This window comes from Neomonachus schauinslandi, chromosome 2 (genome assembly GCF_002201575.2).
Source record: "Neomonachus schauinslandi chromosome 2, ASM220157v2, whole genome shotgun sequence".
NCBI classification, from domain to species: domain Eukaryota; kingdom Metazoa; phylum Chordata; class Mammalia; order Carnivora; family Phocidae; genus Neomonachus; species Neomonachus schauinslandi.
The window spans coordinates 17,361,542-17,505,720 of record NC_058404.1 but is presented as its reverse complement, the minus strand read 5'-3'; the positions used below and the strand labels follow the sequence as shown (position 1 = coordinate 17,505,720).

The following is a 144,179-nucleotide window of genomic DNA, read 5'->3' as shown; positions in this document are numbered from 1 at the left end:
ATCATTCTGCACCCCCGGCATCTAGACGGTGACTAGCGTATAGTAGTAGGTCCTCAGATATTTACAGACGTAATGATTGCAGAATAAATGTGCTCACATATCCTCTTGTTGATATATTTCCTCCTTATGTTTCAGGACCTGCATCACTTCCTTGCTGTGTGACCTAGGGCAAGTCACTGCTCTTCTCTGGGTCCCAGTATCCTCAGCCATAAAGCAGAGCTGTGAGTAGCTTACCCTCCAGCATCACTGGGAAAACTAATGAGATCACAGAATATGGACTCAAAAATATTAACCACCCCACCCACTTCCTTTCCTTTTACAGATGAGGAAACAGAGGCTCAGAGAGGGCAAGGGACTTGCCCAAAGTCACACAGCCAGGAAGTGGTAGGGCTGGGATTTGAATCCAGGTCTGGCTGACCCAAGCCCCCAGTCTCTTCCTACTGAAATCAGACCTGCCTCGGTTTCATCTTGGCCTTTTCATCACTGGGGCTGTAATGCGGGAGCTGCACATCAAAAATCCTCTCCATGAGGAAGACAGCATAGGCGTGGAAGTCCAGCTTGGTGCGAGGCTCCCACACCACCGCGTCATAGGAGTGCGGGTCCAGGAGCACAGTGACATACCTGCCGCCCACCAGCACAGTAAAGATATCACCATGCTTCTTCTTCATCCTAGTGAGGAAGCTGGCAGCATCTTTTCCAAACTCCAAGGCATGGCCCAACCAGGGGATACTGCCCAGGTCCAGGGGAGGCTCGCCAGGTCGCCGCGTGCGCCGACGGCTCAGCAGCAGCAGCAGCAGCAGCGCGCCCAGCAGCCCGAGCAGCAGGGCCCAGGCGGATGAGAGTTCTTATTGAGCCATATCTTCACCACCTCAGATACGATCAGACATCTTAATTTTTGCCAATATGGTTTGTGTATAAGGGTATTACACTGAGGACTTAACTTTCATTTCTCTAATAATGAGTGAAAGTTTCTCTTCTTAGGTACTGTACCAGTTTCGGAGGGCTGCCTTTACAAATTACCATTACTGGGTGGCTTGAAATGACAAAAATGTATTCTCCCATGGTTCTGGAGGCCAGAAGTCCAAAATCAAGGTGTCGGTAGAGTTGTGCTCCTTCTGATGGCTCTCAGGAAGGATCCTTCTTGGCATCTTCCAGTTTCTGGTGGCGCCAGGCATTCCTTGGCTTGTGGTTGCATGGACCCAATCTCTGCCTTTGCCTTCCTGTGGTCTTTTAGCTCCGTGTGTCTCTTACCTGAATGTCTTATAAATCCACTTGCCATTGGATTTAGGGTCACCGGAACAATCAAGGATGATTTGAAACGATCAAGATTCTTCATTTAATTGCGTCTGCAAAGACCCTTTTTCCAAAAAGTTCACATTCACAGGTTTTAGGGATTAGAACATGGACAGGTATTTTGCAAGCCACGATTTAACCCACTACATGTATAATCACTATTCATGTCTTCTTCCGAATTACCGGTTTGTGATTTTCCCCATTATTCTATTGAATCTTTCCTACTTTTCTATTGAGTCTTTTTGTTTTCGATTTGTAGGACTTCTTTATATTAAAGATATTAATTTTTTAATTATACTTATTAAATGAGCATTATCCCAACCCATGGATTGTATTTACACTTTTTAAAATGATGTCTTTTGGGGGCGCCTCAGTGGTTCAGTTGGTTGAGCATCTAACTTCATCTCAGATCATGATCTCTGGGTCCTGGGATGAGCCCTGCGTGGGGCTCCCTGCTCAGCAGGGAGTCTGTTTGTCCCTCCCTCTCTGCCCCTCCCCCTGCTCATGCCCTCTCTCTCTTTCTCAAATAAATAAATAAAATTCTTAAAAATAAGTAAATACTAAAATAAAATGATGTCTTTTGGGGCGCGTGACTGGCTCAGTCAGTTAAGCGTCAGACTCAGTTTTGGCTCAGGTCGTGATCTCAGGATCACGAGATCAAGCCTTGAGTTGGACTCTGCTCTGCATGGAGTCTGCCTGAGATTCTCTCTCCCTATGCCTGTGCCCATCCTGCTCGCGCTCTCTCTCTTTAAATACATAAATAAATAAATTTAAATAAATAAATAAAATGATGTCTTTTGATAGACAGAGGTTCTTAATTTTTATGAATTAATTTCTCAATCTTTTCTTTCATGGTTAGAACATAGTGTGTCTTATCTAGTAAATCCTTCCATAGCCCTAAGTAAATTTTTTTCTTACATTTTCTTCTAAACATTTTAACAATTGGCCTTAGAGCCTTACATCTTTAATTCATCAAGGGAAAAATTTTGTGCATAGTAGGAGCTAAGAATCTAATTTTACTTTTCTCCGCGGAGGCGGATAACCACTCCCCTTCATCCTGTCTCAGTGGCAGGAACAGGGGCGGATAGCTTACGATCACGTGACTGCGAGCTTGAGGCTATCAGGCATGATCTGACATGACAAAGGGATTTTATGTTAAGGATACAGTCGCCATTTGAGTGACATCAGCTTTATTACAGAGCACAATTCAACATATTTCAGTTAGAAAGAATAAGAAAATCCACTCCTGCTCTACTAACAGCATTACATGTATGTCGTCCTACAAGCCTCAATTAATACGACCTTGTATACACTTAAGTCTATCTCTAGTTAGGTTTAACTATCATTGCAAGTAACTTACAATAGCTGTTTTGGAATTTGGAGTCTCATATTTACCAAATGACATCACTAAATAAAGTGGTGCCAAGAAACACTGAGGTCATTAACTCTTTCTCACCCATCAGGGGAATGAGTCAGCAGTGCCCTGTGCAGTTAAGGTAACCGTGGGCACATTTGGTTCATTTCATGCCTGTTCAATCAACCATGCAAATTAGCCAGTTGTGTGAGACAGTCCACTGAATCGATAATTTCATGTTTAATAAATTGCCTGCATACACATAAGGGGGAATCTATCTGAGGTCTCAAAAAACCCGGTTTTACAAAATGCATTGTGGTTTTTTTTTTTTTCATATAAGGAAGGAAATATTACTTAAACTCAACCCATAATTTCTGGACTTCATAAAAACACAAGACTTTCTTTAGAAATTCATAACTAGTAAAGACCGATTTTTATATACTGTGTCCTTTTTGACTCTGTTTTGGAATAGGCATTTGTTGGGTTAGAAACCTCTAGACCTGGGGCGCCTGGGTGGCTCAGTTGGTTAAGCGACTGCCTTCGGCTCAGGTCATGATCCTGGAGTCCTGGGATCGAGTCCCGCATCAGGCTCCCTGCTCAGCGGGGAGTCTGCTTCTCCCTCTGACCCTCCTCCCTCTCCTGCTCTCTGTCTCTCATTCTCTCTCTCTCAAATAAATAAATAAAATATTAAAAAAAAAAAAAAAGAAACCTCTAGACCTGTTCTGTCCAAAATGGTAGCCATTAGCCACCTATGACTATTTAAATATAAATTATTCAAAATTAAATAAAATAAAAAATTCAGTCCCTCATCTTGTACTAGCTATATGTCAAGTACTCAGCACCATACAGAATGGCAGAGATTGAACATTTCCACCTGCACACAAAGTTCTTTTGGATAGTGGTGTTCTAGACATTTTCTTCCACTGTATTTGTATGGTTCTAACATTCATGCAGTACTTTAAGGTTTTCTCATCCATGCTTCTACTGAGCCCTCACTGTGTTATTGCTAGGAAGCCATTTTTCCAAATTTCTTTATCTGTTGTTGAACAACAAAATCCCCCCAACACAGCAGTTTAAATTAACCAACACTTATTATCTCACATAGTTTCTGAGGGGTAGGAGTCTGGGAGCAGCTTCATTGGGTGGTCTGGCTCAGGGTCAGTCATGAGTCTGCAGTCAAGCTATCTCCTCGGCTGCATGCATCTAAAGCCTTAACTGGGGCTGGCGGATCCACCTCAGTCTTGGAGTTCCAAGTTGGTTAGAATCGTGGTTGTTGGAAGAAGCCTTCAGTTCTCCACTGTGGGGTTTTAGGCTTGCCCCAGAGCAAATAATGAAAAAGAGAGAGAAAGAGAGCTCATTGTCTTTTATAACCTCATCTCAGAAGTGACATACCATCACGTAGGCTTATTCTACTGTCACAGACCCTGGTTGGTAAGATGTGGGAGGAGATTACACAAAGGTGTGAATGTCAGAAGTGGGGATCACTGGGGCCCATCTTGTAGTTCAGCAAATCACAATCGCTATTTATGAAGCTCAGCAACTGGCCAGTAAATGTTAGAGGCAAAATCCTCACTTAAATCCTCTTTCTTCTCCAGCCATTTAGGCACTGTCTCAACCTCTTCAAACAGTTTGGCTTTTTTATAAACCAGTGACACAGACTAATAATGTTAACCTGCAAACATTACAGCTGAGATTCAAAAGGTCTTAGAGGCTTGATTAATAACAGTTGTCCTCTCCTTTGCTTTATCCAGGAAAAATGATTACAGGAGAGTAGAAACAACAGAAGGAGCCTGCTACTGACAGACTCCCTCCTGGGCCAGACTCTAGACAGGCTTCTTGAAGCCCTCTAGGCCTCGACCTTGGAATCTGTCCTTGTCAGGCCAGCATCATTCAGTTGTAGCAAGAAATCTGTTAAGTTGGCTTAGTCAGAATCCCCGACCCTGGATATCTGATCAAATGCCGTCATCCCCACCGTCTCCCAGGTAATATTGGATCACCTTGGCTGCCTTCAGCAAGAATCCTGTCCCATCCATTTGGCCAGAATCCTCTCTCACTCCCCTTACCTTACAAAGATTGCTTTGTTCTTTGTCTACTCACACGGGAGAACAGAAGAGGCTTTTTACACATTGTTGCTTAGGAAAGGGAGACTATCTTCTTTCCTAAACATATAAAACAATAAAGCTGACGATCACCATATCTTCAACCATAACACATGTTAATTTAAAAAAAAATTTTTTTTTTAAATGATTCCATTTTAATAAAGGGCAAAGTGTGGACGAAGTGGGCCATGGTGAATATAAACCGATTTTACTTTTTGGCTTGGCTTGGGATATTGGCAATTGGAGGAACAAATAGATACAAATTCCAAATGTCACGGATTTATTGCCAGTGGGCAATCCAGCTGACTGCTTTATCGTCTGGTAATTATTTGAAATTCTAGTTTGGTTAACATTCACTGTAGATTCTAAGAAATTACTTCTGGGAGTTAATGACAAAAAATATTGGGAAATATGCTAAAAAGATTTTGGCACTTGAGAGAACAGTAGGAATGAAGGAAAATATTTCAGTTGAATAAATAAAATATCATGTTTTTATATTCATCTTCCTTATGGTAGAAAAATGGACAGTGTGAAAGACTGAATCATTTTGTATCTAAAAACTTCTTTCTCACCATTAAAGAAAAATCTCCAAGTGTCCTTTCATCTTGTCATTAGAGTTAGGCTCAATTCCTATTGACCAATGAGTTGAGGAGGTATATTCACTTATTTTTTCTTTCAAACAATTCCAACTATATTTTAAAAAGGATTATCTAGCTGTGGGAGATGATGTCAAGTACAAGCACCCCAAATCCTGACACAATCCAGATTAAATAAGATGGAAATTTACGATCTCCCATTAAAGAAGTCTTGAGTTAATATGGCCTTCAGAGATGGTTGATTCTATGTCATTGAGAACCTTTATTTGCCTTCCCTGGTTTAGGTCTCATCCTCAGCAAGTAAAATAACTATAATAGTCCCAGGCGTGACTTCCTAATCTGACAATGTCCAAAGAAAGACATAATGTCTCTTGTGGATCTCTCTGAGGAGAGAGAACATTTTTTTTTTTCTTCCCCAGAAGCCTCCGGCAAACTTTCTCTAATATCTCATTGGCTGCAATTGGTCCACGTACCCACGACCAAGGCTACAGAACTACCCCTTGGGCTTAGATAGATCATCTTTTAGAGAACGGATTTGCGGGACTATTACAATTCTCATTAAAGGATCCCATTCCCAATAGTAATGGGATCCTTTAGTCTCATATTAGCTTTTATGACCAAAAAAATTCCATGGGGAAAAGGGATGGGATCATAATGGTCAAGAAATATTAGTAGAGGGAATTTCCCACATTGTCATATGGGAAAGTAAAAAAGAAAGAAAGGACACAGTCATAGTTGCAGATCAGGAAAAGGAAAAGTGAAGTATAAATTGAAATGCTGATCAGGAAATCCTGTGAAATAGTCCTTGTCAGAATTCATTGAGAACCATTGGTGTGTATTTTTCTGCTGTTCAGACTAAACAAGTTAAAAGCCAGACAATGATTTTGAATCAAAATGTGTTTAAGAGTATGTATATCTAGGGGCGCCTGGGTGGCTCAGTTGGTTAAGCGACTGCCTTCGGCTCAGGTCAAGATCCTGGAGTCCCTGGATTGAGTCCCGCATGGGGCTCCCTGCTCGGCAGGGAGTCTGCTTCTCCCTCTGACCCTCCCCCCTCTCATGCTCTCTCTCTCTCTCATTCTCTCTGTCTCAAATAAATAAATAAAATCTTTAAAAAAAAAAAAGAGTATGTATATCTAGGAGCACCTAGGTGGCTCAGTTGATTAAGCGACTGCCTTCAGCTCAGGTCATGATCCTGGAGTCCCAGGATTGAGTCCCACATGGGGCTCCCTGCTCAGCAGGGAGTCTGCTTCTCCCTCTGACCCTCCCCCCTCTCATGTGCTCTCTCTCCCTCTCTCTCATAAATAAATAAAATCTGGGCCCCTGGGTGGCTCAGTTGGTTAAGCGACTGCCTTCGGCTCAGGTCATGATCCTGGAGTCCCAGGATCGAGTCCCGCATCGGGCTCCCTGCTCGGCAGGGAGTCTGCTTCTCCCTCTGACCCTCCTCCCTCTCATGCTCTCTGTCTCTCATTCTCTCTGTCTCAAATAAATAAATAAAATCTTTAAAAAAATAAAAATAAAAATAAATAAATAAATAAAATCTAAAAAAAAAGAGTATGTATATCTACCTAGAAAAATAGGAAAGCCAAACAAATAATGGATGTATCACATATAGATACTCCTAAACACAATCAGTGATGGTCTCATTCTGTGATTAAAGGACCCACTTTTAAACAATTTCTTCTCCATACTTAGTGTAGCTGCTGCAAAGGAGCATCGTTCTCCAGCCATCATTTGATAGATTTTTGTTCTCCTCTTAGGTTGCTTCTTGAACCACAACAACCACCTTGGTTCATAAAGGGCTCAAAGGAGGTGCAGGGCATAGGGATTAGTGTATTAAATTGATAAAGAGTGTTACCTAATCTACCTAAACTTTAGTTTCTCATCTGGAACAAGGTGGTATGGTATTAATTACTAATACCTTATAGGATTTTGTAAGAATTACATGAGATGATACATATAAAGAAGTTGGAGCAGAGTCTGGGGCACAATTGGCTTCAAATCAAGGTTACTTTTTACTATTGGATACAAAGCCTCATAGCTGGGATGGAGTGGTAGGGTGAGAAATAGTGGGTAAATTTGAGGAGAATAATGATATTGTAGTCATTATCAACATTGTATATTGGTATCTCTCACAACTGTCAAGGCAGATTTTTTTTTTTTTGGCTTTCTTGGAGATGCACCTTTATAAAGGAAAGTGAGACTCCCAAATTCAGTTATAACCAAATACATTAGATTTTATGTGGCAAAGATTAGACTCAAATCAGATCTACTGACCTTGAGTGCAATGTTCTTTCTCTTACGTTTTTGGACAAAGTGTTTTAACAGTTTCTGAAAGATTCATTGCTTACTGTTCAAAAAGGTAGACTTGGGATCCTTCAGTCACTGAGCTGAGAAAACATTGTTAAGAATTACATTTATCCAGCCAGATCCCTTCCCAAAGCACTTGGGGATGTTGATTTTATCTTTGTAGGGACCGAATGTCCACAACCAGCCTATTCTACTATGTATTTATTCCTAAAATGCAGGTATACATTTTTTTTTAATGGTCATCCAGTAAGTGATTTGTAATGCCTCCAAATATTTGCCCAACTGGCCACAGCATCTGGAATTTCACCATTAGAATAAAATTTTACAATTGAGGTTTAGCTTTAAGAAAGCCCTTATTACAGGGCACTTGGAAGGGGCTAGGAATAGTAACATATTCATACCCATAGTTAACCACTACTTATTCTCATCAGATTGAGTAGTTGTCTGTTCTAATGGCCCCCTTGGAGAGTACAAGCTGATCCCAGAGGAGAGCTGTATTTGAATGCAAAGAGTGAAATAATTCCAAAGCTGGGGAAGCGGAGAGGGCAGAAGAGGGTATTAACTCCCGGAAGTGTAGGCAGAAAGGAAGCACAGGTGGATGTGAGAACAGGGACAAGGAACAGAGAAGTCAATCAGACTACTCAGAATTATTTAATCCTAGGACTAGGCCTAAAAGTGTCTTAGAAGTCTTTTCTGCTTTAAGTGTAGTGATTTTCCCTGGTTCTAGTATTTGGCAACGAAAGCAAACAATTAAAAGTCCATGTTAGGTCATGTTAATATTTCTTAATCACCAAACACACCTAACTCATTAAAATTCGAGTCCTTTGTAATTTCTCATAGCATTTTGTTGGTACTTGATAAATATTTGCAGAATGAGTGAATCCTGTGATTCTGGTTGTTTTTTTTTGTTTGTTTGTTTTTGTTTTTGTTTTCATTTGTGTTTTGCTTTGGAAGTAACTTAATATTGGGTGCATGAAAAACTGTAATACTTGATGTAGTGTTCCAAAAACAATAGCAAAGTCTATAATAATGCTGTACAATAGAATTCTCTCATAACGAAAATATTATTTCATCGGCCCTGGACAATAGGTAGCCACTACCCACAAGCTGATATTATATACTTGAAATGTAGCCAGTGAGACCAAAATAACTGAATTTTAAATTAATTTAAACAACCACTTGTGGCTAGTATCTACCTATGGTGTAGGAGCATGCAGGTCTGGAGGTTGTTAAACGTTTTCTGCCCCTCTCACTTTGTTTTTAAAAATAGCTATTTTGATTGATACCATCAATTCTAAATAAGTTCCTTTTTTTGTGTTTTTTTTTCTTTTTTTTTAATGGAAATACTTTGATTTAACTATGATAACTCTAAAGATCAAATTGACTTGCAGAGCAGCATCTGGGAAAAATTTATGTGCCTCATTAATAAGAACTTGTAATATGTGATCAGTTTCTAATTTCAACTATTGACGTAAAAGGAGTGAGCCTGTGTACTTGAAATAGTGAAGCATGAGAAGTGTGTCCTCTGCACTGACAGGGTGGCCTCCCAAACCAGTCTTTCTTTTGATTGCCTCCTCCCTCCTCAGGAATCTGGCACCTTCCGGCTGCCCTCTGGTCTGCAGAGGCCCCTAAGGTCCTTTCCCAAAATTCTCTGTCTCCTAGCTTCTCACTGCCCTCTCTCCTCCCTTTTAAATCAAAACGTATCTTGAATTACTTGTGATAACCTCCCTTTTACTCTTCCGATTTTTAGAGATGAGAAAGCTGACACACTGCGAAGGATGCGGAGAGTAAGAAAACGGCTATTGATTGACTACTGTGTGCTGGGCTTGCTAGACACTTCCGATGATGCTCAGTGAAAGTGTTGCCCGCAAGAATGGATGTCTCTCCCTGATAAACACATGGCATTCAATACATTTGTTTTTTAATGAATAAATACACGAATGCATTCTTACCGTGTGAACAAATACGATTTCTTATCACAGATGAGGAAACTGAAATTTAGGGAAGTTATACGACTTCCTCATACACAATACTCCAACATTTCATCTTCCTTGTGTCCTCACTGTTTAACCCCTTGCCTTGTTTCCTGTGTCCTCAGGGTTTTGCTCTTTACCCTGCCAAGAGAACGACCAGCTAAACAGACCAAAAGATTTACATCAATGGCTGCAAATGTACTGATAGAACCCACTCCTAGCGCCCTCGCCCTTTCCAGGGTTCTCTGAATTTTAATGCCAACCTTCTGTGGACAGTGTCAACTCACGGAAATGGCTCCCTGGGAATTTCACGCTGATCTCTCCTGATTTTATTTTGGTACTTTAGCGGCATTAAACACACACACACACACACACACACACACACACACACTCCACAGTAGATATTTTTCCTGGAGTCTGGACGCTTACATAAAAACGATGCGTTCATTTATAAATTTTATTTCAGGGTTGTTTGCATTTATCTTAGTCTACATTACGAGTAGACGACTGATTTTTGTATTGGCCCCTATCACTAGGGACGATTTTTAAGACACATTAAAAATTGGCTCCTCCTCCATCTCTTCCCCACACTCCTCGGAACCTTACACGCTTCGGAGTACCGTGTAAAAACAGGCGCTTTTGGAAAGGATTTGAAAATTAAAATATGGCTCTGTGATTTTCAACACAAAGACCACAAACAGCGCTAGAGCACAAGAACTATTTAAAATATATCACATCCAGAAGTTGGAGGGCTACAAAGTACAAGTCGTCCAGGCCAGTCTGCAGAGACTGTTCTTGCTTCCGCTCTGCAAAAACCCGGCAGGCGACACGTCGCTACGAATTTCAGCTGCAGAAGAGGAAGAGCATCACCTGCAGTTCGACGCGTGGGAAACGCTGCGGGAAGGGGCTTGCGAGAAAGAGCACCAGAGAGGTGCGCGCCGCGGCGCTCCCGGGCAGCTCCGGTGCCGAGTGCGAGGAACGCCCGCGCTCGGCGGAGCCGGGGAGACGCCGCACGGTGGAGAGGGATACACGCCTCCGGGTAGACAGCGCTGCGGCACTGGAGGCCGCCCCAGCCCCGAGCTCGCTCGCTGCTACTGTCGGGGAGGCGGACCCCGCAGGAGAATCCCGTCCGCGCCGCGGGGCTGGGGGCGAGGCGGGGCGCTGACGTCACCTCCCCTCCCCCACCTTCACCAAGAGGGAGGGAGTGGGGAAAGAGGCAGTGATCCGCCGCAGTTCCCGGTCGCAACTCCAAAACTCAGGGGCTTGCTGCCTGGACATATCCTGACAAACTTGGCTTCTCCTCGGCCCTATTCCGTAGCCCTCGCGCACTCTCATTTCGCCTCCTCTTAGTGCTCAACTTTCCACCCAGGACGGGAGCCTCCGGAGATGTGGCCACCTGGGTCCGGGCAGCGCGGGCGGATCGCACTCTCGTTGGGGACATGCTGAAGATCGGAGGGAGGCAAAGTTGGTACTTCAGATACGGCTTTTAACAAATATCCAAATTGCTTGGGGATTACGGAGCTGCCGAGGACTTTAAAGCCAGCAAGCCAGCACCCAAGGACTCGAGTGGCTGGACTGGTGAGTTCTTTGTTTAGTGTAAGCCTTTTGTATTTAAGTTTAAACGTAAATGAAATTACATGGGGTGTTTGACCCTGAGCTAGTGCGGGGAAGCGTGTGCATCCTACAGGCTCTCTGCCTGGCGAGCCGCACACCCCTCTGGTTGTGCATGGCTCGGGAATGGAAAGATCAGTCTGCACAGGTTTTGGAATTCATAAAATACATACATAGCACTGTTCAAAAGAACTTGAAAAGCTATGCTGTTTGTGCGTTATTTTGAATGTAACTTATTATAGAAATGGTGCCCAGGGAGGGCGCAACTCGGGGCCGCGCGATCTGCAGTGGCGCAGCGCCCTCTAGTCCGGACACCCGGCAAGGCGCGCGATCCCTGCTGGGTTCCGCGCGCGGACAGAGAACTTGGACCTCCCGGGCGCTCCTGGGACGTGGGCGTGAGCTCGCAGCCTTCACTTACCACCCACTCCGGCCCATTCGCTATCTAATTTTCAAATACTAGCTTGGGTGGACTGGTTGGAGAGGCGGTGCTGGAGGAAAGCGTTTTTGTTTTCAGGAACCGTCCCCTATTCCCCTAATTTCCAAAAGCCTTTGGGGACAGGGTTAGGGAGGGCCAACAATCGAAAGGACAAACGTGGAGCTTGAACTACATTTCTCTTTCTTGTGAAGGTAATTCGATGGTAGCAAAGAGGCATCGGTATTTCGTTTCGTTAGGGCTAAAGGAGTAGAAAAACGTAGCAGCGCCAGAGTCTGAAATCTCCATCTCTGGCTCTCGGCTGTTCCTGTGGCGAAAAAGTGCAACTTCTTCCAGGCAATTAGGTTTCGCAGTGAGCCTGGAAAATCGGGATTCCCAAACATGTTTTAGTTCGAGTGAGGGTTTTTATTTATTAATGAATGGTAATTTTCTTCAGGAATTTTTTTGTGTGTGTGCCATTTAAGACATCTTGTGATTTTATGTTACGGGATGATGTCTTTTTACTTTTTACTGTTCTTCTTTCCCCTCCAACTCTCCCTCCCTCCCCCAGCAAACTGTTGGCGTCTGCGATTTGCTGAGTTAGAATTCGGCAAGCGGCGCAAACCGGTAGAGCTTGGAGATCAGGGCACCTATTTTCGAGGTGTTCCAAGTATAAAATTGACCTGTAACTCCAGGAGCACTTTGCGCATTTATGGCCATGGCCAAGTGTTTGGATGATGGTGTTTGCTGGGTGTGTGAATTTATCTGTATTCCAAATCATGCGCAGGGAATACACCACATACTCTTGGTGCTACGAATCAGCACATTCATTCTGCAGGCATTATTTTTCCTTCGCAGCCATAACCTGCTAGACACCTTTATTTTTTCAAACACCTTCTTTAGGATGGTTTAAGAAGACACTGCATTAACTTTGAACCAAGGAATCTCTCTCTTTAACCCTAGACTCCCTCGCCCGCATCTGCCTCGCAGTTCCCCCTGCAGCCCCCTCCACCGGTTCCGGGGAAATCAGATCTCTTTGTCCTCACAGTGTTAAATGTTCGAGTCCCACAAACTTTCCGAGGTCATGTCCGCCCTCTTGTCTGGGTTGTTTTCCAATGCCCAGGAGCACTCCGGGCTTAGGCCGAGGCTCAGCTGTGCGGATGCCGCGTCTGGAGATTTGCCGGCGCTGAGGATGGGCTCAGAGCCCCGGGACCCCGGACTGCGCGCTCGGGCGTGGGGGGGGGTGGCTTCCCGGAGTGGGGCGTCCAGACGCCCGGGGCTTCCCCTTCTCCCTAGGGAACTTGTAGTTTCACGTTAGACTCGGTTCACAGATTGTGGGGTGGACTTGCCGGCTGGGAAAGCGCACGAGGCGGCACAGCAGCCTTTTGTCCCGCAGACGTGGGAGTCTGGGGTGGCCGCCGGAAGAGGCCGGCATTGGGGTTCGTAACCAGGGTCGGGGAGGTTATGGGGTTTAACTACCTCTGCACAATGAAGAGGCGGAGGAAGCGCTTTCATTTTCCCTGGATCTTCATGTAGACTGAAGAAGGAAGTAGATTCGATCTAACTGCATTCCTTTTGAGACCTTTTGGAAGATTTTTTTCCACCGAGCAATTGCTGACCCAGAACAGAGGCTTTCAAATGCAGATTTAGGAATTCCCTGAAGGTTCTAGAGAATCTAAAGGGAGCCGGGGGAAGTTTTAGTAGCCTTAGCTGGCTTTTTTTTTTTTCTTTTTTCTTTTTTCAAGCTAAACTGTGTCCCCTTTCCTAGCAGGAAACATTCCATACTAATTCCCTGCACAAATCTGTGTACTAGCCGTAACTAACAGCCGCACTAGAGCAAGCCCCACACTGTTCCTCGGAGTGTCGCAAGATCACCCTGGACACTCGCTTGTCTCCTCGGGAGGAGTTGGCGGCTGTAGCGGCAGGGGATCACTGACCCGTGGCGGGGACTCGTTGCCCCGGACCCGCGAGCTCAGAGTCTGGCCGCCAGGGAAAGTCAGATCGAGTTTCCGCGCGGGAGAAACGAGCGCCGGCGCTCGCGGGCGTGGCTGCGGGCGGAGGGATATATTCCGCGCCGGGCGCGTGAGGCGCCGCTGCCGAGCCGGGCGGCTTCGGAGCGGGGCGCGCGGACGGCGAGCAGCGGCCTCGGAGCGGGGTGCGCGGAGAGCGAGGGAGGGCCGTAGACACCATGCGGACCCGCCGGCCCAGTGAGGCCCCCTGAGGACCCGGCCCCCACTCGGGGGCGCGCTGAGGCGACGAGGCGCGCGTCCTCGAGAGCGCCGCGGCCGCTTGGGGCCAACTTTGCTGTAAGTTTGCTAGAAACGAAGTTGGGGCTGGAGGGCGGGTGAACGAGGGGCGCAGCGAGGCGCCGGGGCTGCCAGTGCGCGGCCGGGGCCGGTGCCGTCTATGCCCGGGAGGCATGCAGTTCGCTGTTTCGGGGTGGCGGACTTTGGGCTGCACTGGTGCGTTTCCCTCGCAGTCCAGCCAGGACCGCGCTCCCGCGGGGGCTCTGGGAAATGGGATGCAAGCAAGCTCCGCTGGAAGGTGGTATAGTGCGGCGGCGCCTGCCCACTTGAAAAGTTCGGGACGGGCTCGGGATTCGGACGGCTCGGGGAGGACGCGGGGGCGGAGGCGTGGGAGGGGGTAATTTGCAACGTGAACCGAATGGTAATTTGCGAGCCGGGTGTCGCTGCGAGCCGGGTGCAGGCTGCGGCGGCGGCCCGGGCTGCAAGGGTCTGGTCCTGGAGCCATTGCTGGAAATCAAAGCGGCGGCCGTGGCGCGGGGCTACGGGGCGGCCGGAGGGCGAGGACTTCCGCTGCGCCCGGGAGCTTGGAAACTTCACCGCCGCGCCCCGCTCGCTGTCCCCGGTAACTCTCGTGCCTGCTAATGACTTAACTGATCTCGCCCCTAGGTTAATTCTTCCAATTTATGAGAGAGTCCCAGCGTAGGTGAGATGAAAGAGGCCAGTAGCCAAAGAGATGGGATCTTTGAAATGGAGTCCCAGAGTTCTCTTAGATGTTTTGTGCCCCGAGGGAGCGCTGCTCTGAGGGTTAAGTACTAACTGGTTGAATGTAGATAGAATAGGTGCGGTTGATAAATTGCGGGGCTAAACTTTTATTAGTTTTTTTTTTTCTAGAAGAGAAACTTGTAAGGTTTTTTTTTTTTTTTTTTTTAAGAAAGGGAATTTCATTCTTCACTGCTTTTTCTTACAGTGCTTTCTTCCAGGAAGCTAACTTTCTGTTGTCTCCGTGAGATTTTTTGTTCCCACTGATGTGAATTGCAGAACATTGAAAACAAGGACGCAATTGTATGCATTAGGAAAGTAAACTCTATTTTTTATGCACTTAAGTTTTTTTTTTTTTGCATGTGTTTTAACTACGGTTTCATTAAGTGTCTTTTGTTAAACAACTCTGATGCTTGGTAGATTTTATTTTCATTTTTTACCGGCTATGTATAGTGAGTATTAAAATCGGAAAAAAATTAGAAGGCATATGATCTTCATTTTTGATCTTTAATAAAGGCAGCTTTTTTTTTCTTTAAATAAAGGCAGCTTCTTAAGGCTTTGTGTACGGACTCGGGTTTCAATACTTGGAGGTATCTGCACGTGTTAAAAGTAGGCTATGGTAGTATTTTTTCATATTCTTAGAGTTGTGGTTGTTACCCAACATGTCTAGTTGTTAGTTATTCATGAAAATGTGTTTCTGCAGTTGTATAGGTTAGTATATATAAAATATATGATATTTGGCTTTGAGTTTTAAAAGAAGAGCTCTGGTTCCACAATTAGAATTATTATTTTTTTTAAAGATTTTATTTATTTATTTGAGAGCAAGAGTGAGAGAGAGCATGAGAGGGGAGAGGGTCAGAGGGAGAAGCAGACTCCCCACTGAGCGGGGAGCCCGATGTGGGACTCAGTCCTGGGACTCCAGGATCACGACCTGAGCTGAAGGCAGTTGCTTAACCAACTGAGCCACCCAGGCACCCCACAATTAGAATTATTATTCCTCTTTATTGTATTAAACTTCAAGATGGATTTAAAAATACTTGAAGCATTACATAATTTTTTAAAAAAACAATTGATATAACTCTAAGTTAAGCCAAACATGGCATTTAATAAGCTCAGCGTAAGGTTGGATTTCAATAAAGTGTGCATTTGTGTACCCATTTCTTGAAAAAGGAATATCTTAAATGAGCCAGATTCTTTTGTAACTCTGAAAGGAAGCAAGATTGTTAGAGGACTTAATAAAAGCATTCAGGCCACCTGTATATTTCTTGTATCTTTTAATTAGTTACTAAAGTCCCTGCAGTGGGTTATCATCACGTTAATAGATCATTTAGTCCATGTGTGGACAAGTGCCAAAAGGGGAATCTGAAAATTATGCATAAACTGTTTTCGGTCCCTAGCTCCCCTGCCTCTCTAGTGTGTATGTCTGTAGACTTAGCTCTTGAGCCACCTCTGAAGCAGTTATTTCTTTGAATGTTAGAGGTGAAAGGGATCTTACCAGTTATTTTAACCTCCCTATCAAGTTGGCCACCACCTGTTTTCCACCCAAGTTTGGCTGATTTTACATAGACTCAGTAAACTGAAACAAATTAGTGCATTGTTGCATTAAATGTTGTCTCAGTGGCCTAATTTGTGGCCTAAAGGACCTGACTTAATAGCAGGAAGCCATAAGGCAAGGTGTCTGTTTAATCTTTATGAGTGGGAAATTGCAGTAGGTAAGCTTTCTTTTGACCAAATTATATAGATGATGAAGCCAAACTGTATTTTTTTTTTTTTTGGTCTCACTTAATTGGTCAATTTGCAAGTGTTAGGTTATCCTTAGGCACTGGAAAGGAGTTTTTGAAATGAGTGATCTAGGTCATTCATTTAAGATCCATACGTTGACGGGCGCCTGGGTGGCTCAGTTGGTTGAGCGACTGCCTTCGCCTCAGGTCATGATACTGGAGTCCCGGAATCGAGTCCCGCATCGGGCTCCCTGCTCGGCAGGGAGTCTGCTTCTCCCTCTCCCACTCCCCGTTTGTGTTCCCTCTCTCGCTGTGTCTTTCTCTGTCAAATAAATAAATCTTTAAAAAAAAAAAAAAAAATCCATACGTTGCCATTTTGTCTTCTGATTTCAAAATGTAGTCCATCAGATGAAGAATCGGTGTATTTCACATTTTAAACTTTTTAAAAAACTTAACCTTTCTTTAAGCCCCAGATTTAAATATATTGCCAAAATTCTTGCTTAATCCCAAAGGCTTATTATATGTGTGGATATATATTTATAATTAAGTGTCTTTTTTACAAGGTGTTTAGGAAAATCAGGCAATATTTAATCGTTATCCTTCATAGACTATTCGAACAGAGAGCTTCCATAAGCTCTGCATCGCAGAAACTGATCTGGCATCTCCTGTAGCCAATTTGGAAGCATTTTGAGGTGGGTGGTGACCTCTTTCTCAGCTGCTAGAAATCAGAGCTATCTCTAGGGTAGCCATCTGCACTGTTGTAACTGGCCTGGTGGTTGCACCTGGATTTTCTGTTAATTTCAGAAGGATGGATATATATTTTCCCATGTTATCCCTCCTTCCCTTCCCTCCCCTCCTGGAGTCCTGCCTCCCATTCTCCATGCATTCATGAACTCAGCAACTATGGATCTCCTCTGTGTCGAATATTGGGCCAGACACAGGATACAGGGTGAAGAGATCACATTTCCTGCCCTCATGGAGCTTACAGTCCAGTGGGGGAGAAGGACAAATAAGCAATCGGTTATATCCAGCATGATAAGAGCAGAGTAGTTCATCCTAGCACCTTGGTGAGCTGGGCAGGGGCGGGGAGGTGGATATTAGGCTGAGCTCTGAGGGAAGAGTGAATCAGAAGGGAATAATTCAAGGACAGGAAATGACGTGTGTAAAACAAATTGTAGAAACCTTAGTTGTGACATGATTTGTGGCATGCTGAAGCATACCATGTTATCGTTAGGAAAAGGGTTGGTTGGTTTATTATAAATGCCTCTTCGATCCCGTTTTTACATGACTTAAGAATTTTTTTTTTTTTTTTGGTCCAAGTAGAATGTAGAAAATCCGTGACCTGGGCTTACATTGGTTTATAGAGAGGGAGGGTAGTTTTTGGGGGGCAGGTGTTAAGGAGGGAAGGAAAGAAAGAAATGTAGAAGACAGGTGACAATAACTAAATGTGAGGAGTGAAGGGCAGAAAAAACAATGTTTAGTTTATCTTTTATAAGAAGGCAGGGGATGGAGATCTTGCAAGTTTAGAACCCTCATCACTAGGTGGTGTCATCTGCTCGGGACAGCTTGGTTGTTCCAGCCTGTGGAAGTATGCCTTTTTCGTTTGAAATAGAAAGTAAATTAATTAGAGATTCAGTTAGTAAAGTAGGTAGAGGTAAAATTATCAGAGGTCTTTGATACAGGGCTAAGAAGAATGTATTTAATAAGCAGGCTAGGGGGAAACACTGAATATTTGCAAACCAGGAACTAATGTCGCAAAGAAGTTTTTGTGAGATTAATGTGATTGCCCAGCGTTGACGGGCTAGGTTAGTAAGGGGGCCAGAAAGCGGGAATACTGGAAAGCTCGGATACGCTGTGCCTGAGCAAATACAAATCAGAACTAGGTGGCAGCAGCTGAAACAGAAAGGGAACAGTTTTGAGAAATTGAGCGGAAACAAATGTCCAGTCTCGATAACTTTAGGTATGGAGGTTTGGTAGTTAGAAATAAAAGATCAGCTTGTGTGTGAGAGAGGGAAGTGGTGGGGGCAGCGTGGGGAGGAGAGAAGTGTCTCCCTGGAGGGAGGAAGCTGTAAAGATTTTAGTACAGTCTCCAGCTTTCCAAATAAAGAAATGGAATCCAAGGATTAGGTAACTTCCTTGAATCCACACAGTTGGTTAGGGCTCAAAGCCTGGGCGAGATCACAGTTTTTATGTCTGCCAGGCCCTTTTTTCTTACTTGATTTCTTAGGTCGCAAGCCTGAGTGATTTGTGACTTGGGAAGTGGTGAAACTTGACTGGCCTAGAAATGTGCAATGGAATAATAGAGTGGAATGGCTGGTATTTTGCAATTGGGAGTGGGTGAAAGGCTGGGTCCCGGAGATCTGATGGTAATCTCAGGAGGGGTGTTCCTGCTCTTGAGGGAGGTTAAGGCTGGAATGTGGGATTCCAAAGTGATCCTTTACAGCCAGGGTGTAGTGGGTGAGGTCTTTAAGGATGATACCTTGTGCATGTGTAAAAAGAGTCGGAAGACAGAAGTCTGTAATGACAAATTTGAAGGCGAAAGAGTGTTGAAGAGAATGAGGAAAACTTAGTGTCATTCATCATTTGACGTGTCGTGGGTTGCCATGTTTTAGGCAGTCTGTGACACGTAAAGGACACAGTGGTATTGGGGAGGGTGTGGGTAGTGTGACATTGAGTCGGAGTGCTGAGAAAAGGGCATCTGATTTGACATTGGCTTTGGCTTGTGACACCGGGAGAAGCTGTTTGTGAGGCCCTGGAGAGCCCTTGAGGGGAGAAATGGCCTCTTGACAGGAGGCAGAAGTCAAGGTAGCCCTGAGCAGGTACGTTTTTAAAAACTTTGCCTGAACAAGAAAGAGAAACCTAAGATGTGAGTTTGAAGGAAGTGAAGGTTTGAATGAAGTTTATTTTCAAGTAGGGACGAACTGTGTTTGTGTGTGTGTAGACTCTGAAAGGAGCTTGTTGAGAAGGGGTCATTTGAGTGATGCTTGAGAGGGAGTGATAATTTAGGGAAGAGCATCAGAAGAGGCAGAATTTTATGGCCTCACAGGGTGTCTTTATTTGTAGCTAGGGTGGGTCCCATCTCTTCTGAGAGGTGGGAAGAAGGGAGAATAGGGGAAGAGAGCATTTTTTTTTTTTAAAGATTTTATTTCTTTATTTGACAGAGAGAGACACAGAAAGGGGACACAAGCAGGGGGAGTGGGAGAGGGAGAAGCAGGCTTCCCGCGGAGCAGGGAGCCCGATGCAGGGCTCGATCCCAGGACCCTGGGATCATGACCTGAGCCGAAGGCAGACGCTTAATGACTGAGCCACCCAGGCGCCCCGGGAAGAGAGCATTTTAAGGAGAGGAAGAGGAGGGACTCTCTCCCTGGTGACTTTGCATTTTCTTACTGTACAGGGAACCGTTCACATTCCTGATCCATTATTTAGTGAAATACCTGTACGTTCACTTGAAAATAACTATAATCCTAATTTGGCCAGGAGTAAAACTTTACTAATTTGGGAGTGGAGGAAGTGGCCAGTATTAATTACTGGCTACCCTGCCAAGGTGACATTTAAGTGATTTCTGTTTGCAGAGAAAAATACATTAGGTGAGATGATCTTAAATCATGGGGTGACCTGTGTTTTTGGAGCTTCTCGGTGAGCACCGTTTGCCCTGGAGCGTGGGTGAGGAGAAAGTGGTTGGAGGGTGAGTAACGGGTAGTGGTCATGTCTTGTCTGGAAAAAGAGGAGAGAGAAGTGAATAGCGAGGCATCCCTAGCCCATCCGGAAATGTATATGCCGCAGGTGTTCTCCTGGTTTGTCTTTTATGTCACAGTAGCTCAGAACAGCCAGAGACCATCCTCTTAGGAGACCCACAGACATGTTTTATAGATTCATACAGAAGGCGAATTACATAGCAGATTTTATATGGAGGCTACTTAAAAATTAAAAGGTCTCCTTAGCTTAAGGTTTTAAGTACTGGAAAAGAGTTCTCAGGTGCTGAGGGGAGAGACGTGGAGTTCTCACTTGTCAGTATTAGTAGTTTGGAGACCACTCGGAGTTAGATTGGAATCGGTTGATCATTTGAAGGCAATATTTAAATCAAGTCATTGCTAGAGTAATCAGACGTACTGCAGCTGCAATCAGAACTAACAACATGCAGAATTACCAGAAGCAGCTAAGTGATATATATACGAAGCCTGATAAGGCTGCTTTTCCATTCTGGATTCAAAGCTGGGCCCTCCACCCCTATTTTTACTGACAGACCTCTTAACATGGCTTTAAAAAAGATCTGGTATGCACCCAGAAAAGACCCACCCATTAATTTTTCAGTGTAACAATGAAAACTTTTATTTATTTTTTAAAGATTTTATTTATTTATTTGACAGAGAGAGACACAGCGAGAGAGGGAACACAAGCAGGGGGAGTGGGAGAGGGAGAAGCAGGCTTCCCGCTGAGCAGGGAGCCCGATGCAGGGCTCGATCCCAGGACCTTGGGATCATGATCTGAGCTGAAGGCAGACGCTTAACGACTGAGCCACCCAGGCGCCCCACAGTGAAAACTTTTAAAAGTCCTGTGCTTGGCTATTATAATTTATTAGGAAAGTGATTTTTTTTTTTTTTTTCCTCTTGTCAATGTTATGAAGCTGCGAATTGGTCATAGCTGAATAACAGACTTCCTTAGTTAGGACACAATCTTTTTTTCTGACTCTTATTAAATGATTTTAGAGGCCATTAAATATTTAATGTACTATATTTTTAATAAACAAGAGTCAGGTACATTTTGTGTTGTTTTCTTTAACAACTTTGGGACATTTTTCTTTGAAAATGTGGGTATCTTCCATGCAGTTTAGACCTCTTCAAAAATACTTTAAAAATCTGACACTATTCAAACTGAACATCAAGCTCTGAATTTCAGTAATAGTTCAACTCAGTGATGCTCTTACTGCTACTGATACAAAATGGGAGTATGTGGGAGAGCATGCTGAGGGAGAACACAGTTCTTCGTGTGAATATTTTTGTGTATTTTTGTCATCACGCGCGGAATTGATACTGTTTCCCTATGCCGTGGAGGACTCACGGGCTGTTAAGAATTGGGACCTCTAAAAAATAAATGTACAATATTTAATAGAATTTATGCTTGTGTAATGCTGCACCCCACCTAATCCTGTCTCGGGAGCAGTTGAAACGTTTCTGAATCTTCAGCTTTAGATCTAAGTATTTGAATTGATGCAGTTATGTTCTCAGTGCCGGGGCTGGGGCTGTGTTCTGTTTTGTGAAGAATGCGCGGTCACGGTCATTGACTTGGAATACTTGACATGAAGGTCTCCCTAATGAAGAAATATGAGCATCTTAATACCTGATTACTACTAGAAAAGTTATTTTTCTCTCTTATTTATGGATTTTCAGAAATCTGTGCTAAAGATATTTCAGCTTTGGACTTGAGGCCCTTTTCTGTGAGGGCTGAACTAAGTAAACACTCCTGGTTTGCACTTTGGAAAATGCATAGAAGAAATCCTAACTTACTGTGAGTTCAAGGAGTATGATCACCTTCTAAATATCAAAGTGTAGCCTTCAGCTAAAATCATTTTAATTTTCATAAGCCTGAAGTCTAGGTAATGTACTTTTCAGATGAAATGGTGTTAGTATCTTTTTGGGGTTTTTCCTTCCCCCTTCAACCTTACGGTTTATTTAGCATAGAGGAACAACCACCGTTTCTTGGATCGTGGCATTTTATAGCAGAACCTGAGTTCAGTTCTGGGGTGTGTTACTAAAGGTTAACAATATCTCCTGCTTAAAAGTGGATTTTTTCCCCCCGCTGATCAAAAGGATTGCCTTTAACAATTGATTCTGTCACAGCGGCATTCTGTCAGCCAGGTTGTCGAGAGTCAGTTCCGGGGTCGGTAAGGTTTCTGTGATGAGTGTGGTCCAGCAGGTGTCCTCCAGCTTTGAGGCGTCCCTGAGAAGAACTGGCGGGTGGGTTGAGGAGGGTGGTCCAGGCGTGGGAACGGGGCTGTGAGAGAGGAGTGGCGCGGGCGGAGCCCGTGGTCCTGCCGAGTGGCCGAGCTGTGGTGGGGAGAGAACAGATGCAATAAGGGGGGATGTGTTGGGTCTCCCCTTGGGCGGGGTTCACCGGCTGAGAGGGCATCCAGGGCCAGCCAGCAGTGTGTGCGGCAGCACAGGACCAGCCAGTATTTATGGGTCATTTCCACGTTCCACGTTAGGCTTCGGCGACTCAAAGATTGTTGGACCTATCCTGCCTTTACCACGCCACCATTTTCTGCTTCTACATCAGTGACCGTGTCCTGTCTCTGGTGCTGGTTCTTCTCCTCCTCTGTCCTCCAAATCTTGGGGAGCATCAGGGCTTGGTTTTCTTCTATTCCCTATCTGTGCTCTCTCCCTGGGTCTTCTGATTCAGTTTTGTGGCTTTAAATAGCATCTTCTGTATTTCCGGGCAACTCTCAAATTTGTGTCTCCACGCTGGACCTCTCCCACCCATCTCCCTGCCCACTTGAAATCATTACTTGGGTAACAGTGGGCATTTCCACCTCAGCTTTCCCGAACTGATCTCCTGATCTTAATCTCTAGATTCTGTTCCTCTCGGAGTGCCTGACCGCTCCTTTCTCCATGCTCAGCACCCAGTCCTTGGAATCTTGATACCGATCTCCTTTCTCCCCTCTCTCTCTCTCTCTCCCCTCTTGCTCCTTCCCCTCCCCCCGCTGCCCCTCCAATTTATCCAGAATTTGCCTGCCGCTCCTCACCTCCAGCACTAGCATTTCTGGGCTAAGCCACCAAGGCCTGTCCTCTATTAGTGCAATAGCCTTCTAAGTGGTTAGTAACAGTGTGTGAGTACTAGTTCACTAGCTGTGACGAGTGTGCCATAATAATGTGAGATGTTAGCAACAGGGGAAACTATAACTTTTCTGTAAATCTAAAATGCTTCTAAAATTAAAAATTTATAGAAAAGAAATCTCCCTTACTGCTACCCCCCCCCCCCCCCCCCCGATGCCCTAGCCACAGTGGTCTCTGCTGTTTCTCTGACTCCTGCTGCTTCTCTACTGGAGGTGATTTTGAGCCCCAGGGAACATTGGCAATATCTGGAAACTTTTTTTGGGTGGGGGGAGTGTGGAGTGAGATAGAGGAGATGCAACAGGCTTTTAGTTGGGTAGAGACCAGGATAATACTGAACATCCTAAAATGCATCCTAGGCCTTTTGAATTTAGGGTTTTCTCTTTCCCTTCAGATTCCTGACCATAGTCCCTTGCCCTTCTTTATTTTTCTCCTTACTGCCTCATCATCAGCGTGTGATACACTTTCTTCTCTTCTCACCAGGAAACATGTCTTCCATGAGGATTTGTTGCTAGTTTGGCTCACTTTTGTATCTCCAGCATCTACAACTATTCCTAGCACATAGCAGGGGTTCATTAAATACTCATTGAATGAATCAAATAATTGGGCGAGGGGAGTGAATGATTGATACAGATACCGTGCACCTATGCTAAAAAATTCAGATAGGAAAGTGAAAATGAAGCGTGAACATTCCCCCAGCTGCCTGTTCTCCAGAAGTTATCACTGTTGACAGTTTATTTTTTTTATCCATCCAGAATTTTTCTGTTCATTTCTTAGCACATTCGTGTCCTGTGCACATAATTCATCTCCCGTCCCTTTTTAAAAACATAAATGGGATCAGTTTCATTTTGCCAGTTAACCTATCTGGACGATCTTCACATAGCAACATGTAGAGTGCTGTCTTATTCTTTTTAATGGCTACATAATATTTTATATGTAGAATTAAGCAAAAATAGTTTAATTGGTTGCAATAGAATCCGGGGATAATACTTTGTTGTAAAGTAGATAGCAGTAATAAATCCTGTAAAACAATAGACCGTGCTTGTTTAACAGCTTTTTAAGTGTTTTTAAAAGTATTTTCTCTGTGTGTGTGTATATACACACACACATACATATATATACACATATGTATTATTCCTAGTTTGTAAATGCCTCAGGATCAGGAAATAGTCTTTAGTTCCATGTACCTTACATGGTAGCAGATTCTCAATACCTGTAGGTTGAAGTTTTCCCTTGTTTTGATAAAATTATTGGGTCATTACATAATTAAAACTTCCCTGAATATTAGAACTGTGGACCAAATGAAGAGATTGGGGAGAAAACCATTTTCTTACTTTATTTAAATGATGTTTGTTCTCCTGGAAGCCAAAAATCTGTGTAAATGTCCTGACTTTATCCGCTGAGGATATGGCATGATGGCCAAAGAACCAGGTAGGGTGCGCAACTGCAGCGTAATTCAGTGTCGGTCAGGCTTCTTATTGCTTTGCGCATAGCAGTGCTTCTCTCCTTTTTCCCCTCATAAAATGACTACTGGGCCAGTGTTGGCAGTGACGCAGTTAGGATACTGTAAATTAATGCCGCTGTGCTAATTTCAGCTGACCTTTAAACCAACCCTCCAGTCTCCTGCCGCTTTCACCTTTGGGTGGGACTCCCATCCCGTGAATCTTCATCTGAGAGTTACTTTGCCAAGGTGCGGTGCTGTCCTCTACTGAGTACTGGTATGTTTTGTGAGGCTCCGTTGACTTGCAGGGTGAATTTGTTGGCATGGAGAGGAACAGTTGGTCTGAAAGAAATTGTTCTGCTCACCTGGTAGGCCAGCCCAGTGGCCTGCCTTTCTTCCCACGTGAAAGGCAACCCTGTCTCAAATGCCCCCTTGCCTTCTCTCTCACCCTCCGACCTTCCCACAGCGCCCGCCATCTTGCTGCATTGATGGGCACTCTCCATGTGTTTAGCTTAGATGCTTTAGCTGTGTGTGTATGTGTGTGTCTTGTATTTAGTTGTGAACACTGGTTGTTGACAGCAGTGGTGAGAAAACATTGATGTGGTTGGTGAAATCTGCTTTGCTGACTTAAGAAAAGTTCTGTTTGATATTAAGCTGCTGGTTTCCCATTGGTAAATGGACTCTTTTTTTTTTTTTTTTTTTTTTTTTTAAGATTTTATTTATTTATTTGACAGACAGCGAGAGAGGGAACACAAGCAGGGGGAGTGGGAGAGGGAGAAGCAGGCTTCCCGCTGAGCAGGGAGCCCGATGCGGGGCTCGATCCCAGGACGCTGGGATCATGACCTGAGCTGAAGGCAGACGCTTAATGACTGAGCCACCCAGGCGTCCCTAAATGGACTCCTTTTTGACTCATGTTGGTTTAGGGGTGATCTCAGTATCAAAATGATCTATTTATTTTATAATTATTTTAATACTCTTAGGTAGTTATATAGTGCTAAATGAGACAATAAACCCTTACATTTTGTAGGGAGTGAACTTAATTACTCTTCTAAAGAAATAATTTCAGGCTACATTTTGAAAGGAGATGACAGAATGTCATTGTAGGAGGTCATATGAAACCACCTTTCAGAGTTTTTGTTGTTCTAAATTAATCAAAGCTTTTGTGCTTAGGATACTGTAGTGGCATTAAATTTGTGAGCTTTAAGGCATTTAATTTATTGTATATGAGTAAACCCAAAAAATGTTTGTTGTCTCGCTTTGTTAACAATTGGTTATATTTGCTTTGAAGATATAAGTATAATACGAATACAACTTAGCTGTTACACTTGGCAGTCTTTGATCTGATGTTCCTTATAGTTCTTTAACTCGAGTCATCAAAGTATGAGAAAAAGATTTTTCCTAAACTTAGTAATTCCAAACGTGTTAGAGGTATTGATACTTGGAAAACAGGAAAAAAAAAAAAAAAACCTAGTAACGATTGCATTTATTCACATTTCATACAGATGTACAATATTTTATTAAAATGTAAGGTCCCAGACAAACTAACAGAACAAATTTACACTGTTTTGTTTGTTTTTATTTCTTTGAGGTCATGATTCTTATTTCTTTGTTCTGTTTTAGGTTCCTGAGGGTTAAGCGATGGGGAGACCCCTGGTCTTGCTTCTGCTTCTGCTCCTCCTCCTGCAGCATTTTGGAGATGGTGACGGAAGCCAAACACTTGCCCGGACGCCTCTCCAGTTTACACGTTTCCAGTACAACGTCACGGTGCACGAGAACTCCGCAGCGAAAACCTATGTCGGGCATCCTGTGAAGATGGGTATTTACCTTACAAATCCATTGTGGGAGTTAAGGTACAAAATTGTCTCCGGAGACAATGAAAACCTTTTCAAAGCTGAAGAGTACATTCTTGGGGACTTTTGCTTTTTAAGAATAAGGACCAAAGGGGGAAATACAGCTATTCTGAATAGAGAAGTGAAAGACCATTACACACTGATCGTCAAAGCCATTGAAAAAAATTCTAATGCCGAAGCCCGAGCAAAGGTCAGGGTGCAAGTGCTGGATACAAATGACTTGAGACCTCTCTTCTCTCCCACTTCGTACAGTGTTTCCTTACCTGAAAACACAGCCATAAGGACCAGCGTTGCAAGGGTCAGTGCCACGGATGCAGACATAGGAACCAATGGAGAGTTTTACTACAGCTTCAAAGACCGAACAGACATGTTTGCGATTCACCCAACCAGCGGTGCAGTCGTTTTAACTGGTAGACTCGATTACGCAGAGACCAAGCTCTATGAGATGGAAATTCTTGCCGTGGACCGTGGGATGAAACTCTACGGAAGCAGTGGTATCAGCAGCCTGGCCAAGCTGACCGTCCACGTGGAGCAGGCCAACAGATGTGCTCCCGTAATCACGGCGGTGACGCTGTCCCCGTCAGAGCTGGACAAGGACCCGACATACGCAATCATAACCGTGGATGACTGCGATCAGGGTCCCAATGGGGAAATAGCTTCCTTAAGCATTGTGGCCGGTGACCTCCTTCAACAGTTTAGAACGGTGAGGTCCTCCCCGGGGAGCAAAGAATATAAAGTCAAAGCAGTGGGTGCCGTCGACTGGGACAGTCATCCTTTTGGCTACAGTCTGACACTCCAGGCTAAAGATAAAGGGACTCCTCCCCAGTTCTCTTCTGTAAAAGTCATTCGTGTGACTTCTCCGCAGTTCAAAGCCGGCCCGGTCAAGTTTGAAAAGGATGTTTATAGAGCAGAGATCAGTGAATTTGCTCCTTCCAATACACCCGTGGTCATGGTGAAGGCCACGCCTAGTTATTCTCATTTGAGGTATGTTTTTAAAAGTACACCCGGAAAAGCTAAATTCAGTTTAAATCACAACACGGGTCTCATTTCTATTTTAGAACCAGTTAAAAGACAGCAGGCATCCCATTTTGAACTTGAGGTAACAACAAGTGACCGAATAGCCTCCACCAGAGTCTTGGTTAAAGTCTTAAGTGCAAATAGCAATCCCCCTGAATTTACCCAGACCGCTTACAAAGCATCTTTTGATGAGAATGTGCCCATTGGGACGACGGTCATGAGTGCGACTGCCATAGACCCTGATGAGGGTGAGAACGGGTATGTGACCTACAGTATTGCAAACTTAAATCACGTGCCGTTCGTCATTAACCATTTCACTGGTGCTGTGAGTACTTCAGAAGACTTGGACTATGAGCTGATGCCTCGAGTTTACACTCTGAGGATTCGAGCGTCAGACTGGGGCTTGCCCTACCGCCGGGAAGTAGAAGTCCTTGCCACGGTGACTCTCAATAACTTGAATGACAACACACCACTGTTTGAGAAAATCAACTGCGAGGGGACGATTCCCAGGGATCTGGGTGTGGGGGAGCAAATAACCACCGTTTCCGCCATTGATGCCGACGAACTTCAGTTGGTCCGATACCAGATCGAAGCCGGAAATGAACTAGATCTGTTTAGCTTAAACCCCAACTCTGGGGTGTTGTCCCTAAAGCAGTCGCTCATGGATGGCTTAGGGACCAGGGTGTCCTTTCACAGCCTGAGAATCACAGCTACAGATGGAGAAAATTTCGCCACACCGTTATACATCAACCTAACCGTGGCGGCCACCCGCAAGCCAGTACACTTAGAGTGTGAAGAGACTGGTGTTGCCAAAATGCTGGCGGAGAAACTCCTGCAGGCAAATAAGTTACACAGTCAGGGAGACGTCGAGGATGTTTTCTTTGATTCCCACTCTGTCAATGCACACGCGCCTCAGTTCAGAAGTACCCTTCCAACTGGCATGGAGGTAAAGGAAAACCATCCAGTGGGGTCCAGCATAATTTTCATGAATGCTACTGACCTTGACACTGGCTTCAATGGAAAACTGGTCTATGCTATTTCTGGAGGAAATGAGGATAGTTGCTTCATTATTGACATGGAAACTGGAATGCTAAAAATTTTATCGCCCCTTGACCGTGAAACAACAGACAAGTACACCCTGAACATTACAGTCTCTGACCTTGGTATACCACAGAAGGCCGCTTGGCGTCTCCTAGACATCAGAGTTCTGGATGCCAATGATAATCCTCCGGAGTTTTTACAGGAGAGCTATTTTGTTGAAGTGAGCGAAGACAAAGAGATAAATAGTGAAATCATCCAGGTTGAAGCCACAGATAAAGATTTAGGGCCAAATGGACACGTGACCTACTCTATTCTTACAGACACAGATAAATTTTCCATTGACAGCGTGACTGGAGTTGTTAAAATTGTGTACCCTTTGGATCGAGAAGTACAGCACGTGCATTACTTAAAGATTGAGGCCAGGGATCAAGCCCGAGAAGAGCCCCAGTTGCTTTCCACTGTGCTTTTGAAAGTATCATTAGAGGATGTTAATGACAACCCACCTAAATTCATCCCACCTAATTACCGTGTGAAAGTTCGAGAGGACCTTCCAGAAGGAACCATAATCATGTGGTTGGAGGCCTATGATCCTGATTTAGGTCAGTCTAGCCAAGTGAGATACAGTCTTTTGGACCACGGAGAAGGACACTTTGATGTGGATAAACTCAGCGGAGCAGTCAGAATTGTACAGCATTTGGACTTTGAGAAGAAGCAAGTGTATAATCTCACTGTGAGGGCCAAAGACAAAGGGAAGCCAGTTTCTCTGTCTTCCACTTGCTATGTTGAAGTGGAGGTCATTGACGTGAATGAGAACTTACACCCACCGGTGTTTTCCAGCTTCGTGGAAAAGGGTGTAGTGAAAGAAGATGTGCCTATTGGTTCCTCCGTAATGACAGTATCTGCTCATGATGAGGACACAGGAAGAGACGGGGAGGTCCGCTACTCCATTAGAGATGGGTCCGGTGTTGGTGTTTTCAAAATAGATGAAGAAACAGGTAAATATGTTCTTTTTAGTCTGGTTTTCCTAAAGGAAATATCTGCCCTGTGCTACCTGCTTTACCCTTCCCTTTTGGCCTCTCAGGGCTCAACACAGAGGTGAGTGTGCATGCTTTTTGTCCTTTTGCAGGTGTCTCTGTGCATAGTAAGGAATGAGTTTGGAACCAAAGGAACCTGACTGACTTGGCATAAAATGAGTTAAAAAAACAAAACAGAAACAACCAGGAGAAAATTGACATCATCACCACTGATACTGATCTTTTAAGTTTGTGCTCTGTATTATCAGAAGCATCATGGTGGTTTTGCTGCAACTTTGAGAAGCTGTTGCAGACTGTTTGCAGACTTACAGTAGCCCTTCCCAATACCTAGCGTGCCTTCCAGAGATTATCGTACCCCTGTGAAGCGATGCAGTGTACAGAGAGAACGCTCTGCTGACTTCCATGATGTGGGCTGCTTTCCTTAGGAGGTCCTTCAGGTTTTGTTGGGAGAGGCAGAAGCAGGGCAGTGCCATGTTGAATTGAAGGGACGTGGCTTTTCCAGGGTGATCTTGACAAGTTAGTCATCTCACTGAAACGGACTTCATCTGTAAGATGGGGACACTCAAAATGGCTGCAAGATGAATGGGAGATAAAGTGAAATGACATGGGGAGGCTGCCCAGCATGTGTTAGTCTGTTCATGTCTTGGAAATGGTAGGAATGCTTTGTTACGATACTCTTCCACCTGGAATAAGAGCCTGAAACCAGAACATCCAAGACAGCCGGTGTAGGCTAGAGTGTGTATTGTTTCGCACTTTGTGCAGATCTTGAACGTAGCTGCTTTTCACGGATATTACAGTTGTATGTCCGTCTCCCTGGTGGAGTACAAGCCTTTGTATGAGTTTGCTGAGGGCTGCCATAGCAGAGTGCACAGACTGGGTGGCTTAAACCACAGACATTGATGTTTTCACAGTTCCGGAGGCTAGAAGTCGAAATTGGAGGTGTTGGCATGGTTTTCTCTGAGTCTCTTCTCCTTGGCTTGTCTTCTCCCTGTCTTCACACCATCTTCCCTGTGTATGTCCGGGTCCTGATCTCTTCTTATAGGGACACCAGTCCTGTTGGACCACCCTGATGACCTCATTTTATTTATCTCTTTTAAGGCCTTATCTCCAAGTCACCTTCTGAGGTACTGGGGATTGGGACTTGAACGCATGAATTTTGGGGGACACAGTTCAGCCCCAAACCACCTTCCAGGACAGGCTTTTAGCTCCTACGTTTTCTGTCTTCAGCCCTAGCAAGAAGTACCAGGCAGGTAGAAGCTGCTCATTAAATGTTAAAAGAACAAATGAGTAAATTAATGATTATTTTGGCTTTGAATGTCCTGCCCTCTGAGAATGGTAGTGGAAATAGAAGGAAACTGGGTAGTAATCACAGTGCTAGATGAACTGCCCTACATGGAGTTCAGTTTATTAATCTCCTTGATGTTTCCTCTGTGAACATATCCATTCTAAAAAAGATGCTTTTCTTTTTTTTTTTTTTTTTTTTAAGATTTTTATTTATTTATTTGAGACAGAGAGCATGAGAGGGAGGAGAGTCAGAGGGAGAAGCAGACTCCCTGCCGAGCAGGGAGCCCGATGTGGGACTCGATCCTGGGACTCCAGGATCATGACCTGAGCCGAAGGCAGTCACTCAACCAACTGAGCCACCCAGGCGCCCCAAAGATGCTTTTCTTAATACATTGAAACTTTTAAGTTTATACTCAGTAATACCACAAATAAATTCTTTAGTTACCACCCACTGCACCAACCATGCGTACACTAATATGTATAAAGTACAAGAAGCGTATAATTATCCTGGAAATGAGTTATTTTAGAGGCTATAATATTGTTAATGTACTTCTGTTTATTCAAGGGATTCTTTTTCTAATGAGTTCTATACCACTCGCATGTGTTAGATGTATCTGTGGATTATATACCAGTCATCTAAAATACCAGATTCTTTTTTTCTTCCTTCCTTCCTTCCAGAGATTTTTTTCTTGTTTTTTGTTTTTATTTTTTAATTTGAGTGTAATGTATAAAATACATTTTAATTTTTTCACATTATACTGCCATTTAAAATCTTTAATCACATTTCATGAGATTGTCAGCCATATGACATGCCACGATTAGCTTTCTATAAACAACTTTGCTTTCTGTGTAGAAATCAGTCTCAGTGGCATAAAAAAATAAAACCTTATACTAGGCAAAGAATTTTATTAACCTTGTTTCAAACTTTATTCCCAGGCTTATTCAGTTTAATTAGCTGCAAAGAATGAATTGTGTCTAAGCAAAAACTGAAAAGAGCTGCAGTGTCCAAGGGGCTTGGTCTTAAAAGTATTAGAGCTCTAGATTTTATCGGACCCCCGAACGACATTTTAAAAAGGAGTGCTAATATAAAATAGCAGTTGCCAGTAACTTCTTCAGGTTCTGTCTTCTTCAGAAGTTGACTCCGTTCCCTTCGCTTTGTTCTTAATTCTGCACACGATCTGGAACGTCCCCATCAACCTGGTCCCCAGCAGCAAGTGGTGCTTTTCTGTCCACAGGTTGTGTGGGCAGAGCGTAAGCCCATCGTCTTGAACCGGTCAGACCGTCTGCACCCAGTTGCTTTAATTTAAGATGCTGGGTAGCGTTTCTGTCAGCGGCTCTGTGTCAGCATGGTCTGTAACGGGCATGCCTTCCCAGCAGCTTTGGGCAACTGGATCCCTGTTCCTCAGTTTGTGAACATAGTCACTTGAGAGCGGGGGGGAGGGTCAGAGGGAGAAGCAGACTCCCCGCCGAGCAGGGAGCCCGATGCGGGACGCGATCCCGGGACTCCAGGATCATGACCTGAGCCGAAGGCAGTCGCTTAACCGACTGAGCCACCCAGGCGCCCCATAGTCACTTCTTTAATACTGGAAGTAGTGTTTCCCCCTAACTTTTTCAAGCAGAACGGAAGTTTTTTATCATCTGCTGTAGCTGTTCTGTGAACCACCTTTTCTTTCCCACCGATGCACACTGGTGTTTCCAGTTTGGTGGAATTCTCCGGGTTCTGGTTCACGAGCCTTTCTTTCATCTTGTTGAAGTGGAAATGGGACTGTGGGGGGCAGGGGGACGACACGGGGACGGGGCACTAGGGTTAGTGCTCAGGGTGGGTCTCAGGTGGCCCAGCTGAGATTAGGTGCTCAGCCCTGGGGAACACAGATGGCTGCTAGAGCCAGATTTTTAAATAATAATTTAACCGACTGCTGTTGGTTATGCTGTTTTCTTTTAGTCACTCCTCTGAGGAGAATATGTATCTATAATACTCTCCAATATTAATTCGAATTTTCAGGTACAGCGTCAACATGCAAGAGTATCCAAAATTTAAGAACTGCAGCTGAAACAATATGTTTGTGAATTTCCTAAGGACAATTATTCCTACTTTTTTCTTTTTTCCTTTTTCCTTTTTGCTCTGGAAAGCCTAAAAAGAATTGGTACAAGTTAAAGTTGAGACAGAAAATAGGACCATATTAATGTACACATTACCTGATGACTTAAATTATGTGAGCACTGCCTCTTTTGGGTTTTTCTTTCAAGGGGAAAGAGTATTTTTATTGTTGCTTTTTATGTATGTATGATTTTTTAGAGAGAGAGCGAGAGCGCATGTGAGCAAGGGAAGGGGAGAGGGAGAGAGAACCTCAAGCAGGCTCCACGTTCAGCATGGAGCCTGGTGCGGGGCTCATCTCCTGAGCCAGAGTCAAGAGTCAGCCACTTGACTGAGCCACCCAGGCACCGCTTTTGTTGCTTTTTAAAGACTCATTTAGAAATGAGTATTTTTTTTCATATAAATTTAAGAGATTGGGATATTCTTACTACCAGGAAGAAAGGGGAAACAACCAAACAAGGCCGTATTCTGAAATCTGTAGTAGTTTTCAGAGCTGAATGGCAGTGCTGGAGTTTTCTAGTGGTAAATTAGTGGGGGATGAGGGGATGAAGTAAGTGAGACTGGGCAGAAACTGTTGTGCATCTCTGGAAATACTGAGATTTGAAGGTGCAAAGTTGGAAATTTCTTGGTCACCTGTTCTGTAGTCTTTGGCTTTACAGAAAAAAGTAGTTAATATTACAGTAGATTAATGTTTGTGTATTTTTTGGAATTGAATCAAAGTGATTTAATCGTACTTACACATTGGCCTGTTATACATTGTAAGATGTGTTTTTGGGGGCAATAGAATTATCAGCCCAAGTTATTTTAGAGATTCTTGGCAAGACAGTTGGCATCGTAGTATAGAATTCTTTCAGGGAAAGTCAATATGTTTTGTGCAGTAGAAATAGTAAAATTTGGTATGTTCTTTTGGGGGGTTTGTCTAACGAATTCCTAGTGCAGGTCGAAAGTATGGAGAGGTACCTGTCAGATGAAGAAAAGTAGGAGAAGTTCAGGAACAAGGTGGGGGGGGTGCCCATAGGACATGACACTGAAGTCAGCATGAGTTGGAGATGGCCCAGCTCAGGTCAGCTTTAATAACCCCTTTCTAGAACTTCGGATGCTCTTCATTGCCCATTTCTTTTGTGCTGTTACTTTGTCTTCTAGTGACGCATGTTATACTGGACTAATTGACAAGGTGCAGGACCAAGAACTTGCCCACTTAACTGTTCGCTTTTTGCCTTTGACTTAACTTTAAACTATAGTGTTGGTTGAATAATATAAATAAGTTTTTTGGGTATTGTACCTATTTTAGCATTGTCAAATAGGTGTATCATTTGCATTCTTTTCATAGAACAGAGAATATAATCAGCAATCTGAATTTAGTTCTTACTATTCTTATGGTCCTGTTCTTTAAAAAAAAAATCTACTTAAATTTGAAACATCCCCTGAAAAGTAGTTTTTGTGGGTTTTTTTTTTTTTTGAACTAGAAATTCTATGAACTACCTAAAATATGTAGCCAACTGTACAGTCTTGTTAGCTCTGCATTTTGTACATATTTTGCTAATTGGCTTTTGCAGGGAGGTAACATAGAATAGCAGTGTGGGGGTGATAGTCATTTGACTTCTCTGATAATCTCTCACTGTATCACATGCTTTCCTGGAGAGGCCTCTGGGTGTTGGTGAACTGTTCTGACAAATCTGTGCCCATGTGATTGCTCGTCCATTTCAGGTTTGGAGGTTCCATGAAAAACGGTTTGGGAAATAGGTCTTGTTAGAGAGCCAATCTCCAGGGCTCTAATTAAAATTATCCCCCCCATCCTTTGTCTGCTGAAAAATCTACAGGGGTGATCATAAAGCAGATTTAACCGAAATGTTAGTGGAGGATCTCTGAAGCATGTGTAATTTCACAGATTTTGATTTGTCTGACTTTATACTTCTCAGCCTTCACCCTCATTGTCACTTCAAGTATGTGCCAGTTGCTTTGTTGTCAGCTTCAAAGTTGAGCAGAATAGAATCTGGAGTGTCCCTCTTGCAGATTTATGGAATAAATTCAGGTTAGTGTTCTTGGCCGATAGGTACATAGCCAAGTTAATTATTACTTGAGCATCAGTAAAAAGGTGCAGCTTCTTGTTAGTCTTTAACCTGAGGTAATGTCTAGAAAAATGCTTGGCCAAAAGATTTTTTTTTTTTTTAATTGTTGGTAGTTGGGGTCTAGTCCCCTGGTGTATGTGTTGTAATGGGATGCCTGAAGTATGTTTTCCCATTGGTCTCTAGAGTACTTTGGTTCAGTTTTTGGCTGTTAGTATAACGCAGCCCAGTAAGAGTGTTTCCCCTTCCACTTATTTGGGGAGACCATGTTTTTCATTAAGATAAGACCAATTTCTAAACGTACTAATGCTGTGTTGCTCTTAGAATCCCAATTGTGGTTTCAGAATTGAAATTTACATTTCGGTGAAAAGACTTGGGAAGAATTAATATGGAAGTACAGCTGTTGCAACAAGATAAATCACCGTTCATGAAATATGGGAGGGAAAATAGGGACATTTTTCTGAAGAGAACATGGTTACATTCACATCGTGAGGGAGTGGTATTGCACGGTTCCTGGATTACCCATTTGGGGACTAGCTCCTGGCTCTTCTTTGTTAGGGGACAGAGAATGAACAGATTTGTGTAGTGGGACTGGAAGGGAATGCCAGTCCAGGCTAACCTTATTGTTGACCTCAGTGAGAGGGGACAGTGTTTCTGGGGCTTCTTTCTGGTCTGGCAGAAGTCTGAATATTTTAATTATTATCTTAATTACCAAGTTAAAAAAAAAAAAAAGACAACAAAACTTTTCCCCCAACTTTTAAAGTAGGATATCATGCGTACAACCAGGGACCTGTTTTTTTTTTTTTCCCCCGGGCCTGTTGTCCTGACAGGAAGTAGAATGCAAAGGATGGTATTAGTGGCCCCAAGTGTTAGGACCAAAAAGTCTGTAAAAGTGGCTAAAAGCTGGGCAGTCCTTGGAGTGTGGTCTACTGTGGAGGGACCCCTTACCTCTGCTGGAGCTGGGTATGGAATTCCTGGCAGCAGGAACTTGAACCAAGACTGGGGGGGGGTGGCCGCGTAAGGGAGTTCCCCGATATGTCGGGGAAGGGGCTTTGGTGTTGGCATCTCCTGTCTTATGTGGCCGCAGCTGCTGGCCTGTTCTTACTTTTTGTTCTTGTCCTCAGAAAGTCGAACAGACAAGAAACCAATTTCTTAGCCACAGAAAGGTTGAAAATCAGGGCTTGGCAGAAATTATGTTATAATGTGCTCTTGCTGTGTTTAGGAGTAACAATCTGCGTGTGTGTGTGTGTGTGTGTGCGAGCGTGCGTGCGTGCGTGTGCGAGTGAATCGGTGTCCAGGCAGGAGGGCATGGTATTTCTACTGGGGATAGGAGCCTCCTCTAAAGCTGGAGAATGTTCAGGTGAAAATAGAATTTAATTAGGAATCCTAAGGAAGTTCATTTTGTTTTAAGAGAAAACAGGACACGCTTTTCTTTGGTTATTTGTGTGATATTTAGCAAGTTGGTGCTTTAAGTCCTGACTGAATACTGGTTGGGGAAGAGTTGGGTTGTAACTCTCTCAGGGCTGAGATACAGGTGGGGCTGGATACATGTGGGGGAGCTCCGCAGTGCCTTTATATAGTCCTGAAGCATGTGTAAGGGCCAGAACCTGGGCCGGATGGAGTAGAAACAGCTTAAAACATCCTCTCTTTGGCTGTGTGCTTTCAGTGGTTATGATGATAAGGATGAAGGGCGTCAGTAAAATAAGCCACAGATATTTACTGTTACCGCCAGGTGTTGTTCTAAGCACTCTGTGTGTATTCATTTATTTAATTGTCATGACTACCAGGTAGATACTGTTATCCCTGTGTTATTGATGAGGGAACATTCACAGAGAAGCTAAGTCACTTGTTCTTAAGGCCACTTGGGTACTAAGTGGCAGAACCAGCAGGCCTGGGCATGCCAACAGTACACTTAACTGCCTCTCACCTTTTATAGAGTGATCTGAAGATGCTCTAAGGGAGCCCATATGGAAACTACTAGTTGAAGATTGACTGATTGAATGAATTCTTTGCGAGCACAAGCAGGGTGGGAGGGGCAGAAGGAGAGGGAGAAGCAGGCTCCCCGTGTGGGGCTCCATCCCAGGACCCTGGGGTCATGACCTCATGACCTGAGCCGAAGGCAAACGTTTAACCAACTGAGCCACCCGGTTGCCCCTGAAAACTACTAGTTGAGTGGGATTCTGGACTGAATTGGGTTGAGCCGCGCTGGGCTGGAGACTTGAATCCTAGATTTGAGGCTTGGTCTTGAAGAAGTTACTGCATCTAATGATCTTCTTCGATCATTTCTTCTCAAGGTGGCATAGTGGTCTTTACCACATTGAAGTAAACAGGATTTAAGAAATACATAGGGTGACATTTAAGCAATTTAAGATTATTCCAATGAAGTGATTAGTGGGGAATCATGCTGAGTTCAGTGAGTTTCACCGTCTAGTGGAGATGGACGGGTTTGCAATTGTGAAGGTCCAGTCATCTCATAAATAAAAATGCTGCTGGTGTGAACTGTACAGGATGTTAATTGGAACCTTTTCTCGTCAAGATGATGTTTTAGATGGTTGTTAGGGTCCTGGCTAACCTTTAAAACTAATTTTAACCCACTGAAGCTGACGTTAGCTTACAGGCCCCCACTTCCCCACTGAATCATGTTCCTGATAGTCCTTGTTCTCTGGCATTGTCCTCCTTGAGGTCTTGGCTTCAGCAGCTGTTCTCACAGGCCATCTGGTTTGTGCCAGTGAGCTTGTTTTCCTTCTCAGCCCTCTTGGCAAGGAATCATTTTTACGTTCCAAGACTCGTTGAAGACTTGAGCGCTCATAACTTGATGAGTGGCCTCTGTGTGTATAGACATTTAATGCTCAGTTAATATCTGGCCTGTTTGTTTTTTTCCCCCTATTGCCTGCCTTGCCCAATTATGAAAATTAAGTAGATCTTAGAACTTTAGGGGTTTGTCCCTTGTTGGATTTTGGTTTTTAACCATTGAGTCCCTGTTGTTTTGACTTCTATGGATTATTTTAATTCATAAGGCTGGATTTGTCAAGATTTGATTACCTACTCGCTAGTATCTTGTACACTGTTACTTTGCATTTACCTTTATGGCACTTACTTTTTTAAAAAAATCAAACCATCCTGGTTGTAAATAGTGCATGCTGCCCAAGACATGATGCCATGAAGCACCGTCTCTCATGTCTTTGTTACTGGGAATGATTGGTCTTGGAATGCTTCCTCTGCGAGGGCACACGCCTGTACTTGCTGAACTAGCAGTTACCCGGTGTCACGGTAGTGATAGTAAGTCTAGGAAACGATTCACACGTGCACTTCCAGGGTCAGACTTCCCGGTGAAGTTGTCTTGCCGGTTACACGGTGACCTCTCCAGAATATCCGAGAATGGTGGGGAACCCATTGCCCGGCGAGGCCTCCGCATGGCTGCCTGAGCCGACCTGGAAGAGATTCTTCAGGATTGTCGTCTTTTTAGTTTCAGCCTAATTGATTTTTTTTTTCTTTTTTTGATAAAAGTTACCCAGCAATTTCCATAGTTTCTTAAGATTTCTTTCTCGTCTGTGGTTATTTAACCATATTATCTTTTGATCGCTGGTGAGCTTTTTCTTCTTTATCATCATCCGTATATAATTATAGGCCACATTAATTGAATGCTTTACTGTGAATCAGTGCTGTTTCAATCTCTTTTCCTAAGTTGTCTCCCTAGATCGTCACAGTAATTCGTGAGCAAAATTAGAGGGTAACATGCTGTGTTCATGTAGGGCCTGTATGAAATTCTAAAGATATGACAGTGACGGGGATGATGGTACATACTAATCTTATGCCATGAATTTTGAAATCGTGTGTGTGTGTGAGTGTGTGTAAGTGGTGTAATAGAGATTGATGTGGTTTGAAGTATGGTGCTTTGAGGGTATTGTGGTAGTATAGACATGATTTTTGAAGCAGAGGTGTTCCATCTCTCATCGGATCTTTCTTAAAACCATTTGGTGTCTCCCTTACATAAAGCCCAAGGTTTTTAGCGTAGGCTGACGAGCCTCCCTCTCCCACTTGTCTGTGCTCACTCCTGTGCTCCCGTTCATCCCCTGTGCTTTAGCCAAGTGGAGCCAGGCCCTCCCCCCCCGGCTCCACCCCATTGTGTCCTACCTCCCCGCCCTTGGGTGACACATTGACCACTTGATCGGCTCTTATTAACCCTGACACTGCATGATAAATCTCTCCTGACAAGCCTTCTCCTTCTTATGGAGCTCATTCTTCTTTTCTTGTATGTACTTTTTTAATATTACTGTAAGTATCACTCTTGTGTGAATGTTTGTCCTTTTTCCTCTAAATTGTCAGCTTCTTGTGTGGGTGGATGCTAAGTCTTTAACCACTGGACTCCTAGAAGAGGCACTCAATAAATATTGGTTAGGTCGGCCTCACAAGCCATTGTTGCCTCTCTTGAAACACGTAGTCTGCTTTGTTCCAGGAGCACTTTCCATTTGTTCTTCTGTCACATGTCAGGGTATTGTTGTTCTCTTTCTTGTCTGTCTCCCCGAACTCAAGGACAGAGTAGTCTTAACTCCTTTCCTAGCGTCTCCTAAGTGCAGTGGCTGACATGGCAGCGCTTAGCCCTTGTTTGCTCAACAAACTGATTGTCCCGTGTTAGTGATGGTAGACATAAGGTTGAGAGAAACCTTTCCTTTACCACCTATTTCTAGACTTCCGGGCAGTGGTTCTTAATCGTTTTGATGTTACAGAAACTTTTGAAAATCTGTGGAAAGCTGTACATTCTGTCTTCAGAGACCGCGATTTGGTTGTAATAGTGGGAGGCTTGTAAAGAGCTGACCTCTGTGTCCTTGGATCCCTGGTTTTATGTCCCTCTGTTCTAGAGGTTCCAGGGCTGCCAGACCTCATGAGTACTCCTGAAGGAGGACCAGATAGCAAGGAGAATGATGGTGGTGATGGTGGTGGTGGTGATGATGGTGGTGGTGATGATGGTGGTGGTGGTGATGGTGGTGGTGGTGATGGTGGTGGTGGTGATGGTGGTGGTGGTGATGGTGGTGGTGGTGGTGGTGTGGTGGTGGTGGTGTGGTGGTGGTGGTGTGGTGGTGGTGGTGTGGTGGTGGTGGTGGTGTGGTGGTGGTGATGATGATGGTGATGATGATGGTGATGATGGTGATGATGATGGTGATGATGATGGTGGTGATGATGACGACAACAATGACAGCAGTAGTGACATGCATTTGAAAAAGGCTCAACAGCCTGCACATATTTTTATATACACTTCATGGCTCTTAGTCTAACATGTGCTTATTACATGGTAGGTGTCACTGCTATTTTATAAGTGAGGTAGATCAGCCTGCACAGTAGATGAGTAGCAGCCACTTTCCTGTATAGTTACAGGTGTGTTGGAAATGATTCAAGACAGTCTGTCATTCAGGACTCCTTCCAAGTGATACAGTAGTCTGTAGTTCTCTACAAACCTGTATCCTCAGCCCTGTCTCCCTGTGTAAGTGTACAAGACAATTATAATAAAATAATTGCAATACACACAATACACAGGATACCCATTTTTTAAGTTAAGCAGCCCTCCAGGCCAGGATCTGATTTGTTGTGTTGCCAGTTTACCATGGAAACCTGCTGCTCGGCTAGTATGCCTCTATTAAGGTAAAATAATCTGTCAGCAAACTCAGACTTCTGATCATAAAGTTAACTTTCTTCACAGACTGGACTTTATTTAAATGGACTTAAAAAAATCAGAGTATTTGGGAATTAATAAACCATTTTAGTTTTGTGTAAATAGTCCCTCATTCTGTACAAAAGAAAAAAATTGAAAAATGGTGCCTGTCCTTAATGGTTGCTCTTCTCCTAATGAAAGGGTGGTTTTTTCTCCTGTCGTTGTAAAAGGAGCATTAAACAACTTTATAGTGATAGATGGAATAAATGTATATGTGGCAAAATGTTCTGATCTGTGACTTCCAGGCCTTGATATTCATATCACTGCAAGTCAGTATGTTTTTTGACCCCAAAAACTCAGTATGAGTTTTTGTAAAGAGCGATTTTGGAATCTTTCAGGAAGTCATGTTTTCTTTATCATAAGTTGAAGACATTCTGTTAGTTGAAAGCAAAAACAGCTCTTTGGAAAATGACTTTTTTTTTAAAGTTTTTTTTTAAATTTATTTGACAGAGAAAGAGACACACAGCAAGAGAGGGAACACAAGCAGGGGGAGTGGGAGAGGGAGAAGCAGGCTTCCTGCCGAGCAGGGAGCCCAGTGTGGGGGGCTCGATCCCAGGACTCTGGGATCATGACCTGAGGCAAAGGCAGATGCTTAACGACTGAGCCACCCAGATGCCCCGAAAATGACTTTAAAGTTGGGTTAACTTTATTTTTAAAGCAGTCCCACCATAAATTCTTAGTTAAAAGGTCCTCTGAAATTCATTTGCTTTGAGTTCTTAATATTTTTATTTGTGCCTTTACTCCTAAAGCTGCTTGACATCAGGCAGTTCCAGACATCTCTGTCTTCTGACAGTGCTTGGCACACAGCTGGTATTTAGTAAATACTTGGTGATGTTCATGTTTTGATAAACCCAGTAAATGTTTGTCCCATAATGTTGTTCTTTTGATCTCTTGCTCAGCTGAAGGTGTTTACATTTTTAATGGAAGAAAGATGAATTTGCTGTGGATACTGAGTTGGTTTGTTGGATGAAGTGTCAGAATGGAACACAGTTACTTTTCAGGGGTTGATCTAAACATTTTTTTTAACAAGTATTTTTTCTTAATAGTGTATGAGCCTCATGTAGAAGATGAAAGCTGATTAGGAAAGCATGAACATGAATACCCATGTTTGGCTTCAATTAGCTCGGCGCTGTTGATTTTAGAAAGAAGTCAAACTAAGGATCATCACGTCTATAGAATATAAAGTTCTATAATTTAAGGCTCATGATTTTTTACATAGTGTTTTACATATAGTATATGTCATGAGTGATTTTAGCATATTAAAAATCTGCTTTTGTCATTTTCTTCCACAATGTGAGCCTTATGAGCACAGGTGGGGACTTTGCTTTGTTCAGCTCCGATTGCTGGTGCCTGGAACTGTCCCTGGCACGTGATAGGCCCCCCAGCAAGCACTTGACACATGAGTCCAATTTGAACGTGAGTTAGAGGATTCCAGAGTATTAAAAGGAAACCCAAAAGTAACTATGACTGGGAAAGACCTTTTAAATTTGTTCTCTGTTCCCAATTAGAATTTGCTTTCTGTATCCAGTGGAAGTGTCATACGTGCCGGATGTTCTTTTAGTGCAGTTAAAACTGCTCTTCCCCTTCAAATGCCCTCTTTTTCTGTACCTCTGAAATGGCTCACAACAAGAAAATTACAACATCCATAACAACACTCTAACAATATAGCAATGCAGTTTCCTTCTGTTTATATTTCGTTCTCTGTAGAAGCAACTTAATATATGTCAGACTGAGTACCAAAGCCTAGAATTAGACATCTTAAAATCTGTGACTTTGCAGGTGCATAATACTGGGTGAGGCATTGCTGTTTTCTTGGGCTGTAAAGTGGCGCTATTGCTTCTAGCATCCTCTAGATTGAAAAATACTTTTTTTTTTTAAGATCCACTTTTATTCACTTTTTTTTTTTTTTTTTTTTTTTTTAAGAGAGAGAGCACAAGCAGGGAGAACTGCAGGCAGAGGGAGAGGGAGAAGCAGGCTTGATCCCAGGACCCTGGGATCATGACCGGAACCGAAGGCAGATGCTTTAACTGACTGAGCCACCCAGGCACCCCTCACTTTTTTTTTTTTTTTTAAAGATTTTATTTATCCACTTAGAGAGTGAGAGTGAGCACATGCGGAGAGGAGTGGCAGAGGGAGAAGCAGACTCCCCACTGAGCAGGAACCCCGATGCAGGGCTTGATCCCGGGACCCTGGGACCATGACCTGAGCCGAAGGCAGCCGCCCAACCGCCTGAACCACTCAGACGCCTCTGCTTCTAAGTATAAAAGATGAATCTCCCATTTACATCATACATTATATGGCAAAATTTTGAACTTTTGAAAGACTCTCAGATTAGTAGGATCTATTTTTGTTAGTATCACTATTGGTGAATTTCCTAAAGCTTCAAAGAAGTAATTACTTCTAGAGATTCACAGAGTCTTTGAAACTGTCCCTTTCCTGGATTAAATTGAGCAGTATAGATGTAACCTTGTAAAAAGCTGTTTGTGTTTATTTTAAGTCTTTAGTTGTTTCTCTTGATGGGGTGCTATTTACTGATAAGCAAACCTTTCTTTTAAAGCCTAGTTGAATTAAGGGAAATCCAATGATGAGGCTGTTTGAAGGAGAATAAAGTATGCAAAAACTAAAAATATTTTTCTTACTTAAATGAATGCATCTAAATAACAGATTTTTAAAAAACTCTTGCTTGGTCTTAGTCTGCCTTTGTTACCCGGGCCTCTAATTCTGTGAACCTTTCATCCATGTGAATCGACAGCAAGAGTCTGTTTGGGTCAGTTGTGTTTTTCTGATTTATAAGGAACTCCTTAGGATGATCAGAGGAAGGTCTGAAAACCCTTTTGGAAGTTTTCTCTGTGTATTTGGGTAGAGGTCTGTTTTGAGGAGGCACATTTGGCACCTGAGAACAGGTGAGCGTTAAAGAAACGGAGAGATGATAGCTAGGTTCTAGATTTGATGAGGGAGATTAGTGCAGGCATGTCCAAATCTCAATTGGGACTTTTATTCTGTGTGGGCTGCTAATAAATATTTTGAAGGAAATTATAGAGAACTGTGTTATTTAGCCTTTTGTTGGGAAATAAACTGCCCTAAAATGTAGTGGCTTTAAACAGCCACCTTTTATTTAGGTGACAATTCAGTTGGCCATTTGGGCTGGACCCCCGCTGGGTGTGTCCTTTGGTAGTTTCAGCTGGATTTGCTCCTGCTGGGTCCCTTGCCAATCAGCTTGGTGGCTTGGCTTCTGGGAGTTGGCTGGATGTTGGCTGCGGGCAGGGGCTCCTGGGGCCTGTTTCTGTGTCGCTCACCTGCTTAGCCTGTACGTCAGGGTTCCAAGAGCTGGAAGAGAGAAGTAGCTAGATCTCCTGGCCTAGGTTCAGAGCTCATATATACTCATTTCTCCCATCCCGTCGGCCGAGTAAGGTGATTCAGCAGGTGGGAAAATAGGCTGCTCCTCTTTGATGGGAGGAGTTGCAAAGTATTGGGTTCATTTATCAATCTACCGCAGAGACACTTTATCTGATTTTTTTTTTCCCCTTTGATGAGGACATTCCTTTTGGATATTAAATGTACACAAGAATTTAAAGGCTTTTGAAAATTGTGAAAATATCTATGGTGTCTTAAAAAATTTCTACCTTAGCTATGTATTCAGGTTTTTAATACTGTTAAAACATTTAGTGGTATTAAATACTTCTTCAAGTTCTTTTTAATATGTTTCCACTTAAGCTAGAACTTTTTAAGTAAGAGATACCAGGAGTATTGCATGAGGTCTAAAGATACTAAGGCAGTAGCCCTCTGTTCCTTCTCTGTTTCATTTTATATCACAAAGATTTCTTAAGTTTCTTGCCCCTGAGAGGATCCCAGTTTTTGAAGGGCATTTTAATGCCAAAGGAAGAGATGGGTTGAGGAGTAAGAGGCAGCAGGGAGTTCTTCACAATGGCCTTTTTCTTGCAGATCCTGTTTTTGCTCATTAGCACCGCCTTTCTTGCTAATTAATTTGTCACAAATTATTTCACTCACTTATTGCTTTTTCTTAGAAAAGATGTGGGGGAAATGGAATGAGAAGTAGGTGGAAGATGTGGGGGACATGAAGATAGAAACCGGAATAGAGGGGAGAACACAAGAGTGTTGCTTTGGTGTCTTTTGGCTTTATACACATCCTGATATCTCTGCTGAGTTTCAGCTTCAGTGGCTGTATTAAAAATAAAATTGTATTTTAGTGCTACTTACTATTGTGTTAAATTTGGCTTGTATTAGAATTGTTAGGGGACATATTTGCAACAGAATAAATAGGAAATAAGGCTCCATGATGAGTTGAAACAGAAATCACAGGATTTGAAACAGTAACTCCTAATTGTACTGATGCACTAAATGTTCTGATGTTTCTGTCTGGAAATTTTGGGAGTTAATGTCTTTGAACCCGTTGACCTGTATATGGAAAAGGAAACTTGTATCTTTCACAGGGTTCTTTTAGAGAAGATATAATGAAACCCCAGTTAGTATTTTTTACCTCAAAGACATTAGAAAAACAAGCAAGTAAAAATATTGTTAGAGATGAAAAAAATAAGTGACCTCAGTAAAGTGTGTTTGCCATTGTTTACTGCCTAAGAGAGTTCAGTGATCATTATCAAAACGGTCAAGTTTCTAATAAAACTTTCATGGGTGGTGGGGTGGGCAGTGCCTGGATGGCTCAGTCAGTTAAGTGACTGACTCTTGGTTTCTGCCCAGGTCATGATCTCAGGGTCCTGAGATGGAGCTCTGCCTGGGGCTTCACACTCAGTGGGAAGTCTGCTTGAAGATTCTCTCCCTCTGCTCCTCCCTCGCCCCCTCCACCCCTGCATGGGTGTATGCACACGACTGTGTGTGTGTGCACGTGCACATGTGTGCAGGCTCTCTCAAATCTTAAAAAAGTAAAACACTTTCATGGGCTGAAATTGAGGTTCTATAACAGAAATATAGGTTTCATGAGAAACCTCATCTAGAGGTGCTGACCTAAAATTTGATACTTTAATGAATAGTGAATCGTGAATATGGTCTACAGAAGAGCAGAGTATCTAAGAGAATGACAGTCTTAAATTCTGTTTTGGGATTAGAGATGATCCTGCATTATAGATACCTAATCCATACAGCCTGGATAAATGACAAGAAACACAACAGAACACTTCCTGTCCCAGAATGCACCCTAAACCATTTATTGGAAGTATTCCATTGTTTAGATTCTGTTATTTAGATCCAAGTATCCATGTGAAAGAAGTGAGCAGATTTTCAGTCTGTATTAGCACAGTTGTGTAAGTTCTGGCGGTGTTTACTTCTTATTTTTCAAATCTCCGAAGGAGTTAGTGCTGCCAAGTTAAAGCAGCACTGCTCAGTAAGACCATTCCACGTATGTAATTTTAAATATTCTAGTCGCCACTCTAAAGAAGACACAGGTGAAATTAATTTTAATAATTTTATTTAATCCAGCAGATCGAAGAGGGTCATTTCTGCTTGAAATCAACATAGGAAGTTATTAATGAGATCTTTTACATTTTTGAACGCGCGTGACCTCTTTAAGTCAGTGTGTGTTTTGTAGTTAGGAACACATCTCAGTTTGGCCCAGCCCCATATCCAGTGTCCATTACCACAGCAGAGGTTTAGAGACCTGTGTAGAGTTCAGCCTCTTTAAAGAGTTATTTGTGGATGTAAAGCCAGGCTCAGTCCCCCGGGTGAGTGGGCGGCCCCTGTGGTCCGTCCCTCCAAGACTGGCTGGCATGCCCTTGCGGGAAGGGCAGGTGGAAAGGGTTAAGTGGCTTTGCATGCTGAGTTCAGTGCCGCGTGGGAGTCAGATACCCTCTTCTAATGGTATTCACTGAGGATGTTAAAAACCCATTATGCTGGTGTTGCAGAAAATTTCTTTGTCAAAGATGCTGATGGCCTAGATCCTGGCATGGCTTTTAAAATATTACAGTAAAGCAATTCTTGTGATGTTAAACTAGCGTCAGAGCCAGATGGAAACTCATTTTGCAATCATTTGACTCAGGCTCTCTCTTGCTTTGTGTTAATGGATGCAGGAAAAACCTAACCTAACAGTTAATTTCAAATTAGAATTTTGTTTTCAATTAAAAATTGTCCAGTGATAGCTTTTATAAAATTCTGACTGAATCAAGGGTCTTTTTTTTTTTTAGGATACACATCTGTCATTTAGTTTGCCCCATTCAGATTGCTTTTTCGCAGACATATTTGGGGTTGGTAGAAATTCTAATTTGATGTAAATCTTTCTCTGAAAGTATGATGTCTTAAGACAAATTTACAGTTATTTTCCACAAGACTTGATTAGGTGAGGCCTGCCATTTCCAAGTGAAAGCAACCTTTACTAATTTTAACAAACAAGTTCCTGTGGGTTTACAGAATTGTTAACCTGTATAAGTAATTCAAAGCCCTTATTTTTTATACATCTCTTTAGAATTATGGGCAGTCATGAGAAGTCCCTCTTACATAAACTTGCTCTTTGTGTTGTTTCAATGTTCTTTTCTGAGTTAAAGTCACCTTTTTAGATTTTGGAATCTTCTGTGTAAATTTTGGGATGTGTGCACCGAGATGACTTTTTAGTCGTATTTATTCTAGTCATGACCCTTTTCATGGCATTTAAATGGCCACAGACTTAAAATCTGACCTAGCACTGCTGCCCTTGGAGATCACAGATCTACCTGTTTCCATTTGGGCTTCCACCACAGTTCACATCAAAAGTTGTGAATGAAGCTTAAGCAAATACATTTATTTTGTGCTGGCTGCTGACCAGGAATCTGCTGAAACGCCTGGAGGTTTTTTCTTTCTTTTCTCCTTTTCTTTTCTTTTCTTTCTTTCTTTTTCTGTCTGTCTTTCATCTTTTTTTTTTTTTTTCCCTTAAACCCCTGTTGGGTGAACCATCACTGTGACAGGTAAATAGCATTCCTCAGTAAAGCCTGAACTCTTCCTGGCTCCCCATTCATTTCTTCAGGACTGTTGAATGTACGGATTGTCTTCCTGGGGACCCCATTGATTAGGTCACAGCCTGGTCTGCAGAAAACAGAGATGCCCTGGGGCCGCCTCTCTGCAGGGTATTTGCTAAAGCCCATGTGAAAGGGCCACGTGGGGGTCTCAACTATTACCTTGTGAACAGGAATCCATTCAGGCAGCAGAGCACATATCAAGGACCTATTAACTTCCTCAGGCTTCTCCTGGAATTGAAAAGCACTTGGGAGCAAAGGAATAATAAAAGGAAATTGTTGCCAAAGCCACTGATGGTGCATCCTGCCCTATCTCTGTGGGTACATCCCTTCAGCAGCAGATTTATTTCCTGCTGGGGAGTCTGTTAGCTTTAGAAGTCCCCTTAAAGGTCATGGAAGGGGAGTTTGAAAATGATTATATAATGTTTTTTTTTTTTCTTTGAAGAGTTGATTCTCTGTTAGAGCATTTGGGCAAAATTGGCAGAGACCTAACCCGCATTTTAAAATGAGCTTTATTTTCCAATAAAACAATACATCACCATTGTAGAAGTCTGGGAAAATGTAGACTATTATAAAGAAGGAAAAATCATCTTAAAATTCTTCTGTCCAGAGCACCATAGAAGTTTTGTTAAATTGCGTACACACACACACACACACACACACACACACACAGACACCACCCCCCCCCCCACAGCTCCAGGTACTAGATTTAAAAAAAAGTAAATATATATTGCACATATATTGTTGACTTCCTTTTAACATACCCACAGCTTTTATGATTCTTAAGTATTCTTACATAATGTGATTCTGGATTATATGGAATGTCATCAGATAAACTCTCGTATGTATAATAACACCCAATTTTAGAACATTTAAATTGTTTTCTTGTTGGTGTATTTCTGTTTTGCCCTCATGTAAATTTCAGGAAGCAGAATTACTGGGTCAAAGAAAATAAAAATTTAATAAGCTTTCTGATCCAAAACAAATTGCCACATTTTCATCCAGAAAGAAAAGTCTCATTAGCAGTTTGAGAATATTAATCTCTCTGCATTCTTGCTGACACTGTTTGGATTTAAAAACAGGAACCAGAAAGGTGCCATTATTTTTGGTGAAAAAACTTCAGGGAACTATCATAATTGAAATGGGGATTGTTAGTTTTGTGTCTGGTTGTATGTTTGAAAATTCTTATTTTTTATAAACCAACTTTTTGAGACCATATTCTGATTTGCTTAGCTTTTTTTGGATTTTTGTCCCCAATTTTGTCCCCATTTTTTGACCTCTTAAGACTTACTTCTTAAACTTGTCTATTTTATTTTATTTTACTTTATTTTTAAGTTAATTATTTATCTATCTGACAGAGATAGAGCACAAGTAGGCAGAGTGGCAGGCAGAGGGAGAGGGAGAAGCAGGCTCTCTGCTGAGCAGGGAGCCCGACATAGGGCTTGATTCCAGGACCCTGGGATCATGACCTGAGCTGAAGGCAAACACTTAACTGACTGAGCCACCCAGGCGCCCCGAACTTGTCTTTTTTTAAAATGGGTGTCTCCTGTGTGTCAGATAACTGTCCTGTGGGGGAGACCTCTAAAAATGGAGACTTTTTATTTCACTTGGTTAGCTACTGTTTATAAAAAGCCTCTGTTTAGTATGAATTTCTAATTTGAGCTGCTGTGAGGGTTTCCAAATAATAAATGGGATTAAAAATGGGATTAAGAGGTATACACATCCAGTTATAAAATTAGTCACGGAGATGAAAAGCACAGCATAGGCAATATAGTCAAGTGATACTGTAATAAGTTTGGATGGTGACAGTGATTGCACTTACTGTGGTGAGTGAGCATTGTGAGTAATCTTTAGAATCGTCAAATCACTGTTGGACACCTGAAACAGATATAACAAGCATGTCAACTAGGCTTCAGTAATTTCAAAAAAAAAATGATTTTACTGTTAGAACCAAGATTCTGTCTTTCTTCTCTAAGTGGTCCTTGTAAATTGATTCACTAACCCAAGTCCATAGTGATTGAATCGAGACAAATTATTTTATTCATGGGATGATTTCAGAACAAATTATCAAAGATCTTTTATCAGGCAACAAGCAATTCTTGTCAGCTATTAACTCAAGTGAAGGACCCAGGAAGGAGTATGAAGCAGGTAAAACACACAGGTTTCTATTCAAGACATAATTGGGCAAGTAACAGTTAAAAAAAAAGTGATAGTTTTAGTTGATGATTTAGGCAATGGATCTAAGAGTTAAATATTAAAATTATAATATAGGCCCAGGTATTATGAGGTTAATACATTGATATGAATATACAGAGGTGATTTTATTGAGCCCTTGGAAAAAAGAATACTCATTTAGAAATCCAATAATATTTTATTTTTTGTTTGCTTCATATTGCATGCTTATAATTGCAGTAACTTACAAAAACTGTATTTTTAGAGTCCAATTTACTAGTAAAAGGATAAAGATGAGAGGAAGTTGGGAGGCAAAAAAAAAATACATGGTTTCTTCAGAATTTGGGTGGAGAAGAAGATTCACAAATAATTATGGTACACAAACTTTCTGCCTTATTTGCCTTGGGGGACTCATTCTAAGGCGGCCGTACAGAATGGATGCATCTTTAATCATCTGGAAGTAAGAAATCCATTATTTTTCTAAACCAGACAGTGGTTGTCTGTTTTAATGGAACAGTTGGTTGATTACAGCTCTTCAGGGCTTTATTTTCCAATGCTTCCAGTGCTTACTTCCTGTACATATTTGAATTCAAGCTTTAGGGATTGTTAAAAGTGAGTCAGAGAGTCAAAGAATTTAGAGTAGGGATTTGATTAATATTAGTTTTTTTGGTAACATTACAGTTAGACTGTTTAACTAAGGGAAGTAGATTTCCTTATAGCGGCAGATCCCCCCAACCTGGTTGCTTAGAAATGGACCTCTGTCTGTGAATACATACGGTGAACTTGGATGGGTTTATGGTGCAGCCTCCCTACCAGATAGAACAGGGTCTGCCATTTTAGTAGAGGGCCTGTGCTTCTTACCTAAGTTGGAGGGAATCAGGTAGTTTCTTGTAGAAGTTAACAAAAAAGTCTTCCCTGTTTTTTAAAGTAACCAAATGTAGGTTGGCTTTATGGAAATCAGAAATCTGTGTTAATTATAGAATTCCATATATAGAAAGCATTATTCAGGTTGAAAATTACTGGCTAAATGCTTCAAAAAGTTAAAGAAAAGAACTTCTGGGATGTATTCAAAGGAAAAGTTAACTGAAGTTAAAAAAAAAAAAAAAATTTTTTTTTTTTTTTAAACACCTAGTCCTTACCTGAGGAGTAACTAGAAGCGGCCAAGCAACCCCCAGGCCTCTCTTTGCTGGTTGTCAATCTGTGATTTAAGAAAATCTCAATGAAGATTTTTTCATTTGAAGTAAATTGTAGGCCTTCATATAATTTATGTTCTAACTGAAACTTAAGGAAGTTTGGCTTTCCTATTAATGTTCTCACCGTCGTGGTCATTTAATGCTCTCTGCCATCCCACGCTCTATCAGCTATTTGAAATTTTATTTGAGGACAGACAGAAATGCTTCATTACAGCTTATTCATTCATGAAATGTAAGACTTGTTCTTGCTGTCCCTGTGAAAAGAGCTTCATGTGATTGCCTCTGCCTTTTTGGAATGCGTTGTTTCATCTAAGGGGTGATGCCCTTGGAGTGCCCTTCCAGGAATGAAAGAAAGGTGAGGTCAATCACAGGCCAGATAAGAAGGGTATGTGCTTCTTGGTTACTTCTCTGTCATTTTGGTTTTGAGACTTTGGCTGTCTACTTTATATTTTTTTCCCAAGGGATTAGGATGCTGGTTGACTTTTCTTCCTTTTAGATACAGTGTTTCATGCACAGATGGGGCTTGCTTGCTGAATTCCTGAAATTCATGACTTGATTTTTGGACATAAAAGAAGTTGCCAACAACAATAAGAGATTGACATTTTCAATTAGTCCAAACTGAACACAGAATGGTAAATGAAAACCACAGCTCCAGTATCCAGAAGTTACCCTTTAAGTTTAGATTTGCTACATTTTTGTTTTGTTACCCTATTTAAATTATGTATCTGAAATGTCACCTGCTGCAATTAATACTGGTGGGGTAAAGGGACCTGTGTTGGTTTTTTTTTTTTTTTTTCCTCCCCTGTAAACCCCAAACTGATGATTAACGTATAGTCAGTGACTTGTGAAAAGAATATTGATTGCTTTGGAAAATACATGGTAATTATTTAAAGTTTCTGAAAGAAGTTTCATAGTTATTTCATCCTGTTGGAAAGAGGCCAAATGTCAGTTCTACGTTCTGTGCATTGGAATGTTCAGGTGTGGAAGGCAGGCACATTCTTCTCAGGAGGAAGCACAGATAACAGTAGCTAGTGAGTCTTGTATGAGCGCCAACAGGAAATTTGCAGAAGCACACTCTCCTTTTCACAGCCGGGCGCGGCCTTTCTGCAGACTCATTTCAGTGTCAAGCACAAAGCACTAATATGTACTGTGTGGTGGAACGTCCCATCTGGGGTGGGTATTGTATAATTGGAGAGGGCGTTCAGTCCAGATCACAGACTTAAAAAAAAAAAAAAAAAAGGTGTAATTAAAAACATCTTTTAAAAATTTGTCTTTGTTTTTTTGTTTTGTTTTTTTTAAAGGAGATGATCTAGTTTATTATTGTCAAAGACCCATGGTTCATAATGACCTAATTGGGTAGATAGGGGTCCTACAGAATGAAGAATTTCCTAAAGATTTAATACATTCTTTTTTTTTTTTTCTTTTAAGATTTTATTTATTTGAGAGAGAGAAAAAACATGCACAGAGAGACCACAGGTGGGGGTGGGAAGGGGCAGAGGGCTCAGCAGACTCTCTGCGGGGCAGAGAGCCCTACATGGGGCTCGATCCCGGGACCCCAGGATCATGACCTGAACCGAAGATGGACCAGTGGCCGACTGAGCCACCCATGTGCCCCTAGATTTAATACGTTCTTAAATACAAATAAACATGATTAATTTTAGCTTATTTTCTTAAGTAGGTAAGCATATATCAGTAGTTTACTAAACTATTATTTGTTTATTCAATTATTTGCTTAAGTGAATTACAGAATGCCTAGGTATTAGCTCAGTGGAATTAATTAAGTAGTCCTCTTACTGTGCTATAACTCTTGAAAACAACAGGAAAATACAGTTTTTTAAAATTTGATATGCAGTATTTTCTTAAAAATTTTGTTAAAATTTTTTTCAGTGAAAATTTTGGGTGTCACTGCGGGAATGTAACCATTTTCAGAGGGACTCACTGATTGTTAAAAGGATTAATAACTCTAGAGGGTGAGCAGAGAGAATGAAGAACCAGACAACAAGCCCTCAGGATCCTTGATGGGTCTGTGATCTTGTTAGGGAGAAGAACCAGTTTATTGGACTCTCATAGAAGCCTGGCAGGAGGTTGTGGGGAAATGAGAACGTGGGGACGGAAAAAGGGGTGGAAAGAAAGTCTTTGTGGCCCGGGAGTCTGTGCGTCAGCAGTCTCAAATCCTGCTTGGCTCCCCAAAGGGTGAGGACTTGGGAGAAATCACCAGTGGCCTTTGCAAGTGAAGCTTTGGGAGAATTTCACAGAAGCAAGATTACAGGTGGTGGAAAAAGGCCTTGATGACGAGTTCGTTCATTCATTCACTTGCTGAAAACCATTGATTATTTATGTTTATTTTTTATTGTTTTGTCGATGACCATTTAGTGACTGTCTCCCACACGCCAGCGTGCAGGTGCTAGGGTTTCTGTACCGTACAAGGTACGCACACAATCCTGTGGACTCCGTGGAACTTTCTTTCTGGAGAGAGGAGACAGCTAATTAAACACACGCCGAAGAAGATGCATACACACACACACAGCTTACAAGTGCTGTGGAGAACATTAAACAGGGCAGCATGGTGGCTTTTGTAGGCTGTTGATGAGACTTTCTTTAAAACCGAGTTGTCAGGGAAGGACTTCTAAAGAGGCAGTGTGAGCTGGGACTTGAATGACAAGAGTGGAGAACCGGCCTTTTAGGGCAATTTTTGATCCTAGGGAAGAGCAGCCCCTGAAATATGAACAGGCTTGTGTGGCTAGAAGTTGAGATAAGGTAGGTGAGAAAGGCAGGAGCCAGGTCATGCGGAGGCATGTGGTCTGTGACTGAAGGTGAATGGCGGGGCTCCAGGGCGCTCAGTCCCAGGGATGGGAGTAGCCCTGCCTTACAGGGGAGGGGGGACCAGCCGCTTGTCTCCCTCCAGTTTTGTGGTAGATGCTCCTCCTTTTTTTTCCTACTGCTGACGTCTTACCGTTCTGCAAGCCCTATTGCTCATTGTGTTTCCCAGTCCAGGCTTTACACTTGGCTCCTTGGGGACTGCTGTGATAGCAGGTAATCACTAGTAACAAGGAGAAAGGAAGGAAAATGCTCCTCTCTTTTTCTTTCCACTCCTGTCAGTTCTGATGGTTTGCCAAACCAATTTTCCTCTTTGGTAATAGACTTTCTTTTTCTTTTGGATAAAAACCCTTGGATGAGATTGCTGTTTCTAACTACGTATAAAGGAAATCATTAAGAGCCAGTTTTCTCTCAGAAGCATATTTTTTGTTTAAAAAAAAAAAGTCTTTGCACATATAGGTCATAAAACACTTTGAGTTAGAAACATTTACGATTTTTAGCAGTTCAGTATGTAAGTTACTGATACTTTGAGAGAAATCTTAGGAGGTGTATGATTCATATTCTTTTACCTGGGTGGGGATCTTAGGTTTTTCTTCCCAGGTCTTAGTTAAGGAGGCACTCAGACGAGCCTCATCTCCATATGATGCTAATCGTTCCATAGATATGGTGACTAGGGGTTAACTGTTATGTAAATAAAAGGTTTATGCTTCAAATACATTTTTTTTAGCGATCATGGTGCATTCTAGCAGTGACTTCTGTTGAACTTGGTTAGTTTTAACTCATAAATCTGTAATGACTACTGGAACCTTGCTGAAATTTGATCAAAATTTGATGAAAATAAGTGGGGAAAGAGATAGTATTTGGGGCAAAGATGGACATAATGTCCTTTCTTTGCTCCAGACATTTCTAATTGGATTCTTCCTAGTTTTGACTATCATGCCATATTTGAAATTGGGACTTCATAGTGTCTCGTAAAAGTCATTCTGTACTTTATTGGGGCTTGGGGGAGAGTTAATGACAGATCTCAAAGCCGCTTGAGCAGCACTGATGTGTGCTGTGCACACGTTTAACATATTTTTTATACCATCCATGGAAATTATATGTCTATTGAAAATATTGCCACAGTGGTCTAACTTTCTTTGGCTCTGCAGCATTCAGTTCAGAACTGAACTTAGGAGTATTTTGGTCACCTGGTCTTTAAGTGATTCTAACAGTTTTGTTTCAAATACTACTTTATCATGATGTAGTTTCTATTAGCCAGTTTACTCCCTGGAGTACTAGTAGTGTCTTTGTAAGTACAGAGGGTTGGGAATTAAGGTGTTACACTTCCGGTAAGAGTCTTCCTCAATCTTGACTTTGCTTTAGTTTCTCAAGCATCACAATAGGTTATTAGTAATTACCTTTATTATTTTATACATGAGGAAATTGAGGCAAAACTTGAGTTCCTGAGTTCTTACAGGTATTGGGTTTGGCAGCAGAGTGGATATTTAAAGTAGCTGAATATTGCCTCTAAATTACACCTTTTAAATTTGTAAAATAACTTGAATTTTTAAAATTTAAAAACTGGAGTTAAAATAGAAGTTACAGAACTTTTTTTTTTTTTTTTTTTTGATCAAAAGTGAGGAAAAGTGTGACTTTGGAATGGATAGGAAAGGGAGGGGGGGATTGGTATTTGCTTCCACTGGTGTTCAGTTCATGTAAAACGTACCTACCTTTGGGCAGAGCTGAACTGCATGTGGGTTCTTAGGTTTTATTTTAAGAAAAACAAATAGGTGCAGTTTTCTGTGTTTAGAATCTGTTTTATAGGAAGCCTAAACAAACCTTAGAAAAAGGAAAACTTGCTCTTCTACCAGCCTGGTGCATTCTAGGACTCGGGAGACAACTGTCCCTTTTGGAAAGAGCTGTGTTTATATAGTGACCCGTGTAAATCCTCCACTGTAGCAGAGGGAGCTCATTCCTTTCCTTCTTTAGCCAGGGAGTGCTGGAAGGAGTTTGGCATGAGGCTCCGTCATTTCAACTGACATTTTAATCACTGAATAGCGCCTTGTCTTCTTCAGGCTAAACATACTTTGCAATACAAATGTTTCGCGCAGTTGTTCTACCGCTTATGGAAACCTGTCCGTCACTCTTCACTTTGAAAGGTTGACATTGCTGGCATTTCCTAAGTTCTGTTGAGGACACTTTGGATTCATCCTTCACAAATGCAGGTTTAAAAAATTATGCACTGCATGTGTATTTCTTGTAGAAAAATTAAGAAAATACTATCACAGAAAATTCATCCCTATAGCCCAGCATTTTTAGCATGTACATACCTCTTCTCCCTGTCTTTAGATAGCTTACAAAATGGAATTGTTTCAGTCTGGTTTGTTTTTTTTTTTAATTACTCAATTACATGTTGCATCATTAAATTCAGGCAGGGACTCCTAAGAAAAGATTTAGCTGACCTTTGTGTAAAACGTATTTATAAAATAAATAGAAATATTAAGATGTACCTAGTTGTTAAATTACTTTGTTGCCCTTCTCAAATACTTGTGCTTTCTTCCCCTTTTCTCTTCACTGTTCCAGGGAATAAATTACTCTTCTATTTAACTATCTTCCCCACAAGACCCTATTTTACTAGTCTTGGTTTCTTTAGCACCTCATACCATCCTTGGCAAACAGTAGGAACTCTGTTTGTTGAATGAATTAAAGAAAGTGTAAATCAAGAATGCCAGTTTCAAGATTAATTTCTAGGAAGATCCAGACCACTATAAGCAACATAAAATCCTTTTTAATGAAGAGGATATTATAGGATACAGTTTTTTAAAAAAACTCTGTTACTTAAATTTTGGGACTAGATTAAAAAGTCATTGAGATTTCTTTTCCAAAGAGGGGTATTCCTTAAAATACCAGTTTTTTATCTGATATAACAGTTATAGCTGGCTTAACATTTAGAATTCTGGCCCTACTACCCACCACTCAGTATTTTAAAGTTACTAACTGCACTCACAGCTCAATTATGATCTCACAGTGATCTTCAGTATTACATAATGCCTTATATACCCTCTATTATGTTTCATGTAATATAAATTTAGTCTGGTTTTTTTTTTTTTGTAGCAAGATGATAGGAAAAATACAGTTCACCCCTGAACAAGGTGGGGATTAGGAGTCCTGCTGCCCCCCTCCCCCAGCCTCCTGGCAGTTGAAAATCCACATATAACTTGACTCCCCCAAAACTTAACTACTAAAAGCCTACTGTTGACCAGTAGGTTTACCGATAACATGGTCTATTTAACACATGCTTTGTGTGCTTACATGTATTACGTATGGTTTTCTTATAGTAAAGTAACCTAGAGAAAAGAAAATGTTAAGAAAATCATGAGGAGAAAATACATTTACAGCACTAAACTGCATTTGTCAGAAAAGATCCACATGTAAGTGGGGGTCTGTGCATTTCAAACCTGTGTTGTTCAAAGGTCAACTGTATATTTTAACTTTCTGAATCTAGAACAGTGTTAGATTCTATTTCATGTCCTTTTTCCTTTTTTATCCTAAACGTAGTCAGATGGAATTCTTAAACTTTGTGTAGGGATCTGTTTGGCCCACATTTAGTTGGGTTTATACTTTAAGTCCTGTCCATCCTTCTTCCATGGGCAAATGCTGGTAAACTTCTGTTATGTGTTAATTTTTCTTTTCATTAATAGTGATGGATTAATGAAGATCACCTACATAAGCTTACAGGAAAGAGCCAAAAGGCTTGAGAGTCAGACCTCCCTGTTGAATCACAGCTCTGCTACCCCATAGGAGTAAGAAAAGCAGAGGAAATCACCCTGGTGCTTAGGAGTTTGGGCTCTGGAGCTAGTAGGCTAAGTTTTGGATTCTCTGCAACTAGTTGGGTAATTTAAGGCAATGTACTTAACTTTTGAGGCTTAAACAAGTTATTAAATGTTAAGTGCTGTAATGGCTAACTGGTAAGGGAATTCACTAATTCATTGATTAATGTATTCCTCTTAGGATGGTGAGTAAATGACTTTGGACAGGTGATTTTTCAGCTCAAAACCTCTGCATCTGGAGCATGAGAAATGACCACCCAGCTTACAGAGTAATTGTGAGGATTAAATAATATGGCGGGGGTGCCTGGGTGGCTCAGTTGATTAAGTATCTGACTCTTGATTTCGGCTCAGGTCATGATGTCAGGGTCCCGGGATCGAGCCCTGGCTCGGGCTTCACACTCAGCACAGAGTCCGCGTGGGGTTCTCTCTTTCCCCCTCTCCCTTTGTCCCTCCCCCCTGCTCTTGTTCTCTCTGTCTCAAATAAAATCTTAAATAATTTGGCATAGAGCATTTGCTGAATGTGCATCCGGTAAATATAATGTGGAAAAATAATCAACAGTGAACTTGTACAGCTTTTAACATGCACGACAAACTACTAGGAACATTGGCATAAGTATGTGAAATATATCCTTTGAATTTTAATGCCTCCAAAGGCTGTTTTATGTATGTAGTTTTATCCAATTAATGTGTATTCAGATGTTACTTTTGATACCCAAGGATGATCCTCTTTAAGAGAGCTTATCCATGAAAGCCCTCATTAACAATATTAATGATTCTGACATGGAGATCAGAACTTGGAATCATTTCTCAACAAAGCATGAAAACATGGTTTAGCAGAGCTTGCCATGGGAATGACTCTTTGCAAAGCTAGAGAAATCCCTGGACTTGAAACATGATGCTTAAAATCTGATTATGAACTTAATTAATATGTTTTAGTAAGTTTGCAAGTCAGAAAGCTTCCTCAGCTAATTTTAAAGTTATTGCAACAATTTTAATTGAAAGAGTTGATAGATCTACATTTTAATTAAGATGATTTAAATAGGCAGTTTAAATAATGAAAAAACAGATTGGCAGTTACTGCATAAAAAGCTTTCCCTTTAATCATTAATTTATGACCTAACTCTGGGCAATATAATTACAGAATTTCCTAGACCTAAAACTTTGTAAGTTATTTCATATATAAATACTTTTGAATTTTAGTTGTTGAAGTTGTCAGACTGTCCATTGTTACACATCTGTTTACATTAAATGAAACAGTTAAATAGTTGGAAAGAAAATGTATATCTAAAAATATAAAGGGAAAATAAGATGGGAAGGTTATACTAGAAAAACTTTTAAAGGACTGCTGGTACTCAACGGTTTGTCTTTTTATCATGTGCATTTTAAATACGGCTTAAAAGTCATTGTTACAGGGCGCCTGGGTGGCTCAGTCGGTTAAGCGACTGCCTTCGGCTCAGGTCATGATCCTGGAGTCCCGGGATCGAGTCCCGCATCGGGCTCCCTGCTCGGCGGGGAGCCTGCTTCTCCCTCTGACCCTCTCCTCTCTCATGCTGTTTCTCTCTCGCTCGCTCTCAAATAAAAAAAAAAAAAAAATCTTTTAAAAAAAAAAAAAAAAAAAAAGTCATTGTTACAGAAATTTAAAGACCAAAAAAAATTGGTTCACGGGGTTGATTTTCTTTATTGTCCCTCCATCATCTTGTTTATTTGTAGGCCTACCCCCACCCCCCGCACATATAATTGTGTATTTGTGCGGTTTTTATTTTTTTTATTTTATTTTTTTATTTTTTTTTAAGATTTTATTTATTTATTTGAGAGAGAGAGAATGAGAGAGAGCACATGAGACTGGGGAGGGTCAGAGGGAGAAGCAGACTCCCTGCCGAGCAGGGAGCCCGATGCAGGACTCGATCCCCGGACTCCAGGATCATGACCTGAGCTGAAGGCAGTCGCTTAACCAACTGAGCCACCCAGGCGCCCCTTGTGAGGTTTTTATTTTTAAAACAGAACTAAACAAAACTAAGGTAATACTTTATATACTTTTATAAAGGTTTTTCATTTGTTTTCTTAATTTGTATATCACTAACATTTTTCTATGTAATTAATATACACATCTTTTTTTTTTTAAGATTTTATTTGGGAGAGAGCATGAGTGGGGAGAGAGGCAGGGGGAGAGGGAGAAGCAGGCTCCCTGCTGAGCAGGGAACCTGACATGTGCCTCTATCCCAGGACTCCTGGATCATGACCTGAGCCTAAGGCAGACACTTAACTGACTGAGCCTCCCAGGGACCCCAATACACATCTTTTTTTTTTCTTTTTAAAGCTATATCATACATACTAGTATGTATAAAATGGTTTCCTTTTTCTCCTGAAATTATGAAATGTGCTTAATGTCTTAATGGCACAGAACAACAAGGTTTCTGTAGCATCAGGTATTTTACTTAGATCCCCAAATGCTGTGAAGACAGCAAAACCAATTTTTTTTCCATCTGGTCATTACATTTTTTACATTCCACTGAAGCCAAGGCTTTTTCTCTGGAAACTGCAGGCTGTGTTCAGTTGCTTTCATGCGTCTCTCTAATTAGAGGACACAGACAGAGACTGGGAGGTGCTGGAGCATGATTCTCTGAAGCCAGTGTTTTTGGGATTGAATCCCAGTTCCATATGATCAAATGGTGACTTTCGGCAAGTTGTTGACACTGTTTCCTCCCTTGTGAAATAGGGTTGATCATATTACCTACTCCTTAGAGTTGCTGTAAAGATTAAATGAATTAATATATGAGAAGTGTTTGAAATCGTGTTTGGCACATCATGAGCTCTGCATACGTATTTGTGGTTATAATAGCGTTGGCAGCGTCCTTAACATTTCACTGAGCTTGCTGTGTTTCCAGTCTCCACTGGCTTCTCATCAAATGACACAGCAGGTCCTTGGTTTTGAAAGATCAGGTCATGGTGATATCAGGACCATGTCTTTAAGTAAACTGGAGAGAGAATTTTACAACACGACTTACTCACTTTTTAGCGGTAAGAGGGCAAAGAGGTACCTGTTGAACTGTGCAGTCTGCTGGTGCACTGCCTAGCAGTTGGCTTGGTCCGTGAGGGGTGCTGTGTGGTTAATTCATTTTACTTATTTTGACCTTTTTATTATCAAAAGCATGGGATATATACTTTATTTGTATTTAAAAAGTTGATTTATAGGGGCGGGAGCCTGGCCGGCTCAGTTGGTAGAGCTTGTAACTCTTGATCTCAGGGTCATGAGTTCAAGCCCCATGCTGGGTGTAGAGCTTACTTAAAAAAAAAAGATGGATTTACGTGTGTGTGTGTATATACACACACACACACATATATCTGTGTATATATATATAAAATTGAGTATTTCATGAAAATGAGATAAAAACAGATTCAGAAAAATTTTATCATTTAAAGAAGGAAACAGATTAACAGAAAAATTGGGTGGATAGTACAGAATTCCCATAGTGCCCCTGTGCCACACACAGTTCACCCTCGTAACATCTTACATTAGTATGTCTGTTATAGTTAATGAACAATATTATACATTCTTACTAACTACAGCCCATAGTTCATTCAGATTTCCTTAGCTTTTTCCTAATGTTCTTTTTTAAAAGATTTTATTTATTTATTTGACAAAGAGAAAGCGAGAGCAGAAACACAAGCAGGGGGAGTGGGAGAGGGAGAAGCAGGCTTCCCGCGGAGCAGGGAGCCCGATGCGGGGCTCGATCCCAGGACCCGGGGATCATGACCTGAGCCGAAGGCAGACGCTTAACGACCGAGCCACCCAGGCGCCCCCTAATGTTCTTTTTCTGGTCCAGGATCCTATGCAGGTTCCCCCATTACATTTAGTCCCCTTGTCTCCTCGGCTCCTCTTGTCTGTGACTATCAGAATTACGTGGTTGGTGATAGACATCCGTTTTTCAACAACCCACACTTAACAAGCTCCCACTATTTACCATGCCCTAAACAAAACAGGCAAAACATCTCTGCCTTCAAAGGTTTGCATTTTAAGAGGGAGCTTATAGTCTACTTTTTAAAATTAATTTCATAGCAGATTAATGCTGAATGTGACAACTGTGGGACTTCTGATTTTTCCCTAGTTAGGAAAAAATCGAGTAACCATTTATGGATTAATTGCAGACACATAGATGTTGCATCTCTAGTGTGTAGAAGGTATCTGTTCTTTTAAAGTGTGTATTGTTGAAAGAAAATTAAAAAAAAAATTGAGTATTGCTTTTGTTTTTGGGAAAACATTTATCTCCAGAAGAGTTGCCCTGTGTATGAGAAGACAAAGAATTGGAAGAAGGAGTGGCCAGTTGCTTGTTCCTGTAGGGAACATATTATCCAAAATGATATTTCATGTTTAAGTTTTTCTTGTGATTGACTAAAGAGGCTTTTCATATAATTGCTGTCTTAAGTTTGGTTCCAGAAAAGTTAAAAAAATAATAATAATAATAATAACAATCATGTGGCATGATCTACCTACCAGAAAGAGTAAAGTTTGCAAATTTATGTTGCCAGGCCAATTCTGATGATAAGTATTTTTGAGCTGGAGTAGCTGAAGAATCTGAAATAGCAAGTTTTTGTTGAAACTTCTGGCACTGAGGCTTGATAAGGGGCCAAGACCTGTTCAGCAAAGAAAATAGGAAAATTCCAGGAAGAAAGATGTTCTGTGGCCATGGAAATTTGAGTTAGTTCAAATACTTTTGGCAGTAAAGTGGCTCTGTATAATTTTACTTTTGCCTTAAAAATGACTGTGTTGAAAGCACCCTGTTCCACCTATGTCGGCTGGAGGACACGCTGGCCTTTCCTATTCAAGGACAATATTCGAGTTAACGACATCATTAGCCATCAGTGGTGGGTAGTAGGAATTATTCTTGGAAACCTTTCTCTACTTACGGATCATTTACTTGAGCAACTAATACTGTACACTCTGACCTTGGAATAATCAGGCTGTGGAAAGACAGCGTCAGTACCTGTCTAAATTATTATATATGGACAGGCGTGAATCTTCTAGAACTTCTGCTGTGAGCTCCATTTTCAGCCACGTTGGTCAAGCTCTTTTAGCAATTACATCGTATTTATTCCCCCTTTCAGAAAGTCTAGCTGTTTCACTGTATGCACATTTAAAGTCAGTTTCCATAGTGACATCTGGTGGTGGCTTTGAAATCCTGGAGAGTATGTTTGGAATGATAAACATTTTTACTTTAATAGCTCCAGATTTCCGGCTTCCTTCAAATTTTTCAGCTTATTAACAACCTTTCTTGAAAATGTCTTCATTGTATTCTTGAGATTGGAAAGCGAGTCATTTACTGCCTCTGTCATGTTTCATTAAAGCAAAGGGATGATTCCTTGTAACGTTGCTGGGTGGTGCACATAACAGGCTTGTCTAAACTTGTCTCCGTACTCAAAATGTACACCCCGGAATCACGAAGCAGCACCCCTACCTCATCTACCGCTCGTGTACCAGAACCTGGTGATTAGAGAGGTGTCCTTCTCACGTTACCTTTCGCACTGGTACTTAGGGCACTGGTCTCTCCTTGTCTGGCTGGAGGGACGGCTGTGGAAGGTCTGGGCTTCCGCTTCTCTCTCTCGCAGGATGGGCTCACAGGTCATCTGGTTGCATGCCGTTGTTGCTCTCTCAGGAAGTGAGAGCGGAGTAAAAAAATAGGAGCAGAGGCGGCCGAGACGGAAGGGAAGAAGTTTGAAGGCACAGGGAAGACCACTGGGGAAGAGTTTGTGTGAGGTGTCTGTATGTGCCACTGAGTATGGCATCACTGTGGTATGTGTTAGTGAGAAGTACCTTAGGGACTGGAGTGTGCATATTTATAATTGTTGTTGGTCCCTGAGAGAATTGCTCAGGGAATTTGTAACGGAGTGCGGAAACAGCGGTTATTGGCAGCTGGTTGTTGGAAGTGGTCATTGGAAGCTGGGTCATGGGGAGAGAGGAGGGGTGAGGTGGAGATTTGAGAGTAAACCGGAGATTCACTTCCAGTGCCGGCAGGGAGTCTTAGTTGTTGCTTTCTGGTGTCAAAGGTACTAACTAGAAGCCCTCCGTGCGGAATTTTGAAGACTTTTATGAATGAATGAAGGTACTGCCGAAGTTACAGAAGTCCATCTGTCCATGCTGGTAGTGGCTCCCAGAAGGACTGGGAACACGGGTAGGAATATGGACACCGTGACTGGAAGGGTGGACGCCGCAGGTCGTCTCAGAGCCCAGGACCCCTGTAAAGAATGATCAGTTCTGATGATCATTCTGTGCCTCATTCTGGATTCTAAACTCTATACCTGCTTAGCTTCCTACACATGGCACTTCCTTTCAGCTTTCTGTAAAAACAAGGGAGTTGCACTGTTGGATTGCTGAGGGCTTGCTGGTCTACCATTGTTGACTTTTTTGAGGGCGCCAAGGCTAGACCTGCTACTCCGTCTCTCTTGCTGTATTATGTGGACGGCTTCTAGCTGGTCCTGGACCAGTGGTCCGCTCTTCTAGGTTCAAGGTGGAACTCAGTATGGTGCTTTATGCCTTTGGGCACATACAGGTGTCTTCAGATACACCAGATGTATCTGGTGACTGAGCAGACAGATGAAAAAGCAGAACATAAAATAGCTTTGCATATGTGTGGTCTTTTCCCACCTACTTTCTCCTTTTAAAATAGTGCTTAGAATTCCAATCAGCAGTTAGAATAGTACTTGGGCACTGCCCTTGAACATCTGTGACCAAGCAGGGGCCTTGAATCTTCTCTCTTTTATTGCCCTTTAAGGAGGACCCTTACTTAAGCAATTGAAAACTTGTAGCCTCTCCTCGTGGCCTCAGCCCCTCGTGGCTCCCAGTGTCCTTGGTGCTGTGGAGCCTGTGACTGTGGTGCTGGGCCCGATCATGACCATATAGCCTGTGGTGAAGACCCTGAGTTCTGGACTCAGACCCACTCAGATCCCACTTCTGCCTCGTAACTGTTGACCGGGGCTGTGTTTCTTCTTTCCTTTTCCTTTTCCTTTCCTTTCCAGATTTTATTTATTTATTTGTCAAGCACAAGCAGGGGGAGCGGCAGGTAGAGGAAGAAGCAGGCTCCCCACTGGCAGGGAGCCTGATGCGGGACTCGATGCCAGGACCCTGGGATTAAGACCTGAGCCGAAGGCAGCACTTAAGCAACTGAGCCACCCAGGCGCCCCCGCTCTGTAACTTTTAATGTTTAGTAATATCTGGAAGTTAACCTGAGTCTTGGAAACTTCCCCTCCTAACGGTGGCTAGGAGATCCTGCAAAGAAGGATATGGTTGATCCTCTAGTTGCCAGGTGATAGGGAAGAGAAGGGTAGCTCCCAGCAGAACGCATCCTGTAACTGAACACTGCAGTCTGGGTGCTCACAGACTAGCCTCGAAGCAGAACTTGATGGAAAAGAAATAGCTGCTTTTGTCTGTGATTTAAACCTTGTACTTGCATTTTATATTATATACTTATTTATAAAATGCAAATATTATATATTTTCCTTTTTTCTTTCCACCTTGAAACTGGAGAAAGCTATTATATGTGAGTGAACATTTAATAGAGTCCTTCTGAATCCTGATGTGTAAAAAAAAATGAGTAAGAGGTTTCACTTGTCTTTTTAGAGTTTTCACATTAAATTTTGTTTATTATACTTTCATCATACTACCACGGACTGGTGGCATTTTGTTGACCCTGAGGTCAGAGACTTGTGGTGTTTGAACTCTGGTTCTGTCATTTATTATGACCCTGGGGAAGGTGCTCATCTCTCTTAATCTGAGGTTTTCATCTGTGGTGTGGGCATAATAAGACCACATGTTTAGTTAGGTTGGCTATAATGACTAAGGTAGTGTGTGTAGGTAGTAAACACTGAACAAACTTGTTTCTGTAATTACCATTATTATTAAATGCCTACAGATCACATTTAGAGGGACACAATTTTAAAAAGTGGATAGCAGCATGAATTGAGTATTAGAATCAGAAAGAGGTGAATACAAGCACCATGTAGCTGTCTTCTTGAGATTTGCTAACACTTCACCTGTCAAATGAATTATGTTACATTTTAATGGCAGAACACAGAGGAACATATGTATACTCATTTATTAATATGCAATCCTAGTAGAGAGAACATTCTGTTATTCCCTGACCTCCTTTGTATCCCTTGATGGGGGTGATGAAAAGAGAAACTGGAAAAGATTATTTTTCCTTGGTCGCTAAGGACGCTCTTCTTTCAGGCTAAAAACAGGTAGAACTTTACTAATTTCGTGAACAGATTGGGTACGCATAGACTATGTTTGGAACAGACAAAAAGGAAAATATGTTCAGTTTTTCTGACTCTTACCTCTGCCGCATAGGGAGAGTTGTGAGGCTTTGTTCGTTATTTCTAGGAGTATTACAGATCCATTTTGAGCATTTGCTAAGAATTAATGAAACAATTGTAAATAATAATGCTTTCTGAATAGCAGTACTCATTCATGATCATCTGTTTCACATTTTAATATTTAGTTGAGTTTGGTATTTATAACTTGTAAATCTTTTGGGAAGTGTTAGATACAGTGATCTGACATTCAAAACAAATGAGTTTTTGTGATGTTAATTACTTCACATAAACAAAGATTTACATTTATGCAGTGATCAAAAAGTAAATACAGATTTATGTTTGGTTGAGATAAATACTGTTTGATTTCTCAGTGCAGATTAAATTGACATTTGTTCTTTTTCCTGTAGTATTTTGCATTAAATGGGAAACCGGTAACGCTAGAGTTGTAGGATTTCCAAAGTCCAACCTGGACCATAGTGTTGAAACCCCAAAAGTAGCATTCGTTCAGAATGATTAATGCACAAGGAAAAAATGCACTGATATATTTTGGGAAAGCCAAAGGACAGGATCACACCATTGAATAAAAAGGTGGGATTTGCCTTAGAGTAATGGATATTTCCATTTTATCATCATCCTGAGAAGTGGCTAATGCTGGGATTAAGTAAGGTTTTGACTGGTTTTAGTGGCTAGGCCAGAACATGACCGACCCCTTAACCGTCGTCTTTGTAATCCCGTAACTCACCTTTTACTGGTGGACTTAGTAGGAAATGTGTTCTAGCTTGGGTCCCAGTTGAGGGACTTTCTGTACCACCTTCAGTTAAGGCATCTGTTAGTTTTTGTTCATTTAATAAATAATTACTGGGCTCCGGGTCAGGTGCTGTACTGGTAGTCAAGAAGGATGTGGCCTCTGCCCTTGTGGAGCTCATATTGTGGTGGGAGAATTTATGTTTTTAGCACACTGGTTGTCTTGCCATTAGCCTAAGGGGATTAGAGGGTTTCATTCCGTGCACAAGAGACTCGAGCAAACCTTTATTCTGGGTTCTGAAACGCTGTGCTCTGTTTTCTTGGCCCCTATAAAGGGTGTGTATACCAGACTGGGCGTGTCGGGGAGGATTGATGCAGCCTCTTTATCTGTAAACTCCAGCAGTGCTCACGGGAATGCAGTGTGGGAAGCAGGAGCTGCTAGACTGTGCGGACTCTGAGCCCGGCCACCGCCTTTTGACTTTGTTTCTGGGTCCCTGATTAACCTCTGGAAAAATCCGTACATCTCAACTGGTCATAAATTTCGTCTTCGGAAACACAAGAGTACTGGACCATTAGCTGATCTCTTAGTGCCCATCTCATTGGGTGGTTTTGAGACTTAAATGACATACGCTTTGTGGAGCGTTCCGCATAGTGCCTGATGCCTAATGCTCGGACGCTTTTATAGCTAGTGCTGCGTGCCAAGTGCTCTTCTGATTGTTAATGTATTTGCTCGTTTAATCAACCTGTGGACATATAGGAAGAAGTTAGGCAACTTGCGCAAGGCCGCAGCTCTAAGTGACACGTGAGCCCTTGAGAAATGGGAGTTGTTATTTGGGTTGACCCTGGGTGGCGCAGCAGTTGGTTGTTGACATGTCACTGTCTTTCTTTACAGGTGTCCTAGAGACTTCAGAGCGACTGGACCGGGAGTCCACCTCCCATTACTGGCTCACCGTCTACGCAGCGGATCGGGGTGTCGTGCCTCTCTCCTCGTTTATAGAGATCTACATAGAGGTTGCGGATGTCAATGACAATGCACCACAGACGTCAGAACCTGTTTATTATCCAGAAATAATAGAAAATTCCCCCAAGGATGTATCTGTGGTCCAAATAGAGGCATTTGATCCAGATTCTAGCTCTAACGACAAGCTGATGTACAAAATTACAAGTGGAAATCCACAAGGATTTTTTTCAATACATCCTAAAACAGGTACGTGGTATTAGTATTGTGTGAAATGTTCATGCTTACACTTCTTGATACGGGGAAATTAAGAATTTTCTTAATTTACCACTTTTCTTTATTTTGATAAGTCGTTTCCCTTCTGAGTTATTCAAAACAAGGCTTTATTTCCTGATGAGAATTTGGTCCAAATGTTTTCCTTTCCCCCCTTTGAACTTGTTTTTATAGAGCTTATTTTATGGCTTTGCTCATTAGTAGAATTTCACTTTCAGGTGAAAAAACAAATACAGTGTTTCCATAAAAGCTCCTAAATTAGTGATCTGTCTTAAACTCACTGCAAATTCTGCTGCTAAGTATTCCAATTTTCTGAACTTTGCTTTTATGAAGAATTATGAGAGGAATTTATTTCACAATTCACAGTATTTTTCTGTGTGGTTTTAGAATTTTTTCGCAGAGCAGTGCTGTGTTTCTGCAGGCAGGAGGGGATCAAGATTAAACAGTTTTCAAATTGGGAGCAGTTACTTTCTTGAACTGACACATCAAGTTTTCCTTCTGTTTCCCCAGGGTCTGACCCCCTGCTTGTAAGTGGCTAGCTCCTTGACTCCAAAATCCTCTTCCAAAATCCTTATCAACTTTTAATCTTTGTTCTTTTACATTTGACAGCACCTCTGATTTTTTTTCCTCCGTTCTTGCTTCATTTCACACACAAAAAAAGAGCTTCCACCTAGCTATCATTTGTGTCCTACTCTTTGGTTTCCTGATCACAGTTAAGACAGAATCGCCGTATGACATTGAGAGGACAGTTTATTTGTAGGAAAGAGAACTTCTTATCAGATCACTGGCCTTTGAACTCAGGGATGTTTCAGTGATGTAGTACTTTTCAGTAGCATCTAGTTAACAGAAAATTCTGAAGAGGGAGATTGACTGTAATGCACGTACATTCCCCCATCGTGTCTTTGCTAATTCTGTCTTTCCTTATTCTTGGGGGGGGGGGGGGGGGGCCTTTTTTTTTTTTGGTTTTTTTTTTTTTTTTTTTTGGGGGGGGGGGGGGGGCTGGCCTTTTCAGTTACTGGGTTATCTATTTCATGTATTAAGGAAGTAATATACAAAAAGCAAAATTAAGGAGGTATTCTCCACTTCTTTACCAGTCTTTGCTGTCCCCCTCCCTTCTTTTTGTACTATTCTTACTTTGTAATGTTCTTTGTTGAACTTAAAGCAATTCTTGAGATAGAAAGAAGCTTGAGGTCAGTGTCTGGGTACCACAGCTACTGTAAGATACCAGATGGAGATCAGTGTGTATGTTTTGTCTCTTAAAAAACATGTTAAAATGTTGGTTTTTTTAAACCTCTTGTCATTCGTAGTCTGTCTTGATTATTGAAAGTAAACTTAAGTACAAGATTTATCTTGAATATATGAGATTTACTTTTGCATGGAGTCCGCTTGAGATCTCTCTCTGCCCCTCCCCCCATGCGTGCACGCACACTCTAAAAAAATTTTTAAAAATGACTTAAGAATGATTGAGCTGACAACGTACAACATCCATTCGTGATAAAAACCTTCTGCAGAGTAGCTCTGGAGGGAATATCCTTCAACATAATAAAGTCCTTATATGAAAGACCCACAGCTAATATCATTCTTAATGGTGAAAAGGTGAGCCCTAAGGTCAGGAATAAGACAAGGATGTCCACTCTTACTGTGTTTATTCAACATAGTACTGGGAGTCCCAACCACAGCAGTCAGATAGCAAAAAGGAATACAAGGCATCCAAATTGGTAAGGAAGAAGTAAAACTCTTGCTCTTTGCTGATGATGTGGTACTATGTTTAGATAACCCTAAATACTCTGCCAAAGAACTGATAGAACTAATAAATGAATTCAGCAAAGTCACAGGATACAAAATCAATGTACAGAAACCTAGTGCATTTCTATACACCAATAACAAAACAGCAGAAAGAAAAATTAAGAAGATAATCCCATTTACAGTGGCACTCAGAATAATAAGATACCTAGGGATAAACCTAACCAAAGAGGTGAAAGACCTGTACTCTGAAGACTATAAAAAACTAATGAAAGAAATTGAAGATGACACAAAGAAATGGAAAGATATTCTATGATCATGGATGGGAAGAACAAGTATTACTAAAATGTCTATACTACCCAAAGCAATCTACACATTTAATTCAATCCCTATCAAAATACCAACAGCATTTTTCACAGAACTAGTACAAACAATCTGGAAATTTGTATGGAACCACAAATGACCCCGAATAGCAAAAAAAAAAAAAAAGCAAAGCTGGAGGCATCACAATACCAGACTTCCAAGTTATATTACGAAGCTGTCATCATCAAAACAGTATGGTACTGGTACAAAAATAGACACATTGATCATTGGAACACTACAGAAAACCTAGAAATAAACCCACAACTGGATGATCAATTAATCTTCGACAAAACAGGAAAGAATACCCAATGGAAAAATGACACTCTCTTCAACAAATGGTGTTGGGAAAACTGGACAGCCACATGCAAAAGAATGAAGCTGGACCACTTTCTTACACCATACACAAAAATAAACTCAAAATGGATTAAAGACCTAAGTGTGAGACCTGAAACCATAAAAATCCTAGAGGAGAACACAGGCAGGAACCCATAGCAACTTTTTTCTAGATGTGTCTCCTGAGACAAGGGAAGCAAAAGCAAAACTAATCTGTTGGGACTACATCAAAATAAGTTTCTGCACAACAAAGGAAACAAAACAAAAAGGCAGCCTACAGAATGGGAGAAGGTATTTGCAAAAGACATATCTGATAAAGGGCTAGTATCCAAAATACATAAAGAACTGATACAATTCAATACCCCCAAAACAAATAATCCAATTTAAAAATGAGCAGAAGACATGAACAGATATTTCTCCAAAGAAGACATCCAGATGACCAACAGACACATGAAAAAATAGATGCTCATCATCACTCACCATCAGGGAAATGCAAATCAGAAGTACAATGAGACATCACCTCACATCTGTCACAGTGGCTAAAGTCCACAACACAAGAAACAACAGGTGTTGGTGAGGATGTGGAGAAAGGGAACCCTCCTACACTGTTGGTGGGAATACAAACTGTGCAGCCACTGTGGAAAACAGTATTTCCTAGAAACAGGAAAAAATCTTTTTTTTAAAGATTTTATTTATTTATTTGCTCAGAGAGAGAGGGAGAGCACAAGCAGGGAGAGCAGCAGGGTGAGGGAGAGGCAGGCTCCCTGCTGAGCAGGGAGCCTGATGCGGGGCTCGATCTCAGGACTCTGGGATCATGACCTGATCTCTGCCGAAGGCAGACGGTTAACCGACTGAGCCACCCAGGTGTCCTTAAATAAGTAAAATATTAAAAAAAAGTTAAAAAAAAAATAGAACTACCCTATGATCCAGCAATTGCAGTACTGGGTATTTACCCAAAAGATACAGAAACACTAATTCAGAGGGATACGTGCACCCCAATGTTTATTGCAGCATTATTTACAATAGCCAAACCACAGAAGCAGCTCAGTTGTTCATCAGTAGATAAATGGATGAAGAAAGGCCTTGTAAAGCACACACACAGTGGAGTATTATTCAACTATAAAGAATGAAATCTTGCCATATGCAACAACATGGATGGAGCTAGGGAGTGTAATAAAGTAAATCTGTCAGATAAAGATGAATACTGTATGATTTCACTCATATGAGGAACTTAAAAAAAAATGAGCAAAGGAAAAACAGCGAGAGAGAAACCAAGAAACAGACTCTTAATTATAGAGAACACACTGATGGTTCCCGGAGGGGAGGTGGGTGGGGGGATGGGTGAAATAGGTGATGGGATTAAAGAGTACACTTATCATGATGAAATAGAATAAAATAAAGACCAAAAAATAAAATAAATTTAAAAAGAATAATTGGGCCATCTAGAAATTTAATTACAGAAGAGAGAAACGGGATCTGAGAGTTGTTCTGGAAGAGTTGGGGGGAGGGTGCCAGAGCCCGAGCCCATGAAGGAGGGCTGGAATTAAGAGATTATATAGGAACATGAAGCCTAGAATCCGCATCTGTAAATGATTCACAAGAGGCTTGTTCAGGCAGCCTAGTTGCCTACTATTTTTTCTACTGCACAAGTGGTAACCGAGTTCAGCTTCATTTTTGTGAAATAAAATGAAAGAGAACGAAGCCAAAAAATTAGAAGGCACTATGAAACCTAAAAGGAGAAAGGTAAGTTTATAAAAATTTCACAGGATTTCGGAGTCAAACTGGGAGACAAGAAAAATCTAGAAGTTAAAGCCTTGAGGTGATAATTCAGGAATAGAACTACCTCTAATTTTACAATTGTTCAATGAATTAGACTTTAAAATGCTTTCATTTTTCCTATGTCTTCTCTCTGTCTTCTAGATTAGGGTGAGTCCTCTGGGCAGAGACAGGCAGACAAGTGAGCAATAAATGTCCTTTCGAATATCTGAGCCAGGACTGTAGGTCTGGGCATGATGTATAATTACCGAGAAGGAAGGAGGCAAAGAGCTGATGTTGCTTAGAGCCGTTGCGGGACAGCCTCGAAACTTTGCTTCTCTCCGGGGCCTCTGAAGTGACCACTCCATTGCTCTGCTGTCGGGTGTCACAGAAATGTGATTCGTGTGGCCTTGGGGCTTCCTCTCCCAGCTCTCGATTCTGACCGCTCTTAGGCAGGGATGTCGGCAGACACTTCTTGATCTTCAGGGAGAATAGATCCCCTCCAGGAGTCCACAGCCCCTCCGCAACCCCTGGGTGGGAAGCACATGATCCTGCTGGCAGAATGACGGGAGCAAATTCGGAAGGATTACAAGGAGGCTTTATTTTTTATGAGTTGAAGACAGATAAGAGTGGAGGGTAACTACCGTTAGAACCCAGAATGTTTTTGTTGTGAAGTATATTACAAACTGTATGGTTAGTAAAGAAGTCTAACGATTTCACACGTCGTGTAAAGTCTCTAAAGATCAAGAAATAAGCATCTTTTAGCTTGGGCATTATTAAAGATTAAATAAGAGCTTTACAAGGCCTTTCTCCAGATGATTCTGTCCCCCCCCAACTCTGCAGAAACTTTGAGCCTGATCCTCAGGGCCCAAATAGCAGTGCTTCAAAGTGTACATCTTGCTCAAAACATTTAAAGCAGACCTGTTTTTAATGGGTAGATTGGTATTACTGGGGGCCAGATTGTGGAGGCTGATGAAAGAGTCTAGCAGAAGAATGTTCCCATGATTTACTGACCATAACACCACCTGGAGACCCTAAATCATGTTCCTTAATAATTAATGGCTGAGTGGGAAAATCACTGGGCTGGAAATCGAGATCTGGGCAGTAGTGAGGCTTACACCTCTGGGATCATGGAGAAAACTGGCTTCCCGGTCCTTCCGTCATGTGATTAGTGATGAGCGTTTTGCACGCCTATTGAGGGATGTCTACGCAGAGTGCAGGCCACTTGGAATCATTTATGGGGAAGATGCTTCTGCCGCTTCCATTTGCATGTGCTACATTTGCTCTATTCGCTGTGCATAAGATAATCAAGATTTTAGTAGATTGATCCAAGATAAACACATTGGATGGAGTAAAATGAAACTACTTGCTCCTTGGTGGTAAAGATCAGTTTAGGACCCTGGATTTATCAGAATGTCCAGCAGACTAGAGAAAGCCTAAATTCATTGCCATTCGGTCAGTTTTCCCATCAAGAACTTCCTGAGCCTCTCCTCTGTATACAGCACGTTAAGAGATGCTTTGAAGGTGCACAGTCTGCTTAAGTGAAATGGCAAAGGGAAACTTGTGGGGTACGGGATAGTGTGGCCCTGGGCTCGGATGAACGCCTCCGGAGGAGGTGAGAAACAGACTGATGGGGTGGGTGTAGTTAGGGGGATGAGGCCCCTTGGACAGGTTTCGGGGCTGGTTTTGAAGGTGGTGAAAGTGGATGGCTGGAGAAGAGGTAGGGGGTGGGTGTTTGTCATATTGGGGGACAGTTTGATGGCGTGATGATTATTAGCGGCCAAGCTGTCAAGTTTAGAGGAGTATGTGGGAGAATGGCTACGCATGCTGGAAAACCATCAAAACCACCAGAATGGCTCAAAGACAATATTTATGTTTGTTTTTAAGATTTTATTTATTTGTTAGAGCGCAAGAGGTGGGGGAGTGGCAGGCAGAGGGAGAAGCAGGCTCCCCTCTGAGCAGGGAGCCTGATGCGGGACTCGATCCCAGAACCCCAGGATCATGACCTGAGCTGAAGGCAGACGCTTCACCAACTGAGCCACCCAGGAGTCCCAATATTTATGTTATTTTTATAAATAATGACCTATTTTCAAGAATGTGGCTATAATTCCTCAGAACGTTTGATAGAAATCTAAATCCGATGACGTCACCAAGTCATTTTGGGAAGGAGGGAAACCTGTCCCTGGTGTTTTTTTCCCCTCCTTTTGTCACAGTAAGACAAAATATTTTTTTTTTTGAAAAACAAAACAAAATCCTTCCCAGGACTGGATTTGATGCTCTGAGTTTTGGGTTCTAGGCGGCAGGTTTGACTGAACATTTTTGAATGGTTTTTTTAAATCTTTCAAAGTTGTTTTGTTTTGTTTTGTTTTTGTGCTTGATTATGGTGCCGGGAACTGTCCTCCTGCATCTTGGATGGTTCTTCAGACGTTAAGTAGGGGGGCAGGGCTTTTCTTTCTCAGGGTGAACAAGCAGAAGAGACTTGATCTGTTTTCCTTTTCTGAGCACACACTTCTTTGACACCATGAATTTTTGTAACATGTTTTGTTTATGTCCAATTTCTAGGTAAATTTCCTTTTTTTTCTTCCCTACCATCCCCCCCCCCCCCCAACCTCCCCTCTGGCAACCATCCGTTCTCTGTCTTTAAGAGTCTTTGTTAAATTTGCTGCTCTTAACATAAATCCTGCCCTTGCTGAAGAGGGAGACAGAAAAGAGCAGAGACTGTTAAATTGTCTGAGCCTCCTTCTGCAGATACCTTACAGCTTCTCAGGTCAAGGACAGAGAAGAAGGGGGGTCCTGAACAATAGGGACCAGTGTGCACCTCACAGGTTTCATGATTCACAAGTAGCCTCAGGAAACTGAAACCACCCCAGCAAAATGTCTTCTTACTCAGTGTTAACAATTTAACTTCTGAGGAGTGATAGATACGCTACTTTCATAATCGGCAGATGATTTTGCAGTGTTACTTCTGTGCGTGGGCGTGCTTTAGAAAAGACCAGAGTTTTATTCTCTTATCTGTGTATTTGGTATTTTCAAGTTTTGGATGCGAAGCAAGGAGTGCTCTTTATTTTTAAAAGGTTGTATTGAAGTATAACTGGCACGTATTTAAAGTCAGCCATTTGATAAGTTTTGACGTAGCAGTACGGCTATGAAACCATTCCCACACGCAAGCAGTGAACACGTCCGTCTCTTCCAGAAGATTCCCTGGCCTGTCTGTATACCCCCAACTCCCCTCTGCCCCCATCCCCACGCAACCACTCATCTGCTTTTGGTCACTGCGTATTAGTTTGCATTTCCTAAAATTTTATGGAAATAGACTCACAGAATGTATACTCTTTTTTTCTTGGTAAGGCTTCTTGCACTTAGCGTATTTACTTTGAGATTCACGCATGTTATAGTGAGTACCAAAAGTATGTTCCTTTTTATTGCTGAATATCCTTTGCATAGGTGTGCACTACAGTTTATCCGGTCACCTGTTGATGGGCATTTGTGTTCTTGCGCTTTATGGCTATTACAAACTATTGTGAACATTTGAGAATAAGTCTCCATGCGGACATATACCTCCATTTCTCTTTGCTTTCGCCTGGGAGTGGACAGCGGTCTGGAAACTTTTGAGGCTCTTAAGCTGGGACATTTGTAGGTCTTGCCTCCTTTTGTTTCTCAGGGATGGCTTGCTATCTTTGTCTGATACCTGGTATCCCATAAGCCATTATTTCATTTATTTTGTCCGTTTTGTTCGTTTGTTTCCTGGTGGAGGGTAAATCTCATCTCCTGGCTGGAAGCAGAAGTTCAGCTATTTTTATTATTATTATTTATTTATTTGACAGAGAGAGAGAGACAGCTAGAGCGGGAACACAAGCAGGGGGAGTGGGAGAGGGAGAAGCAGGCCCCTGGCTGAGCAGGGATCCCGATGCGGGGCTCGATCCCAGGACCCTGGGATCAGGACCTGAGCCGAAGGCGGACGCTTAACGACTGAGCCACCTAGGCGCCCCACAACTATTTTTAATTGAAGAAAAAAAAGGGCTTATTAAATTTAGAACTGCCATAAATATGTCTATACCTTTAAAACCTTATGTAATAAGTAGCAGGAGTCTTCTTAACCATTTTGTGTGTGTGTTTTAAGGAGTGAAAATTGAGTTTCTAGATTTATCTTAAGCAGAAACTTAGCAACATCCTGGGTGTGTTTCTAGAGTTTATAGAAATACATATCACTGTACACTTTTGTCCACAAAATTGTATCACGGTATTGTACCTAATGCCCAGAACAGTGATTCTCAGGTTCTGGCTGGTACCATTCATTATCACTGTATTCTGTTTACCAGGACTGGAAAGAATATGTGTGGTACGTGCATGCCTGCGTGTGTATAACATACTTCAAAAATTACATTACTGGTTACAAATAGGCAATGCATTCAGAATACAAAATTCAAAAGCTACAAAAAACATCCAGTGAAAATTTTTGTTCCTTTTCAAGTTCCATAGACACCCTGTTTTCTTCCTCAATATGTTAACTATGTTTTATTTTCTATATCCTTACTGCTCTCGTGTCTACGGCCCCCCTGACCCCCTCACGGGACTAGCCGGCTTTAGAGATAGCAAAGGACCCACTTTTTGTAGGCACACTAGCCAATCTGGAACCCGTACTTGGAGTCACTTCCTTTATAGAGCTGCTGTTTATCCGAGCCCCTGTCTGTCCACCTGCCTTCATATCCCAGGCTCAGGTACCAGATAGCCAGCACAGCCCTCTCTGCTCCAGGGCCCACTGAAATAATTCTAACTAGCCAGTCCTAAAGCTGCTTTTGCTGCTTTGCTTGTGTATTTTGTGGAACCCACAACAAAATCTCTTGCCCAGGCTTTCTCCTCGTTCCTTCCTCCTGGCCAACCTGGTGCGTCCCTGGGGTGCCCTCCTGTGGCATGGTGTGGCACGGCGTGTCCCCTCTCTGGGAATTGTAACCATCTCTTCAGTGACCCTGGTCTCCTGACTTGCTGGCCTGGCCATACTTGAATAATAAAATCATCATTTTGAAACACTTGGAGGCAACTAGTATCTGCAGTTTCTTTCCCTCCTATACAAGCAAGAAGACATTTTTTTCTTTTTCTAAACAGGTACTGGCATCGGACCCATAGTGATATTCATCTTGGGTTTTTCTCTTAACCATAGTAGATGATGCTGTGCTTTAGGAAAACGGTGTTATTTATCGATGGACTTTGCCACCGTATTATAGGAATATATGTGCATATCTGTGTCAATTTCACCATCCACTTTGCTGATCCACTGGTTTTATGCTGTCTAGTAAATATATTTTTTATATCTTCTCATCTGTTGATGTGCATCTTCCTGTTTGGGAACAAATACACTGAAAACAATTTTTATGGTTAAAAATAAATGCATCAGAAATGTTAAGTCAAAGTAGAGGCATTCTTTTTGAATATATGCGTGTGAGTGGATGTGATTTCTGTGTGTCTACATGTGCATAGTTAAAAGGGTTTAGGCTCTTTGACAGCTTTTGGATCCGTTTCCATCCACTTGGGATTTTAAATGGTTTAAAAACAAGTTTGAGGCTTTCAGCTATTTCTTAGCTTCTCCTTTATCAGTTCTGTAGAGCTAAAATGTCACCTCCTTTGGAGGCTGATCTCATCTCATTATTGGATCTGGAGCTTGTAAGTCCTGCTGGTTCTCTCTCTTTCGGCTGATTTCCATCAGGCGCTCTCATGCCTATTACCTTTGAGATTCGAGCTTGAGAAAGACCGCCAGAGAGAAACCAGCAGACCGTGGCCTCCCTTCTGTCCCCTTCTGTGTTGTTCTCTGATCTTTCCTGGACCCCTCTTCCACCCTGCCGCCGTCCCTTGACCTCACTTTTAGATCAAGCTGGAACAAAACTTCCATTAGGAGTCAGAGAGCCAGTGACAAGTGTAGCTTATTATGTATTAGGTGCATTGTGCTTTATAGATTACAAGCAATCTCACATACTTTACAAGAAAAACCCTGTGAGGCGGCTAGAGACCGCCAACATTACCAAGAGTTGGCTGTCTTCCCCATTTGTATTTTTTTCCCATTTTACAAATAGTTCTACGACTTCAGAGAGGTAAAGGTCACCTGGGGGTTGGCGCCAGAAAGACAAATTCCATAACTCCTGCTTCTGGGAGCACGGTCTCTCCCACGTTCACTCGTTGTGCCCTTGGGTTTGGGGTGTAAATATGGTTTGGGCGCCAGCTTCTCTGTACCTTCTCTGTTCTTTGTATTGAGGAATTCCTGCATGACATAATGGTTGCTTTTTAGGCTAATCTTATTTCTGTAATATTTTTAGACCAAAAAGCATGAAGTTCCTAAATAGCACTAGATGTTTAAACTTAGTTTCATTAACCATGTACTGCAAGGAACATTAAACTTTTTTTTGTAAAGGGCGAGGTAATAAATATTTTAGGCTTTGCAGGCCATCCTGTCTCTGTCACTGAGTGAAAGCAGCAGTGATAGACAAAATGCAAATGAATGGGCACGGCACGGCTGTGTTCCAATAAAACTTTATTTATGGACATTGAAATTTGAGTTTCATGTATTTTTCATGTATCTCAATATATTCTTCTTGTGTCCCCCCCCCCCCCCCACCCTTTAAGAATGGTAAAAGCCATTCTTAGCTTGCAAGCCATTCAAAAACAGGTTGAGGTAGCTTTCTGGCTCCTGATATGTTGAAGTATTTACTGGTTGGACTAGTTAAGTTGTTGATTTATTTCTCAGGGTAGACTATTTGATCAAGTAAAAATTGAGATTTTTCCCCACTGCTAAGCAGTGAATACTTACAAAACAATCTGTGTTTTTCTTCTCCAGGTTATTAAAATTATTCTTCAAAGAATAGTAGTTAGGGTATTAATTATCACAGTCAAAAGCTCAGGTAAGATTTAGCAAGTTGATGACAGACTATTAGATCTCCTCTGAGAAAAAAACTTTCTCATTAAAAAATATTTCCAGGTTTTGAGATTCTCATACTTTTTTTTTTTCTTGAGGGTGTTGTATCCTGTTAAAAGTATTTCAGAGCTTGAAATTCCAGCTCTCAGAGTTGACTGTATGTATACTTATCAAATCTTGACCACTTCCTCCATTTTTGTTTTTTGTTCTCCTTCCCTCATTCTGAGTTAAGAAATTTATGGCTTCAAGTACCAGGTGACAGCTTCTTGGGCTTTGTAGAGGACCACTTTATACAGGGCCCTGTTTCTCATTCATGTATTTACATGTAGGATGGACTATTTAACGTAGAATTATTTTAAGTTCAGTAGGAGACGTTTATTTGATTACAGATAGATTTGGTGGTGTTCATATAAATCAGATACATACATATATGTGTGTATGTGCGTGTGTGTGTCGTTTATGTGTTAGTAATCCGTAACGTGTGGTGAAGACTTAAAATTCTGTGACTCACAGGTTTGCGGGTATGCTGGGTACTCATCCGTGTTCCAGTCCAGTAGCACACGGCCTCTCTCTCTCTCTCTCTCTCTCTCTGTATATATATATTTTTTTCTTCCTCGTCAAAGTCAGTGGTGTTTTATGGTGGCTGGAACGGAGTCTGAACAAAGTGCAATAGGAAGTCGCTACAGCTGCAAACAAGTTCCAAGGGTTTCCGGTAACATTTGATAGCCACAAAGGAAGGAAATAAAGGGCCAGTCACTTTACAAAGGCAGGAATTCATTTAAGGAGGGGAAAAAAAAAGTTTACCTATTTGTGGTCTTTTGCCAAAGACATGCAGATATTTTAAAAGATTTTTCTTATCTGTTCCTCCTGCTTATTTTTTATTTTAGAGTGAAATAAAAAAGAAAGAGCCTGAAAGAAGTAAAGTTTTATTCAGTGCCTTTTTTGCACATGTTGAAGTAGATATGCTTTTCCTCCTAAAATCTGTTAATCTTGAATCCTTAGGATAAGTTTTATTAAGGGGTATTTTGGGTTGTTTTTTTTTCCCCCCATATGTTGCTGAATATCCTTTGTTAAAATTACCTTAAGGACCACTATTCTAAGATTTTCCATTTACGTGCCTTTTTTGTCAACGTGATGTGAACCTTATGAAATGGGTTGGGTTTCTTTCCCTCTCTGCCTCTGCTCTGTCTGACATTTATAGGAATGTCGGAGGCAATTCCCAATAAATTGCGTTTGGCTTTTGATCTTGTGTTTACCTTAGGTTTTAATACCATGAGGTTTCAACAAGAAACAACAGTTAGTAAAATAGCATTAAAGCCAGAAGAGAAGTCTTGGAGACGTCAGGGTATAAATTGGTATAAATTCCTACCCAGCCACTACCTGTGTGTGACTTTAGATTGGTCGTTTGATTCATTTTCTAAGGGTTTTCTCTGGGACTCCGAAAACTTGAGCGGAGTGAGCTCCGAGCACCTTTGCAGCCTTGACAGCCTTGACAGCCTGTGAACAGAATTCCATTCCTGGCTCTGAGCCTACTTCTGCCAGCACCAGGACCGGAGTGACACACAGTAGCTGCTCAGACGGCCGCGGCTGCCAGGGGGGCTTGACAGGGTGCGGTTACACGCGGTCTTCCAGCACCACCTAAATAAAGACGGCGCAGTCCCGCAGAGGGTCTCTGAGCTCATGGTCTGAAGCTCTAAGGGGATGCATGTGGAGTGATAAGTCTCAGGGAAAGGGAGCGTTCTCTCTCGGCCTAGAAGGAGATCTGTATTTTTAGAATGGGGCTGGGGTAGCAATGCCCAGCCTCCCTGCCTGTCTTTCCAAGTCCACTCTGCCTTGTCAACGTGGGTGCTTGTCTGCCGGCTCGGGGTGGGCATTCAGTCTTGGCTTAGGGCTTGAGGGCTGGGACCAACCCGTATTCATTTATTATATCCGTCCTGGAACCACATGTGGTACCGAGTGTGCGGTTGCTGCTTCAGACTCCCTTGACTGTTGACAAAGATTTAAAAAATGGTGGAATTCAAATGGTTTTCATTTCACCTGTTGGAAGGGGAGTCTTTAAAGTTGGAGCAGAGAAATGCTATCTTTGGTCTAGGTTCCCTCCCTTCTGCCTGCGGTACCCTCTGTCTACCCACGTCGTGGTAGTCCTCAGGACTCGAGCTGGGATCTTTGTAAACTGCAGTCATCAGCCTTGTTCTGAGAACATTTTCATTTTCTTTTTTCTTTTTTTCTTTCCTTTTCTTCTCTTTCCTTTTTTTTTTTTTTTTTTTTTTTAAGATTTTATTTATTCGGCAGAGAGAGCAAGCACCCACAGGGGGAACAGCAGAGAGAGAGGGAGAAGCAGGCTCCCCGCTGAGCAGGGAGCCCGATGCAGGACTCGATCCCAGGACCCTGGGATTATGACCCGAGCCAAAGGCAGACGCTTAACCGACTGAGCCACCCAGGTGCCCCACATTTTCCTTTTCCTAAAGTTGGTTGGGAACAGATCTGTGAGGTAGAATGTTCTATGGAAAACCGTTTACTGAGTGACAGGCATGTACTACGTGACATTCTGTGGTTACTGTCTCATGCTTCCCTGTCTCACTGTTTGGCCTGGCTTTAATACTTCATTTAAAAAATGAGAATAAAGGGGCACCTGGGTGGCTCAGTCTGTAAGCAGCTGCCTTCGGCTCAGGTCATGATCTGGGGTCCTGGGATTGAGCCCCGCATCGGGCTCCCTGCTCAGCGGGAAGCCTGCTTCTCCCCCTCCCCCTCCCCCTGCTTGTGTTCCCTCTCTCGCTGTCTCTCTCTCTGTCAAATAAATAAATAAAATCTTTAAAAACAAAAAAAAAAAGAATATGTACTAACTGTGTGCTTCCTCCCCGATGTTTCGTACACGTGATTGGTCCTCGTAGTTCTTTAGTAGCTTAATGAACTTAAAGCAGGCTGTATTTTAGTAGTGCACCGTGGAAGTTAAAAAAGAAGAAAATCATCCAGGAGCCCAGAATTTAGCACGCATACCCCATAAAGTTCTAAAATGCTTTTGTTTAACTTCTGACCTCTCATATCTTCTCTCTTTATTTTGTAGGGTTTATGTTAATTTTTCCTGCTAGTAGGCATTTTACTGTTTTGGTTTTTTTCTTAGCCTATAATATATTTCAGAGGAATGCGAGATCATTATGGCTAAACTAGAAAGGATCGTTGTGGCAAATCTAGGGCAAGCACAGGTAAATTTTTTCTGACAAAGAATATTTTACTCGGTAGATGGTTTTTGAAACATTTTCTCTTACTATTCTCATGGTACCCTGAGGCCCGTGGTGCTTGTTAAATGAACTCTTAAAAGAGCAGTGAGGAAGATAAAAAAGAGAGAGGGGGAAAAAAGGCAGCGAGAAATTTTTCTGGTTTATTCAGAATAAAAGGGTTTTTTCTATCTTGGTCTTTAGTTGAAACAACTTCCTAATAGGACTTTATATTTTATAGGCATTAAGCTCGTATTTATAATTATTAATAGGGTTATTGAAAAATATTTAGGCATTTTTGTATTTCACTATTACTGTGGGGGAGGAAAGACTATGAAAAACAATATAAAGATAAAACTGATGTACAATTTTATATTGCATATTTTATATTATTAATTAAATAGAAGACTTACCTCACGTGTGGTTCTCAAACTGGTTTAAGAGGTTCCCACCAGAACTGAGAGCCTGCTTCCCCTTCCTTTTAAAACACCCTTTGGCTCTAGCAAGCTTAGTTTTTACAGTAAGAGTACATTTTAGGAAGTATGATACACTTCATTAAATTTTTGTTTAAAAAACGTATTAGAGGGGCACCTTGGCGCAGTCGCTTGAGCCTCCGACTCTTGATTTCAGCTCAGGTCATGATCTCATGAGTTGTAGGATTTGAGCCCCACATCGGGCTCTGCCCTGGGTGTGTGGGGCCTGCTTGAGATTCTCTCTCTCCCTCTCCCTCCGTCTCTCCCCTCTCTCTATAAAAGGAAGTATTGGGAAAAATGATAAAAGATCTACTACTGTCGTATTTCTAAGTTTTATTTTTTTATTATATATGTGGCTGGATACTCCAGATTTAAAAAGCAAATCCTTTATTTAAGACCTTCCAGCCTTAAATTAGTTTTCAACCAATAAACATTTCTGTCTTCTCACACTGATTTTTTAAACTATTTTCATGTTTAAATTTCTTTAAATAATACACTTGTTAAAAATAAAAGATTTCCATAATAAAGAACTGTATTAAGTAAAACGTGGAAGTACCTTCTCTTCTCTTCCTTTGGCTCTCGTTCCATTTCTCAGAGGGCACCCACTAGTAATTTGGGGTTTAGCCTTTTATGAAGGTGTGTACACATATTACGTATCATAGATACGTATATTACCTTTCTAGTTTTTGTAATCTTGTCTAACTTGCTTGAGCAATGTTGTTTTTATAGCCTACTCACTGGGGTATTATGGTTTTATTTTAATTGTGCATAGTGTTGCTGATTCTTAAAGCACACTGAATGTCCTGGGAGCAATCCTTGCTAAGGTAGGGGTTGGAAGTAGAAAGGTAGAAATCAGATTTCCAGATCGTGGTAGTAACAACTCCACAAGAAACCACCGTGTCCTCACTGAAGATGCCTAAGTCTTAAACTAAATACTCGTTTTACCACCAGATATGCCACATTAAAGTTCTTAAATTTAGTAAAGAACAGAATATATTAAAGTGTTTCAGCAAAATCAGTGGAGAAAACGGTTGAAAATAATAGACCTAAATTGCATGCCTACAGTCAAGGGCTAGTCACAATACTGCTGTGATTAGTAAACCATTGTGAAAAGGATACAGAGTCTTGAGGACATCCACAAAAGGAGCCAGACTGGATGCCTAGAGGTAATCCTAGAATAATGTAAGACACTCCTGTGTGTTCACTGAAGAATTTTGTGGTGTGATCATTATACATATTAACTTAGGTAATTATGATCTACACACTCAAGAGTTATTTGTGTGAGCTAAGAGTTTGGGCTCTGGGGTCAGATGGACTTAGGGTCACATCTTCTGCTTTGCCACTTACTAGCCTTGTGACTTTACCCCTCAAAAGCCTCAAATATCTTAATATAGTCTATTAGTAGCTCCCCTGTGGGGTTGCTGTGATTATTCATCGACAATGACCTATATAAAATGCTTAGTCCAGAGCCGGATCCCTGGAAGCACACCATTAGGTTGCCTAAAAAGTGAGCTGTGAGACCATAGTTTAATACTTGTCTGTACCTTTTAGGTGTAAGAGCTATTTCCCTTAAATGAATTGCATGCCTTCAAGGACATGGCTTTTATATGTGTGTCTCAGAGTGACATGTTTAGGGAAGACGTTCTGAAAAAAATAGTTTGAATAACTTTTAAAACAGACTGAACAAGTGGGTGACTTGGAGTTAGTAAGCCTATGACAACATCATCACTGCTTAGGAACACACATGTCCTTGGTTAATTTTTAGTTCTTAGAAATCATCAGAAACCAAAAACATAAGTTGGTAGAATATTGATTCTCCCCCCCACCCCCCCAAAGTCTTTAAACACAGAGACTTGATTTTTAGGTGTTTAGGTAAAGCTGTAAACTACCAGCAAGGACCAGGTTTCTTCGTCCCCAGCTGAGCCCGTGAGAAAGGAGACTAGTGAAAGGGAAGGGATGTAAGGAAGGGGGAAGCATTGTGGAGTGGTGGCAGTGGCATGTCCGAATCTTGGACACGTTCACTTTTTCACTCTTTAAGACCGATATTTACAGAATTTAGATTTTGATAGCCAATATATTTGCCATTGAATGACTGCTTCAAATTCTAACCACAGGACAAGATCTTGGGTATTATAGGGGTCAGTTTTTGGTTTTGATAGGGATACTTTGAAAATTGGATCTTCCCTAAAAGAGCAGAAATAACTTGTGACTATTTAAATTATTTAAGCCCACTTAAAAATTCAGCCACATGTCCAGTGCTTGGTGGCCACATATGCTAGGGGCTGTCATAGTGGACAGTGCAAATTGAAGAACTTGCCCATCACAGAAAGTTCTGCTGGACACCTGCTTTTCTAGAATATATGTTGCTGTAGTTCATGCACTATTATAAAATGAGCAAAAGGATACAAAAGCCAAAGTAGTTGCAGGGGTTAGAGGAAAATAATCAGAGTAATGGGAAATGTGAATTAGGGGAGTAGACTTTTTTCCCCCATTCCATGATCTTTCCCCTTCCTCTGCTTATTCTCAAGTAGAGTAATTGGGAAATGGTTCAAAGTAAATTTCCTGCCAAGCAAGGTGAACACAAGGCCATATGTTCTTCCCTCTAAAACCAAGACTTCCCCCCCCCCCACAGTGTTGTTTCTTTAAAAACTCCTATCACTGATCACCAGTATTTGTGCTCTCATTGTGGTTGCACCTTAATCCTATTCAGAAATTTTTTCCCCCTCCTTCTTCTCTGGCTTTTATCTAGTTACATCTGCAGCACTGATGCTTCAAACCATTTTTTATAGAACCAAATCTTTCAGTTCCTCTCCACGTTTCTCTCATTCTTACCGTGGACTTCAGACTCTGATGCTCTGGGTGTATTGAACTCCCAACTCCCCCACCTTGTTGAAAGACCTTGAGTAAGCAATCTAATCTCTCTGAGCCAGTAAAAATGTTAAAATTTATTTTTTATGATACAGATATCACCACTTATATACATCTGGATTAAATGAGATAATTTATTTAAAGCTCCTAGCACAATACCTTGGCATGTAGTAAGTCCGATAACAATTGGAGATGAGGTCATCGGATGCATTATTTAGCTCTGGCTGTGTAGCAAACCGTCCCAGTATTTGGTGGCTTAAAACAACCACGTTTAGTGGAGGACTCTGCTGGGCAGTCTGGTCTTGTCCAGGCCTGACCCGTCTTTCATGCAGTGGTGGTCACTTGGCTGGCCGGCTCTGAGGCTGCCCGGTCCTGGGTGGCCTCACTTGCATATTGAGTGGTGGGCTGGTTGTCTGCTGGAACAGTAGATGGCTAGACTGTAAGTGTCTCATCATCCTGCCAAGTTAAAGCTTTCTTGGAATACAGGGCCCTTGCTTTCTCCCTGTGTTCTGTATGAACCCTACACTCTAGTCTAACTTTTGTGTTGTTTCCTGAATGTGGTCTTTGCCTTCACCCTTGTCTCGTGAAAACAAGACTCTGTCTTAATCATCTCTGCATTCTTAGTGCACCGCACAGAACAGTTGAAAGAATACCTAAATATAGCTCCTCCTTTGTGGACTGTCTCACATGATCCTCACCTACTAATCCTTTGCTGTTCACTTTCCTGTGCTACCTGCTTTGTGACGTCCATTTGATCTCTTCAACTCTGGGAAGTTTGGAGATGGTTTTTGGTATGGATTTATAAGAAATGTCAAAGAGTAAAATTTTATATTGAAACATTAATCTAACATTCTTTTCTTAAATGGATTCTCTAAATTCTAATGTGGCCTTGGAAAGCTATGAATAGTTTTTTTAATGATCATCAAACACAGGAAAGGTTGGCTTCTTAGTTTTACATACATTTTTGGGGTAAATTGGTAGCTGCTACTGGTTGATTATGTATTTGCTACCTCAGTTCACCTACATTTGTAATAGTATTGGTCTACACAATGTGATGTTTTTCTAGGCCAAGGAAAGAAACTTTCTCTCTTTTCATTTCTATTTTTAATTTCATAGTGCTCCGCAGAAAAGATAAAGCACAGAGTTACCAAAGGCAGCACTTGAACGTACGTTTTCTTGCTTTTGTCCACTCTATTTTACTTTCTGATTTGCTTTTTTGACCTACTACATGAATAATGATTAACTTGCTGGTGTGTGTGTGTGTGTGTGTGTCTCTCAAACTTTATATAAGTCGTAGTTCAGAGTTTATGGATCCTTGAAATACCAAAGTGCAGGAAATTATGCAGTGTGAGGTGATGGGGAGGAAAAGAAACCCCAAACACTCTCATCAGGGCCTCGGGAGAACTAAACTCGAATCCCGCCTCTGATAATGACTTGCTGCTGGTGGCCTTGAGACGGTTTAACTTCTCTTTGGCTCAGGCAGCTGGGCTCGATAATCTTGAAGGTTTCTCTCTAGCTCTGAAGTATTGTGCTGTTTCTATCATTGTGCTGTTTCTATCAAATATATGTCCTCCTGGGATTTTGTATTAAACATTACAGATGAGCACAACTGTTTAAAATGAAAGAAATGGATATACTTATTGGGATATTTAATACCTACAGGGTTAATAACATGTCCTGGGTATGTAGGAAAAGTATACTTTTTTTTTTTTTAAGATTGTATTTTTTTATTTTATTATGTTAATCACCATATATTACATCATCAGTTTTTGCTGTAGTATTCCATAATTCATTGTTTGCGTATAACACCCGGTGCTCTATTCAGTATGTGCCCTTCTTTAATACCCATCACCGGGCTAACCCATCCCCCCACCCCCCGCCCCTCTAGAACCCTCAGTTTGTTTTTCAGAGTCCATCATCTCTCATGGTTTGTCTCCCGCTCCGATTTCCCCCCCTTCACTCTTCCCTTCCTGCTATCTTCTTCTTTTTTTTTTTTTTTTTAACATATAGTGTATGATTTGTTTCAGAGGTACAGGTCTGTGATTCAACAGTCTTACACAATTCACAGCGCTTACCAGAGCACATACCCTCCCCAGTGTCTATCACCCAGTCACCCCATCCCTCCCACCCCACCCCCCACTCCAGCAACCCTCAGTTTGTTTCCTGAGATTAAGAATTCCTCATATCAGTGAGGTCATATGATATATGTCTTTCTCTGTTTGACTTATTTTGCTGAGCATAATACCCTCCAGTTCCATCCACGTCGTTTCAAATGGCAAGATCTCATTCATTTGATGGCTGCATAATATTCCATCGTATATATATACCACTTCTTCTTTATCCATTCATCTGTCGATGGACATCTTGGCTCTTTCCACAGTTTGGCTATGGTGGACATTGGGGCTGTAAACATCGGGGTGCACGTACCCCTTCGGATCCCTACTTTTGTATCTTTGGGGTAAATACCCAGTAGTGCAATTGCTGGGTCGTACGGTAGCTCTAGGAAAAGTATACTTTGGATTCATCTTTTGATACAGGTGTTTGTCGAGTAGGCCAGGCAGGAGGATTAGCAGCATTGAGATGTACAGAATTAAAGTGGAAAGGAACGTGAGATGCATGACGAATTCCACCGTTGAGTTGGTGTGGCCAGAGGGCGGCATATTTGAGTGGCTCGTGGTGCGGTCCACTGCTGTAAGGTAAAACATACTTCCCAGGAGTATCCACAGTTTTCCTCTGGTACTGTCCTGCTTCATTAGGAAATTGTGTTTTCTCATTAGGGTTCATTTTGTATGCAAATTCCACAAGAGGCATGAATTTTCCCCTTCTCTTAGGGGGCACAGCACCTCTTGCTGCCACCCCCCCGCAAACGCACATGCCCAGCCTCCCCCAGGGGTGGTATTAGGAAAAGAACACAGTGCCACTTTCGGTAGGATTTCTGTTGGCAGGAGTGTTGTGAATCTAGGAAAAAAGGTCATCTTGTCAGTCTGAAATGTCTTTTGTGTTCGTGAGCTATTTTACATGTAACTGACATTTCAGTTGCCACACAAGGCTGGTGGCTACCGTATTGCTTAGCTCGGGTCTAGATCTCCATGTTTTGTGCTCACTCATAACATCGCTCCATGTGAGCCTGCAGAACAGTCTCCTCTTCGTAAAAGAACTCCCTTTCCTGGTCTCCTTCCTTCTTGCCTCCCTGGCTCTCGTTTTAGCTTCTCTTCTAAGCTTCTCTGGCGTACTTGGCGGTGGGACTTCCTCCCTCAGATTCTCTGTCCCTGGCATCTGGGACACGTGGTTTTCTTTCAGCCAAATGCTTCCTCGGCTTCTTCATGGCTTCTAAACATGGCCGTCCCCTACTTTCGTGAGATTGGCCCACCATTCTCTTTTTTTCTTCACACCCTCTTGTGGTGTAACCCGAATCTGTCCACCTCCGGCTGCTACCCTGCACTTGGGGTCAGTGTCTCTCCGTGTCCCCTGGCCTCTAAATGCACATTAAATCATCTTCTGTGAGCTCACGTATAAGCTATAAATGTGTATCATTATTTCCACATGCAGTTTCTGCGTGTGTGTCACTCAGACACCTACTTTCAGTGCTGCTCTTTTATGGTTTTAAGGAATTCATGTGTTCACACGTTTAAGTATTTTTTTAGGCTAACAGAGGTGTAGCAGGATGCCCAGGATGTACAAGGAAGGCAGTCTCTGCTCTCATGAAGACCTTGGGATGACTGACTAGTACTGTGGGGTGAGCTTACAATAGAGCGAATGTCAGAGCCCGGCGCTCAGCGGCAGGGCCCCAGGCCGCACCTGTCAGGGCAGGCCTCAGAAATGGTGTCCAAGCTGAGAGGGTAAGGAGTGGATAGCAGCAACTAGGCTAAAAAAATGTGTAAGAGAGGAACATGAGAATTCATCGCACTCGAATGAAGTTAATGTTCCATTTGCCTTAACGGAGGAGAATTAACTTGAAACATATGGAGAGTGCAAGTAACTACAAACCTGGGTTTGCTTTTTGTCTCTATGTTGAATTTGTAGCAGGGAGGTGGGCACTTCCTTTGCGAGCTGTCTGGTGTGCTGTAAGTAAACTGTAAAGTGGCCAGTGTTACTTGCTAATGGATAGTTACTTACTTGCTGCAGAAACTTACTTGCTGACGGATATTCGGATATTCGTGCGAGGAATGATTATGTTCTACGAAGCAGGATACTATTTTGCTGTGAACATGCCAAGTTGCTGCCCTTGATGTTACCGTTGATAACAACGACTTTCTGATGGGCACATTAGGACAATTAGAGGGGACTGATCCCAGTGATTTCCTGTCCTCCTCGAACTCCTTAAAATCACAATCAGAAATGGTAAACTTTTGATAGGAAAAAAGAGGGATTAACTGTAAAAGGTTTTTGACTAAGGAAAATCAAACCCACGCCACATTAAGCAGCGTTTTCACACCATTAAGCACGGTGAAGCATTTTCCTCGAACCCCTTTAATCTAGAAGGATGGTTTGGGAAAAACCCCAGATTCTAGTCTCCAATATAGCCTTTCGTCGTTCTTATTAACAAGAGCACGTTGCTTCGTTGAATTGTGGGGAAGATAATGTTGATTGAGATCCTTCGTAACTATTTGAGGAAGAAAAATACCTCAAGTTAAATGAAGACACGAACCTTTCATTTACAGATTTTAGAGAAGCATTTTGACTAGCCTTTAATTGGTAGTTGCCTGAAATTAGGATAATAGGGGAAATCAATTATAGCGATGGAGTCTGTTCTTAAATATAAATTATTTGAAATATTTCCCTGTGGGGAATAAAACACAAAGCTGGGCAGGAGAAAGGTTGTTCTTGGCAGTTGTCTTGCCACGTAAGGTTTTACCTGAGCTTTAAATCTGACATTGGATTCATTCAACACAGGCTGTAGAGGATATTTTAGCGGTTGGGGGAATTTTGTTTGTGTTTTGTGAAGTAGAGAACATATTTAATCAGTTTGAATGGCCTTCCAGGATCCAACGTATGTTGACAGTTTAGCCGATTGTTATTAAAGTTCTAGAGAGAGAGTGAAACTATAGATTTTCTAGTTTGATAGAAAAATGTTTCTTTGAGGAGTATTTATGTTTTTTCTTTCATTGGAAATTAATTGATACTTGAGCAGTGTTTCCTGGAAAATCACATTACTTTTATAACCGTTCTTCACTTTATGAGGGTAAATGATTCAAAGGTAATAAATCATAGTCAACATTAGATTTTCCGGTGGTCCTTTTTAATATAGTTACAGAAGATTTTTCTGTCAACTGTTACTCATCACTGCAGCATTTAGAGAAATCTGAAATCCTGGATAGCTTCATCTTTTTAAAAATCTCTTCTGACAAGATGTTTATTCAAACCACTGAACAAACAAAAAATGTAACTGATTTCAGTTTTGCCACTTTTTTCACCCTTCTGTCATTTGTCTGCTGTGTTTAAGAATCATTAAAATGGGGCGCCTGGGTGGCTCAGTTGGTTAAGCGACTGCCTTCGGCTCAGGTCATGATCCTGGAGTCCCTGGATCGAGTCCCGCATCGGGCTCCCTGCTTGGCAGGGAGCCTGCTTCTGCCTCTGACCCTCCCCCCTCTCATGTGCTCTCTCTCTCTCTCATTCTCTCTGTCTCAAATAAATAAATAAAATCTTTGAAAAAAAAATTTTAAAAAAAAGAATCATTAAAATGAGAAAGTATGTTGTTTGTAAATAAAATAATTGAACCTGGATTAATAATTTTTTCCCCTTCAGAATCCAGAGATTTGCTCAGACTTTTAAACTCAGTGTGGTGTCAGTGACACTTGAGTCAGTTACAAAGTTGACTTTATCTGTAAGGATTAATGAACTGTTGTCGTTTTGTAGGTCTTATCACGACGACATCGAGGAAACTAGACCGAGAGCAGCAAGATGAACATATATTAGAAGTAAGCATTTTTTTTTTTTTTTTTTACTTATTTAAAAGTTTTATAAATATCATGGGAAGGAGCGTTCTTCTTCACAGTCACTAGTATTCATAACTGTTATGATTTTGTTATGTTAGCTCCTGGTCATTATTAACAAGGGAAGTAAAAGGGAAAGGAAACTTTTGTGAGTGTAGTTCATGTCCCCTTAAATCCCCTTCTCTCCCCAAAACCCAAGATCATTGGGTAAGTTCCACACTAGTTTTTGTGCGCACATACAGAGCAAACAAACTGGAAACAATATTATTTATATTTCCTTTTCATTTACATAAGAGATACTTTTTCTTTATGCCTTCTTCATCTTTTTCCTTAGTATTCTGTTTTCGGGATATTTTTATGATAGTAATAGATCTAATTCAGCTGTGGTTTCTGGTTTTCGTCGATCTTAAATAATTGCATTGTTTTTGCATTTTAAACTGAATTGTAGAAAGTTTGTGATTTTTAAACATTTCTGAAATAAAAGATTGAAGACTGATACGTGCTTTTCTAAGATGGTCTCTTCTGACGGGCTTCTCGTTCTCATGGCTAATTTAAAATGCCTTTCTAGTCCCTGAAAGGAGAAACACAGCTTGCCGTATACTGGTTTGCTGGTGGATGGTAGGCACGTTTCAGGAGCAGGGATAGGAATCACGTGGAGGGGAAGGTAGAGGGTCATGTGGAGGTCAGGTGTGATGCGACTGCTGGGTGCCAGGACCTACAAGCCAGGAAGAGGCTGAGAAGAGGCAGTTGGGAGAATTTCCCTTGGAGAGGGAAACTGAGCAGAGCAGACGTGTAACCTCTTGACTTTCCTCCACCGCACGTTAAAGGCCACTGTTGATCATGGGAGCCAGAAGACCCAAGTGCTTGTTGAGTTGTGAGTTACCTGCACGAGTCTTCCATTCTGCTAGTGTGGATACTTGAGAAAGTCCAAAACTGTGGTTTATTAAATTATTTTTATTAATACTTCTCCCTTTTTATATTATCGCTATTCATAATGCTACCTGCTTAATTTCATTTCATCCTTAGTCAATTTTCTAACTTTGTCAATAAAATACTTACTTTTTATAGCTCTGTAGTGTGTGCACATGAATATCCTGTCTAGAAAAGGTGGTTTCACAGCCACCATTACAGTTAGTAATTGCCTTTTTTTTTAAGATTTTATGTATTTTGAGAGCGAGAGAGCACACGAGCAGGGGGAGGGGCAGAGGGAGAGAGAGAGAGAATCTTTAAGCAGACTCCCTGCTGAGCGCAGGGCCCCACATGAGGCTCGATCCCAGGACCCCGAGATCATGACCTGAGCCGAAATCAAGAGGCGGATGCTTGATCAACTGAGCCACCCAGGCGCCCTTACAGCTCGTGATCTCTTCATGTGTTACATCTGAGTGTTAGTCATAAGTCGTACCGTTAGTTCCCTTAAATTCATTTTCTTTCTGTTAGAGCAGAGTTTAGAATTTTGATTCGGTCCCTGCAGTGATTGACAGAAGGAAAATATGGTTCCCGAAGAAAGGAAGCAGGTGGTGCGCTGTCCTGAGTGGCAGGTCCCAGGCATTGGCATCTTGCTGCGGCCGCACCCTGGTTAGAACCACACTGGACACCTGTTTGTTGTGTGCCTCCCTCTAGAGCCGCCTTTTTGCAGGAAATGTCCGAGGCTGGATGGGAGCAAGTACAAGATACTTAGGGCTTGGTGGATACTATAAAGATGTTGATGGGAAATAAGCCTTTGTAATGGGTTGTCACATATGTATGTTGTATGTTTTCTGTAGTCCTTTATATAAAGGTGGTGGATTTGAGGGCCAACGGCAGCATTGATTTGACTGTCTTAAAGAAGAGTTTTTTCCCCAATCCCATGTTAAAAGCTGTGTTACTGGCTTCTGATGCTTGAACCCAGCCTTAAGAACATTTTGGTGATGATTACCACAAAACATAGTGCTCGCTTCTATTTCTCTTTAATTTTCTCTCTTTTCCCTGAAGATCATATGAGAATTGATCAAAAGGAAGTAATAATTGTACATTTTGTTTTATTTTGAGAATGTGGAGAGGTAAATCATATACTTGAAGCAACTGCTTAAATATTCTTGGCAAGTACCATCAGGATATATTCACATTTCTATAAACAACAGGATTTATATTCACCAAGCTTTTAAAAAAAAAAAATGCCACGGAAAACTTCAGTATACTTTAATATTTTTAGTATTTCAACCATTATTTTTGGAGGATGTGGTGAGGGAAAAATAGCTATTCCAAAGGTCATTGCTTTTAATGTCCACACCAAAGTAAAAGTGGACATTTGATTCGGGTGTGGGGGGGGTGGAGACCATGCATATGGAAGCATTCACCACTGTAGTCCTTAAGACTCGGATTTTTATTCCTAAACTGAATACATGAATAATTAGGATGACCATTACTTTACATTTCTTTTACTGAAAATCTTAAGTGGGTCTGAAATGAAAATTTTTTGTATCTGCCGTACTAAACGTGGAGGACTTCTGAACAAGAAAAGGGTCAAACAAAACAAAATGATAGCTAATATTAAAAGGCATGCTCCTTCACATATATTTTAAATTAATGATTTAGCTTGCTTTATTGTTGAGGCTTAAAAATGAAAGTTTTTAATGCAGCATGTGGAGATTTGATTTTTTTTTTTAAAGATTTTATTTATTTATTTGACAGACCAAGAGAGACGACAGCTAGAGAGGGAACACAAGCAGGGGGCGTGGGAGAGGGAGGAGCAGGGAGCCTGACTCGGGGCTCGATCCCAGGGCCCTGGGATCACGACCTGAGCTGAAGGCAGACGCTTAATGACTGAGCCACCCAGGCGCCCCTGGAGATTTGATTTTTAAGTGCATAGAGTGTATGTTATTCTTTAGCCGACTCTGTTTGGCATAAAAATAAGTTGTTTTTGATAGCTTGCCATTTCGGCGACATTCATGTTATAGCTGCAGGAGCGCAGGGAGAGGTGGTGTGGTGAGGGGAGAGCCAAGGGCTCACGCTGCCTCTTTCTTGGCCCTCGCCTCGCTCCCCCTGTTCTCTCTGGAACGGGACACATCGTCGTCTTGCCTCCCCACAGGGCTGTTGTCAAAGGAGAGAAGGTGGTGTGTGTCATAGTGTGTGTGAACTCTGCAGGTCTCTGCAGATGCGGTTTATCATTCATTAGGAGGAAGATAGTCACTTTTTATATAGCTGTATTTTAAAAACATCTGTTGATCTGTTACGTTTCAAAAACAGGTTACTGTGACCGACAACGGTGCCCCCCCCCAAATCCACCATTGCAAGAGTGATTGTGAAAATCCTTGATGAAAATGACAACAAACCTCAGTTCCTACAGAAGTTCTACAAAATCAGACTCCCAGAGCGGGAAAGACCAGAACGAGAAAGAAACGCCAAGCGCGAGCCCATCTATCGCGTGATAGCTACAGACAAAGATGAAGGTCCCAATGCGGAAATCTCTTACAGCATTGAAGATGGAAACGAACATGGCAAATTTTTTATTGAGCCAAAAACCGGAGTGGTTTCATCCAAGAAGTTTTCTGGAGCTGGAGAATATGATATTCTTTCAGTGAGTTAGGATCTAGTCTTTGATTTTCTCACGTGCTTTGTTCATCTGGTCTTAATGTCACTTCTCTGAAAACGTTCTCTCTCTTCAGTAAGTGGCCTCGGTGTTTGTGACCTAACATCGGGAAATGTGGCTTTCGTTTTGCCTTCTCAGCTGTCGCTCCAGTTATTACCTATGTTGCGTGTGGCACGAAGAGGTTGCTCTTTTTAATCAAACCTTAAACATGGGGAATATACGAATAACAGAAACTTAAGTGTTTGAAATTGGCTCAGTTTGAGACCAAACCAATCTGTGCCTTGGTTATAGGATGTAACTTCTAATTTGCTCCCTTCATCCCCTCTGCTTATTTCATAGATTAAGGCAGTTGATAATGGTCGCCCCCAAAAGTCGTCAACCACTCGACTCCATATTGAATGGATCTCCAAACCCAAACCATCAGTGGAGCCGATTTCATTTGAAGAACCATTTTTCTCCTTTACTGTCGTGGAAAGCGACCCAGCGGCTCACATGATCGGCATGATATCTGCGGAGCCTCCCGGCACACCTCTCTGGTTTGACATCACTGGTGAGTGTTCCTCAGAGTTCTCACCATCCTTGCACAGGTAACGCTGAGGAGAGCCTGTTTTTTGGTTTCCTGACTTTTGTATACATCTCCGGACTTAAAATTGGGAGTCAGACTTAATGGAGAGTTTGTCTTAAATTGCAGTATTTTGATTGCAAAATGTTTTATAATATCCAGCGTGTACTAAACTTGTTTAAAATTGGGGCTGTGCATATACCATATCCTTAATGTAAAAATAAGGTTTTTAAAAGTGCATGAAGGAATTAGAAACCTGAGTGTTTTGGTCCAAAAGCACAACTTCTTAATTTTCCTTCTTGAAACATAACATATGGCACATTGCTGTTTTTAGTGAATATGGTTTGAATGCTTGAAGTAACTGTGTGTGACTGTCACATGTCAGTATTTTATAGGGAATAATCTTACAGATTTTAGTTGTGTAACTTATATGAGAGTGCTAACTATGGCCTTCTCAGTTTTATTTACCACATTCTGGGAATGTGGGAAGCGGGGGTCAGGGGATTCATTGACCCTGTGATAAAGATCATATGCCTACGTCAGTTTTTCGTTTTTCTTTTTCATTTAATTGAGTTTAGACACAGAACGTATTCCCTTACTCTCCCATACTTAAAAGAAATTCACATTAAACTTTGACGTCTTCGTTTTTAAAATGCTATTTCCTTACGTTATTTTAATCATCAGGATCTTTAAAAGCATAAGTATGGATTGTGACTCATCTCTAGTTGGTCTTTAGGTTCCTTTTCCCTCTTCCAGCCCTTAGCCATCCTCCCCGCAAACTGCCGTATCAGCATTTGAAGTGGCTGGGACGTGGGGCCGGGGGGCGCCGGGGGTGCAGGCTTTACCTCTCCCACTTACCGCCCCCCCCAACATGGTTCGGCTGCATGCCCAGCTTGGGGCGTTGTATGCAATCGTTGAGGTCATCCACACCTCTGAATCCCTTACTTCAGTTTTAAAGAAGAAAGGTGATTTTCACAATGAACTACAACCAAAATCGCTTGTTTGCTCCCTGTTAACTCCTGTCACACTTGCAGGCGAGCCAGGCTCCCCGTTGTGCCGTGTGTAATGCTGACCACCTTTGGAACTGGTCTGATTGATTCTCTCCCTTGTTCTGTGCTTGCCTTCCATGCTTGCTTGCTTCTTTGTGGCTGTGCCAGGAGACACACTTGCTAGAGAAGTGTTTTCCATCTTTCAGATGACTTGTGACCCGAACTGTACAGCAGAAGGTATCTGCTGAGATCCCATAATTTGCCTCAGATTATGAGATCTAAAAGAAAAGCATCAGTCTTTAAAACCTTTTTTATTTCCAGTGACTATCTTCCATTGCCCTTGTTTTCGTGGCATGCCCATGGTCACCCATTCCAATTGCAAACATGCTGACTGCTAAGACATCCCGGGATCATCCTTAGTTTTAGGTTTCACTGAAGATTTTTTTTTTTTTTTTTTTAAATGTGTGTGTCGTTTTACTTTTTGGTAAGATTGAGTAATAGAACCTCATCATGGCATTAAGACTTTATTTTCATTCCATGTCACTTCATTGATAAAAGTATCTCAAGTTCAGTGGATGTGGAAAGAGTTTTATTTAGAACATAATTGGGAATGCATTTGGATAATGTCCGCAGCACAGAAAATTTTGCTTCATTAACTTTGTGTTTGGCAACAATGGGCAAAATTTCTTTTTAAGTATAGAAGAGCCAGGACTAATTGATGTTAACTGCCACGATTTTTTTCAGAGTTAACATTTGTTTTTAATAGTTAATTTATTAGGGCAGTATGCTTCAAGTGTCACAGATTTTTTTTGAGTAATTAAACATTTAAATGGCTGACTTTGGTTAGTACAGGATGTTATAGATAGCTAGTGGGATATATAAATTAAAGACCTATTCAGAACCCCTGAAAAAGCAAATGGAAAGTAACTCATTGGCAATATTGGCAGTGGTTTTCCGTCTTGGGAGTTGCTTTCTAGCTTTCCTCTCAGTAGCTTCCCTTGACAGTTAGGGCTCAAGTGTGCATAGTAGCCCCTGTCTTTCTAATTGGCCCTTCTTTTCTTGTCTTTCAAAATGAAAGCTCCTTGGAATCACCTTAAGCAGTGTATCAGAAGTGGGTCTTTTTTTTTCCCCTGTCCTGAAGAATTAGAAAACCACAAAAGAAATGACAAATTCTCATACTTTTCTGTATGTCCTAACTTAAACTAGGTGGCAACTACGACAGTCACTTTGATGTGGACAAGGGCACCGGGACCATCATTGTTGCCAAACCTCTGGATGCAGAACAGAAATCAAACTATAACCTCACAGTTGAAGCTACAGATGGAACCACCACTATCCTTACACAGGTAAGTGAATCACCGACGATGCATTCGTCAGAGGAGGACTGATGGAACTTTCTGGTTGTATGGTGCACAGGCAGCGTGAGCGGTTGATTCAGCCCTCGGAGGCTCCCAAGCAGAGTTACTATGTTGATAGAGCTTACACATACGCACACCAAGGACTTGTATTTAGGGAAAGAAAATTGACTGCAAATCTTGGTGTAGGTTTGGCCTGTAATTAACCAGTTTTGGAAATTTTGAAAGAAGACTTAAAACCAACAACCCACTTTTGATCATCAGAAACTTTCAATTCTATACTGATTTTGAACAGTGTTAGTATAAATTGTATCACTCTTGAGGATGAGTTGTCCAAGTCATTTTCATTAAAGGTCATTAAAGTGATTAATGATCTTTTAAATCACTTTTTTGAATTTTTTTTCCCTTTTGACTACTTTAATGAGGGTTGTAGAAAATGATTGATAAAAGTTGTTCTCATAATTCCTTTAATATCTTTATTTGTTCCTATCTGGTGATTAAGAGATAGCCAGATTACTGGGATTTCAAATTTAAGTGTTAAAACCCAAATACATTAAATTCTCTTTGATTCTCAGTGTGGACTGTTTGAGAATTTGTTGAACATTTGTTATATGCCAGGTATTGTTCTAGAAACTGAATACTGGGAAACAAAATCCTACCCTCATAGAGCTTACCTTAGGATGGTGGAAGCTGAGATTTACATATAATCTGCTATGTCCTAAAGGACAAAAGAAGAAATTAAATACTAGAAGATAAAATGTTCCGAATTCCAGTTTTTTTTTTTATCTTTAGATGATACTATTTTAAATCTCAAATGAGAGAGATCATCTGTTAAATCATTTAGTTGCACTGAAGAATAAAAGTTAGAGTCTGTGATGTCTTTTCAATTAATAAATGAGTAGATGATTCAGAGCCAGTTATGTAAAGACCTTCTTCCTTTCTCCACATGGTTGTGATTTTTAGTGTATTTAAAATTGACACATGTACGATGCTTTGGGGTCATTTTGAGATTGCATGTAAAAGTTTTAGTACAGTATTAAAGTTTCATTTCTGTTGGTAACTTCTCATTATAGAAGTTAGACTTTAGAGCATGAAAATGAGAAAAACACGGAGTTGTAGTAAATGTAACAGGATAAATTTTGAAAGGTTTAAAGAGTGTAACTGTATGTGGATCAGTTCAAATAATCTAACCAGAAATCTAGCAAAAGGAACTTAATAAGCAGTAGAAATGCCCCACTGTGCCAAGCATTCTCATTAATGAAGACGATCTATTTACCTGTGGCATTTATCGCTTATTACATAAATGATTAAGTAGCAGTGTGCCCCTTCCCCAATAATTGTAGTTTTTAGCGAGTACCGTTAAAAGCTTCGAATGAAACGTGGAATAGATTGACTAAAATTTCTCATAAAACCCAGGAAAGAAATCACAGTCTTTCCGGGGACACACAAGTATCTTAAGTTTTAGTGCTTCATTTATACTTCGTAAATTCTTTTGAGTCCTTTTCAGAGGGTCTTGATAATATCCTCATGACTTGCTCGCAGGGAGGGGGATTCAGAATCTCCAGGAGTGGTCCCAGAGCCCAGACTCACCTGGGGAGGTGTGGGACAAAGGGGACGGTCAGTAATTAGGTTTCGATTTCCACATGGGGCCGAGGACAGGGTGGTAGGCATGGGGATGAGAACAGAACGGCAAATGTCGCCTGAAGAGCGACGCGGAGCTAAGAATTGGGTTAAGGACCTGGACCGTGGGGTGGATTCGGGTTTGTAGGTAAAACTTGGGCCCCAACAGGGCGGGTCATAGCAGCGGACGGCAGGTCGGAGGTTCGGGGAGCGCTGTGGGGTTGAGCCACAGTTGCACCACGAGCAGAGAGGGGCGGTGCGGGGTCCCAGTGCGGTCCCCAGTGCTCGCTGCTCCTTGCTTTCCTCTGCTGCCGTTTGCTGCTCGGGATGCTGACCACTGTTAATTCAAGTCGCTTCACTTTATCTCGTGTCTCGAGGTAACTTCCCAAATCCAGTTAGGGCTTGTTCCTCTCTTTGAAAACAGCTTTGCTTCCGTGTTCCCTTTTGGTTTCTCTCGAGCATCAGCATTACGCCCAGGTCGATTGGTTTGGGAATCTTGGCTCTGCCTCTTACCCTGTCCCTGGGCAGGTGGCTGGAACCCTCTGGGCTTCCCTTTGGTCATCGGGAAACTGGGCTTAGTGATTTTGTCCTCCCAGGCACTCTGAGGGTAAGTGAGGTGTAGCACATGGGCGCTGGTGCTGCAAGTGTCCACGCATGCTCACAGAGCACTGGTGTGGACTCCTGCTGGACACTTCAGTCCCCTCCCTGTCTCCGTTCTCTGTCCCTGCAGTTCATCTCGCACTGCCCACTACCAGAGGGGTCTGCCCGGTTGGGAAGAGGAGGGGCAGGTGAATTTCCTCGGATCAGCTAGTTCAGGGCGTACAGGATATATAGCTCTCGGGCCTCTGCTTGGGAGTCCAGGCTCCGCGTACTGGATGCCGCCTTCTCCCTGCTCCCTTACCATCCCTTAGTGCCACGTCCTTCTCTCCAGTCTCAGAAAGACAGGGTGTTTGATGCCACTTCTTGCCTTCATGTCTCTGACCAAGATCTCCCCCCCGCCTCCCATCTCAGTATACACTGATCCACCAACCTAAGACCTACACAAGCAAAGCCTTATTACCTCCTCCTTGAAAGCTTTCGGAACGTCCCACGCCGTTTCTGGACTCCTAAAGACTTACTTGATAACTCATTTGATAATATGCGGAACCTCATTATGCCTTGTATGTGTAAGACATCACCTGCCGAGCTTGAAAGCTTCCTGAGGGCAGGGATTGTTGTACATTCATTTTATTTGTACCCCAGTAATGTGTAGGTACGTGCTGAGTGTATAAGGGCCCTGTGAATGTGCTTCATTTGAATTGTTGTATCAAAATTGGCTGTTTTTACCTTCCTTGTTCCTATTTAGTTGTGATTAATTGACTTCACAGCAGGATTAAACTACCTCTACCCAACACTCACTCCATTAGAAAAGTACTATGTAAATTTATAGTGGAAATGAATATATAATGATTTAACTTAGAGAAATTATAAAGCCATCCCTTCTGGATCATCATTGACCTTTAAAAATGGTCTGTAGTTTTAAATGTTTATATAACTTTCACATAAAACTTTTCTGTGGTTTAGCGAATGCATTTAGTGTGGATATAAAGTTTAACGTTACAAATCCATCACTGACGTTGCAGTGTTTTATGAGAACACTGGTGTAGTCTTCATGGAAAGACCTGTAGCTCATATGCCCGCACCAGGGTGGTTAATAGCTTAACCTGTGCATTCCTGCGACTTTGGCCTCCTGTGCCATTTGGACTAGCAAACCTCTTTACTTCATGCGTGCCAGTGAAGCTAGGTTTCTTGCTCGTAACTATAAGCCATCTTTATAATCAGTACTGATTTCTACTATGCCTTATCCACACACATCTTTTCAATCTGAAAATGAATCCTCTTAGTGTTAAAGTAAAAAAAAAAAAATTTTTTTTTAAATTCAGCTTAGGACTATTTTTTTTAATATTGGTTCCCCCCCCTTTAAGGTTTTTATTTATTTAAGAGAGCTTATCTTTTCAGTATACTTAAATTGCTTTTAGAAAATGAATGTGTTTACTATTTATATGTAGGTTTTATGATCACAAAAATGTAGTAAAGATTTTTAAAGCACATTTCTAATTTATTGGTAGGAATTTGGAGTCTCAGTGATTAGAACAAGAAATTTCAATATGGTATTTATCTAGTACCGTACTCACCTTGCTAGCTTGGTAGTTGCAGATTCAAATCTGATACAGGAAATTATCTTCTGTAAATCCTGCTCAAGTAAATTCTCTGTTATCCTTAAATGAGTACTCTAGAAATCTCTCTACTGTGGAGACCTGAGAGAAATTAAGTGTGCAGTCAGAAAGAAGTGTGTGAAAGATGTTACATATGTCCTCCAAAGTTAGTTTCAAGAATTAAGAAAGTTCATTATCTTACTCGTATGGGCAATATATCAATGGAAAATTTTAAAGATTTTTTTTATTCTAAATTTTTGTTGCTTTTCTCATTTTGTTTCATTTTGCTAAAAAAAATCGGTGTTTTTTTCAATATGCATCTCATGTTTCCCCTTGATTCTGTAAATAATAAAGTATCATTATTAAGGATATTACTATAATGTGAGTCATTTTTGTCCTTATAGGTATTTATCAAGGTGATAGATACAAATGACCATCGTCCTCAGTTTTCTGCATCAAAGTATGAAGTTGTTATTCCTGAAGACACAGTGCCAGAAACAGAAATTTTGCAAATCAGTGCAATGGATAAGGATGAGAAAAACAAGCTAATCTATACTCTGCAGAGCAGCATCGATCCATTGAGTCTCAAGAAATTTCGACTTGATCCTGCAACGGGCTCTCTCTATACTTCTCAAACACTTGATCATGAAGCCAACCACCAGCATGTTCTTACAGTCATGGTACGGCTTTCTGCTCATTCTTCGGCCACCATTCAGATTCTGAAGGGTTTCATATGTTTGAGAGTGATTTTTAATCAATTATAGGGAAACCCCCGACAGCACTGCTAACATATTGATTCTTTCAGGTGCGGGATCAAGATGTCCCTGTAAAACGCAACTACGCACGGATTGTTGTTCATGTCAGTGATACGAACGACCATGCCCCTTGGTTCACGAGTTCCTCCTATGAAGGGCGGGTTTATGAATCAGCGGCTGTCGGCTCAGTGGTGTTGCAGGTTACAGCTCTGGACAAGGACAAAGGGAAGAATGCTGAAGTGCTGTATTCGATTGAATCAGGTATTTTTGGAGCACTTAGTAGATTAACTTTAAAAAGTACATTTATTTTCTAAAACTAGTTCTGTGTGTAGAAACATTTCTGCATGTCACTGTAAAAATTGCTTAAATTGATCTTTAGCTACCATTTTTCATATTAGGAGAAAAAAGACTTCTTTTGTCCTTTAAGCTTTTAACTCAATAGAAAGCAAAGAGAGAGAGTCCTACGTTTAATAAAAGGATTCACATTAATTAGCATATAGTTCAAGGCTCTGAGAAGTTCTGCAGTGAAGAAAACTCTATTTGATCGAATTCAATATTTCCACAATGTTTTAACCATGCAGCATTTTCCTTCATACTATTTGTTAACTATGAAACACTCTTAAGAAACCACTGGCCTCAGTAATTTAACTTTTAGAGCATTTTCTCTTGGGCACAGTAGGAATTTCCATGACAGAGCACTAGGTGTCATGCCTGTGCTGCCCCTTTCACCCCCCTGCACCTTTAACAGTTGAGTTTCTTCATGGAATTGGGCTGTTAACAGTGGGCCCCAGGGTTGCGATTTGGACTGGAGATGTTGAAAAGCCCAAGGAGTCTGCTGGAGAGTTGGGCAAGGAAGGCCTTGAACATTTCTTCTATGTATGACAGGGCAAGAGGTCCAGAGTCTTGCTGGTAGTTACAAGGAGGATCAAAGTGAAATGTTTTGTTCTCTGTTCTCTTTTATAATGCTTTTCACAGTCTTTCATCTATTCATTCCATGGACTAATGAAGCATATTTTCTGTATCACGTGCCGTGCTAGGAGCGTGATATATACAGAGGCTATCATTGGTCCACAAATGTATGTTCGCGCAAAAGGGAAGCCCCTGATTGAAATAGGGATCTGCTTTAGAGTATATGATTTGTATAGTCAGAATTCATTTTGTTTTGGGACCTTTCCTATTCATGCCACATATAGTGAATAAGTGATTAAGTATCAAGAAGCCTGCTTCCATTTTTCCATGTTTCTCAAGGTAATTGTTAGTACAAAGAATATAGACTCTCTCATTCTTTTGTCTTTATAATGATTTTAAAATATCATGCACTTAACTTGATTTGTGTAAGTCCATTCCTTTGCGTATTTAAAAATTGTGCCTTGGGCGCCTGGGTGGCTCAGTTGGTTAAGCGACTGCCTTCGGGCTCAGGTCATGATCCCAGGGTCCTGGGATCGAGTCCCGCATCGGGCTCTCTGCTCCTTGGGAGCCTGCTTCTCCCTCTGCCTCTCTCTCTCTCTGTCTCTCTCTTTATTTATTTTATAAATAAATAAAATCTTAAAAAAAAAAAATTGTGCCTTTCCTAGACATTAGAATTGGTAGAGGTATCAATTAACTCTAGGTCATATAATCAAAAGCTGAGCATGGGGAGTAATTTAAAAAAAAAAAAAACAACAACCACTTAATCGATGTGTTTTATGTGATTAAACTATTTTTATTTCTTAATACACTTTTGAAGCCTCATTTGTTTCCCCAAAACCAACCAAATTTAGTCCATTACCCACAAATAAGATTTTTCTGTACTGCCCGGGGTTCAGGATTAAAATGTAGTATAGTTAGCGCCTTGAACAAAGATGAAGGTTTTTCCACTGGTTCAGAAATTTAGCTGTTAAAAAAAAACAGTGCATTCCATTTGTGCATGCCTGAGCAGTTCAAAATAATTTTCTCATAGACAAACCGCCTGGGTTTGTGTAGGAGAAAATGTTAAACTTTTCTCTTAGCTTTCACATAATTTTCAACAACTGGGTGGTTAAAATATGATTGTTGGTGCCTGACTGAAGGCATGTGCATTCTTGAAATACTTGTAATGACTGATGGGATTAGTAATTTGGTATTCCAAGAATGGAACTATATCTCCCCTCAAAGAATAGATGATACCAAGGGCCTATTTTGATATAGAATTTGGCCTTCTAAGAGGATATTCTTTATAGATTTATTAATACAAAATGTGTGCTAAAGAATTACTTTATAGGCAACAGCTACCATTAAAATGCAGAAGTGTGTATGTGAATCTGTTTAAATAATAGGAAATGTAAAATGGTCATACCTCCTTTCATTTATTTATATTCACCCACTTCTCATTTGTGTCAGATTACATTTAATAAAGTTCAAAAAACTAGTTGTAGATTCAGGCTGTAACACTGCATGTTTAATTAGCAACAATTTATTGAGCGAAGGGTTTGGTCTGATTGGGAGTCTTTAGGGAAAAGAATTAATTAAAGGATATTTTCTGGAACAATTGACTTATGTATTTACAGACAATCAGGGCCATACTCTGGACTGTATGGTGTTTTCTTTCTTTTTTTAAAGTAGATTATTATAACTTCAAAACTATCATCATGCCTGGAAATAGAAGACACTCAATGTATGTACTTATTAACTAGAATTGATTTCCTTCCCCAAACTTAGGTTAAATATAATTGCAGGTGAAACTTTAGGTTTCCCACTTGAGGCTGCCAACAGTTGGGCGGTCAGCACTTCACTGAGCGTCCACAGCACGTGCACAGTAGGAAGAAATGGATTTCTGCGCACGGCTCTGACGTGCCCTTTGGGGTGTATGTACGTAATACAGTCCTTGCTATTGTGCACAAATTCACTTGTTTGTCTGGATAATTGCCTCCTTCAAATAGAACAATCTAAGGCTATTTAGAAATCACCAGTATCTCCCGCTCAAGTGAATGACTAAGCCCCCAACCCGGTACAAACTCTACCGCTTGCCCTATTAATTCCCTCACAAATACCGCATGTGTATTTCAGTATTTGATGAATGTACCTGTTATTGGATCAGACAGGGGCATGTGTAAGCCATGCAGCAACCCTTAGTGTTCTTCCACATAAACATGTTGCTTGCCCATCTGCAAATCTGATGATTTCTGCCACAGGATAGATGTATGTAGGAGCCGTCTGTTAATTGGCTCCCTGGGTTCCTGTTTAACCTTCTTAAGACACTCCAGGTAGTAATGTTTCTGAATTTTACATGCTGATAAAAATTTATCAGTGAGTGTCTCCTATGTGTCAGGCATTTTTCTAAGCACAGGTGATAAATAATAAAACAAGCCATGTTTAAATGGGGACTTAACGTTCTAGTGGGAGAATGGCTAAGAAGGTTGCAATGTGTGCTATAGAGGAAAAAACAGGGTATGGGGACAGAAACAGCCGTCCTGATTAGGGACGTAAAGGAAGGCTTCACCATCACATTCTCTAAGCAGAGGAACATTTGGGTAAAACCTGAGTGAATGAATGAATGAGAAGCAATGAGAATAGCTGGGGAAGACTGTTCCAGAGAGGACCCCCCAAATACAGTCCTCCTGAGATGAGCATGTGCTCTCCTGGTTGAGGAGTGAGGAGCCAGCATGGCTGGAGGGCAGGGACTACGTTGTGTGGACAGTGGTGGGTTCTAATGCCGCCAGCTTGCTTTAACGCAGGTAAAATCTCTTCATTCCGCTCTCTAGGGCCTTTCGAGTTTGAAGCTTTAAGATTTCACTGTACAAAATGAGAGAAAGGGATCGAGATGATTGAATGTAAACTGTGGTAGGTTGGCTGCTTCATTAGTACAGGCATAGGATAGCCCAAGGGGTGGGGATGAAGACTGTCATCCACAGGTTTTCGTGGTCGCCCTGTCAGTCCCAGGCAACTAATCAACGGTTTTGAAAGATAGGGTGACACCCACGTAGGATGAGAGAGGTCCTTGGAATTCTGAGTGACTAAAGCACAATGAGAGAATCTGGGATTGTTGACTCATAAATGCAGACAGGCAGAAATTAGGGTCTACGAGGCATGGTAGAGGCAGGGTGACCCGTTTGTGGGTGAGGGTTCAGCTCAGAACTTGGGGGCCCGGAGAAACCCCAGGCCTCTGCACTGTTTCAGAGCCGGGCAGGCTTAATGAAAACCAGACTGGACCTGGCCTCAGAAAAAATTGTATCATGGATTTTTGGAAAATGTATTAACAGAAGGAAATGAAGGCTGTAGAGGAAGTGTTTACTAGTAATGATGTGGGGAAAGGAGTGCTTGGTCGTCGGTCTCCTGGTTTGCAAATCACACGGTAAGTCATTCTGGCCTATGAAGTACCCCATGCGGTTGCAAATCTAGAAAACAGAACTTGAAAAAGCAGTTAAGGGGCACGTCAGCTTTGTTGTGGGGAAGTGTAATAGTTCATTTGGGGAAAATAAATTCAGTTCTGTGACTAGGATGATGGATTCTGGACTCTGGTGTGAAACAGAATGGGGATGAAGCGTGGGTAGGTGGATCAAATCTGAGGACCCTCACAACACTGCCTGAATCTATCCAAAAAGATAGTAAAGTGCTAAACTTGAATAAACTGCTGGTGTCTTCAGAAAGATTTCCGTGATGATACAAAACCGGGAACGATTATAGAGTTGCATTTGAAGCTAAATATCTGTATACAGTATGGCTGGAAAAGGTCCAAAGAGAAGCAAGGGAAACAGTCTGTTCTGGAGTGGGGTTTCTCTGTCTCAGCACTGTTGATACTTTGGAGCAAAAAAATCCTTTGTTGTGGGGGCTATGCGTGCATTGTAGGATGTTTAGCAGCATCCCTGGTCTCTGCGTTATTAGCACACTCTAGGTAGTGATAACCAAAAATGTGTCTAGACATTGTTGCATGTCCTCCCTCAGTAGAGAGAACCACGGACATAGAGAGCAGATTGACCTGAAAAAGATTAAGGAAGGGAATATGACTGAAATTTTTGAAATGTACATAGTGGGGCAGATTATACACAAGCTCATTCATCAATTCCCTGAATATTTAAGGGACAACTCTCTTGAAGCTTGTTAAAATTTCTTAGTGAATTGACATCTTCCCTTTCATAATGAATAAGAATCTTGAGAACTTACAGGTGATAAATGCTGAAACCAGAAGTATGTTTCAAAGGGTTTTTGGGGGACTGTTGGAAAATTCATATCTGTCTTACCAAAGGATAACCATACTTTCCACAACACATCCCTGGCTCAACCGATAGCAAGTGAGTTCCGGCTTTAGGTTTATAGAGTAATCTTTCTTCTGTTTCTTGCTTTTCATAATTTATGGACAAAACTCAGAAAAGTCTGTGGCATTTTAGGTGGCTAAAAACGAAATGAGTTCCATTCAAATGTCGATAACCCCCGAATTTCTGTTTAATTTTAGAAAATCACTTCTAAAGATAGCTTTGTTTCTGTATCTCCAACTATGAGTTGTATTGATTGGTCCTTGTATTTTTCTCTAACATGGTTTTTTTTTTCCTCCCTCCTCCTAGGAAATATTGGCAATTCTTTCACAATTGATCCCATCTTGGGCTCTATAAAAACTGCCAAAGAATTAGATCGAAGTAGCCAAGTGGAATATGACTTAATGGTAAAAGCTACAGATCAAGGCAATCCACCAATGAGTGAAATAGCTTCTGTGCACATCTTTGTCACAATTGCGGACAACGCTTCTCCTAAGTTTACATCAAAAGAATATTCTGTGGAAATCAGTGAAACTGTCGGCATTGGGAGTTTTGTCGGAATGGTTACAGCCCACAGTCAATCATCGGTGGTGTATGAAATAAAAGATGGAAATGTAGCCGATGCTTTTGATATTAATCCACATTCTGGAAGTATCATTACTCAGAAAGCCGTGGATTTTGAGACTTTGCCCATTTACACATTGATTATCCAAGGAACTAACATGGCTGGTTTGTCTACTAACACAACTGTTCTAGTGCACCTACAGGATGAAAATGACAACTTGCCAGTCTTTATGCAGGCAGAATATACGGGACTCGTTAGCGAATCAGCTTCAATCAACAGTGTGGTCCTAACAGACAAGAATGTCCCATTAGTGATTCGAGCAACTGATGCTGACAAAGAATCCAATGCTTTGCTTGTTTATCACATTGTTGAACCATCTGTACACAAATACTTTGCTATTGATTCTAGCACTGGTGCTATTCATACAGTGCTGAGTTTGGACTATGAAGAAACAAGTTCTTTTCACTTTACTGTACAAGTGCATGACATGGGGACGCCACGTTTGTTCGCTGAGTACGCGGCTAACGTGACCATCCGTGTAGTCGACATTAATGATTGCCCTCCTGTGTTCTCCAGATCATTATATGAAGCTTCTCTCTTGCTGCCAACATACAGAGGAGTAAAAGTCATCACAGTAAATGCTACAGATGCCGATTCGAGTGCATTCTCACAGTTAATGTACTCCGTCACCGAAGGCAACATCGGGGAGAAGTTTTTTATGGACCCCCAGACAGGAACTATAACCGTACAGAACACAACTCAGTTAAGAAGCCGGTACGAGTTAACTGTGAGAGCTTCTGATGGCAGATTTGTAAGCTTTACCTCTGTGAAAATTAACGTGAAAGAAAGCAAAGAAAGTCAACTGAAGTTTACCCAGGATTTCTACTCCGCAGTAGTGAAAGAGAATTCCACCGAAGCCAGAACATTAGCTGTCATTACTGCCATTGGGAACCCAATCAATGAGCCCTTGTTTTATCAGATCCTCAACCCAGACCTCAGGTTTAAAATAAGCCGGACGTCAGGAGTCCTGTCAACCACTGGCATACCGTTCGATCGCGAACAGCAGGAGGCATTTGATGTGGTCATAGAAGTGACCCAAGAACAGAAGCCTTCGGCGGTGGCCCACGTAGTTGTCAAGGTCATCATAGAAGACCAGAACGACAATGCACCAGTGTTTGTCAACCTTCCTTACTATGCTGTCGTCAAAGTGGACACTGTGGTGGGCCACGTGATTCGCTACGTTACCGCCGTGGACCGAGACAGCGGCAGAAATGGGGAAGTGCATTACTACCTGAAGGAACATCATGAACATTTTCAAATTGGATCCTCAGGCGAAATTTCACTGAAAAAGCAATTTGAGCCTGACACCTTAAATAAAGAATACCTCATCACAGTGGTTGCAAAAGATGGAGGGAACCCAGCCTTTTCCGCTGAAGTTATAGTTCCCATCACTGTTATGAATAAAGCCATGCCTGTGTTTGAAAAGCCTTTCTACAGTGCAGAGGTTCCAGAGAATATCCAGATGCACAGTCCGGTTGTCCACATACAAGCCAACAGTCCAGAAGGGTTGAAAGTGTTCTACAGCATCACAGATGGAGATCCCTTCAGCCAGTTTACCATTAACTTCAACACTGGAGTCATAAATGTCATAGCCCCTCTGGACTTTGAGTCCCACCCAGCGTATAAGCTGAGCATCCGAGCAACCGACTCCCTGACTGGCGCCCATGCTGAGGTTTTTGTTGACATAATCGTGGAAGACATCAACGATAACCCTCCTGTCTTTGTTCAGCAGTCTTATGCCACAACCCTGTCTGAGGCATCCATCATTGGCACGTCTGTCGTTCAAGTTAGAGCGACAGATTCGGATTCAGAACCCAATAGGGGAATTTCATACCACATGTTTGGGAATCATAGCAAGAGTCACGATCATTTCCACATAGACAGCAGCACTGGCCTCATTTCGCTAGTTAGGACTTTGGATTATGAGCAGTTCCAGCAGCACAAGGTTTTTGTAAGGGCTGTGGATGGTGGCATGCCCCCACTGAGCAGTGATGTGATTGTCACCGTGGATGTCACGGACCTCAACGATAACCCGCCACTGTTTGACCAGCAGATTTATGAAGCCAGAATTAGTGAGCAAGCTGTTCATGGGCATTTCGTGACCTGTGTTAAAGCCTATGATGCAGACAGTTCAGACATAGACAAGTTGGACTATTCCATTCTGTCTGGCAACAATCATAAGAATTTTGTCATTGACAGTGAAACGGGGATTATCACACTCTCCAACCTGCGCCGGCACACCTTGAAGCCATTTTATAGTCTTAACATTTCTGTTTCTGATGGAGTTTTCAGGAGTTCAGCTCAGGTTCACATAACTGTAATTGGAAGCAATCTGCACAGCCCTGTTTTTCTTCAGAGCGAATATGAAGTGGAGTTAGCCGAAAATGCTCCCTTACACACCCTGGTGATTGAGGTTAAAGCAACTGATGGGGATTCTGGATTCTACGGTCACATTACTTACCATATTGTAAATGACTTTGCCAAAGACCGATTTTACACAAACGAGAGAGGACAGATATTTACTCTGGAGAAACTTGATCGAGAAACCCCAGCGGAGAAAGTGATCTCGGTTCGTTTAATGGCCAAGGATGCTGGAGGAAAGGTTGCTTTCTGCACCATTAATGTCATCCTTACAGATGACAATGACAACGCACCCCAGTTTCGAGCAACCAAGTATGAAGTGGACATCGGATCCAGTGCTCCCAAAGGGACGTCAGTCACGAAAGTGCTTGCGAGTGATGCTGATGAGGGATCCAATGCCGACGTCACGTATGCCATCGAAGCAGATTCTGAAAGCGTCAAAGAGAATTTGGAAATTAACAAAATGTCTGGTGTAATAACTACAAGAGAGAGCCTAATTGGCTTGGAAAATGAGTTCTTCACTTTCTTCGTGAGAGCTGTGGATAGTGGGTCTCCATCCAAAGAATCTGTTGTTCCCGTCTATGTGAAAATACTTCCACCGGAAATACAACTTCCAAAATTTTCCGAGCCATTTTATACCTACACAGTTTCAGAAGACATGCCTATTGGGACAGAGATCGATCTCATCCGAGCAGAACATGGTGGGACTGTTCTTTACAGCCTGATCAAAGGGAATACTCCTGAAAGTAACCGGGATGAGTTCTTTGTGATCGACAGGCAGAGTGGCAGACTGAAGCTGGAGAAGAGTCTCGATCACGAGACAACCAAGTGGTACCAGTTTTCCGTACTTGCCAGGTGTACTCACGATGACTACGAAGTGGTGGCTTCTGTGGATGTTAGCATCCAAGTGAAAGATGCCAACGACAACAGCCCTGTCTTAGAGTCGAACCCGTACGAGGCATTTATTGTTGAAAACCTGCCAGGGGGAAGTAGAGTCCTCCAGATTCGGGCATCTGATCTAGATTCAGGAACCAACGGCCAGGTCATGTACAGTCTAGATCAGTCACAAAGTGTAGAAGTCATCGAATCTTTTGCCATTAACGTGGAGACAGGCTGGATTACAACCCTGAAGGAACTTGACCATGAAAAGAGAGACAATTACCAGATTCAAGTGGTTGCCTCAGATCACGGTGAGAAGGTTCAGCTGTCCTCCACAGCCATTGTGGCTGTTACCGTCACTGACGTCAACGACAGTCCCCCGCGGTTCACGGCGGAGATTTACAAAGGGACCGTGAGCGAAGATGATCCCCCGGGCGGTGTCATTGCCATCTTAAGTACCACAGATGCTGACTCTGAAGAGATGAACAGACAAGTTAAATATTACATCACAGGTAAAAACATTTACACGGAAGGGTGTAAGTTAAAAATAAATTGTACTAGAGGTATACATGTTGAAGTGCATGTTTTAGGGAAATGGGGAGTTAAGGGGATGATTTTAGTAGTTATGTCTAAAGTAAGTAGAAATAAAATAAGTAGAAATAATCTATTATTTAGACATAATTAGTTATGTCTAAAATAAGTAGAAATAGCTATTAAGCTACATTTCAAGTTCTTCGCCTGAGGAAAGCGAAGAGTTGTCCTATTCGACTGTTTTTGATGTTTAGGACTCATTCTGTTGGACTTTATGCTTAGCATATGATAGGTATATTATAATTAACTCTAGTTTCAATATAAGCTGAAGTATTGCTTTAAGTAGGCTTTACATTTTATTTAGCTTAATGCTGTGTTTCAATACTCATTTTAATGCCTTGATGTTGGGAGGGGGGTGGTAAGTGGGAAAGCTAATATACCAAATTTAATTGTAGTAATTTTTTTAAAAAAACCTTAATTCTTCTAAACCATAATATTACATATATATTTTGAGCAGTTTATTTCTTCTGTTACTTAGATCATTCCTTATTTCAACAAATTTTGACTGTCCTCTTTATTGATTTAATAGGAGGAGATCCTTTGGGACAGTTTGCTATTGAAAATATACAGAATGAATGGAAGGTCTATGTAAAGAAACCTCTAGACAGGGAAAAAAGGGACAGTTATCTTCTGACCATCACAGCAACTGATGGGACCTTCTCATCAAAAGCCATAGTCGAAGTGAAAGTTCTTGATGCAAATGACAACAGTCCAGTGTGTGAAAAGGTGGGCTATTCTTTCTTTCTATATTATGAATTTGGATTTCTTTCTTCACCCTCTCGGTAGGATTGTCCTGTGATGCTGGGTGTAATTCAGCTGCGTTTCATTTTATAACCTCTTACTGTTTAAGCAGAGCTGAGTGTTCAGTGGAGCAAGAGTAGCGTTAGCTCGGGAACTATTTTGGGGAATGCTAAGTAGCTTAAATAAAATCTCATTCAAAAATACTGTAAATTATGGGCAGGCTTACAGTTTGTGTTTAACTCTAAAAATGCTTTGTGATGTTTATCATTCTCGTTCTTGGGGGATGAGCAGTAGTTCATCTACAAAGCTCCATTTTGCTTTAACAAGTTGGTTTTGGGGGGGCACTTGCTCTTCCACACACCACGGAAACAGGTTAATGAGGGTGCTCTCGCAGCTGGGGCGCCCATTTCCTAGGAGAACAGACTAGAGAGGAGCTGTTCCTGTCCGGGGCTTCTGGGGGAGGCCTGGAGCAGCGATGCTCCCTGCTGCCTGGGGGGTGGGGGGGGGGGGGGGGGGGGGGGGTCCGCCCGGGGGGGGGGGGGGGGGGGGGGGGGGGAGGTGAGGAGCAGCTCAGCCTGGGGGAGGTGGTACTGAGATAAGCAAAGGGATTGGGACTCTATCCTAGAGAAAAGAGGGACTCGGCCTCCTTTTGTATTTGAAAGGTGGAGAGGACCTGAATGAAGAGTTCTTACAGAAGATGAGTTTGGTGGGATCGTGTGCATGTAGGTGGGCGCGTGTGAGAACACGGGGTGGGAGGAGAGGCCGAGGTGGCCAAAGAGAAGAAAGGACAAGCTGGTGCCCTTGGTGCTCCCCGCATGGGGCAGCATGGCAGGCGTGTCGAATCAGGATGGACTTTGCTGTTTCCTACAGAGGTGAGAGGGAGAGAGACCAAAGATACAAGCCTGGAGTGGAGTTGGTCTAAGAGGAAACGTGTTGTGTTCCACTTCAGACTTGGTGTTAGGTAACGGGACATTCAGTGGAATAGGTTTTGTAGACATTTAGAGATGGCAAGACTAAAGATGGAGATCGGGAGAGATGTAAACTTGGCAGTTTCTATGGAGAACTGACAGCGGAATCCATTTGGGAGGATAATAACAAAAAGAGACAGAGAGTCCGTAGACGTATTTCCTTTCCTGGGGAGAAGGGAAGGAGAAGCAGAGGCGGGCGGAGGAGAACCATACCAGGCAGTGTTTCTGAGCGCGCAGGAGGAGAGGACTTTTAGGAGGCAGGACAGCGAGTGGAGGTTTGGCGGCCAAGCGGATGAGTGAGATGTGGAACAGGACTTTGGGACTCGGAGACTGGCTTGGAGACCGTGGGCTCTGTATCCAGATGCGGATGGATGCCTGACGGCAGGGAGGGTGTGTGTGAATTGCACACACAGGAGAGTCGGAGGAAGGAAGGACTGGTAGATTAAGGGAAGGCTGGGGAGAGTGAGGGACAACGGTCTTGAAGAGGGACAGAGAAGCTGAGCAGTGTCGCCGCTGTGGAAGGGGACAGAGCTGTTCTCTGGAAAGTACAGTGTGCTCAGGAGGGAAGGGAAGCTCCAGAGGAATGAGGAGTTCGATCCACATGCAGACTTTCTGGCAGCAGGGTTTTGTGTGGGTGGGTGGTGGAGGGGTGGAGGATGTCTGTGTGTGTCTTACAGAAAATCGATGTGTGTGTTTTGCCTTTTTTTTTTTTTTTTTTTTTTTAACACTTGGCATATTACTTGGATGCGATGCCTTGTGATCTTTGGGAATAATAAAATTAGGACATTAGATCATTTGAAATCACCAGTATTGCAAAATATCCTGTTTCATGAGCCATAAAATGTCGTTTACCTAAAACTGAGCTCACATTAAGAAAAAAAAGTCAACAAAATCTCAGCCTGTTTGTCTTATGTTTTGGTTTATGGCAGGAGTTTCTAATTAGTTAGAACTGGAACTAACCGTTCATTATGTTTGAGTTCGGTCAGCTGGGGAGGGAGGGGGTGATGGAGGCTAGCACAAGAGCCCCCCCCACCCCGGGGACCTTTGGGGATTCTTTGTTTTCTCCCGTGACATGGGAATGACCGATGTCTCAACTGCAGTTATATCTGGTCATGTGTTGGGAAGGATTGCAAGTAATGGATTTTCTGTATTGAAAAGGAGACATTGATGTAACAGGCATTTACTCTCCAGTTTTGGGGTAAATATGGAATACTACTTATATTTTCTTACAAGAACTTAACTTAGACATGAACCCAACTCAAAGACGTCAGGTATTGAGAATTCTGTAGGTAAATGCCACGTTAGACTCTTCCAGTGACACAGAGGAGTTGTTACCTGTTACCTGACTCCCGTTTTGTTTTAAATGTGTTTTATAAGAAAAATAGTTTTCAAAGCTCCTTGGATTCTAAATTCCATCATTTCCCATGTTTTCTGTGACCACAGTTAAACATCTTTTTTTTTTCCATTATTCCCTTGGCAGTCATGTTAACCCTTCATATTTTGTGTTCACGACATTGCTTAAAATCTTTGTAGACTTTATACTCAGACACGATTCCAGAAGACGCCTTTCCTGGGAAGCTGATCATGCAGGTGTCTGCCACAGATGCGGACATCCGCTCCAACGCCGAAATTACTTACACATTGTTTGGTCCAGGTGCAGAGAAATTCAAACTAAATCCAGACACAGGTAAAGATGGGGCTTGGGGCAAAATTAACTACGTTCCAATAAAGTCATCTCACGTATGTGGGTGGTTTTAGGTCCCACGTAAAATTTGAAATTACGTTCTGTTCCTATAAAATTTACTCTGATACTACAAAATCGGCATCTTTTAGAAATCTACACAGCAATTTGCTGTGTAAAATTTGGGGTGAGATTAAAAAAAAAATTAAAAACAACATCACCTACTTGAACCAAGGATTTAAAATTTAGATTAATATCAACTTCTCTTTTTTTTATTTTATTTATTTTATTTTTTTAAAGATTTTTTATTTTATTTATTTGACAGAGAGAGACATAGCGAGAGTAGGAACACAAGCAGGGGGAGTGGGAGAGGGAGAAGCAGGCTCCCCGCGGAGCAGGGAGCCCATTGTGGGACTTGATCCCAGGACCCCGGGATCATGACCTGAGCCGAAGGCAGACGCTTAACGACTGAGCCACCCAGGCGCCCTCAACTTCTCTTTTTTAAAAATAGTTCTGAAATTTAAGTATATCTCAAACTTTCTGCTTCATCCATTTTGTATATAGTTTGTTTCTTGAGTCCGTGGGCATAAACTAATAATTTAGCATATTCCTTAAAATAATTAATAGTATTCTATTTGTATGTAAATCTTTGACTGTTTTCCCTCTTATAATTTGTATTTTGTTAAAATTACAGTTTTCTGGCAGCCACCCCTCCCAGAACTAATTGTAAACATACAAAGCTATGAGTCAGTTTAAAAATATTTAAATTTGGTAAATTAGGCAGTGTTTTTTTTTCCCCCTGTTTTTGTGACATTATATATAATCTGAGAGACCCTAGCCTCGAAATCTTTATGACTTGAAGAGCCAGCAGCCAGCAGGGTCTGGAAACCTGGGTCTCACTGGGGTCCTGCAGATGTTGACTCCTGTCACTGATACCATCGTGCCCCCCCGCCCCCAGTTCTGTCATCATAAGAGAAAAGGGGAAGAAATAAGATGTGCGTTCGCAGTTCACATCTTACATTTCAAGCGAATCCATTTATTTTTGTTTGTTTTTAGGTGAACTGAAAACATCGGCCCCTCTTGATCGTGAGGAGCAAGCAGTTTATAACCTTCTGGTCAAGGCCACAGATGGAGGGGGCAGATTTTGTCAAGCTAATCTTGTGCTCACATTAGAAGATGTGAATGATAACGCCCCCGAGTTCTCCGCCGACCCGCACACCATCACCGTGTTTGAGAACACAGAGCCTGGGACGCTGTTGACCAGGGTGCAGGCCACAGATGCGGACGCAGGTACTGTCTAGGTGATGTTTTTTGCCTTTAAGCGTGCTCGAAGATTGCAGGAACCTCTGTCCAAAACACATCCCAAATTCAGTCTCTGTAACTTATCTTACCTTAGGCATATCGAATAACTCGTTGTTGTATTATGTAATTCCTCAGCCTTAAAAGTGGAATGAAATTTTTAGAATAATGAATTCATTTTTAATGAATATTTGAAGTCCCCAAATTGTGCCCCGTGTACTTACTATCGTAGGACATCTGTGGTGTCCCTAAAATTATGGTTAGTGACTATATTAACTGATCTTCATATCCATTTGAATTAATTAAGTGAAGTGTTATTTTGTGAATAAACCATTAGTGATGGAGATCTTGATGTGGAAATAGAACAGAAGCAAATGTTACATTGGTATAGTTTTACAGACCTTTCACAGTTTTTATGGAGAGTATAATCCTCTAGGATACATATTTATAACATTTCCGTAGCAGAGAATAAAAATAATTTAAGTCATAATAGTACTGAAGAATTAGAGCAATAACAAAAATGTTACTTTTCAGATCTTTGACACAGGCTAAATAATAGACTTCATTTTAAAAAGAGCTGTTGGGTATTCTAGCATACATTCGCACAGTCTTAAAAAGCCAGATAACGATGAAGTCATATTTAAGTTAGTAAATTGTTAATGAAAACGTTTGCTTTTTAAAGATGATAGTCATAAGAACGTCTAAGTAATGCATGTTAGCACTTTCCCTAATATGCTACATGTTTTCTCAAAAAAAAAAAATTTGTTTAAATTTCTCGAAATAAAACAATCTGACGTATGGTCATGTGTCACCAGGACTGAATCGGAAGATCTCCTACTCACTGATTAACTCTGCTGACGGGCAGTTCTCCATTAATGAATTATCTGGAATCATTCAGTTAGAAAAGCCCTTGGATAGAGAACAGCAGGCTGTGTACACCCTGACTTTGAAAGCTGTAGATCAGGGTTTGCCAAGGAGGTTGACCGCAACGGGCACTGTTGTTGTGTCCGTTTTGGACATAAATGACAACCCTCCTGTGTTTGAGTACCGTGAATATGGTGCTGCCGTGTCTGAGGACATTCTCATCGGAACAGAAGTTCTTCAAGTGTATGCGGCCAGTCGGGATATTGAAGCAAATGCAGAAATCACCTACTCGATAATAAGTGGAAATGAACATGGAAAATTCAGTATCGATTCTAAAACAGGTAACCTACCCTGTGAATGAGAGGAAGCCCTTTATTCTACCCCAAAGGCTAGGTCGCCAGCACTTTACCTGATGCAAAGAGACAGATCAAGACATCGGCAGTAGCTACTCTGGAAAGATAAAACTCGACTTTTCTTTGTGTTGTTACTTTAAGTGGGATTCAAAGTGGTTTAGAACTTTTGAGCGGAAAATTAAAGAATCACACTCTAGTAATTCAGTCAAGATGTCAGAGGTAGTAAATTAGTAAAGATAAAGCGTAGATGACGGAAGACGATCTTGTGTAAGGGCTCCTTGCTCGCTCCCATATTGAACCCATGTGAAAGTAGCTTCTTACGTGAAACAGTGGTTTCGACCCCTTTGATCTTAATTTCTATAGGGGGCATCTGATAATTCATTAAAATTGGCGTCTTCATTATGCTAGTTACATAGAATAGCCAAAGTACTCTGAGTCAAACTGAATGACTGTCGACAAGGTCAAGAGTCGTAGGAGCTGTTGACGCTTGCTGCGTAAACACTTTTGTTGTCTTGTTAACCTGTGGTCTAAAACAGCGGTAAGTCTCATAACCTTGCAGAAAGTCACTCCATTCACACCGTATTTAATTGCGTGTGACTATTGCAGATGAAGAGTAGGTGTGTGGTGATGCTATTTTAAAACCTTTTTTTAATGCATATCATAGAATTATTATTTTTAGGGCTCCTTTATAGGATGGACTATAAAGAAGGGTGTTAAAGGAATTGTTAAATCAAAAAGGGATTCTTTTTTAGTGACAAGATGTCACTAAATAACTAAATAACTATTCTGGAGATATTAAAAAAAGGATACACATTTCTATAAAAGAGAAACAGTGAGAGAAGGGAAAGGAAAATAAAAGCCCAAGAGTAGAATTCTTCTGTTTCCTTTCTACATTATTAGAGGGATGTCTATAGTAGATGGTGGTTTGGAAGAGAGGAGAAATATAATCATTTTTACAGTGGGATGTGGGTAGTGTTGACTGCAGAAGCAATTTAAATACCACAGAGAAATAAATGAGCATCCGGGGATGGGCAAACTCATAATTTTTAATTGCTGAACTAAGATATTAGAAAACCTAAATAAATGATAAGCAGACTTTTGAGGCAGAAATGGAAGTGTTTGTTTGGAAGTGTGTTCCCATCACAGTAGGAGGAAGTAGTAACATTTAAAAGTCCTGGAAGTCATTTTGCTCTTCCATCTAGGGGCCATATTTATCCTTGAGAATCTGGATTATGAAAGCTCTCATGAATATTACCTGACTGTCGAGGCCACTGACGGAGGCTCGCCGTCATTAAGTGATGTTGCAACTGTGAGCATTAATGTAACCGATATCAACGACAATTCCCCTGTGTTCAGCCAAGACACCTACACGGCAGTGGTCAGTGAGGATGCCCCTCTCGAGCAGTCTGTCATCACGGTGTGTATTTTCTCCCCTACCATGTTCTTCTTCTGGATCTTTGAAGGAAATTTCCGGAGGGTCCATCCAGTTTTTGTCGTGGCCTTATCGAAAGTAATTGGAAGATGTGGAAATGTCTTTTGTTATCCCAATCAATTACTGGCTCTGTTATAAATTACTGCCTTTTAACAGCTGGCTGTTGATATCAGAAATTGGCTTAGTAGACTCCCGCCCCTTCCTTAGCTGTCTCCTAAGCAGGAGTGTGATGTTTTCTAGGTTATGGCTGATGACGCCGATGGACCTTCAAACAGCCACATTCGCTATTCAATTACAGATGGTAACCAAGGAAGTCCATTTACAATTGACCCTACCAGAGGAGAGGTGAAAGTGACCACGCTTCTAGACCGGGAAACAGTACGTGCAAAAGTTTGGCTTAAATTGTTTACAAATTACCAAATCAGTACATAGAGGTTCCTTGTGCTCCCATCTGTCACATGATGGGACGTACGAGAAGGGTAGAACCAGCCTTGTTCAGGTACTGACAAGCGAGGTACAAACACTTGGAAAAGCAATTCCAGTAGGAAAATCTCAAGAATAGAAGAGACATGTTTCATGCTGATAGAAGTTTGGATAAAAAGGTTTATCTTCAGGAAGAAACGACTCTTGGCTCCAGTGTTTGGAGGCCCTTCATGGAGCTAGTTGCTGGGTTTTCAATAATGGCAGAGACTCAGAAAACATAGTCGTTGAGAGACTGGGAGTCCCCGTGAGGAACTGCATGAACAGAGGCATGGGGCAAGGAGGACGTGGTGTGTATTTAGGTGATTATTTTGGGTTGTATTGGAGTAGAGGAATCCCACCAAGAAGTGAGGGACACGGTAGAAAGGTGTGCAAGGAACGGATCAGAGGCTCAGGCTGGATGCTGCAGGCAGCAGGGAGGTAGCGAGCAGTTGGGAGCCTGGGGGTAACTCTCCCGGGGAGACTGGTGTGAGGGTGAGTGTCACAGTGGGAGTGCGCCGTGTTCACCAGCGCCGGGTACCGTACCGTGAGGCAGCAAGAGCCCGGTTGGGAGGTGCCATGACGAGCGAGTGAGCGAGCAGACAAATGCAGAGACCTCGTGAAGGAGAAATCCGGGTCCGCAAAGCTCCGATATGGCCCGCATAGAAAGCAGTGGCGTCCGAGATGTCGGTTCTCTCCTGCCTGGCCGTGGCTGGGGCCCGCCCTCCCGGAGAGCCGGGGCGTCGGGAGGCCGTCGACTTTGCCCTGGGAGTGGTGGTGGCCGGTGGGGTCTGATGAGTCGAGTTCTAGAGGAGAGTGGTGCATGAAGGAAAGATTTTCAGCCAGTATTTGGAGATTTTACTCAAACTTAAGAGACCTGAAAGCTGGAAATACAGATACGGCACAGACCTCTGGAGATGATGACAGAGGCAGTTGGAGGGAGTGAGGTAAATGTGAGCAACCGGAGAGAGGAAAGCCGGGCTGCACCCCCGTCCCTCCATCCCTCCGTCTCTCCGTCCGTCCACTCACACTCAGGGAGCTGCCTGGCGAGGTCACCAAGTCCAGAAGTGAATTCAAAGGACATTGGTGGTAATGGAGTATAGTTTCAGAACACTAACAGGTAAAGCTGAGAGGAATTTGGGAAGATAGTGATGAGCTACCTCAATCAAGCCTCAATTCTTTCATTCCTTTTGCGTCCTGTTACTTCTGAGCAGGGACTTTGCAAGAGCTTAGGAAGCACGACTGTTAGGCTTAAGGTTGCCATACTGCTGGCCAAACAAAACTGAGTGTGACTGATGTGCTTTTCAGCTCCTTCGGTGCACTGATGTCCGGTATGATGGCGTGCGGTGTGTCCCAGGCCATTTGCCCTTTTCCGTTGGAGCATCTTGCAGGGCTCATATTCTGCAGAACATACTCCGGGGTTTAGCTCGCTTTCTGGTGTCTTCCACCTCCTTCTTGAGGAGAAAGCTTCACAGGGGACTGCCCTTGAACAGAGCCCACCTCACTTGATGCACTTTCCTTTGTAGGGGGTCACGAAGAACTCCTCCTCAGGGATTTGGACAGGGGATTGTAATCTGAGTGTACGAGTGATGGGGGAGGGTGATCTGGCGTGTCCTGAGGTGTTGAAGATGACTGAGCCCTCGGAGCTGGAAGACCACTTCCTCTGGCTTCGGGCTGACAGTCCCACTTGGGCCTTAGAGAAAGCTGCCATCCCTGTTACTTACAAAAGCAATTGCTTTCGAGCCCTGTTAACATTTTTCTCATTGTTTATATTACTTCTCTGTCGTAATTTCTGTTAATCTGCAGGTTTTTAAAGATGGAATGAGTATGTTTAGAGAGGCATCAGAGAATCTAACCACCACTGGTAACTTTTCCTGTTGAGCGCATACATTCCGTTGTGTAGATATTTGCAGCATGCTTGTTTGTAGATTGGGGAATTGCCCACATACAAGACAGCAAGTGAGGACGGGTACACAGGTCTGCCCTTCCAGGCTCTCAGTCCCCTTCTGATGAAACCCTGCGTTTGGGCCTTGTGAAGTGGACACGCGTTCTCTTTGTTTTGTGTCTGAAAAGATTTCAGGTTACACACTCACAGTTCAGGCGTCTGATAATGGCAGTCCGCCCAGGGTCAACACGACCACCGTGAACATCGACGTGTCGGATGTCAATGACAATGCTCCGGTCTTCTCCAAGGGAAACTACAGTGTCATTATTCAGGTAATCTCGGGGATGCTCAGTGGTTCATCGAGCCCATGCCTTTTGAAATGAGCTCTTCTATTGGCCTCAGTTGTTCGTTTGAAATATCTTTCTTTTCCAAAGACTACTTTTTAGAAAAACAGGAAGAGTAAAATGAGTCCATCAATACTAAAAAATGAGTGTTTTCAAGATCCAGCCAAGCTTTTCTCTCTCCTTTTTGTGCTTTGCTTTTTTAAGACATTCTCACTAGCTTGATCCTTCATCTGATTTTCTGCTGTCCCGTATTTGAGCAGCATCAGAGAATCTAATCCACTTTTCTTTTCCTCCTCCCCCACTCCATCCCTCTCGCACTTCTGCTCCCCATGCATCCTTTCTTCTCACATGTGCCCTCCCCAAGCTCCCACCTTTCCCCTTCGCCCCTTTCTCCTCCCCCCCCCCCCCCCCACCCCCTGTTCTCTCTTCTCCTATCCAGTGGAACACAGCAAGGCTTTGTTTTCTGTATACATCACGTAACAGAAAACCTGCCTGTGTCTCCTGCTGTATAGATTTGGTTTTGTTGAAAGTCGAGGCGTTTTTGGTTCTTGTACCCTGCAGGAAAATAAGCCGGTGGGTTTCAGCGTACTGCAGCTGGTCGTGACCGACAAGGACTCCTCGCATAACGGCCCACCCTTCTTCTTTACTGTTGTGAGTGGGAATGACCACGGGGCCTTCGAAGTGAACCAGCAAGGGGTCCTCCTGACATCAGCTGCCATAAAGAGGAAGGTGAAAGATCATTACCTACTGCATGTTAAGGTATGAAAGTCTTCATGATTTTGCTGTGGATTCCTAGAGGAGAGATCCTTTGGGGGCTATCTCCTTGTATGTACATAGCTCAACGTTTCATGATAAAACAAAATGAATAGAATTGTGGTCCTTTTTTTTTTTTTTTTTTTTTTTTTTTCGCCATACCTTTGTTTTTATCCCAGGGCACGTTGAGGGGTCTCATTTATTCATTTGGTTACTTCATCATGGACATTGATGGAGCTAAGCTTCCTTATGAGTTAGTGAAAGGGCTATGAAGAAGCATTTATCCTTTTCCTTGTAGGCTTCTTATGAAGAAATAACTATCTAGTAATTGGTAATTTTTTAAAACATGAACAATGTAAATGTATTTTGAGTAAGAAGTTGTAAACAATGACAAAGACGACAAAGGTGATTTTGTTTTAATTTTCTCACAGGTGGCAGATAATGGAAAGCCTCCCTTGTCGTCTTTGACATATATTGACATCAGGGTCATTGAGGAGAGCATTTATCCGCCTGCAATCTTACCACTAGAGATTTTCATTACTGCTTTTGGAGAGGAATACTCAGGCGGCGTCATTGGGAAGATTCACGCAACGGACCAAGACGTGTATGACACGTTAAGCTACAGTCTGGATCCCCAAATGGACAAGCTTTTCTCTGTTTCCAGCACCGGGGGTAAGCTGATAGCCCACAAAAAGCTAGATGTAGGGCAGTACCTTCTTAACGTCAGCGTCACCGATGGGAAATTTACAACGGTGGCGGATGTCACAGTGCACATCCGACAGATCACACAGGAGATGCTGAACCACACCATTGCTATCCGCTTCGCCAATCTCACCCCGGAAGAATTCGTTGGTGACTATTGGCGCAACTTCCAGCGGGCTTTACGGAACGTCTTGGGTGTGAGAAGGAACGACATACAGATTGTCAGTCTGCAGCCCTCTGAACCTCATCCACATCTGGATGTCTTGCTTTTCGTAGAGAAATCAGGTAGTGCCCCGGTTTCAACCAAACAACTTCTGCACAAGATTAATTCTTCTGTGACCGATATTGAGGAAATCATTGGTGTCAGGATACTGGATGTATTCCAGAAGCTCTGTGCAGGACTGGATTGCCCATGGAAATTCTGTGATGAGAAGGTGACCGTGGATGAAAACGTTATGTCAACGCATAGCACGGCCAGACTGAGTTTTGTGACTCCGCATCACCACAGAACAGCTGTGTGTCTCTGCAAAGGTAACACACAGAAGTAGATGAAAGCAGGGGTACAGGTCATTTCACGGGAAGCCTTTGCAGGCTACACAGTAACGATCATTTTCTTGAAGTTCCTGTTAATTAGCTTCCCCCCCCCGACCCTGTTTTTGAAACAGAGGGAAGATGCCCACTTGTCCATCACGGATGTGAAGACAGTCCATGCCCTGAGGGATCTGAGTGCGTCTCTGATCCCAGAGACGACAGATACACCTGCGTCTGCCCGGGTGGCAGGTTTGGTCAGTGCCCAGGTAAGAGTTCAGTGATGAAGCACGCTCTTATTTTTAAAAGTCACTTTCAAGTGTTTCTTGCCATCGTTTTCTTTATTGGGGTTGACAGACGTTGTAAAGTGCATTTATTATAACAAGTCCGGCATACAAATGAATCGAGAGCAGTAGTCACTTTTCCTTCCTCTTACGTATGACAACCCACCCCTGAGTTACTAGTGACACTCTTCCTTCTCTGTGATTGTGGTCATGTCAACATACAGTCCCATATGTACACATTCAGAGTGATTTTTCCCACATTATCTTTACCAAAAAAAAAAAAAAAAAGTTACCACATCTCACAGAGTTTGCTGCTTGCTTTTCCGTGGCTTAACGTATGTCGTCGGCATCTTCCCAAGTCCGTGGCCGTAAACCTAATGCTTTCCAGTGGTTATACCATGGTTTTCCAACTTTGTCCTTATTCATAGAGCTTGAGGTTATAAAGATGTTTTCTTGTGTTAAAAATGAATCCTTTTCTACACTTAATCATGGTGAGGCGCTGAGGAATGGACAGAATTGCTGAGTCATTCCGTGGTAGTCCTGAAACTAACATTGTATGTTAATTATACTTTTAATTTTTTAAAAAGTACTTTTATACATATAGCCTTATTTATTGGTGCTTTCTAAAACTAGGATTTACTACGTCAAAGATTAACTACATTTTTGGGGCTCCTGGGTGGCTCAGTCGTTAAGCGTCTGCCTTCGGCTTAGGTCATGATCCCAGGGTTCTGGGATCGAGCCCCACGTCTGGCTCCCTGCTCCGCGGGGAGCCGGGGAGCCCGCTTCTCCCTCTACTGCTCCCCCTGCTTGTGTTCCCTCTCTCGCTGTGTGTCTGTCAAATAAATAAATAAAATCTTTAAAAAAAAAAATTAACTATATTTTTAATTTTTAATATACCATTATATTAATTTCCCAGAAAGTTACACCAATTCCTTTCTTGCAGTCATGTGTGATCGTCTCACTCCCCATTCTCTTACCAATATATGGTTTTCAATTAAAAAACAAATTCCCCCATCCAGTGGGCATGAAATGATACCTGGTTATTTTAGTTTGCATTGCTCCAGCTTCTTGTGAAAGTTTTATTTATTCCTACTACCATTTCCTCTCTTGGACTGGCCTGTTCATATTCTTTGCTTGCTTGTTGGGGTTATTTGTCTGTTTCTTGTTTTTAGTGTGTAGAACATTCTGTGTGCTGTGAGCATGAATGTTATCTCCATCCCACTGTCTATTATTGGTGTTTTGATTTGTTTACAGTATTTCTTGTCATTTTGAAATTTAATTTTTGTCGGTTCTGTATAGTTTTACATAACTATTTCCACCTCTGGAGAGTGATATTATTTTCATCATTTTTGCAAATTTCATTGTATTTTGCTTGAAAAGTTTCCCCAAACCACCTGAGGCTATGTAAATATTTTCCTTAATTGTCTTCTAATAATTTTATACTGAACCTTTTTATATTTAGATCTTTCATTGTTCTAGAATTCATTTCTCTCTGATACAGTAGTCCAGTTCTCTTCCAAAAGGAAATCCAGTTATGCTGTGTTTTTTATTAAAGCAAATAGACATTTTCCATTGAATTGAATTTTATAATGTTGTAACCTTAAAACTTGGATCAGTGTTGGGGGGAATCTCACTTTTACAAATACGCTTCAGCTTGGTTCTGATTTATGTTTTCCTCTTTGTGATTCACAGGGAGTTCATCTGTAACATTTACTGGAAACAGCTTTGTGAAATACCGTCTAATGGAAAATGAAAACAAATTGGAGATGAAACTGACCATGAGGCTCAGAACGTACTCGGCTCACGCGGTTGTGATGTACGCACGTGGGACTGACTACAGCATCTTGGAGGTACGTTTTTGTACCCGAAGACCTTAAAAACACGGAATTCCATTTCATGTTCACATTGTCCATTTTTGGGGGGAAAAAAAAATTAAGGGAAATGGTTTTATTCCACACTTAAATAGTTCCTTGATACCTCTGTTGAGTTTTAGACTCTTGGGCTAAAAAGCTATTTTTGCTCTGCAGGAGTATAGAAATGGACTTCTGTGTCTCAGAACTTTTTTAGGTCATGTGACAGTTAACATTCAAACTCCAAGCGGTATTATATCTTATTAATGTTAGACAGTTTATAGAGAGTATTCACAAGTGCTTGTAAGTGATAATTATCTTTTTTTTTTTTTTTTTTAAATGCATGATCCACTTTTGATTTTACCTGATGCTATTTTTGGTTGTTATTCAGTTAACAGTTAATTGTGGGTGATTTCCATGATGCTTTTTGGAGGTGCAGTTGGCACTTGCGTTAGGTTCATTTCTACTCTTGGCGCAGTGATGAGACGAGCGTGTGTTCTGCAGTGCTTAAATGCAGTCTCACTCACTTTCCCTTCAGTTGCCAAACCTACCTCTCATTTGGATGTTTGGTCAGAGTTCCTCGTTGACGATCCTGTGAGGGTAATGTGAACGGTGCTTGTCTTTATCACAGATTCATAACGGAAGGCTACAGTACAAGTTTGACTGTGGAAGTGGTCCTGGCATCGTGTCTGTGCAGAGCATTCAAGTCAATGATGGGCTGTGGCATGCCGTGTCTCTAGAAGTGAATGGAAACTATGCTAGGTTGGTTCTGGACCAAGTTCACACGGCGTCAGGCACAGCCCCCGGGACCCTGAAAACCCTAAACCTGGATAACCATGTGTTTTTCGGTGGCCATATCCGTCAGCAAGGCACCAGGCACGGGAGAAGCCCCCAAGTCGGGAACGGTTTCAGGGGCTGTATGGACTCCATTTACTTGAATGGGCAGGAGCTCCCTCTGAATAACAAGCCGAGAAGCCACGCGCACATTGAAGAATGGGTGGACGTCTCTCCTGGGTGCTTACTAACAGCTACTGAAGACTGCTCAAGCGACCCTTGCCAGAACGGAGGCATTTGCCACCCCTCACCTCCTGGAGGTAGGCCTCGTCATGCTAGTCATCTTCAGAGCGTTACGCGCGGAGGCCCTTGGCAAGTTCCTCAAGTCTTTGTTTTCCCTTCCCATTCACACGATGGTGTCAGATCCTGCAGTCAGTGTTGGAATGGAGGGAAACCAGAGCAGGCCTGGACTCAGGATTCTTCCCCCAGTCAGGCTGCAGGACCTCTTCGTTCTGCACCAGGAACCACTGGTGAACCACAGCTAACCCTGCCCTCTTCTTCCTTGTGCTGTGTGTTTGTTTTGCGCACTCTTCTTCCAACCACATCGGCGTTGAGCCAGTGGGACTGAGAACCGTATGCTCAGTCCTTCTTGAGGGCTCCCTTAGATCTGATGGCTCAGCACCTAGGGACTGCTGGCCTTGCTACAGACGGGGTTTGGTTTTCCAGAATGCCTTGAACCCTCCTGAAGTGTCGCCAATCGTGTCCTGAAGCCTCAGCGTAGTAGAGTACTCTGTGGCGTTTGTTAACCTGCCCTGTTTGTCCCCTTCCCAGTAATAGAAGCTATGAAAGGACAGTCATGGTGCCTCATCAGGAGAGAGCTTTGTGTAATTAATGGAGCAAAAATCAGAATAGCACTTCACTGGGATTTCCAAGGATTTGGCTTTGTGTTATTTTCTTTGGGAAGTGTTTGTGCATACTCCACACAAAGAACAGGCCAGGTTATCCCCAAAATAATACTCTGCATGAAAGTTTATCCTGTGCTCATGTTCCATGTCCAAGTCAGGTCAGCAAGGACGCCGTCCTCGTTGACTCAGGGATGAGACCGAGAGAAGCATTTTCTTGAAACGTGCAAGCACGATCCCTGTAGCAGCAGGAGGGCGAGAAAGTGGTGCCAAACACGGACTCCTAAAGCTTCTAGCTCAGAGTATCGCATCTTTGGCCAAAGAAACTCCCACAGCCATGCCCACCTTCAGAGGCAGCAGGGAAGTGCAGTCCTGCCCCAGAAACAGCTGGAAAAAGTCTACCACCCTGTCCCGTGTCACAGTCTTTGCAAAAGTCTGACATTCTTTGTGCTCCTTTGGACACATTTGACAATCACCTTCCCTTGATGGTAGTTCATAGTCTTCCGAATACTTTCACATTATTATCTCAGCCTTTAAAAGTTTGGGAGCTGCAAATAAATGGGGATGTTTGGTAGTAAGTGTTGTTAGTTGGCATGGCCACTCAAATAAAGGACTGTTTTTCCCTGCTCTCTACGCTTGGCCCAGTGACCTTACATAAATTATGATTAAGTCAAGCTGATGATGAGTTCTCTCTTCAGCTCTTTTGGTTTGGTTATACCAACAGTGGAAGTTAGATCTTGTCGATAACGACGACATCGTACCCAGAGGGAATACGAATTGTACTAACTTCTACGGGTCTCAGAGAACGAAGGCTTCTCTTAAAAGTCAAAACCAATGTTATACTGAGATAGATTCTTTGAGTTATTGAATGATTGGACCTTTTTGTTCCCTTTCGCTCCTGCAGGTTATTACTGCAAATGCAGCGCCCTGTACATAGGGACATACTGTGAGTTGAGCGTCAACCCGTGTTCCTCCAACCCGTGTCTTTATGGTGGCACGTGCATCGTGGACAACGGGGACTTTCTGTGTCAGTGCAGAGGATTATACACTGGTCAGAGGTCGGTGTAGCCCTCAGGATGAAACTTCTTAAAATGCCTCCCTTTCATACGTAGGACTACGTTTACTTCTTGTTCTCTGTTGTGCTGGATTCCTTTGCAGTGAAAGTGTGACGTTGATGCCTCTTTCCGTGTCCTCCAGGTGCCAGCTTAGCCCTTACTGCAAGGATGAGCCCTGTAAAAATGGTGGAACGTGCTTTGACAGTTTGGACGGTGCTGTCTGTCAGTGTGATTCGGGTTTTAGGGGAGAAAGGTAACTGGCCTCTTCCAACATTTGTATTTGCGTCTCCCTGTCGTGTCACGTCAATTCGCAGATGCGACAGAACTTTATTCATTTGGGCGACGTTGCTTTAGACTTTCATGTTCCCCACCCTTAGGTCCTTGTAGACTTTATCCTTTCACTCATTAAAATACTGAGCAGGTAAACACAGCATAGTTCCTGAGGATACCTACCTCTGCGCTTCAGAGATCTTGATCAGCAAGGTTCTCGCAGGCAGGATGTGTTTGTGGAATGATGGTTTTATTAAGGCAGACACGCATGGAGGTGGTTACCGGTCTTCGGAGTGGGATGACCGTGACCTCTCTTCAGAATATGCCATAACTAACATTTATCTAGCGTCTAGCACCCGTTTTCCAGGGGAGGAAAATGAGGCACAGCGGGGCTTGCGTACACCTTGAAGGAGGCGAGTTTTTAGTTCCCAGATGCCCTTTCACTCGTTCCGTTTACAAAGTGACTCTGTGCATGTTCTTTGTACGTGCCTCATGCCTCCCTGAAGTGTGCACTGTCGGTCTCGTGTGAAGGCTCTGAGTGTGAGCTGCGTGCTGCCTGTGCTTTTGCTCAGCAGTGCTTAGAGTCATGAGTTTTGCCATCAGTCACGTGGTCTCCGTTCCTAAGTTGACCTTCCTAATTCCAGTCAACTGATACCTAATATATTTGACAAAAATGTCTCAAATGTTGAATGGCCGTTGAGTATGGGGGGGGCAGTAGATACACTTTATTAAAGGAGGGAGGGTTTGAGACGGGTCGGGCACATCTGCACAGGGCCCCCGCTTGGAAGAGCAGAGGGCGTGGAGAGGCCCGGGAAGGTTCCATCAGGGGAGGGGCCATGGGAGGTTTTCAGCAGGAGAAATGTCTTGAAATGGGAAACAGTTTTCTAACCTTTCCCATGTTTTATGCAACTGTTGTATTTCCAAGCAGGGAGATAAGAAATCTGAGCCCAGCCTGTTAGGACAGTTTCCAGCATACGGTTTATCCAAATGCACATTCTGAACAAAGAGAATCAGACACAGACTGAATGCTTAGCCCGGGAGTTTGGTTTAGTCACCTGGCAGTTAAATAGGGCGTGACATGATGCTTATCTCCCCGACGTCCCCAGTATAGACTCTTGTGCTTAATTACTCCTCGAGAGGTGTTTTGTGGTCACGACTGTTGTTGGTAGTGTGTTTTTGGTGGTTACCGCCTCTGTTTTGTTTGGGTTCAGTCCCTGGTCTCTGGGAACCGCGGGCGTGGCCTGGCGCGACGTGTGTGGCAAGTGTCTGTCCTTGTTCTTGGCAGGTGTCAGAGCGACGTTGACGAGTGTGCCACCAGCCCCTGCCGCAACGGGGCGCTGTGTGAGAACACGCACGGCTCCTATCACTGCAACTGCAGCCAAGAGTACAAGGGCAGACACTGTGAGGACACCTCACCCAATCAGTACGTGTCCAGTCCCTGGAACATCGGACTGGCCGAGGGCATAGGCATTCTCGTCTTCGTAACGGGGATATTTTTGCTGGTGGTGGTGTTTGTCCTCTGCCGCAAGATGATCAGTCGGAAGAAGAAACAGCAGGCTGAACCCGAGGACAAGCACCTGGGCCCCAGCGCCGCTTTCTTGCAAAGACCGTATTTCGATGCAAAGCTCAATAAGAACGTTTACTCAGACATACCCCCCCCAGGTGCCTGTCCGTCCTATCTCCTACACTCCGAGCATTCCGAGCGACTCCAGGAACAACCTGGACCGCAATTCCTTTGAAGGATCTGCCATCCCAGAGCATCCGGAGTTCAGCACCTTTAACCCTGAGTCTGTGCACGGACACCGGAAAGCCGTGGCTGTCTGCAGCGTGGCCCCAAACTTGCCTCCGCCGCCGCCTTCAAACTCCCCTTCCGACAGCGACTCCATACAGAAACCCAGCTGGGACTTCGACTACGACAGTGAGTGGCCCTTTGCATCTGCATAAAATGTCACTGAGCTGAACGGTGACCGTGTACAGTTTGCCAGAGCTTCGGGTGGGTCCAGTCACGTTGTGGAGCCTGTGGTGTTGATACGTAGGCTCACACTCCCGAGACCCTGGGTGTGATGTGAGAAACTTGCCCTGGCTGAGCTCCGGGGCTGTGATGTCCCGGGAATCGAGGACCTGAATCTAGTCCTGCTCACACTAATATTCGGGAGAGAGCCTGTCATTTTGGGGATGGATATGGGCTCTCGATTAGGATTTTGGGGGCTTTTTATGACAAATTAGGAAGGGCATTTGGCATGATGGATTTTTAAAGTCAGAAGTGCTAGTATTTATAGCAGTGGCCTACCATATCTTTTGATGCTTTAAAAATGGCTATATATGCCTTTTTAAGAGGAAGTTTTAAGTCCCCATACTGTCTCATGATCTCCACAAGCGGGGTTATTGAGAATTTTTCTGTTCTGTGAATCTGCAAGAATGCTTGCAGGTTTGTAGGTTTTTGGTTTGCTTTTCAGATGCTTCTTTTTTCTTTCAGTTGTTCCCATAGTTGGTCGGGCTCAGGCAGTATTTGGGTGCTGCTTGCTCTGTGTGAGAACACAGCAGTGAACCACCCAGAGGCCTTACCCTCACGGGGCTGACTGTTGTCACCTCTTCCTTTTAGCTAAGGTAGTGGACCTCGATCCCGGTCTCTCCAAGAAACCCCTGGAGGAAAAGCCTTCCCACCCGTACAGCGCCCGGGAAAGCCTGTCGGAGGTGCAGTCCCTCAGCTCCTTCCAGTCCGAGTCGTGCGATGATAACGGTGAGTAAAGAGTTTTGAAATGCCGCGCTGTGGGCGTGGTGCGGCGTGTGGGATGTTGCAGATGTGCCCGGTGCCCTCATGGAGGCTCCGACTGTGGTCACGTCCCACTCGGGACCTGCGGTACACAGCCCACAGCCCCTTGTACAACCTGCATGAACATCTGCGGGGGAAAATATTTCAGACATTCCTAACGGGATAGGCATTTGAACTGCAGCAGCTTGTCAGAAATAGGGAAGAAAATATACTGAAGATCTTTTCTGATTAGGGCTTTTTGGTTTTTTTTTTTTCCCACAACAGTAAATGTTCTAGAGATTTTGTGGGGTTAAAAAAAAAAAAAAATGCAGCCGCTTTCTTAAGCACAGCCCCCGACCCATCCTCCTACTCCTGTGCCCCCGGGTGGCAAAGCGGTAGTCGGAAATGTTCAGCTCCGGTAGCTCCTTCGCTATTACAAGGTCTTATTTGTCTCTTCCCCCAACTCCCCTGCGGCCCCAGCTCCCATTTGGATCAGAGCGTACTGACTGAGAGCGCAGTTTAAGAGATTGCTAGTAAGTTTGATTATATTTCTAATGAAGAAAGTTTGACAGTGGGATCTTTGATGCCAGTTATGTTGATCTGATTTCCCTAGGTAAACTGCGTTAATAACCAGCTTGGCCATGTTAACACATACCAGTAGAGAAAATGGTCAATATTCAGTAATAAAATAGTTGTTGGTGGAAATTTTTGCAGCTCAGAATTAGTAAGTTTGACTATTTTTTTTTTTTCCTTAAAAATGTAATGTGTTTAACCATTTCAAATATTTGGTGGAAAGAAATAACCCATTATCATTTATTTCTAAACCCAGAGTAATACAGTTCATAATATATTGCAGTCTTTTTCCAAACTAAAGATGGCCATGAGTTGACTCCATTCATTTCTGATTCCAAGCTGTGTCGGATCAGAGTTCACCTGTGTTTATTACTTATTACTTAGTAACGGAGTCTCTGAGCATAGCTTTGCTTATTAAACCAAAAGAATAGAATTCTTTCTTCCATTAGGTTTAATTTAAAACAGTAGTGTTGCCAGTTTATGTAATTTATATTTTGGTTCCTAAAATGCTCTTCATAAATACATTTCAGAATCTTGTCAGTGTTTTCCTCGAAACATCATTCTTCTTAATAGTCCTAAATACTTGTAATAAACTGTGGTCCGTTAGTTATGAAAGTTAATTTCTGGAAAACGCAGTGTGAGAAAGAAAACATATCCAGGAGTGTTTGTATTTTAATTTTTATCGGTCATAAAGTCTGTTAATTATATTTTTAGTTTTCTGAGGCTTTTGTAACAGATTACCACAAATGTGGTGGCTTAAAACAAGGTACATTTATCATCTTACAGTTCTGTAGTTTAGGAATCCCACCACAGGTCAGTGGGCTCACATGGAGGTATTGGCAGGGCTACTGTGTTTCTGCCCCCTCTAGAGGAGATCCTGCTCCCTGACCTTCCCCAGCTTCTAGAAGCCTGTCTTCTTGCAAAGACAGCATTGCCTCTCTTCAGCCACTCTCCTGTAGTCTTTGCTCCCTACACCCACAGCTAGGAGAGATTCTGCCCTTTTAAGGACCTTTGTGAATACATTGGGCTCCTACAGACCATTTAGGAAAATCTTCCCCATCTCCAGATCTTTAATCACATCAGCCAAGTTGGTCCCTTTGCCAGGGATGCTAACATATTCCCCGTCTCCCAGGATTAGATGTGGACATCTTGGAGGGCCATTTTTCAGTTTACCATACGCACACATGTTTATCTTGGCATAGATGCTTTAAATTTAAAACAGTCTGATCTACAAATAAAAGGGAATTTACCTAGGAAACAGCCAGGCAGACAGTCTGCATTTCTCTGCTGGTATGTTAGCTCCCCAGCTGTTAGCCTGTCTGCAAAAAAGATAAATTTGGAGTTGGGAGCACACAGAACAGAATTAAAGCCAGTTTTGTATTTATATTACGTATTTTATCTTACTATGTAACGCTAACTTTTTCTTGGAATGTACAAATTCATTAAACCCAGCAAATTGGCTTAGCAAGCACTTTACTGTTTAAATGTGAAGTCTTTTGCCCATGAGATATTAAAATAAGGATTGTTTTGGCATGACTAGATCTGTAGGTGAGAAAACTTAGAGCTAAAATAGGTCTTAAATTATAGTATAATGTGGTTACTCTGTCCCTTTGATTAATAACAAATATATATTGCTTGATTAGAAAAATGTCTAAGCTATATAATAGCGAGAGTATAGGGGTCCTGCATAATTATATTATGTGTTATGCTAAAGTTTTCATGTTTTTAAATTAGGTAGAAATTATATAATGTAAAGAAATCCTATTTAATGCACTGTTTTCTAACTGAAGATTTTCCTAATTTACTCCTTTTGAACCTTTTCACAAGCTTCCATAGTGACTGTAATACACCTTGTCAACGCTGTCGTTGACACGGTGGATGAAGAAGGTATAGTCACGATAAGTGTGCTGTGTGTTTGTGTTCATAGTGACTGCCACTAGAATAGTGTGCTTTCGCCTGTTGTATGTAGTGTTATAAAAAAAAAAGTCGTTTGTGGTTTTGACGGGCTTGAGTACTTCTGTGCAGGTGTGTATGTATATTCATAATCGAGGTACGTTACAAAAATATTCTGATGTGTGTTGTGTCTTTGTCTCTTTTTCCACTCATAGTGAATTTGTGTAGATACCGGAAATGACCCATAGGATCTTGACAACTTGGCTTTACATGACACAGGATTAAGAAGCTTAGAAGTCATTCTAGCTAAACACTTTTTTTTAAACCCTCTTCATAGGAATAACACTAACACACAGCTTTTATAATTACCTGAGTGTGATCAAGGATAATGATAGAACATGGCAGAAAGTAATTATTTTCATTATATGGTTTAGTGAAAATTAATATGAAGCTTTTATCTCTCTGTTCAAAATTCTATGAAAGGGCATTGATCTGCACCTAAAGTTACTTTAAATTAAATCAGCCCTTTGTTAATGCACTGAAATTTGAGTAATCACACGTAAATTGCACAGCCTAGTAGCTTTTAAACTGTAAATCCCATCCCCAGGAGGGTTTAGAATTTATCTTTTTATACACCATCAAGAGTGCATTAGGCGTAGGGGATCGTCTTTGGGAGGACATGTATGTTTTCAGGATTGAGTTGAGAAGGAAGGATGGTTTCGGGATAGGGCAGGCCAGGCCGAGGGTTGTACCTTCCTAAGAACAGGTACTGTGTCTTGGTCAATCAGAAAGTAATCTGTATTTTGTCTAGTGGATTTTAGTTATAAATATTGATGGAATTTTAAAAAGCAGAACTTTAAAACAGTTCTTTCATGGCATCTCCTTCATTGAAAAATAATAGAAACTGTATTTAAAGTTGAATGCTTGAATTTAAGAATCGAGTGCCTCTGGAGTCACAAAGGTTGTCAATCCTCTCAAAGAAATTACCACATTTTTAGTAGATTTTAAGAACAATTCTGTAGATAGACATTGACTAAATACTGGCTTATTCATTTTTTAGAACCACCATGGTCGTTTCAGTTTTAGCTTTAAATTCCTGGAAGAGAACCATCAATCAATCAGATCCTGTTTGTTCCAAATTTATTACATGGGTTTTCAGGAACATTGTAGAATGCATGGAAAGCATTGGTTTTGTTCCGAAAAGCACTGCAGTGACCCTGTTTCTACCATGATTACTACTTTCCAAGAATAAGAATCATGACAATCCTAGGAGTTCGGCTCGACCTACATTATCTGATTTAATCCTCCTAATAAAGGGATTTCCACTCCCCTTTCAAATGTAAGAACCTGAAGCTTAGCCAGGGGGTAAGCAACCTGCCCAGGGCCATGGCCCTGACTGACGTGGGATTTACATCTTCTTTCCCGGTCTTCGTGCTGGAGTTCTGGTATGAGATGGGAGTTCTGAAGGAGCAAGTCGCCTTGCAGTGCTGGGCTGGGGACAGGAGTAAGCACAGCTCATGCTCTCTCCCAGGAGAAGGGGACAATGGGAATGTCAAGTCACATTCAGAATGGGCAAGGTTTGCAGAGAGTTTCTTCTAGCGATTCACAAGTCCCTACGTTGGTGAATTTGTCTGAATGTAACGTACATTTGAGCGCTGTAATGTGCTGTAAAGTGTGTCTTACGTAGCTTTAGATGTATTTGGATTCTGTCACCATATTGCTCAGTATCACGAAGGTGTCATTTAAGTTCCTATTTACATTTAGTAGAGCCTTTAGACTTTAATTATTCCTAACCAAATTGTGCTTTCAGGTTCAGATTGCCAGAAAAAAAGGAAAAGAAAGTAAATTCATGTTTGAGTTCCCTGGCAATGTTCCTCATCCCGATTTTTTCCTGTCCTCCCCTGTCCCGTTTCATTTGCGCTATGTACATTTCTCAGCCATTTGGAACTTCCGTAGATCATGGCTTAGAGGCCTGGTCCATGGCTGACTGGGCCTTGATAAACAGTTGGCATTGTATTATGTACTGATCTTGATTGCCTTTTCAGCCGTCTTTCTGTTTTAATTATAAATGTTTTCTTTTCTCTCTACTCTGCCACCAAAAGAGTCTTTGGCTGCTCCTGACCTCAGCAAATCAAGAGGTGACTTATGCATGCCAGTTGTTCATTGATACTCACTAAAAAACATTGGTAAAATTTGACCCAAGGCTGACTTGCTTCACTTGTTTGCCGCAGTAACTAAGTCCAGAGCTGTTTGTATGCTGCATTCTAAACACGTCGCCTCGCCTGTGTGTCAGAGGAGTTCCGTAATCCTTGCCGGGCGGGGGGGGGCATTCCCACATCGGGAGGTTTTTTAAAAAAATATAGCCTAAAATGATCCTTTGTCCTTGTAAAAGTAACAAAAACTGGTTGTTGATCAAAAATTGTGCTCTGTTTTTCAGTGTCGGATTGCATTTTGCTTGATTTGGAGGCATGCTTTGTTAAGTCATTCGTAGTTTTTAGTATAAAGCTTATATGATTATAAAGGAATTTTTTTAAATGTTAGCATGTTAAAGATAACTTTTATTACCTTAAACAGTTGCATCAAGCGTTTAAAGGACCAAACTTCTTCACTGTGTCCTGAGCCTGAACGGATGCCTTCATATAGAGCAGTGGGTTCTGAATGACGGGCAGGAGCTTAAGGGGGGTGATGGGAATCGCTTGTAGAAGAGTGCATGTCCTTTAGACGCTAGCACACTGCTTCTGTTCAGACTTGTTTTGTTTCCTTGAAAGTTAGGTCCCTACGTGAAACTGTCGGTCCCCATTTGGAACTAGAGCCTAGTTCAAAGAGGTTGTCAAACTTGGAGGTGGGGGAGGCCCTCAAACAATGAGCAGAGGTTTCCACAGGGAAAAACCCGTGGGAAGCCTTTGCATTTGTGTGTGTTACAGTGAGCTCTTAGTCCACTCTCACAGTCTCTGGGGAGAAGAGACACTGAAATCTGTTCTCTTTTCTACCAAGGGTATCACTGGGATACATCGGATTGGATGCCCAGCGTTCCTCTACCAGATATACAAGAGTTCCCCAATTACGAGGTCATTGACGAGCAGACCCCTCTGTACTCGGCAGATCCAAATGCCATCGACACAGACTATTACCCTGGAGGCTACGACATTGAGAGCGATTTCCCACCACCACCAGAAGACTTCCCCGTGCCTGACGAACTGCCCCCCTTGCTTCCGGAATTCAGCGACCAGTTTGAGTCCATACACCCTCCCAGAGACATGCCCGCCGCAGGTAGTCTGGGCTCTTCCTCGAGAAACCGGCAGAGGTTCCACTTGAATCAGTATCTGCCCAATTTCTATCCCGTCGATATGTCTGAACCTCAAAAAACAGGCCCCGGCGAGAACAGTACGTGCAGAGAACCCTATGCCCCCTACCCTCCAGGGTATCCCAGAAACTTTGAAGCTCCTCCTATAGAAAACATGCCCATGTCTGTGTATACCTCCACGGCCTCCTGCTCTGATGTGTCGGCGTGCTGTGAAGCGGAGTCTGAGGTCATGATGAGTGACTATGAGAGCGGGGATGACGGTCACTTCGAAGAGGTGACGGTCCCTCCGCTGGATGCCCAGCAACACACGCAGGTCTGATGCTCAGACTCCCCCCGAAAGTGCCTGGACTTTAACGAACCTGGAGATTATTATATAAATGATCTTCCACATCGTTCTCTGCAGCAGTGCTTCAGTGCTTTTTTTTTTTTTTTTTTTTCCCCCCCGTGAGCTAAAATGGGCATGGCTGCACTGAGTCACGCACCTCTTGACGAGTTAGCCATTTCCGGTGTCCAAACCTACTGTAACGGGAGGGGATTTCCTTTGGCCGTGCCATTTCCGAACACCTGTGTGCATTTACATTGGTCTGTTAAAATAATGAAACAAAAAATCAGCCCTATCATCTTGTTAGCATGATTCATGTATTTATATAGATTTGATTTTAATTTTCCTTTTTTTTGTAAATTTTATGTACAGATTTGATTTTTCATAGTTTTAACTAGATTTTCAAGACATACGGTGCATTTGTTTTTGACCGAAATTTGGTGGTGTTAGCGTCATTACCTAGCACCCTGATTTTTTAATATAACCAGGGTTTCATTGTGTCCTCTTCCATTGAAGTATGACATTCCATTAAGACATTTCAGTATTAGTCCTTCATTTCTAGCTGTACATAGGAGGAGGAAAGATCTACATGGACATGTCTTAAATGGGTTACTGTATTTTACAATTATAAACATTTTTCATTACTGGAAAGTGTAATGGGGACCTTCTGCATACCTGTTTAGAACCAAAACCATCATGACACAGTTTTTATAGTGTCTGTATATTTGTGATACAACGGTCTTGTAAAGGTTTTTACTGAAAACTACCATTAGCCAGTCTTTCTTACTGACAATAAATTATTAATAAAATAGTTTTACGGCCTGTTTTTCCTCTGGATTTAGACTCTCGTTCGGGATTCAGTTAAGGAGTTGACAGAGAAGGCTGGATGGATGTAGAGATTTAGCTCTTTGTGGCCTTAAATGTGAAGGGTCCAGGTGCCCAACCAGGAGGTACTTACAGATGTAGCCACTAGGCGGCAGTACATGGCTACTCGAGCCTGCTCAGAACTACAGGTGTAAACAGAAAACTACGTTCTTTTATGTTTTCCAACTAACACTTCAAGAAAATTTTACTCTATACATCTTCTCAGTATTTATTGGGTATCATTTAAAGGCTTCTATGGTCTTCACCTATGACTTCTATCAAAAACGAAGTAGATAGCATTTTCTGTAATCAACGAACAACTCCTACTTGTGTATGACTTAGTGTGAAATCAAGTAGCTATTTTCCATGTGTATACAGTGAAATCCATCCATCCAACAAATATTTATTATCTACTATGTGTCAATCAGGCATTCTTAGAACTTCAGATATTTTCTTTATCAGATGAGACTAGATACACAGTCTAAACACCAGAGCTAGCTCTGATAACAAAAAACCAGCACGCTCATACCTTCTGCTATAACCACTTACAACTCTAAGTTGTTTTCTGTTTCCTGTTCATATTTTTAGGTCTCTATATTGTTTCTAGTCACTAATTTTTTTTTTTTTTTTTTTTAGGAATTGTGTATTAATTCAGTGTGATGTTCGAGGAAGGCCATGTAACCTAACCCACCTCCATGTAGTTACATCCTAACTTTTGGATTAATCCACATACACGGTTCTCATTGTTTTGGTGGTATAAACATTCACTGCTGCGCTAAGTATAGTATATGATGTTTATTTCCATTTACTTTGCTACTTTCCCTTTTTCTGAAACAGTTGCCTGCCTTAATTTTTCTTTTTAAAATCTGTGACTATTTCATTAACTTATCCCAAACACATTTTTTGGTCACCTACTCTATGTTATTCTTCACGAAAAGACAAAAACTCCCTACCTTGTCCACTCCCTGTCCACGGCATAGGCAAAAGAGGATACCATTCTTATTTTTATGGCCCAGTGGCGCGAAGGGGGGAGGCTACTGAAGACCACAGGTACCAGCTGCGTGGGGTGATGCCCAGGCTCCTCCCCGCTGCCCCAAGGGCTGCACGGTCAGCATCTCGATGCAAGGAAGCTTTGGTAGAGAGAACTCTGGGAAATCCTGCTCTCCTCTTCCTGTGAGTTGTTTTCTGTGAAAAATAGTCTAGTCAGGAACTGGATCATCCTCACAAAATTAGCTTGAATTCCTACTGAGTTTTCAGTGACTTCATAGAAATGTAGCGGTTAGGTTTGTAATCTGTCAGACCTGGAAAAACTACCCCAACGCCCAACCACCGCCCCCAGTCTTTCTCCAGTTCCAGGTTCCCCTCTGCTTGCAATCTCCGCCTTCTCCCCGCCCACTGACTCGGCTCAGTAACTTTCTGAAGGTCAAAGTGGGCTGCTCGTTCTCTTTTGCAGTCTGGCGTTGTGTACTTTCTGATCGCTCTTCAGCAGCAGCATCAGGTTCAATTTCAATTAGTGCACCAGCTGAGAGCAAGTTATTTGTCAGAATCTCATTTCCTCACCAGCAGTTTACTGCCTCTACTGCAAACAGAATGAGCGACTCGGAAAGAAGGACAAGTAATTTTTTTCCCCCAAGAAAACCTCTGCTTGTGTGAACACTTAGGGAATGAATGCATTTGTCCCCGTGCTGTTAGAAAGTGTGGCCCTGGGAGAAGCTAGGTTTTCAAAGGATGCTAGACATAGAAAACGTGTAACATTTGAATCCAGAGGTCACTGGACCAAATAGATCCTACAAAGAGCTACGAGTGCAGGGTGTCTGTAGGCGAGATGACAAAGAGGAGCTCCGTGATTCTAAACCAGAACCATTATCCAGTTGTCTCAAGGGGTAAAAAGAAATTCTCATAATGTCTGATGACGATTGCTTCAATTCACTGTAATGTTTGTAGATGCCACCTAACAGTTTTAGGATAAGGGAAGACTATAGGAAGAAGAACCAATCATGTACGCCGATGGTGTGTCACCCTCCTCCGGGCTGTCAAAGACTTAGAAGCACAGCCCCACTTCCTTGCCAAATACGGAATACTAGCCCCCTGCAGACGAGGATTGCAAACATTTTTCGACAATGCTCTCGTGATTTGTGTTTTTATTTTATTTATTTTTATTTTTTTATTTTTTTTGTGATTTGTGTTTTTTTTTTTTTAAAGATTTTATTTATTTATTTGAGAGAGAGAGAATGAGAGAGAGCAAGCACATGAGAGGGGGGAGGGTCAGAGGGAGAAGCAGACTCCCCGCCGAGCAGGGAGCCCGATGCGGGACTCGATCCAGGGACTCCAGGGTCATGACCTGAGCCGAAGGCAGTCGCTTAACCAACTGAGCCACCCAGGCGCCCAAGTGATTTGTGTTTTTAAATAATTACCTGAAATGAGTCTTTTTCTCTTCTTTCAAAGGTAATAATACTTTAAATAGATGCTTCAAGATAAGTTGGAACAAAATAAAATTTTATTTGTAGACTTTACTAAAATTTCTTTAAACCAAATGTGTAAAATGTACAAAGGTTCTCCAACTAAAAAGCTCTTAACTGGCTTGAGATCGTTTTTAATAATGATCTCAAATGCTGAGTTTTTACTTCTAATGGGGAATTTCACAAGATTTAAAAATACCCTCCGGTCATTGAAAACTGTGGTCTGACCTTTAATTTCTGTGCCATAATTTTGAGTCACACTGGGGTTCTGGGAGTTATCCTCACAATGAATGTCAGAGCTGGGTTTGATCTTTGCTGGATTAACAACCGCAACAAACACTGATGTCTGCACCATGCTTTTATTCTAAGAGCTGTGGCTACATAATCCTTAAGACCGACCACCATGTGTGTGTGTGTTGGGGGGGGTGGGGAGAGTATCTCTTATCATTGTTTGCATTTTATGTCAGAGAAACATTTGTCTGTGACGAAGCTGGCAAGCAGTAAAGCCCCATTCGACCCTGGGGGTCTGAGGCCAGAGCCCACCCTCCTGACCAGGACCTGCAGCCCCACCCAGCAGATGCCCTGCTTCCCTCAGGCAGGGCATTCCAGGATCAGACCGCAGTCCCCACCCCTGCTTAGGTAGCTCTGCAACCTTCGGGTTTGGTTTAACTCCACTGGCGGGAAGGCACCTTTTTAAAACCGTGGAGCCTCAGGGTATACTCGCAAACTCCCATGCCTTCCAGCATCGGTGGCAGGTGGAGACTGCTGGCTTCTGAGTCACAGACCTCAGTTCAAAGCTGCGCCCTACCACTCGTTAGCTGTATGATGTTAAACCAACTACTTCTAGTTAGGTTCCTCTACTGAAAAGGAGCGACTAATAAATACCCTACGGGAGTTCTGTGGAATCAAACCAACAATCTAAATGAGGGTTCTTAGGAGAGCTTATTACATTCCAAACGTTCTGCAATTAGTAATTCTGAATCCCTCCAGTGACCCTCGTTATTCCCACTTTCCAGATCAGGAAACCCAGGCACTAGGTAATTTTCTGAAGGTCACTCCACAGGTCAGTGTTGGGACTGAAATTCAAAGCCCTGATTCTGGTCTCAAAGCTCCATCCCCCAGGCCTTCTTTCTGAAGTGTCTCTGAAAGGAACCAACCTGCAGACGGGGAAGTTCCTCACACCAGCATTCTGGCACAAAGTCAATGTTCACCAAATGCTTTAACTGCTGTTACTGTTTCCTCCCTCACTGCCATCCCAATCTTCAAATAGGTATTTTAATAGTTTACTTTTAAAATGTATCATATGAAAGTTTCATATTTTTTAGGGGGGAGGGGCAGAGGGGGAGGAGGAGAAAGAATCCTAAGCACGTTCCATGCCCCGTGCAGAGCCTCACGCAGGGCTCAGTCTCACAACCCTGAGATCATGACTTGAGCCGAAATCAAGATGCTTAACTGACTGAGCCACCCAGGCATCCCTGAAAGTTTCATTTTCTTAGTGCCTTTATAGAACATGCTATAATTCCAAGAAGCTTGCTAACCTAGTTTAGATTTGACTAATTGCCTCCAAGCCAGGAGAGGTTTGGCCATTTGCATCTTGGTTGTTTTCCACTAAGCCAGTGCATTCCACATTGGAGACTGGCTGACGTGGGTGCAAGTGAAGTCTCAGGATCCACTTCCGCTGTGCATTCATCCAAAAGTTGTTCCTGAGTATCTGCTCTAAATGAAGGCCAGAAGCATCATGTTTGCCATTCGGTGAAGGACGAACAAGACTAAGTCTGACTCTTAGGAATGAGATGAGTGTTCAGGGTCAAGTTTACAGCTTACTACCCTGTGTCTTCTTTTTCCACCTGCTTCATTTAACAAGATAAAAAAACACTCTCCATTCACCTGGGATTCAAATAGTGCTCCTGAGGCTCAAGTGCCCCTCCTCACACTCTGCCCCTTGTCTCCACTCACCCACCCACTCATTCACTCCTTCGTTCATTCATTCGCTCAGTTCAAATTATTTTCCGGGTTGCATTAACAAGTATCGGTCTAGGCCACCCTTTGCTATACCTGCTCACATAAAAGTGAAAACTTGGCTCACGAGCAGTCATGTGGCCTTTCAGAAAAAAAGTTTCAGTGCGGTCAAGGGTTGTGGGCTACGCAGAAACATACTGAATAAAAACTGACCTATGAAGTTGAACGCTCTTTCTCCCAACGCCTCAAACACCAGAATATGTCAATGCTGCAACAACAGTCGCACGTTTGGAGGTAACAGTAAATCAAGGGCAGAAACTTGCTAGTGACTTAAGGGTTTTCCGCACGTTACCTCGAAGCTGAAGAAGCGTGATCTGACTCTGTCCCGTTTGTCTGTACAACCTCGCCAGTGACAGTAACTGGGGGGCCAGGGGATTATTCGTCAGCCCCTGGCAGTTAACGACGGCACAACAAACCCAGCTTCGGCCCCGGGGTTGCCGACGCTCGTGCCCCACAAAGGCCCCGCGAGCACTGCGCGACGCCTCTTCTTCAGCGACGAGGAGAACGGGCGCAGGGTCGATGCGCGCGCCCTCCAGCCGGGAGTGCTCACGCAGCCCCAGAGCTGGAACGGGGAGCTCCGCTGTGTCACCGGGAAA

General features: G+C 42.2%; 1 protein-coding gene across 1 annotated transcript; it reads left to right on the top strand.

Moving 5' to 3' along the window:
* The first annotated feature begins 26,277 nt into the window (after nt 1–26,277).
* FAT1 (FAT atypical cadherin 1) lies at nt 26,278–139,050 on the top strand. Its single transcript, XM_021694126.1, is given in 28 exon segments — nt 26,278–29,542; nt 67,624–67,938; nt 91,470–91,531; nt 94,772–94,795; nt 94,797–95,102; nt 95,454–95,664; nt 97,872–98,011; nt 102,240–102,515; nt 102,641–102,851; nt 108,107–112,174; nt 112,783–112,979; nt 115,496–115,649; nt 116,700–116,933; nt 117,758–118,147; nt 119,362–119,576; nt 119,832–119,969; nt 122,124–122,267; nt 122,841–123,038; nt 123,464–124,265; nt 124,400–124,531; nt 126,239–126,396; nt 127,028–127,490; nt 128,977–129,130; nt 129,270–129,380; nt 130,683–131,049; nt 131,051–131,315; nt 132,000–132,137; nt 137,610–139,050. Coding segments are annotated over 28 exon segments (13,767 nt in total). The 3' UTR covers nt 138,239–139,050.
* Nucleotides 139,051–144,179: the final 5,129 nt, after the last annotated feature.